The 144,179-nt window shown below is 37.1% G+C and overlaps 1 protein-coding gene across 1 annotated transcript; it reads left to right on the forward strand.

Annotated features, from left to right (window-relative positions):
* Window positions 1-6,783: 6,783 nt before the first annotated feature.
* Window positions 6,784-113,299, forward strand: LOC150082959 (uncharacterized). The gene is made up of 4 exons (XM_090377691.1): window positions 6,784-6,868; window positions 34,827-34,922; window positions 68,789-68,843; window positions 111,115-113,299. Exons 1-4 carry the CDS (start codon window positions 6,851-6,853, stop codon window positions 112,701-112,703), a joined length of 1,758 nt encoding a protein of 585 aa, XP_090233817.1. The 5' UTR covers window positions 6,784-6,850; the 3' UTR covers window positions 112,704-113,299.
* Window positions 113,300-144,179: the final 30,880 nt, after the last annotated feature.

Raw genomic sequence — 144,179 nt, forward strand, 5'->3', positions numbered from 1 at the left:
CTTCACAAGACTTGCCCTTAACGAATCCATATTGGTCAGGTGAAAAGATGTCTTGAGCTGGGAAATGATTATAGATTCTTGTAGCGAGCAATCTTTCGTAAAGTTTCCCAAATTCTGTAGGAGAGAAATCAGACGGAAGGCTCTGTGATCTGATGGGGGCTTGTTGGTTTTCTTGGTAGATTGACTAGTGCATTCTTCCAGAGATGGGGGAAAGTACCACAGAGAAGACATTTGTTGAAGAGATTTCACAGGATCTTAGGATAAGTTTCTCCGAACTTATCCTAAGAATCAGGCAGAATGCGTTGGTCCAAAGGAACTAGTAGTTGTTGGTGACTCTATTGTCAGGGAAACGGGGAACATTCTTTGTAAAAAGGATAGGTGGAACAGGACCAGGGTATGTCTGCCAGGGGCAAAGGTTGATGACGTTGTAGAGCAGATATCATCTTTTAAGGGCACAAAAGGTGATATAGTTGTACACGTTGCCACTAATGATATCAAGAGTAGGAGACCGGCAGAATTGCTTAACAAGTACAGGTCACTGTTGAAAAAAAGCCGTGAAATAGGGTTGAATTTGAAAGTGTCTGCAATTCTGCCCAGACACGATAGGAGGGAGTATATGATGAGAGCCTTGTCGATCAATTCGGACCTGGAAAGGTTGTGCAAGGCTCAAGGGGTAGAATTTTTTTCAGCCTGGTCTGTACTTGTTAACAGGAGAGATTGCTTCTACAGGGATGGGATACACTTAAATAGAAAGGGTGCAAGAATATTTGCTGATGCTATCGAGGCAGTGTTAGGTGGGTCGGAAAACTGCTAGCTTGGGGGGAGACAAAGACGAATAGATTAAAAGTAGCCACTGGCAGAGGTGAAAGAGATTCTTGCACTGCTTCTATTGGAATGAGCAGAAGCCTGAAAAACAAGAGGGAGGATATTTCAGGGACTGCTGGGATTCATTGCGCTACAAGTAAACACATGGGTTGTGTCAGGGTAGCTAAGAATAGAAATAGGTGCATGCATAGTTCCGTGTACACCAATGCTAGGAGTTTAGTAAATAAATTTGATGAATTTGAGGTATTGCTCAAAACATCAAAGGCGGATATTGTTGGGATATCAGAGACGTGGTGTCACACAGATATAAGGAATGCAGAACTGGAATTTGGGGAGTACAATGTGTACAGAAAGGATAGACTGGATAGGAAGGGAGGAGGGGTTATGCTGTTAGTTAAGAAACACATAAAATCCAAGGAAGTGAAGCCAGTCGACATCGATGGAGAGGGCAGTGTCGAGTCAGTTCGGTGTGACATAAGCATAGGGAAATCAAAATTGAGAGTAGAAGCGTGCTATAGGCCTAATGACTGATGAGTATAATAAGAAACTATACAGGGAAATAGAGTGGGCCAGTAAATCAGTGAGTCTTATAATGGGAGATTTTAATTTCCCAGATATTGACTGGAATTTGTGGGCTGGTCACTCACACACTAGCAAGGCTTTTGTGGATTTATTGGATGATTGTTTTCTACATCAGCATGTTCGGGAGGCAACTAGAGGGAGGAATACTCTTGATTTGATTATCAGTAGTGATTCTTCATGCATTAAGAATCTGCAGATAAAGGAACTACTAGGTGGCAGTAATCTCAGAGTGCTGAAGTGGGATTTACTCAAAGAGTTAACTACCGTCATGGGTACAGGGAAGGGTTTTTGCTTTCGTAAAGGCGACTAAGATGATCTGAGACAGTATTTAAATTCTACACAGTGGGACCAACTGATGATGGTACCAACAGCAAATTCAAAATGGGAAGCATTCAAAGAACTTATCTTGGAAGCTACTAGGCTTTCCATACCAACTAAGAAATATTGTTCAAGGTTTAGGCCTAAATGGAGGTCCGATGAAGTAATGAGACATATGGCAGAGAAGAAAATTGCATGTGATACATATAAGTTAATGGGTGACATGGAAACGTATGATAGATATAAGCTGGTCTGTAACCAAGTCACAAAGGAGATTAGGCAGGCAAAGGCAGATTATGAGAAATCTTTGGGATAGGATGCAAAGAAAAACAGAAAAGAGTTCTTTACCTATGTAAACTGTGGGAGGCTTGTTGTTCTTGTTTGGTTTTTAGGAGCATTAGCATCTAAGGCCATATTACTCCGGGATATGCGGTGATCATTCCCTGACCTTTTCGCATCCTACGTATTTGGTGGTGCCGGGCTCGAACCCCGGTCTAATCAAGAAGCGTGTGCTACGCACTGCTGCTCCATCCCACCTGGCTACGCAGGCGTCACTCTAGGAGGAAAGAGATGAATCAGATTGGTCCACTGGATATTGATGGTTCAACAGTTGAGGAACTTGCTCAGGTGGCTCAGAAACTAAATGAGTATTTTGCATCTACATTCACACATGAGGAGTTATTCAGGAAGGGGAATACCAGAGGTGAAGTAAACTCTGGCAATGAGCTAGATGATTTTGTAATAACTGAGAGGAAAATGGAGAAGAAATTGTTGAGAATAAACATAAAAAAAGGCACTTGCGGTGGAAGGGATCTATCCAGTTATATTCAAGTAGGCAGCAAAGGAAGTAAGCAAACCCTTAGCCATAATTATAAGAGCTTCTTTGGACTCAGAGAGGTAGCCATAGACTGGAGATGTGCAAATTTGACACAAATTCACAAAGCAGGATCAAAAGCTGACACAATTAATTATAGATCTGTGAGTTTAACTTCTGTTCCAGGAAAATTAATGGAGGCACTGGTTAAAGAAGCACTGCAGGATCACCTTGACAAGACTTTAGTTATAGTTCGGACACAGCATGGTTTTGTTAAGGGAAAGTCTTGCCTGACCAATTTGATTGGATACTATGATGCAGTTACAAAAGAACTGGATGCAGGTAATAAGTTTGCTATTATATATTTGGATCTTATGAAGGCTTTTGATACTGTTGCACATGGAAGACTGCTGCACTAATTGGAGGAGTGTTTTGCCTCCAATTAGCATTGGAGGCAAATTGCTGCTATGGATAAAAGGATAGTTGAGGGGGATAAGACAGAGAGTGGTAATCAATGGACACTGCTTATTGTGGACTAATGTTATTAGTGGAGTCCCTGAGGGTTCAGTGTTGGGTGCATTGTTGTTTTCTGGATTTAAAAATGATATTGATGATGGTATATCAAGCTTAATGTCCAAGTTTGTAGACGATACAAAGTTTGCCAGGGTTGTTAAGTACACTACTGATGCTATGCTGCTGCAACAGGATCTGGAAATGTTGACCAGGTGGGCTGAGAGGTGACAAATTAAGTTTAACATTGACAAATGTAAAGTACTACATACGGGAAACCGAAACCCCAGAGCAACTTATCAACTCTATGGTAGTACACTGATAGTGGTAGAGAATGAAAAGGACCTGAGGGTTAATTGTGCAGGCAGATGTCAATTTCTCTGAGCAGTGCAGACTGGCTGTATGAATAGCTCTTGGTATCTTTTCAATGTTATACAAGAATTTTTCTAGCAGGGCTAAGGAGGTGATTATTTCCTTGTATAAGGCAATGGTCAGGCCACACCTTGAAACTGTATGCCGGTCTGGAGGCCTCATTTCAAGAAGGATGTACAGCTGCTGGAACGAGTACAGTGAAGGGAAACAAGATTAGTGAATGGGACAAAGAGTTGCTCTTATAAATAAAGGCTTAATTTTTGCAAATTGCAGTGTCTGGAGACTACTCATCTGCGAGGTGATCTGAGAGAGGTGTATAAAGCCTTGAATGCTTTGAGCATGCTGAATACAGATGGGATTCTTCGTCTTGCTCAGAATAATCACCTGAGAGGGCATAAATTCATATTGAGGAAAGACAGATGTAGGATAGATGTGTGGAAATTTGCGTTTAGCTAGCGGGTAGTTGGTTGGTTGAACAGATTTCAATCCCTTGTTATGGAAGTTGATAGCCTAAATAATTTTAAAGCTCAGCTGGACAGGTATTTCGAACGAACGGAGGGGTAAAATGGAAGTGGTTTTTTTTGGCTGATGGTGCCGAAGCTTTCTTTCTTGCATCATATCGCACTGCTAATGCTAATATATGTCTGAAAGAACAGTAAGGTGATTGTCCCACTATAAAATTCAATGGGAGATTGAAAACTCCATACAGGTCATCTGGAAGTCTTATTTTTGGAATTGGATCTTTTGGAACGGACATAGTGTAAAGCAACAAGACAAGTTAGGGAACACGGAAAGATACTTTTGCCAAATGAGACGTATAAGTTCTGCAAATAGTAAGCTAGATAATCTTGTAATAACTGAGAGTAAGTGGAGCAGAAATTGTTCAAGATAAAGTTAAGAAAGGCAAGTGGGGTCGATGGAATCTATCCAGTTATATTAAAGGAGGCAGCAAAGGAAGTAAGCAAACTGTTAGCTATAATTATGAGAGCTTCCCTGGACTCAAGGGAGGTACCCATGGACTGGAGATGTGCAAATGTGACACCAATCCACAAAGGAGAATCAAAGGGAGACACAGTTAATTAGAGACCTGATAGTTTAACTTCTGTTCCAAGGAAATTAATGGATTCACTGGTTAAAGGATCATTGCAGGATCATTTAGAGAACGCTTCAATTATAGCTCGGACACAGCATGGGTTTGTTAAGGGGAAGTCATGTTCTCCAATTTGATTGAATTCTGTGATGTAGTCACAAAGGAACTGGGTGCAAAGAATAACTTTGGTATGATATATTTGGATCTTAGAAAGGCCTTTGATACTGTTGCACATGGAAGACATCTGCACAAATTGGAGCAGTGTGGCATTGGAAGTAAATTTCTGCTATGGATAAAGCGATTGTTGAGTTGAAGAAGACAGAGAGTGGTAATCAATGGACACTGCCCATCGTGGACTAATGTTATTAGTGGAATCCTTCAGGGTTCATTGTCGGGTCTATTTTTGTTTTCTGTATTTATAAATGATATTGATGATGGTATATCAGGCTTAATGTCAATGTTTGCAGACGATACGAAGATTGGCACGGTTGTTAATGACACTAATGACAGTATGTTGCTGCAACAGAATCTAGAAAAATTGAGCAGATCGGCAGAGAGGTGGCAAATGAAGTTTAACTTTGTTAAATGTAAAGTACTACATTTGGGAAGCAGTAACCCCAGAGTAACGTATCAACTGTGTGGTACTACACTGACAGTGGTAGAGAATGAAAAGAACGTGGGGGTAATTGTACAGGCAGATATGAAGTTTTGTGAGCAGTAGAGCCTGTCTGCAAGACCAGCTGAAGGTGTCTTGTCAATGATATTCAGGAATTTTTCTAGCAGGCATAAGGAGATGATTATCCCATTGTATAAGGCAGTGGTCAGGCCACACCTGTGTTTAGAGGTGTGGCACTGGTCTGGCCACACCTCTACACCCTTCTCATTATGAAGAATGTAGAGCTGTTGGAACGAGCACAGAGAAGGGCAACATGATTAATGAATGGAACAAAGGGTTGCTGTTACGAAGACAGGCTTAATTTTTGGGGATCACAGTGTCTGGAGACTAGGCACCTGCGCCGTGCTCTGATTGATGTGTATAGAGCCTTGAATGGTTTGAGCATGCTCAATGCTTCCTCTTGCTCGAATAATCGCCTGAGAGGGCATAAATTGAAATTGAGAAAAGACAGTTGTTGGAAAGATGTGTGGAAGTTTACCTTTAGCCAGCGGGTGGTTGATTGGTGGAACAAACTTCCATCTGTCATTGTAGAAGTTGATAGCTTAAATAGATTCAAGGCAGAACTTGATAAACATTTGGAGCGAGTGGATGGGTGAAATAAGCGTTTTTTTTTTTTTCTTGGTTGATGCTATATAAGCTTGGTTTCTTGCATCATGTGCCTTTACTAATGTTAATGCTAATGCTTGATTTGTAACAGCATCAAATCATGATAATTCATGAAAGTGTCTATTATAACCATGTATTTTTGAGTTATGGACATTGTATGTATTGTTTGAGAAAGAATACGGATGCCGTCAGCATTTATTTTACTCAATTCGTGTGCAAGGAAGCGTGCAATTTTTACTCAATTCGTGTGCAAGCCCTATGGTGCAAGGGTTCCTTGCACCTGAGGCTTCCAAAGTACACGAATTATTATTATTATTAGCCCTATGGTGCAAGGAAGCCTGAGGCATAAGCCTCAGGCTTCCTTGCACCATAGGACTAATAATAATAATAATAATAATAATAATTACCCTCCCGTCACACTCAGATTATTTTAATTTTCTCTCTCTCTGGTTGACTCCTCTTACTTTATGTGTTTGTTTCGGTGTATAAAGAGAAAATTTATTTCTTGTGCTAGTAAATGGTTCTACCAAACTGAAGTTCAAATAATATATAGTACAGGTTCAAGAGAAAATTTTAAATGTTGAAACTGAGAAGTGTAGTTTCTGGATTTTTTCGGTTTGCATTTTATTAGAATTTATCTGACTTAAGAAATGAAAAGTTTCGTTATTTATAATAACTTATATGAAATGGGAATCCAAAGTGCATCGATAATCATTTCACATGATTGTGATCTCTACTGAAAAGCGAATAGCTGTCTTTTGTTCAACATGTTGTAATAATATGAACTTTCAGAATTACTTAGTTAAAAAAAATTTCTTTTAGTTTCATCGATGTGTGAATGCAACGTTATAGGCAGATCAGTTGCTGCGAACAAGATTAAGTGTTGATGTGAACTGATAGTTGTGACTGGTGGATAACTATACGAGTGCAAATATTCCGCCAATGATTGAAACGCTTTCATTCCCCTTTTTGGTGGCCTAATTTCTTGTCGTCATTTAGCTGACAATATGTCGGCTTGCGGCAAGAGCATGCCGTGACATTATTTTTTTGGGCTACAATGGACACCTCTTATTTGGTAAGTGAGCCATATGGCGTCTATATATTTGTTCTTTTTCGTATTAGATGGTAAGTGCTGTTTATAGTAGTTAAATGGATATAAATCTTTAAGTTTAAAGTGAAGTACTTGGTCTCCTTTTCACTTCCAAGAAGCTAGTCGTTGTGTATTTGCCCCACTGAGGTAAAATAGGCTTAGGGTTTTGTATCAGGTTATTTATAGTTCATAGGTACTTGGTTCCTAACCTGCATATTTTTTTCCCCCTTATTATTATATATAATGGTTAGTTTTGGCTATCGGAAGCAGATCGTCATGTGTTTGAATTTCATTATATTAAAATGTGAAATTGTAATAGTTGCGAAATAAGCATATTTTGAGTTATAAGTGTTAACTAGTTTGGTAACATAATCTCTCACCCCTTTCCTCCCCTGTTTTTTATCGGATGGCTTAATTTCATTTTTCGTCAGAAACAGATTGGTTATAATGTAAATTGTTTTAAATTTAATCGAAATCAATAACGATATAAACATATTTTGATACCTAGTAGTATTAAATATATCAGTTCTATTAATTTCTCCTGTGCTTTGTTTTGTGGCATCGTGCCCTTACATACTTTTTCAACCATTAAATCAAACTTTTGCCTAATCAGCATGATTATTTCCTGTTTAAAGTATTGACCTCAGTTGCTAATTGTAATCTAAGAAATGCAAATATCATGCGCCATATTTTCGGGACCAGTGTATTTATAAACCGATGATTATAGATTTTATTAGCACATGTGACCACAATATATGTATTCACTCATTCTCTTTATATTTTATTTTTGGAATAATTTTAAAGAACAAATGCATATGGATTGTTATAGATGATTTAAAATGTCTTGAGTTCATAATCCCTGAATATTCCTAGAAAGAAATTTGAGCATTGGATTAGAAACAGTGGTATTAGTGCATTTATGAATTGTAAATTTATATTTTAAAATATAAATTTAAAAGTTTTTAAAGTACCTTACTTCCGTGGTATATTTCAAAGGTAAACTGACACAGTCCAGACACTTATTTTTTTTTATAATAATATGAAAGGTTATTAACCTGTGGTGGTTGGAATCAGCATTTATCTAGACTCGTTTTTTCCTTTCTGCCACAAAATAATTTTAACTATTTCAGTATTAAGTTTGAAATTATTTTTATTAATTATGATTTTTAAGGTTTATTCCATTCCTTATCACCTAATTTATTTTGTGCTATATTTGTTTTACCCATATTTTTTCTGTTATTTTCATCTACCCATTCATCAAGGAATATTGAGAAAATTCCAAAAATTATAGTTATTAATGCCTGTTTGTATTCTATTACATGCCATTTAAACTATCTTTTCTGTAATCAGTAGTAAATTGAAACAAAAACAGAAAATAGTGTATTTTCATTTAGAGGTAATCTGCTATGTGGGGGGTCGGGATATTATGTTCCCACTTGGGAGTTCTCGAGACTGCCCATTAGCTTGCGTCTACCAGAAGTTAATGGTAGCAATTAACTCAATTGAAATATGTTTTGAAAACAGTGAAATTTGTTATATAGAGAAATCTGTTACCATACCTAAACCACTCATACCACATTAAGTGGTATGAGTGGTTTAGGTATGACTTAACATTGTCTCATGGTGTTTATCAAATGTGGCTTCCAAGGAAGAATACTTTAATTTGGTATGGTTTTCAAGATGATTTTTTTAATGATTTTATTGATCATTGATAATATTTTGGAACTGCATGTTATTTAATCTTGTAGCTTGTTAGCATCTAGATGCCAGGGTTTTTCTTGTTCTTAGTGCTGTTTTTCTCCTGAATAATAATTACCTTCTAGAAATTGCAAACACACCCTGTTATACGATGTTGTATGCATATTTCAGGCATTGATCTGAAAATTTCTAAGAATGGTGGTTCACTGGTTTGCCACTTTGTAACAATTATCTCAACTTCTTTTTGGCAGAAACTGTCACTGTTCTGTTTACTGCCAAAAGCAGAGTTGCAAAAAAAATTTAAGAACCACATACATACAAAAGGAACTTTTTTTCTTTTCTTTTCAGTTTCCATAGAGCTGTGATATGACATACTGTATGTAAGTTCAAACAAGGAAACTTAAAAACTTAAGACTCAGAAGCCTATAGCAGATATAAGCTAGTCTGTAATCAGGTGACAAAGGAAGTTAGGCAGGTGAAGGCAGATTACGAGAAATCCTTGGCAAAAGATGCTAAGAAAAACAGCAAGGATTTCTTTACTTATATAAACTCTAAAAGGAAGGGGATGAATCTGATTGGTCCACTTGACATTGAACCATCGATGTCAAGTGATGTTGATGATCCTGCTCAGATAGCAAACAAACTGAATGAGTATTTTGCATCTACATTCACACATGAGGAATTATTAAGGTTTGAAAATGGCAGAAGGTTATCAAATTGTAGCAGAATACTTAATGATTTTGTAATAACTGAAAGCAAAGTGGAGGAGAAATTGTTGAAGTTAAACATAAGAAAAGCACCTGGGGTGGATGGGATCTATCCAGTTATATTAAAGGAGGCGGCAAAGCAACTAAGCAAACAATTAGCCATAATTATGAGAGCGTCCTTGGACTCGGGGGAGGGTCCCACGGACTGAAGATGTGCAAATGTATCCCCAATTCACAAAGGGGGATCGAAGGGCGACACGAGTAATTACAGACCAGTTAGTTTAACTTCTGTTCCGGGTAAAATAATGGAGTCACTGGTTAAAGATGCATTGCAGGATCATCTAGACAAGACTGCAGCAATAATTCAGACACAGCATGGGTTTGTTAAGGGAAAGTCTTGTCTGACAAATTTGATAGGATATTATGATGTAGTTACAAAGGAACTGGATGCAAAAAATAATTTTGATATCATATATTTGGATTTCAGGAAAGCTTTTGACACTGTTGCGCATGGAAGACTATTGTACAAATTGGAGCAGAATGGTATTAAAGGAAAGTTGCTACAATGGATAAAAGGATGGTTAAGTGGGAGAAGACAGAGGGTGGTAATCAATGGGTGCTGCTCTTCTTGGACTAATGTTATTAGTGGAGTCCAACAGGGTTCGGTGTTAGGTCCACTGTTGTTTTGTATATATATCAATGATATTGATGAAGGTATATCAGGCTTAATGTTGAAGTTTGCAGATGATACAAAGGTTGGCAGGGTTGTTAATGACAGTAATGGCAGTGTGCTACTGCAACAGGATCTAGATAATTTTGGGCAGATGGGCTAAGAAGTGGCAACTGAAGTTTAACCTTGACAAATGCAAAGTACTGCATATGGGTAGAAGTAACCCCAGAGAAACGTACCAACTGTGTGGTACTACACTTAAGGTGGTAGAAAATGAAAAAGACCTGGGAGTAATTGTGCAGTCAGATATGAAGTTTTCTGAGCAATGCAGACAGGCTGCCACGGCAGGTCATGGGGTTTTGTCAATGATATATAGGAATTTTACTAGCAGGGAAAAGGAGGTGATTATCCCTCTGTATAAGGCAGTGGTCAGGCCACGCCTTGAGTACTGCATATAGGTCTGGAGGCCTCATTTTAGGAAGGATGTAGATTTACTTGAGCGTGTACAGAGAAGGGCAACAAGATTGGTGAGGGGAATGAAGGAATCCTCTTACCAAGAGAGGCTTAAGTTCTGCAAATTGCAGTTGCTGGAGACTAGGCACCTGCGCAGTGATCTGATTTAGGTATATAAGGCCTTGAATGGGTTGAGCACGCTGAATTCTGATGGGATCCTTCCACTTGTTCAGATTACGAACCTAAGGGGCATAAATTCAAATTTAGAAAAGACAGATGTAGATTAGATGTGCGGAAATTTGCCTTTAGCCAGCGGGTGGTTAATTGCTGGAACAAACTTCCATCTGTCGTTGTGGAAGTTGATAGGTTGAATAAATTTAAGGAGGAACTGGACAGGCATTTCGAGAGAATGGTGTGATTTTTTTTTTTTTTGGCTGATGCTGCATAAGCTCATACACTTGCCTTCTTGCATCAAATGCCACTGCTACTACTACTACTATTTACAGTGAGTATTGTTATCATTGCTAAATTTAAGACTGGTAAGTTGGAAAACATGTCGGAATTCCAAAAAAAAAAAAAAAAAAAGCTCATGTATGTAGGACAAGTTTTTGTAAATGTCTGCATGCTAATTAATATTGATGAAACCAGATTTTTTTTTTTTTTTTTATTTGTCAACATTCCGTTACATTACATCAGATCACTTGTAGATCTGAAGGGTATCGAAGTCCACATTGTAAGTGTGGAAAATGTGGACAGTTTGGTTGGCATTAGGAGAGATTTTGTTCATGTTTCACATTTTTTTTTTTTTTTTTTTTTTTTTTTTTTTCGGAATATGAACATCTCCAACTTATCAGCAACAAATGCATTTTGGTAACATTTGCTATTACATGAAAATACCTTATTCTGTAGATTACCAACTGTGAGGGATACATTTCTGAAAAGTTTGTTGTTGACAGGGCCAGTTATTGACAGGGCCAGTTATATATAGGTCTGGAGGTTTCATTTTAGGAAGGATGGTAGATCTGCTAGAATAAGTGCAGAGATTGGTGAAGGGAACAAAAGAGTGATCTTACCAAGGAAAGTTTCAGTTCTGCAAATTGCAGCATCTGGAGACTAGGCACCTCTGAGGTGATCTGATTGAGGTGTTTAAGGCCTTAAATGGATTGAGCAAGCTCAGGCTGATGGCAGGCATTCTTTATCTTGCTGAGACTGCATCCTCTTTTTGCATTTTCGTAATGGTATATATGCATTGAGTGTAATTTCCCCTGCTTTCCTAATTCCATATTTAGGAAAGCAGAGAAAGTTATTAGTTTTCTGAAGTGAAATTTTGCAATTTTTGCACAATTTTAGAATAAATATCTGTGTACCAATTACCATTTTGTGTGTGCGTGCGCACACCCACACAGCTGACTGGTACAAAAGTTTGTGATATACCGCATTGTATATTTTTCTAAAATATAGTGTTCTTCCATTCTCGCACATGAATGTACACATGCATGCAATCCCTGAGCACACACTTCTTGATTAGACTGGGGTTCTAGCCTGTGACCACCAAATAAGGAGAATGCGGTGATATGCGGTGGTCAGAAGATGACCACCGCATATCCCCGGAGCAGTATGGTCTTAGTTGCTAATGCTCCTAAAAACCAAATAACAAACAGCATGGTGCCTCCGTAGCCAGGTGGGCAGGAGTGGCAGTGCATAGCACACGCTTCTTGATTAGACCGGGGTTCGAGCCCGTGACCACCAAATATGGAGGATGCGGATAGATCAGGGAATGACCACTGCATATCCCCGGAGCAATATGGCCTTAGTTGCTAATGCTCCTAAAAACCAAATAACAAACAAACAGCATGCAATCCCTGACTGTAATGCTCTGTTTCTTCAATCTTATATGTAAGTCAGGGGTTGTGTGAAATCATGTAAATAAGCATTGGTGGTATTGGTATATTGCTGATTAAGTCTAGTGCTTTTTTTTTTTTTTTTTTTTTTTTTTACAAAAATCATAAAATACAGGAACTCCCCGGCTTAAGTAATACTTGACTTGCGGAAATTCGACTTTATGTAAGTTACTGCTGGCCAGTGCAAACTTAAAAAAATTGTGGAAATATATTTTATATCCCGTAGGAATAAATGGAGGTATCGCAATGTGAACACAATGAAACTTTTTTTTTTTTTTTTTTTTTTTTGGTAATTTGTTCCAAGACCTTGGAAGTTGAAATTTAAACTATATAACTCAGCTATTTATCTCTCTAAAAGGTAACTTTTTTTTTAATGGAAATTGTGCTCCACTTTCATCGTTATCATATCCGTTATAAAAATCAATTTTGAATGCCTTTGTGGTATTTTTCTAAAATACACATTTCTGGAGGTCACTACCATAAAACAATAAAAACAACTTGCACTTCCTGGTTTATTGGACTTTTCTGTTATTGCATCTAATTATAAACGGGTAGTAAACTCTATCTTATTGCATTTGCGACAGTACTGATAACTGAAATCCTTTTGGTTTTTACGTTACGGTATTATGGTGCAGTGAGTTCCCCTTCACTGAAATCTTCAATCGTATAAACATAAATTTCCAGATTCTTGTCTTCATTCCTGTTTACTTATTACAATGGTGAAAGGAAAGGGATCAACAGAAAGTGCAAGTGCTGGCAGTGCTAAGAAATGAAACTAAACTAGGAAACTAAAATTGATTTAGAAATGAAGATGATTAATTAAGAAGTATGAAGCTGGAAATAGTTTGCCTCTATTGCACCGAATTTGGTCTCGCTGCTTCAACAGTGAATACTGTTTTGAGGGACAATGCATGTATAAAAGAACATGTTAAAGGATCAATGCATTTAAGATCAACAGTGATCACAAACCAGTGTTCAAGTGCTATATCAAAGATGTAGCTGTATTAATAATATGGATGGAAAATCAGATTCAGAAGTTATTGCCCCTGAGTCCAATGGCCATTCAAGCAAAAGCAAGAAGTATTTATGTAGATATTAAGGATAAGTACAGCGAACCCGAAGCCAAGTTTGTGGCAAGCAACAGGTGGTTTAATAGGTTCAAGCATCGCGCTGGTTTCCAAAACATTAAAGTATGCGGTGAAGTTGCCAGTGCCGATTCAGAGAAATTTTGTGATGTGTTGGGAAAAACCCTTCTAAATCTCCCCATCCCTCAACTTCCTCAGCCATGTGCTTATCAGCTGGAGAGTTAATTCTGGCAACGATGCTCAAAAGATACAACTTTCCGATGTTATGCCTGTCTGCTCTCTTTTTGTAATTTTATATAATTTTGTAACTTCTGTAATTGTACACTTTTGCAATTTTTAATGTGCATGCGATAAAAAAAAATTGAATAAATAATTCTATTTACATGTTTGTCAAACATCTCTTTTTTTGCTTCAATCAAATTCAGCGCACATAGTTGCGAGTGCTGCATAAGGATTTAGGGAAATTTCGACTTCCACGTAGAGTTCCACGAACGCAACTCTTATGTTAGTTGGGGAGTTGCTGTATAATTTTATGATGAATTGTATACTTTAATATGCTAGCACTGGGTTGCTCATGTAAATGGACAGTGCTGTTAGTATGCTGGCTAATTAGTACTAGATGATGTAGAAAATGTTGTAACATCTTGAATAAAAACTCATATGTTGACTGTTTTGGTGGTGCTTCAGCCGTTTCTGTATACAGTCAGATTCCATATAGCAAACTTTTTTGATTTCCCTCTGGTCATTACATTGAAAATAGTTTCTGTGAAACCAACATATTTGGAGACACCCGGGTACACATTGTTTGCATCTTGGGCCTTTAGGCAACAGAGCTGAAGCTTAAGATAACACAAATTAAAAGCTAAAAGAATTAAGAATTGTCCTTAAAACCCTGCAGAGGAATCTGGCCAACCACAGCGCAGTATGCCGAGCAATGGGTCAGCAATGGCTAAAAAGAAGTAAAACCTGTATATCCTATACATTACTGTACTGAGAAGTCTTGCTGGTCAATCGCTATCTATGTGTCCATAGCCTTGGCAAAGATTAAGGCATATTCTGGATGCTGACATTGGGTCTGATCAATCGTTTTCCACTAAGCATTCTATTAGAGAATTCGGAGAGAGTGAAATTCTCTTGTGCACGAAATTAATCTGTTGTTTTGAAGAAATGAGTCATCCACACTTTCACTAAATTTCACCTGTTTCTGTATTGTAGGTACAGTGGTCCCTAAATCAGCTTTATTTTAGCTACTGTGCAAGTAATCTTACAATGTCTAAGAGGAAATCCTTGAGTATAGTGGAAAAAGTGGCAGTGCTTATTAGTGTAGATTGCAGTGTTAGAAAAAAAGAAATCACTTTAAAATTTGGTATCCCTGCGAATAGTGTCAACCATTCAGAAAAACAGTTTTGATTCTCAAACTGTTTGGGGAAACGGGACCCAGTCAGAGGCTTGCAAAATTGTGCCTTTGTGAAGATGTAGATGAAGCAGTTTTTAATCAAGACCAAAATGTGCTGATATCAGCACCATAAAGAAAAGGTTATGGGAGTGCGCATATTATCTAGGGCGTAAAACATTCTAAGCCAGTTCTGCTTGGTTTGACAGATTTAAAGAGCACCATGGCTTACTCGAACAAGTTATTTCTGATTAAAGTTGAGTTGCAATCAAAGAAGACTAACATTTGGAAAGAAAGTTTTGAAAAAAATATTTCAACAGTGGATTTTAAATTTAAAAAAAAAATGATGACGAGAGAAAACAGAAAAATCTTGTTGGTTTTTGACAACTTTCCTGCCCGCCTTCACTCAGTAATTTCAAAACTGCCGACCGGGCTAGCTGGGTGGGTAAAGTGCCTTCCTGGCAACCCAAAGGTCGCAGGTTCGAATCCCGCCTCTGGCTTGGATCAGAGTAGTGCACAAACCTTGGAGGGTGCATTATGGCCACAGAAGCCGATGCACCAACAACTAACAAAAAAAAAAAAAAAAAAAAATTTTAAACTTACAACTGTGAAGGTTATTTTCTTCCCTCCAAATATCTTGTCTAAACTGCAGCCAATTGACCAAGAAATTGAAAATACACTACCGAAGGCACATACTGAAAAAAAATTAAAATTATATTGGAATAGAAACCAACCAACCTATAGATTCTGTTATAGATTTGCGGATGTGCATGTCAGAGTTGGCAAAAGTGTGGAGTCAAGATGTGACAGAAATAATGATTAAGAATTGTTTTGCAGAAGCAGGTGTTGCTAAAATGTCAATTAACAGCGATGAGAAGGAAGAGTTCCAAGCGAGGTTTGATCAATGGAGAAATTGTTATTGATGAATTTTTAGGAGTTGAAGTATCATTTAAGGTGGTAGATGACTTTCATCAACCGGTGAAATACCACCACTTTGCTTATTGGAGGCTTGAAGTGGTGAAACCCATATTTAGTCTCTAGAGCAAAGTTTCCGGCATCCCCCCCCCCCCCCCAATACTTCTCCTTCAACCCATGCACGGTACTAAGTACTATAGGTTTTGATACCTTTCGTGTTTGGGGTTTTCATAAAAAAAAAAAAAAAAAAAAGACTGTCGTAGTAGCTTAATATTTGAGTGACTCCAAAATTTTGGATCACGTTTAAAGAACTAGTGACAATATTGACGATGAGTTGGATGAAAATGAAGGCAATATTAAACCTTCCAAACATGAAATGTTGACAGCATTTGAAACTTTGCGCTGAGGCCTACAGTGGGAAGAAAATGTAACAGAAAATATACTGCCCTACCATTAATATCTGGACACCCCTCCATGGATAAGGAAACAGGTCCTGTGCATGCAACGTGTCACAGAACCTGCCATAGATATGCACACTGGGCTTCAAACAGACAATTGCAAAAGTGGGCATGCGAGATGACACGTTCAATAGAATTACCTTGACAATTCAACAGAATTGATCATCTCAACAAATGCTAGATGTGGATTAACATAGTGTAAGGAGCGTGAATCCTGGACTGTAGAGCAGTGGAAAACAGTCCTATGGACAAATGAGTCAAAGTTCGCACTCTACCAGTCTGATGGCCGTTCCTGGGTGTGGCAAATTCCAGGGGAATAGTTCCTTCCTGGTTGTATCCTCCCAATAATGAAGTTTAGTGGAGCCAGTGTCATGGTATGGGGGCTCTTTTCATGGTTTGGCTTGGGCCATTAGTCGTTATCAACAAAACCATGAATGCTATGCAATACCAGGACAGCCTGGACAATTATGCACTTCCAACATTATGGCAATACTTAGGGTAAGCCCCATACCTGTATCGGCAAGACAATGTGCCATGCCATACTGCTTGGGTCGTAACAGCAGTTTGAGGACACGGGTGTAGAAAAGTTGGATTGGCCAGGCCAGAGTCCTTGTCTTGCCCCTATCGAGCATCTTTGGGATGTATTGGATCGTCGGGTATGCGCACGTTGAGATCGCCCAAAGAACAAGGTTGAACTGGTGGTTGCGTTAAAGGCCAAGTGGAGGAACATAACACTTGACATTTATAAAAGGCTGATTGAGAGTATGCTGCAAAGATTACATGGGCTGTGTTAGAGTATGCTGTGCTTGCCATCATAAAAGCAAAAGGTTTCGGCACAAAATATTAAATGACACAATAAAAGCTTTTTTTAAACAAAAAATAACCAAATATTTTACAACATAATTCTTAAAGTGTACTAATATATTGTGTGCATCATGTAAGTAGCCGTTTCTTAATCATTCAAGGGAACGATCGATTTTATTATATAGAGGTCTGATTGTACTTGTTGAGGGATGACTGCATGACAGTGGTTTTTCTTAGCATATGCGACCCCTGTAACAAGACATGCCACCTTGAACAGTTGTGGTTTCTTTGCTAGGGGTCTTTTAATGCTGCAGCCATTTCTGTTGTAGAGTGTTTTAGTGGTGCCAGTTCATCTGACACTCCTCTGCAAACTTCTGGTCCTCCAGTACTCAGTTTGCACTTACCATACAGTGTTCATTTTTTCTAGTCATACATTTGTGTACACTAGTAGTTTGCATTCTGGTAAAAAAAAAAAAAAAAAAAATGACCATGTTTCCACCATGAGAACTTGATGTGATTCTTTGCTTTTGGACAAAGGTGATTATGACTGCATCATTTCAAAATTTATATCAGATAGTACAGTAAAAACCAGAAAGTTTTAATTTATTTATACTGTATGCACCTTTATACTTCATGATCTGTGTACTTCATTCGTGGCTAGGCAGTTTCAAGCTGAAAGAGTGTTTCTCCATGAGTTATGCCTGAGTTTTCAGTCTGCGCAATATGTAACTTAACCCAAAAATAGTGTATGGAGTGCATAATATATACTCTGCAGTAGAACCTTTGATTAGGGTGGTCAGATGTCCCAGGTTTCATGTTTTGTTCTGGTGTCCCAGAAGGTTTTTTTTTTTTTTTAGGTGCATAAATGTCCCAGGTAGCTGAAATTTTAAAAGTAAATCAATCAATCATTTTTTATCATCTTCATTGGCATTTGTGTTTTGTGGTGGGACTACTGCTTTACATTCTCTGTTGAACTTACCCAAGAATGCAGTGTTATTTTCATTACTAGTGCAAGTACTTTATAATTTTGAGAGTTTTATTCTTTAGAAGATAACATATAACATGCTGTTCAGTTTATACCAAGCAGTTGATATGAGTATTAAAAAGTTTCCAAGTATTGAAGGCAGTTTCTTTCAGGAGAAAAGTTTGCCGAAATTTATTGTAAAATTTTTTAATCATTGTTAAATGACACTTCCATAATATGCATATTGTGCTTGATATGTACAGTAAGCAATTATACATGCCAAGCATTAGCATGAATGTTGCAATAATTGTGTAATAGAGATCATGAGTTGTGTGCATCAGACAGTTGAAATGCTGAAATTGCACATGAGGAAAAATTTTTTTCCTTGAGTGCTTGCAGAATTTTAACTAATCACAAATTCAGGGTGAAGAAATGATATTTAAAGATGAAATATTTGATATATAAAATGACTTGCGAATACGGTATCTAGGAAAGTTCGCTGAAATTTTCAATATTTAAATACAGTATTTATGAATTAAAATTTATGCAATAGATGCCTTTTTAAGAAGTATGTCAGTCAGTCGGGTAGTAACCAAAATATGTATAAAAATATTGATATGGGATTTGTGGTTGGATGAAAATTTAGTGTTCTTTGTTTATTAATTTCATTTTAGAATAGTTGAAAGAGAGGAATACTGACTGATTAAGTGATCATGTTATGGTCAGTGATCAGTGTTTTTTGAAATTTTGTATTTCAAGAGTAGAGACCTTTTGAAATTAAAGTTATCTGGCTTTTTGTTTGCCATGCTTCGGCTCTGCCACACCTGTATTGAACACAAAGTCTACAAAGTTCTCAAATTACATTTGAGAAAAATGTATAATTCATTTAAATTATTTTGTAATTTATGATCTATAAATCACCAAGAATTTTATTTATTTTGAAAAATTTATTTTCCTGGAAATAGGAAAATTAACATGCTACATTAATTAAATGTGCATCCTATCAGTTTCTGGGTGTAAAAACTGTTAATATCTCTAAATTTAAAGCATAAATAATTTTATTGATTAAAATATGATTAGGGCAGTAAGAAGTTCAGTAAAATACCATCGAGTAATGTCTTCGGCTCGTGATTTGTTTTATTACTATACTGTTTAATTATTCCTTAAATATATTAATGTAATTATTTTTCACTATATTAAACCATATTGTTTATTTGAGTCAGTTAAACCATATTGTTTATTTGAGTCAGTTACAAATATTTGTTTTATTTTAAGTGCACATTACCTAAACACAAAGTTCTCTTTGAAGTTACAATTGAATTACTTAAGCTGTGATGCAGTTTACATATATATATTTATTTATTATTATTATTTTTTATGAAAACCCCAAATGCAAAAGATATTGCAACTTATAGTACTTAGTACCATGCATGGATTGAAGATTGGGAAGACAGAAGAAGACTTGTTGACATTAGGCCTGAATTTTTATAGATTGTGATTTTCAGGAAATACATGAGAAGGAAGGTTTCCGAGGCTATGATTAGGCTGCATTTGGAATATTGTTAGAGTCTGGAAATTGCACCTATCCAGAGAAGGTCTGTAAAAATGCAACTAGATTACTGAAGAGTTTAAAGTGATGAACATAAGAATGGCTGAAGTTTGTCAACTGTACATCTGGGGGGGAAAGTATAATTGAGGTATATAAGGCACTGAAGTTCTTGGGTATGAACACATGGAGAGTGAACTAGGGAAAAAACAATCTTGGAGAATAACAGAAAATTGGACCTCATGGTGTTCATCTATGAGCAGCTGGTTGTCATGTTGAAATAAATTGTCTCCAACATGGTGGAGACAGTGAGCCTAGCTAAATTTAAAGCAGAATTTGATGATTGAAATAAAATAAATGTACAGTAAACCCTCGATTTAACGGACTAATAGAGGAGATGGGGGTGTCCATTAATGCCGAAAGTCTGTTAAATCGAATGTAACCTGGGGTGGGGGCATTTTTTATTATTCCTAATGTAAAAAAACTTTAATACAATATACAGTACTGTACAATATAAAATTATTAAATTATAATAAAGAATATGTAATATTCTGTTGTAAATATAAAATGTTGCAATTTGGCCTTTGATTTATGGAAATCAGAAACTGGTTTTTTTTATGCCGTAAATTTCACAAACATGTGCTACTGAGATGCCTTGTTCTAATTTCTGAGCCACATTTAAGTTCACATGCTTTCTTTTAACTCCTCTATGACTTGATGCCATTTTAAATTGTAAGGATTGCAAATTATTTAATAAATAAAGTCACGATTCAGAAATCACAGAAACACTCTGTATACAACCTGACCGCACAATAGCTTGAGGCAGACTGAGACCGAAACAAAGCGAGTCGGTATACCTGCAGTTTAGTGTCCTGAGTCATGTTCAGCTCGCAAGTCATCGCCTGCTCTTATCTGTAATCTGGGAAAACAGCTATTTGAACACGTTTTCAGAAAGAATAAAAAAACAATTTCCTGAATTTGATTATAAAAATAAAAGGTAATTATCAAAACAATAATGGAAATAGATAATTACTGCCATGTTGCATATTTGGAGGCTTATTAATTTTTAATAACACTAAAGTTTTGTATAACCTAAAAAAAAAATAATATGGTCGAGATTAATATGTACATTACTGTATTATTATTTGTCCAGTCTGTTAAATCCAAAATCCATTGTATTGGGGGTCTGTTAATTCGAGGGTTTACTGTATAATTACATTTATTTTATTTGCTTATTTTTGGCTGATGCAGAAAAAATTTGCTGCTTTGCATCATTTAGCCTTACCAATAAACTTGGTAATTTAAATGTACGAATGTATATACTGACACGTACATGTGATAGTGAATGCAGAGAAGAGAAACAAGATTAGTTGGGGGATCCAAAAGGATATCCTTACCAAGAAAGACTGGGGTTCTGCAAATTGCACTCTTCAAAAACTGGGCATCTTCATAGTGAACTAATCGAATTGTATAGTGCTTTAAAAGGGTTAAGTATACTAAATGCTGGCAGGATCTGCATTTTTTTTTAAATGAATCACATAAGAGGACTAAACTGGGTTTGCATTAATGGGATTCTGCTACACTGAATGGTGGTAGTATATATACCATTCACTTCCTATTATAAAGGCTGCCATTACATATTATTGCATTGTTGTTGATAAAAAAAAAAATTGTGTAATATGTAACTACATTTCTCAAACATGGTATTCTGTTGTGATCAGTAATTCTTATACAGTTGTTGAAGATACTTCTTGAAATCATCTTCAAGCCTCTAGGATGGTTTAACTACTTCCATAATGGTATGAAACTCCAAACCTCAAGTGATTGTATCTGATTTCAAAACATTTATTCTCTGTTCACTGTGAATGAAACATTTTTGTTCCTCAACCTTGGTGATTACCTGTTTAAATTCTTAACATCACAATACCTCAGATATGAAGTTTTCTGAGCAATGCAGACAGGCTGCCACGGCAGGTCATGGGGTTTTGTCAATGATATATAGGAATTTTGCTAGCAGGGAAAAGGAGGCGATTATCCCTCTGTATAAGGCATTGGTCAGGCCACGCCTTGAGTACTGCGTATAGGTCTGGAGGCTTCATATTAGGAAGGATGTAGATTTGCTTGACCATGTACAGAGAAGGGCAACAAGATTGGTGAGGGGAATGAAGGGATTCTCTTACCAAGAGAGGCTTAAGTTCTGCAAATTGCAGTGGCTGGAGACTAGGCACCTGCGCAGTGATCTGATTGAGGTATATAAGGCCTTGAATGGGTTGAGCACGCTGAATTCTGATAGGATCCTTCCACTTGTTCAGATTACGAACCTAAGGGGGCATAAATTCAAATTAAGAAAAGACAGATGTAGATTAGATGTGCGGAAATTTGCCTTTAGCCAGTGGGTGGGTTAATTGCTGGAACAAACTTCCATCTGTCGTTGTGGAAGTTGATAGGTTGAATAAATTAAAGGAAGAACTGGACAGGCATTTGGAGGGAATGGTGTGTTTTTTTTTTTTTTTTTTTTTGGCTGATGCTGCATAAGCTCATACACTTGCTTTCTTGCATCAAATGCCACTGCTACTACTACTACTATCTTATTTTCAGATCAGAAGTTTAGTTGCTTATACTTAATCTTTTGGTTGAAATTTCATATTCTGGTTAGTAGCACAGACTGTAAAAGTAAAATAAAATATTTCCCACCTAAATATTTAGTACTTTGTGTGATGTGAATATATGAATACCCTTTTTGTCCTATGGTTGCTTAAATATGTAGTCAGCACACTGATGTTCCTCAAAAGGTTCCTCAAAAATTTAATCTGTTTAATGCTCTAACTCAACACCCATTGCTCCTACTTCAAACTGTATAAAAATTTTCTTCTTGTATTTTAATGAACCATTCCCTCAAATATTGACATAGATTTCAAGGACAACCTTTTATGTGTGTATCTCTTCGCGAACATTCAGAAGTCTTACATAACAATGGGTTTGGTCCTTGAGGCTATCACTGACATTCTCTCGGGTATGGCAAGCTGGACTTTGCTACCTGGGAGTCTAAAATGCTGATGGGATGGAACTGATATTCAGATGACACCAGAGTCAAATTGACCAAATTTCAGCGAAGTTCGATCATTCTGCAACAACCAAATCCTCTGCTTGCAATTTCGTGATGGTGGGACTTAGTGATCCTAATTGATGTTATTAACATAACCCTGCTTATATTATAACCCCTGTGTGCAAGTCCTGAAATATGGCACCTAGTATACTGGAGGTGTCCACCAAGGTGTGAACCGACATAAGCAGGGTTTGAGGTGCGCCACCCCACATGAAAATATTTCCACTCCTCTGTATTACCCAGCAATATTAGATAGTTGACTCAACCGGTGCAATACTGCCATTTTGCTTATTTGGAGGCTTAAAGTGGTGGAACCTGTGTTTGGTCTCCAGAGCAAAGCTCTGGCTACCCCATACACAATCTCTTCCATCATGCAGTATGGTGATAGGTATTTTTTGAGGTTATGATGGGCATCATGGCAAGATCCAACCCTCCTAACATTTCAAGGGTACAGCTCTGAAATGGCATTATCACACTAGCCACTAGTTAGTCCACAGGATTGAACTTTTTGTTAATTATGGGAGGCTTCTGAATTGGCTAGTGTATAATCTTGTTGCATCTACTCTGCCAGATAGTGTGTATGCAGGGGGGGGGCGAATTGATGAGATGATATTATGTCAAGGAGCTGAGTATATTCTTGTTGTGTCTATGCCATGTTCAAAAACTTATTTCATACATCATATCCTCCCCACCTTTTATTACTACTTAATACATCATCAATAGAAAATATCTAAACCTCCAAATGCTTTCTCGTTCATTTCACTAATATGCATGGTCTCAGTTCCAAACTCAGGTGTCCACTTCCACTGTCAAGTCCCACATACTTTTTGTAACAGAATCCAAAGTATTGGTTGATGTTCATCTTAATTGTCCTAATTATTTGCTTCACAGCTCCTTTCGCTTTATAGGTAGTACTTGTGCATATGTCTGCTCTGGTAATCCCTGTCTGAGACCTAGTAATTTGGAATTTGCTCTTTTTGATCTTCTCTGCCTTAAAATCCCTGTACCCCCACTGTCAGATTCATCTGTTGTTTCTATTATTCTCCCAATCCCACTAATCACTTGGAACTTTGTCTTCTTTTCTTTGAAACTTGGCTTTCTCCAGTCCAGCTTTCCTGACAGTGAGTAATTTTCTTTGGTGATTTTAATGTTCACAACTCCAGCAGACTTCCATTTTCTAGTCACATTTTTTATTATGACCAATGGAGCCTTTCTCTCATGACCATTCCCAATGTCTTGTTATTTGGCATACAAGAATTTTGCACTTAACCTTAAAATCATGTCCTTTATATAAACTGATTTTCCAATAAATGTGCTAAGGCTGTTCAAGATAAGACAAGATAATGTTGAATATTAGAACTGACTTGCATTGAAATCTCCAGGATCATTTTCTGCCAACATGACGGCTTGCAATATTTATAAAGCAGTTATTAATCCGTCCAAACTAAATTTTGAATGGGCTGATAGTAGAAAACTTAGTTCTTGTCCAAATGGTAGTCAAGCATTCTGGTCTCTTTCTGAAGTTATTTGCTAATCCTTTGTCATAACCATCTGGTTTTGACAAAGGAATAGAGAAAAGTTCCCTTACCATCTGAGCTAAAGATAAAGCTGACCTTCTAGCATCCTACTTTTCTTTTAACTCGTATATTGATGATCTTGGTAAATGATCTCTTGCAATTCCCGGTATACTCCATTCGGTGCCTCCTGTGGTCTTCCGTCAAATGGATGTCAGAAGAATTTTGAACAGTCAATGCCACGAAAGTGCGAATCTTGACCTTACTTCTCTTCTATCCCACCTTTTTAGACTTTCTTATTCCACCGGTGTTTTCCGTTCTGCTTGGACATTTGCCCATATCCAGTCAGTTCCTAACTCCTCCCATCCAATTATTGTCCCATTGCACTTACTTCTACTCTTTCTAAAGTAATGGAGAAATCAATTAACTGCCAGCTCCTAAACTATCTAAAAACCTTTCAGTTGATCAGTGATAGCCAGTATGGATGATATCAGTGTCGAACCACTAGTGATATACTGGCCTACATTGCCAATCTGTGGACAAATTCAGTGGAAACATTTGGTGAAACTCAAGCAATTACTCTTGACATTGCAAAAGCTTTTGTTCGTGTTTGACATAAAGGTCTCCTAAATAAGCTTCTATTTTATGGTTTGCCAACTTTTTTTGTAATTGACTATCCAGTTTTCTCTCTGTCTACCATCACTGCTAGTGATGGTAGACAGCTCCCCTCTTCTTATTTTTCTACTAATGCTGGTGTTCCCCAAGATTCAATTCTTTCTCCCACTTGTTTCCTCTTTTATATTAATGATCTTCTTCCAGTGATTGGAAATCCCATCCACAGTTTTGTTGATGGTAGCACATTGCATTCCCCCTTCTAGATTGAAAAACCTTGGCCTGCAAACTGTAATCGTATTACTGGTAATTTTAATATTCTGAAATATTCAAATTTGTAACTCCTAGTTTTCTGTTCCCCCAACAGCTGTGTTTGATGATTGGTATCAGTAAGATACTCGAAATGTCATATTAATGTAGGCAAACAGCCTATTAAAGTGTAATATTAATTTTCACGTGGTATAAAAGTGGTTTTTAAAATAATAATAACCTTAATGGAAAACAACCACGTAACATCCTTCCCTAACTATATTGCACATGACATCCTTTCTTTGAGTAGAGAAATTACAATTAGGATAGTAAAAACTGTTATGGGCTAAACTAGAAAAAAATGTGAACTGGACAGTTGGGTTTTGATTTAATTTTCTCAAAACATGGTAAATTCTAGGGCATCAGAAATAAACACACAGCAAAATTAGTAAATTGGTAGAACTAAAGTAATGGTCACCAAGAGAAAATTATACAGTTGAAGGAAACTTAAATATTGTTGAAAGAGTTAAAAGATTGGCGAAACAAAACACAGTATATTTTAGGAGTTTGGAGTTTCAGAAGGAACAATCTGTGGTTGAATGAAAGAAGAAGAAAAATTGCATCCATTCATACACTCCGTAGAAGATGAAGTAGTCCCCCAAAGAAAGAAAAGTAGACTTTGTGATCTAAACAGTGATGTGGGCCAATGCTTATACAAAGGGTTTTTTACAGAAGTGTAGCAAAGCAGTGCAGATAAATGGGCAATTTCGAAATCATAGGTACTTAAATTTCATAGCTACTTGGTGGAGACATTTAAAGGATCTGAAAGGTGGCTTTTAAGATGGAAGGCTTGTCGTGGAATATCCTAGGTTAGTCTTGTAGGTTTGTTTTGTTTATTATTTGGTTTTTAGGAGCATTAGCAACTAAGGTCATATTGCTCCGGGAATATGTGGGGTTGTTCCCTGACCTTTCCGCATCCTCCGTATTTGGTGGTGACGGGATCGAACCCTGGTCTAATCAAGAAGCGTGTGTTAAGCACCGCTGCTCCTTCCCACCTGGCTACGGAGGTGCCTGTCTTGTAGGTGAATCTGCATTTAGTGACATTACTACAGCAGAAGCATTTCCTGAATTTCTTCATAATGTAATTCAAGATGGTCAGTTCGTAGATGAAGAGTTGTACAACTGTGACGAAACAGCATTGCACTGGATATTAAAAAAGGCATCCAACAAAGGGAAAAATTGAAAGTTTTTTTTTTGGGGGGGGGGGGGGAAGTTAACAGCAGCCACGGGCAGAAGTGGAAGTGATTTTTGCACTTCCTCATTTGGAATGAACAGCAGGATGGAATGCAAGTTTCTGCGGATTTCAGAACTGCTGGGAGTCATCACGAAACCTGTAAATACATGGGCTGTGTTAGAGTAACTAAGAGTAAGAACAGATGCATGTATACCTCATGTACCAATGCTTAGGAGTTCAGCATTATAGTATAGCATGCACCAATGCTATGGGTATAGTAAATAAATTTGATGAATTTAAAGTGCTGGTCATTATTATTATTATTATTATTATTATTATTATTATTATCATCAGCCATATGGTGCAAGGAAGCCTGAGGCTTTTGCTGCATCAGCCAAAAAAAAAAAAAATAAATAATTACCTTGAGAGAGAGAGAGAGAGAGAAAACAAGAGTCAGAAGTAGAAGGGAATCATCAAGGAAGAGAAGAATGATGATATCCAGCTCAGGACCCTGGGTGTGCCAAGCCCACACTCACCAGATGTGAGCCCCTGTGGTCAAGACATAAAGGCAAATATTGTTGGAATATCAGAGACATGGTGTCACACAGATATAAGGAATGCAGAGGTAGAATTTGGGAAGTACAATGTGTACAGGTAGGAAGGGAGGGAGGGGTTATGCTGTTAGGTAAGAAACAAAATCTAAGAAAACACACATTTGACATGAGTGGACAGTGCAATGTGGAGTCAGTTTGGCGTGACATAAGCATTGGGAAAACAAAAATGAGGGTAGGAGTGTTATATGCCTAATGACTGATGAATACAATGAACAACTGTACAGAGAAATAGTGGGCCACTAAATCAGAATGTCTTATATGTAGGGATTTTAACTTCCCATATATTGACTGGAACTCGTGGGTTGGTCACTCACACACTAGCAAGGCTTTTGTGCATTTATTGGGTGATTGTTATCTACAGCAGCAGCATGTTCAAGATGCAACCAGAGGGAGTAATACTCTTGATCTGATTATCAGCAGTGATTATTCATGCATTAAGAATTTGCAGATAAAGGAACCACTAGGTGCAAGCAATTAATGTATTGATGTGGGATTTACTTAAAGATGTAACTACCATCAAGTGTAAAGGAAGAGGTTTTTGCTTTCGTAAAGATATCTCAGACAGTTCTATACACTGTGACCAACTGATGATGTTACCAATAACAAATTCTAAATGGGAAGCGGTCAAGGAAGTAATCTTGGAAGCTACTATGCTTTTTGTTCTATCTAAGAAATATTGTTCAAGGTTTAGGCCTAAATGGATATCAGATGAACGAACGAGACTCGTGGCAGAGGAAAAAAATGCATAGGATGCATACAGACGACACAGAACCCCTATGGTAGATATAAGCTAGTCTGTAGTCAGGTCACAATGGATATTAGGCAAGCATAGGCAGATTATGAGAAATCTTTGGCAAAGGATGCAAAGACTTCTTTACTGTGTATACTCTAGAAGGAAGGAGATGAATCAGATTGGCCAACTTGATATCGATGGTTCAACTGTTGGTGAACCTGCCTAGATAGCTGACAAACTGAATGAGTATTTTGCATCTATATTCACACGAGGAATTCAGTGGGGAAGTGGAGGACCAAAGCTTATTAAATTCTAGCAGGGAGCCAAATGATTTTGTAATAACTGAGAGAAAGTGATGGAGAAATTGTTGAAGTTAACATACGAAAAGCACATAAGAATTCCATCAGGCTCGGTGCTGATGGGATTCTTCCTTTTTCTCAGATTACAAACCTGAGGGGACATAAATTCAAATTGAGGAAAGACAGTTATAAAATAGATGTGTGGAAGTTTGCCTTTAGCCAGTGGGTAGTTGATTGCTGGAACTGACTTCCATCTGTCGTTCTGCAAGTTGGGTTAAATAAATTCAAAGAAGAACTGGACAAACTTTTGGAGCAAATGGATGGGTGAAATGAGAAGTTTTTTTGGGCTGATGCTGTTATAAGCTTGCTTTCTTGCATCATATGCCTTTACTAATGCTAATGCAGGCATGAAAACTAACAGAGGAATTTTTTTGTTTACGAAAACCCCAAGCATGAGATTTATTAACCTGTAGTACTTAGTACCATGCATGGGGTGAAAGTTGAGAAGATGAAAGAAAATACTTGTTAATATTATACAGTGGATTCCAGTTATTTGAGCCACCAGTTAATCGGGGCAGCCGTTTATTTGGGGCAAATCTTAAAAAACCGAACCCAATCAAGAAAATAGCCATGGTTTACTTCGCTTAATTGGGACAATATGCCCTTTAATCTGGGTAGGAGACAGCAGCACTGGAGATTACTCTGATTGGTCACAAATCCGACCAAATCACGTGGTACGATCGGATTTCTGGAGGTCACAACCATAAAACAATAACAATTAGCAGTCACCTGTTTATTGGGCTTTTCTGTAGGTGCAGTCTATTATAAACGGGTAGTAAACTCGATCTTATTGAATTTGCGATAATACCGACAGCTGAAACTCTCTGGGTTATTATGGTGAAATGTGTTTACACTTCCATGAAATCTTCAATCATATATATATATAAAAAATTAATTTTCAGAATCTTCTCTTCATTCCTATTTTTAAAGCTTCATAACTTGTTACTCTGTTCTCACTTGCGCGTGCGTATCGTGTTACTTGCAATTTGTGTGCGCCCTGTTCTTTGTTATTGATTGCTTATCTTTTTACTGTTTTAAATTTTAACCCCACCCACAAGTGTCAGTGAACAGAAATGTCAACTAGTTAGTATGCACATATTACAGTAGGTATTAATTATTCTGATTATCACGTATATTCTTCCGATTTTCATGTATCATTTAATTTTTTAATCGGTAAGGTAAATAAGGGTAAATTTGTGCTTAATATATCTTTATTTTTATAGCCTGTGATGGATTCCTCCTATTTTCGCTAATTGGAAACTCTGTTTAATAGAATTAAAATTCAGTTCAATGACTGGCGCTTACTACACATTGTATAGTGAACGGTACTTTACTATGGTGAGTCTATTGTAACGTGATTTCATTCTACAGTGAACCAATTGTAAACCGGGAGGTCCATTGTATTTTTAACTATTTACATGAAACTTCAGATAATTGGGGCAGCCGCTTAATCTGGCCAAATAGACAGTGCCCATGGGAGTATACGTATATAGAAAAGGCCTGCAACAGGGGCATTCTTTTTTTTATGAAAGCCTTTAACACAAGTGTTGGAGCCTATAGTACTTACTACCACGTGTGGGTTGGAAGTGAGAAGATGAAAGAAGATATTTGTTGAACTTTAGACTTGAACTTCTGCAGATTGTAATTTTCAGGAAATATATATGAAGGAGGGTTGTTTCAGAAAACAGAAGTTGAGTGAATAAATGAGGAAGAAGAAAAGTTGGTTCTGTGAGTTTGAAGTTGGACAGTAAAAGGATGCAGACTAGTTACGGCACATATTCGGCTTTGAAAGAGAGAGGGAGGGGGGAATTATAGAAGCTAATTCAGAACAGCACCCATGGAATTATCTATAGAAAAGGCATATGGCAAAAACAGAACATCTATGAGACAGTGGAGAGACTGTTAGAGATGAGTCATTAACCTAACTGCTCTCTTTTGAATGGAATCTAGAGCGAGAGGTTTTGAGGGCACTTTCTCAGATGTGGGAACAATATTCCATGGTAGGGTGGATTTGCAGTTTGTACAGAGTGAACGGCTGTCTAGAAGAAAAGTAATGCTGAGAGATAAAAAAGAAAATAGTTTTTTTAAGTGCGGAGCAAGCAGTATTTGTATTGTGCTTATTTCAAGAGAAATTAGAAGTCAGGGTAATCCCCAATAGTGATACATGATCTAGCCTAGAAATTGGAGTGTCATCAAAGATAAGCATAGGAGCAGAATTTTTTTTTTTTTTTTTTTTTTAATATATAAGACAGGATTGAGTTTTAGGATTGAAGTCAACTGTTATCTTTGTCCTGCTGAAGAATTACCTGGAGATCAGCAAAAAAAAAAAAAAAAAAAAAAAAATTGATAGTGGATATTCAAGAAGGTGCTGTTTGTGCAGGGCAAGGTTTCTCAAACTGGTAGGATGGATGCAGTGTGCCGTTATTGGCAAAACTGTGGATAGGATTTCCAGTCATTGGAAGAAGATCATTAACCACCCCAGGGGCTCACACCTGGTGAGTATGGGCTTGGCAAACCCAGTGTCCTGAGCTGGATATCATTGTTCTTCTCTTTCTTGCTTTCTTGGTGATTCCCTTCTACTTTTTTCTCTGTCTCTCATGTGGAAAATTTTTTTTTTTTTTTTTGGCTGGTGCAGCATAAGCCTCGGGCTTCCTTGGCTAATAATAAATAATAAAATATATTTGTGGAAAGGAGTTGGAGAAAGAACTGTACCTTGAGGAACACCATTAGTAGAAAAACAAGAAGAGGAGAGCTGTCCATCATCACCCGGAGTGAGCGGTCAGAGAGATAACTGGATGTCTAATTACAAAAAACAGTTGGCTTACCATAAGATGGAAGCTTATTTAGAGGACCTTTATGCCAAAAATTATCAAAAGCCTTTGCAATGTCAAGAGCAATCGATTGAATTTCACCAAAATTTTCCACTGAATTTGGTGATAAGTAACGAAAGCCAGTGTATCACCAGTGGATCGACACTGACAGTACTGACTATCATTGATCAGATGGAAGGTTTCTAGATAGTTTAGGTGTTGGCAGTCAATTGATTTCTCTTAGAAAGAGTGGAAGTAAGTACAACGGGACAATAATAGAATGAGAAGGATTTGTCACTGTTTTTAGGATCTAATTGGATATGGATAAATGTCAAAACAGAAGGAAAAACACCAGTGGAATAAGAAAGTTTAAAAAGGTGATTGTACAGAAGTAAGTTTAGGAGCACAAGTTTTGGGAACAACTGGAGAAATACCATCAACTTTTCAAAATCCTTCTGACATCCTATTGGCAAAAGACGGCACTAGGCATTGAATGGAGTGGTACTGGGAACGGTTAGAAGGTGGTTTACCAAGATCATCAATATGTGAGTTAGAAGAAAAGTAGGATGCTAGCAGGTCAGGTTTATCTGTGGCTAAGGTTGAATTGGAACCACATCTGGTTTTGACAAAGGAATAGAGATGGCAAAAGTTGTAGCCAGTAGCTTTGGAAAGAGACCAGAATGCTTTACTACTGTATGGCTGTGACTGCCACAATCAAGACTTGAAATCACAAGCTAAAGACATTGTGCATTAGTAAAGGTCAGTGTTCCCAGTATATTAAGCATGTCAACATGAAATTTCTACCTGTGGTTTATAAAAATTGCTCTAGTGCTTGGATGATGTGTGATATTTTGTTTCATAGTTTGAAAGTGAGTTTGTACCATCTGTGAGATGCCATGTGCTTTCCAGAAAACTTGAAGAAATGATTCCATTTCCATTGGATTACTGTCCAGTTCATCCTTTGGCTGATGTCCTGAAATCGAAAGATGGCAAGATCAGGATCTCATTCCTGCCAAGGAACACAACTGCATTAATTCAGCCCACGCATCAGGATATTATTCTAGTCTTCAAATTCTGTTATCATGATGGACTACTTGCTGGTGTTGTGAACTCAGAAATTTAAGTTCTGAAAATGCTGAAGGATGTTGAATACAATATTAGGTTAGGGAGGAAGTAAACTCAACAGTAGTTGAAAACTGCTGGAAAAAAATGTATTGGAAAAGATGTGATCACTAATAATAACCTTGAATTAGTAGCATTTTCAGAACAAGAAGCAGAGGCTGCTTGTAACATACTTGGTAACAGTCTTGGAGCAAATGACATGGGTGCTTTGATTGAGGTGTATGTGGAAGCTCCAGTTGTTCGTTACCCAAGTGATGAAGACAGTCGACAGAGAGGCCAATGACGTGGATGACTCATGTAAGGAAAAAGCACTTGGAATTAACAAAGTGCTTGAAAACAGTAATAAAGTGATTGTGTGGTTAGAACATCAGAGTTGATAGTGAACATCTTTGTTTATTGCATCTGACCACTATTAAGAATTTTATGTACTGAAAAACACTCATTAGTACTGGCAAACTAAATTACCTATTTCAAAATGGATGCGTAAAATTTAAGTCCATAACAGCATTGTGTAAAGGGAATGCTATAACTTATAATATTTTTTAGTCTGTATACTCATAAAACATCAGTAAATAAAGTTTTTATTTAAACAAAACTAGGGGGGGCAGAATGGTAAAAAAAAATTTGTGGTAAGGTTCTTTATTGTAATGCAACTATTAAAGTTGTCTCCTGACACCTCTGTTATATCAAAGTTACACTCTATAAGTAATTTCTAAATGATGAAACTATTGTGTACTGGATGAATCTGCTGCATAGAGTTGCAAGTTTGGTACATATGAGGTGGTCAGGTTTTGATGAGGTGGAAGCAGAAGAGTGCCGTTCAGAAGTCTCAGCTGTAATTTAATCTGGCAGTGATATCATAGTCTTTCCAGGCCCAGCAGAAAAAATATTTGTTTCTTGCAAGTGTTGCTTGCAATTAGAATTAGTGCTGCTTGAAAGAAATAGTTCTTTCTTAATTGTGCTTTGTCTTGTGTCTATGCGAATACAGATTGTAATATGGTAAAAAGCTGCATTTCATCAGTGGTAAATTTTATGCTACCAAAATGCTTTTCAATGATGACATATCTTGTATGTATGGGTACTACAACTAACTCCAGTATATTTGCATTCCAGAAGATGATGCATCACAAAAGTATCCTTTGTTTCACAAAAAAAAAAAAAAGTCAGAACACATGTAATATGCATCATAAGGATAAAATTGATACTTCAGCAGGAGGGGAGAGAGGTGACATTGGACAAGTTGTGAGATGTGCATGTCAACCGAAATGCTGGTCCGTAGTGACCATTTTATTCAAATTTTATGGAGACTGCAAAGAAATAAGCAGACGTTCATAATGAAGTTTTAATACTGCAAATCCAGGCTTGTAAGTTGCCTTTGCTGGAATGACCAGGAGGAGATTGCATCTCTTCACCATCCTCCTGTTATTTGCCACCCTCGTTTTCATTCATTGGATAAGTATTGCTGACTTCAAGCTTGCCAATGTTTATCCAAAAAAAAAAAAAATTTCTTAGAAGCGACTTAAAATACAGTTTAATTTGGTTTACTAAAAAAAAAAAAAAAAAAAAAAATTGCCTCTGGAAAATACAGTAATGCATAAATGAATTTCCTCAAAAGAGAAGAATTACCATTTTCATAATCTAAATATAACCTTATGCCAGTGTTTCTGAACATTTTGTTGTTTTCATTCAGTGTTGATAATGAAGCATTGCTTCCTCTGGTTGCTCATGGATATGACTTAATTTACTTGAAAAATTAAAAACAAGATTACTTAAACCACTGGCGCCTCCATAGCCAGGTGGGCAGGAGCAGTAGTGCATAGCATACGCTTCTTGATTAGACCGGGGGTTCGAGCCCGTACCCACCAAATACGGAGGATGCGGCAGGTCAGGGAATGGCCACAGCGCATCCGGCCGTAAAAATTGCATGCCAAAACAACAACAACAAAAAAAAAAAACTCTGACCCCATATAATAATGGGAAAAGGCGAGGATTAAAAAAAAAAAAAAATTACTTAAACCGCTCTGGTCACCAGTTTGTATATTACAAGTTAAAGCATGTTGATCATAAGCATCCAAAAGTCATCTATGTAATATAAATGCAGGAATGCAAAAATTCAAGGGGTCACCACTCTAATAGTTATATTAATTTAAGTTCTTTATAGCAAATAAATGTACACAATGAAGTTTGACATTCTTGTGTACTCTTTTAGAAACAGGTTACAATGGCAGGTTGAGCTTGTTTTATTAAAACTAAAAAAAAGAAAAACCTCAAGTTAAAATAATTTTGGATTATCTGTGCATCTCTTCTCTTAACCAGTCTTGTGGAAAAAAAATTTATTTTATTTTTTTTTTTTTATAAAATCAAACATCCACATTGCATTGGGTAACACATTTCATAGTTCCTTGTGGATCAGGTTTAAATTCTATCCAGTTCAGCAGTGCTGGTGCCAATGTTCATATTTTGAGCAATAAGTAGTACCCTAAAGTTATCAAATGTTGTTTAGTGAGCAGCATTAAAATTTTTTAAATTCAAAAATATGTAAGATAAATTATAAAATAATTTGATTATGGTTTAATGTTTATTATTTTAGAATTTAATGGATTGGGTAAGGGACTAAGGATAGATATAGTTTGAGATCATCGTGTCATTTAGTAGTATCCCTAAATTGTGATAATACTGGAGAGAAAGAATTAATTTCCACATTGCTAGTCTGTGCAAATGGCCTTTCTATATTGTACAATTACATGACATCTATATAGTTAAATTTATTAAATACTCCCTTTGTCAAATAATTTGAAGTCTGTTTTAAATGCATACCACTGTATTTAATTAAGATCTAGTACTACCGAAACAAATTTTGGAAATTTTTATTAGGTTGTCTCGTTCTCCAGTTATTGTTTGCAAATTAGTGTTCTGTTATACGATTTTCTTTTTTCATATTAGGTATATATGCTTTCATTTTTGAAATTGAAAAAAAAAATAATTTTTCTTTTTAGGACTTGGAATTCTTTGACTTTACTAATGCAAGTGAAGATGAAGTAGAAACAATACAAAAGTTGTTAAAGCCTATTGATGGTGTTTGTTATGTGCAAGTAAGTCACTGTGTATGCAGTATCTTTGCATTTTTAGTTTAAGATCAAAGTATTTACTTGTCTTTAAATTTTATTTTATCTTAATTTTTTTATTTTCCTACAGTTTAATCTTAGTTTTATGGGCAGCATTTATAAAATAGCTAATTTTGAGTTGGTAATTAATTGATAATTCTAGTCCAGTATAATTATAGCTGGTATAACTATATGATTATATATCTCTTTTGCTCGTGGCTTTTATGTAGTGTTATTGGAACTTTGCAGTGTTTGTAATGAAATATACAGGGTGTCTCAAAAATATTGGTACAAACGTTTAGGGGAGGTAGGTAACATCTAAAGAATGTGAATCACATAGGAACCCATAACCAGAAACATCACGGGAAAGTAGTAGCAGAGGCACAAGAAGCAGAAATGACACAAGACAGTAATTAGTGGCAAACATTTATTTGACATAATATTAACAATGGAGTACGAGATGGATGCATTTCATGATGTTACAACAGATGCTCGAAGGTTCCACCATGAGACACAATGTATGTGTGACACCGACGCAGCATGGATTAGCAGACATGGTTGTACACACCTGGAGTTTCTTTGACAGTAGCAGCAGCGCAGACGAGTCTCGCCACCTGATCCATTTCCGTCTCCACAGGTGATTCATACACGATAGATTTGGGGGGATCCCCACAGAAAGAAATCAAGGCTCGATAAATCAGGTGAGTGTGGGGGCCTGGCAATGGGTTCACCACGGCCAATCCATCGACGCCCAAAACGCCTGTTCAAATGGTCACGAACACACCTTCCATAATGGGCAGACACCCCCTTCATGTTGAAATCAAATGTTGCATCTCACATTTGCTGGAACATCAAGTAACACTGGTAGAACTTGTTCAAGAAAGATCCAATATTTAGCAGAGTTTATGCAGGATGGTAACAGGTATGGGCCGACTAAGCAGTCACTACCATACCCGCCCACACGTTTATTGCGAAGCGATGTTGTGCCGCATGGGGACGCACACCGTGTGGGTTGTCGTGAGCCCACACATGAGCATTGTGCTGATTGAATAAGCCTTCCCGAGTGAAATAAGCCTCATCCGTGAACAAAACATAGGCTGGAAAATTCAAGTCTTGAACACTTTCTTGGAGAAACCACTGGACAAAAGCCACACTTGCAGGATGATCTTGGGGGAGCAGTAACTGAACCCTTTGGAGATGAAAGGGGTGTAAGGAATCGTCGTGCCAGACATGCTGTACACTGCAACGAGACACCTCTAAGGCAGAGGCAACAGCATGTGTGCTGGTAGTAGGATTATTCTGGATGGCATTCAATACACTTTCTTCCATGGCAGGAGTTTGCGTCGAACGTGGTCTGCCCGCACTACTCCTGTTACCTCTAAATGATCCATAATAGCACAAATTTTGATGCACGTGTGCAAACAAATGGTGGTCCGGTACATGTCTGTCTGGGAAGTGTTCTCCATAAATTCGTTGAGTGTCTCGTTCATTGCTCTCTGCTAATCCATATACTAGGTGCATGTCTGCCAGCTCACAGTTCGTATATCGATGCATGCTCTTCGTGCTACAACTAACACTGCGTCTACCGACTTACGGCGACGTTTCCGGTTATGGGTTCCTATGCGATTCACATTCCTTTAGATGTTACCTACCTCCCCTAAACGTTTGTACCAATATTTTTGAGATACCCTGTATATTCAGTTGTGTATATTAGGTATAAAATAGATATACTATGCCATTTATGGTAGGAATTTATTTTTTTCTCATATAAGTTAGTGCAATAGCATCATTACATAACATCTCATATTGTGAATTCCTCATGGCGAGTTGCTAATCTCATTATCCTCGAATAAATCCTTACCACCCATAGAGAAGTCTATTATTACTTATACTCAGTGGATACCACCACCACCCAGATGATTGTTTCAGGGCTAATTAATTTCAGGGCATTAATTACACCTGGGTTGTCAGCAATTTCACAATGGAGAGATGCCAAGTGGGGCGTGGTTTGTTGCATATAGGATTTAGCGATAAAAACCTCAGACTGCAAGAAGTTTGTCATATTTCTGGTTAGTTTGGGAATCTCTACTTGGAATTGGAAGATGAGATGTATAACATATACCTGGGAACAGTATTTATTTTTATTTACTTGATCTTTTCATTTTATTCCAAGAGGATTGTGAAGAAAATCAATTGGGGTGGGCCCCCCTTATGCTAATCCATTCCTATATCACAAATCTTTTTTTTCCTTTTTTCCTGATTCAGAAACACTATGGCTTTTTAAACTAGTAAACCATCATTTTTATAGTTACATGACCAGTTTTGAATCAAAATTAGACCAAATGACTTCTTAATGGACCCTACTGCTTATAAAGGATTGTGGAAAGCACTATATTTTCACTTGTTTTCACTTTATACTTTCTCTATTTTACTATACCAGATTAAAGTGTACTATCTTTGTCTTATGTCATTAATATGGCACGAGAATTCTTTAATGGCTATTGTAGTTTTCCATTACATTCATTATAAAGCCTTTGTTTACTTCTACTTCTCTCCCCAGCCTGAATGACAAGTGTCTTCTGAGTGATCCTGTAGTGTGCTTCTCTACATTTATAGTTATTTATATTTTCTGTGCTTAATTGGTTTTGCTACAAGGAGTTAGAAAAGTTTCAGAAAGGAAAATTTCTTTCTTATTTTTAGACTAATACAATTAGCCCTACTAATTTCTTCCTGTTTGTTGTTTAGTCACTTGGTGGCATCACACTTGTCCCCTCATGGCAGGGCTGATAACTTGGAAAGAGGTGGAGGATTAACACTCCCAGGGTTAAAAATAACTGAACATAAGTAGTCAAGTTGCAACTTCTCAAGGGATTCAGAGAAGATCCCACAAAACTGAATATTTAAGAATCTGAAAGTGCAGCCAAAAGATAGCAGGGACAGACAAGTTCATATATTATCATTTTTACTAATTATTCACTCCAGAGACATTAGGTAAGACATTTCCTAGTTATTTCACAAATATATGTGGTCTCAATTTTAATCTCAACGATGCCCATTTCTTTCCACTTGCAGTCTGCCAAAGCACGTGTACTTTTTCTGACAGAATCTCAGTTATTGGTTGATTCAACCACTACTCATCTCAGTTGCCCAAATTATTCGCTGTATGACTCCTTTCGCCTCAGAGATGGTACTTGTGCATATCTGTTAGGATATTCCCTGTCAGAGAGTTGGTAATTTGGAATCTCCTCTTTTTGATCTTCTCTGGCTTAAAATCTCTCTACCTCATTGTGTCAAATTCATTTGTTGTCTCTACTGTTTTCCCAACTCCACTAATCACTTGAAACTCTGACTTCCTCTCTTTGCAACTTGACTTTCTTCAGTCCAACTTTCCTAACAGTGAGGTAATTTTCCTTGGTAGTTTTAATGTTCACAGCTCCAGCTGGCTTCCATTTTCTAGTCACATCGACCCAGCTGGTCGAGATGCTGAGGCTTTCGCAATTACTAATGACCTTGCACAGATTGTTCATTTACCTACAAGAAAACTGGACAATCTTAATCATGCAGACAACACCATTAAATTTTTTCTCACAAACAACCCTTCTAAGTACATGGTCGAAGTGACTGGTCCTTTAGGTACCTCAGATCACAACTTGGTGATTGTCTATTATCCAGTGTATCTCATGGCTATTCCCAACCTCGTGTTTGTCATTACAAGAATGCAAAATGGGATGACCCATCTCCAGTTTCATTTTCTGCCTACTAAAGCTCGCAACAATTGTAAAGCAGTTATTAATCATTCTAAACTAGCATTGGAACAGGCTAAGAGTAGAAAACTTGCTTTTTACCCTGACGGTAGCTGAGCATTCTGGTCTCTTGCCAAAGCTGTTGGCTGCAACTTTTGCCCATCTCTGCTCCCACCTCTGTCCAAACCAGATGGTTCTGTTGTCACTTCAGCCAATGATAAAGCTGACCTGCTAGCATCCCATTTTTCTTCCAACTCGTGTATGAATGACCTTAGTAAAACACTTCCCACCATTCCCAGCACGCTCCATTCAATGCCTCCTGTGGACTTCTGTCAAAAGGATGTCAGAAGGATTTTGATATATCTTGATGCTAAGAAAGCTCCATGTCCTCATGGTATTAAGTAATGAAGAAATCAATTAATTGCCAACTTTTAAAGTACCTAGAAACTTTCCGCCTGATCAATGATTGCCAGTATGGATTCCATCAGCGTCTATCCACTGGTGATATTCTGGCTTGTATAACCCATTTATGGACAAATTCAATGGAAAAGTTCGGGGAAACACAAGTAGTTGCTCTTGACATCTCAAAGGTTTTTGATCGTGTTTGGCATAAAGGTCTCCTAAACAAACTTCCATCTTATGGTTTGCCAACTGTTTTTTGTAATTGGTTATCCAGTTTTCTTTCTGATTGCTCACTGAGGGTGATGGTAGATGGCTCCCTGCCTTCCACTAATGCTGGTGTCCCCCCAAGGTTCAGTTCTTTCCCCCACTCTTTTCCTTTTGTATATTAATAACCTTCTTCCATTGGCTGGAAATCCTATCCATAGTTTTGCCGATGATAGCACATTGCATTCCACTTTCCATTTTGAGAAACCTTGCCCTTGTCAATCATTTCAACTTCTCGAATATCTGCTACCAGTTCCTTAAATGCTGATCTCCAGGTAATCCACCATTGGGGCAAAGACAACTTGGTTGATTTCAATCCTTCTAAAACTCAATCTTGTCTTATATCTCGCAAAAAGGATTCTTCTGCTCCTGTGCTTATCTTTGGTGACACTCCAATTTCTAGGCAAAATGATATCTCTTTTGGGGATTACCCTGACTTCTAATCTCTCTTGGCACAAGAACATTAGAAATATTGCTTCCTCTGCATCTAAAAAACTTGGTTTTCTCTTTTGCTCTCGGTGTTACATTTCTTCCAAATAGCTGTTCATTCTGTATAAATCGCAGATCTGCCCTACCGTGGAATATTGTTCCCACATCTGGGGCAGTGCCCCCAAAACCTCTCTCTCAGGCTTCTAGATTCCAATCAGAAGAGGGCAGTTAGGTTAATTAATGATTCCTGTTTAACGTAGTCTCTCCACTCGCTGTCTCATAGACGTACTGTTTCTGCTGCATGCCTTTTCTACAGATACTTCCACGGGCACTGTTCTTCTGAATTGGCTTCTATAATTCCTGCTCTTTCTTTCAAAATAGTCTGAACACGTGCTGCCACCAGCCGACATCCATTTACTGTCCAACTTCAAATTCACACTTTCATCTTCCTCGTTTTATTCATTCAACTGCCATTTTCTGGAACAACCTTCATATACGTATTTCCTGAAAATTAGTCTACAGAAGTTAAGTCTAATGTCAACAAATATCATCTTTTTTTGTCTTCTCAACGTCCAACCCAAGCACGGTACTAAGTACTATAGGTTCTAATACCTCTCATGTTTGGGGTTTTCATAAAAAATTTTTTTTTTTTTTTTTTTAATCCAAAAAGATCATGAAAAACAGCCAGAACCTCCAAAAATAGTCAGGTGACTCCAGTCTGGGGATTTATTGATATAAACTCCAGTACTAAACATTCAGAAGAGTTAGAGTTGTAGGAATACCAGTAGTGGTCACCATCCTCTAACACCTTAAATTTCCAAGGAGTGATTGCTGAATGGGATCTCTTACAGATTACCGAAGAAGAAAGCACAAGGAAACTCCAATCAACGAGTGATGGCAATATAATACCTACCAAAAACTTAATTCTGGCATTTGAACACACGAAATCTCCAACCAACGTTAAAAGCGAATTGCCTGAACTGCCAGATAAAAGTATATATTGCAAATCCTTTGTGCTGGTTTAAGTGCCAGATGTAGATCCAATGATCACAAGTTCAGTGACTGCTAAGCACAAATTGCAAAGGAACACACCTCATCTATTTCAAAACATATGAGGCGTTAAAAAGAAATACAAAACAGAAAGGCGCCTCCGTAGCCAGGTGGGAAGGAGCAGCAGTGCGTAGCACACGCTTCTTGATTAGACCGGGGTTCGAGCCCGTCACCACCAAATACGGAGGATGCGGAAAGGTCAGGGGATGACCACCGCGTATTCCCGGAGCAATATGGCCTTAGTTGCTAATGCTCCTAAAAACCAAACAACAACAAAACAGACTACAGTGCTACTTACCAAGAAGCAAGAAAAATGATCCACAGCAAATAGACTAGGCATCAGTCATTTGAATGTAAAACCGAAATCCTAATCCAAATGAATCTTTATCTTTCTCTCTACAAGCCAGACAGTGAGCCAAATGTGAGAAAATAAACATGCCAGTCAATCCCATCAGATTCTTAAGTTTTGTGTCAGTGCAATAGTAATGAAAGACTCCATAATCCTGTGTCCACCTCCAAACTAATGTTACAACTTCTGTTCTGGGGAAAATAATGGAATCAGTGGTTAAAGAAGCATTGCAGGATCATCTAGACAAGACTGCAGTAATAGTTAAGACACATCGTGGGTTTGTTAAAGGGAGGTCTTGTCTGACTAATTTGATTGGATACTATGATGTGGTCACAAAGGAACTGAATGCAAAAATAATTTTGATATCATATACTTAGATTTCAGGAAAGCTTTTGATACTGTTGCACATGGAAGACTGCTGTACAAATTGGAGAGGTATGGCATTAAGAGTAAGTTGCTACGATGGATAAAGGGATGGTTGAGTGGGAGACGACAGAGAGTGGTAATCAATGGACACTGCTCTTCATGGACAAATGTTTTGAGTGGAGTTCCCCAGGGTTCAGTGTTGGGCCCATTGTTGTTTTGTATATTTATCAGTGATACTGATGAGGGTATATCAAGTTTAATGTCCAAGTTTGCAGATGATACAAAGGTTGGTAGTGTTGACAACAGTAGTGACAGTATACTACTCCAACTGGATCTAGATAAGTTGGGAAAATGGGCTGAAAAGTGGCAACTGAAGTTTAACATTGACAAATGCAAGGTACTGCATATGGGTCATCATCATCATCAGCCATTTTCAATCCACTGCAGGATGAAGGCCTCTCCAGCAATTTTATAGTTCCTTCTGTTTTGAGCACTGGCCATCCATTTACTGCCTAATAACCAAAGAGAAACATGCCAACTGTGTCGTACTACATTCAGGGAAGTGGAAAGTGAAAAAAACCTGGGGGTAATTATGCAGTCAAATATGAAGTTCTGCAAATTGAAGTGCCTGGAGAGTAGGCACCTGTGAGATGATCTGATTGAGGTGTATAAGTCCTTGAATGGGTTGAGTAAGCTGAATGCTGATGGGATTCTTCCTCTTGCTCAGATTAAGAACCTGAGGGACGCAGATTCAAATTGAGGAAAGACAGTTGTTGAATAGATGTGTGAAAATTTCCCTTTAGTCATCGGGTAGTTGATTGGTGGAACAGATTCCATCTTTTGTTGTGGAAGTTAATAGCCTAAATAAATTTAAGGCTGAGCTGGACAAGCATGTGGAATGAATGGAGGTGTGAAATGGAAAGTGTTTTTTTTTTTTTTTTTTGGGCTGATGCTGCATAAGCTTGCTTTCTTGCATCATATGCCTCTGCTAATGTTAATAATGCATTCCCCCATAGTGGGGAACATCATTGACATGCTTGCCAAGCCTTGAGGATGCCAGTTAGCATGCTCTACAAACAGAAATAATACTGTCTTTGGATTATGACATGTGCATAATTTAGTTTTCAGCCAACTGACAGATGAAAGTATGTGGAAAATGAATCCATTGTCTTCCTCAGACATGTGCGTATAAGGGTCTGTCATCCATTTGAAATTTGGCAATATGTACTTCATGTATAATAAAAATTCAAAGTATTTATTTAAATAAAATTCCAGTAGTGAAATTTCTAAGCAAAGGAACATCTATGTATTAAACCTATTTATTTTCAATTTCATTATTAAATTTGAGCCTGTTATAATATATATTAGAATTCACAAAGAATTATGTTAGCATATTTGGCAATATTGTTGATAATGTATACAGATATACATCAGTAACAAAAGAAGATCATAATTCAGTATATAAAAGAAATATTGCATCATAACAAATTTAATTGGTAAAATTTCTAATTTCAATGTACTGTGTGTGTGTGTATATATGAACGAGTAGGTGGTAACTAAGGGATGTGATATCAATCCTAGCTGACTTTGGTCCATGGTATAACCTAGTAGGGAAACATATAATTGTTATAGGCAAAATAAAACAAATAAATAAGGATAATTACTAAATTCCCATGTCAAGCCAATTGCAGTATAGATTGGTGGATACACATTACAAAGGACTTTATCGAGGGCTAACCCTTGCAATGTGTTTACCTACAATTAGCGAGCTATCAGTTTCTGTTGTCCTCTGCTTGTTATACCTGATGAATCATAAGGTATCATAAGGATATATAATTCGTTAAGATATACTAGATTATAGTATGAGATATTTAGATAAGGTGGGGGGGGGGAAACAATTTTAAGGTGGTTAACAAGCTAGATGACTTTAGCCCGACCGATAGCCCAGACCATGAAAACAATGTAAAAACCAAATAATGGTGATAGTAGAGAACCAATAATGCTTTATAAACTTGTTATTTGATGATAAAAGATAGTCAGCTATGCTAAAGAAAGGAGAACGGAAACAAGGTTATAGGAAGGTGATAGTACCTCAATCCCCCTCGAATTGCTCTAATAGTTCTTGAGGTATGAAATGTAGAAAAAGATAGTGTATAGTTAAAGTGAAGGAAGAGTGGTAAAGCAATTACTTCGGAAAATACCGGGAGCGTAACTTCCCGTCTCTTGTAGTAAGAGAACCTGGTATTGCAGTAGAGTTGTATAGCCAAAATTTGGAAAGCATAAAATAATATAAAATAAAATCAAATCAAATAAAATAACATAATAATATAAATTATTGAATGAAGAAAAGAATGGCTAGTTCCTGATTACTTACAGCAATGTGTAACTAGTAAAGCAGACTTACCACAAAGCTACGACGCGGGAAAAAAAACCACGTTGTGGCATGCGTGTTAAAATATATAGGTATTGTATATGATGCCAGCGCCCTCTTACTGGCAAGTAGTTGGATGCGAAAATAATTTATAGCTTAAACCAAGATGGCCTGCGAGCCAACGGTAAGCTAGGCAGGTGGTAGATGGTTCTCCTGAAAAATGAAGGAAGAGTAAGGCAAGAAAGAAGCTAAGAATTGATTACTGCCTTAGAAGCAAATACAGGTACAACTTTTTCAATGAGTGCAAGCTGTATTAAATATGCTCCTAAGGCAGTGCCTAGTTATATACATATTTACAGGCTCTGTAAAACCGTCAAGATAATATAATCCAGTGGTGGAAGATTTACTTCCTCAAAACAGCAGTTATAATATGATGGTGGTCGATGTTATTATGGTATTTTTTTAAGGCTATTTGCATGGCCGTATGTAGGTTTATATTTGTGAAGTGTATTGGGAATCCATTCTCAGATAACTTATGCTTAAAGACTGTAAGAGCTCTAATTATGTTGTCTGCGTTGTTGCATATTTTAACTAATCTAATACTCTGGGATAATATTAAATTTTTTTGGATTCTTATGGAGATGTTTGAGTGCTAGTTAGTAAGGCTGATGGTGTTAAAGCCAAACGTATTTCGTTTGTCATATACGGAGGTATTTAACTGATTATTATTGTGCAATTGTATGCTGATATCCAAGTAATTGGCTTTTTTAGTGCTATCTATGTTGGTGGCCACTATTTCTAAATCAGATGGGTAGACATGGCCGGCATCAGTGAGGAAATTAGGATGATTAAAGACGATAACATCGTCGATATATCTGTAAAAGGTTATATCTTTGTTGATATTAACTTCAAAGTGATGTAGGTACAGATTTGCTACCAGACTAGAACTGCAGGCACCCATGGCGATCCCAGTTTTTTGTTTATATATACTGGTGCCATTGTAGATGTAGCTTTTGAATATGCATATATTTGTCAGGTCATTCCAATATGGAAGATTGCATGGTAACAGGTTATTATGTTCTTGGTAATAGTGGTCGAGTACATGTTTTAGGCTATCGTGCGGAATACTGGTAAAGAGATTTTTAAAGTCATAGGTGCCGATATGTTCAGTGATATGTTTATTGTGCTTTAGAAAATCCAGAATAGGGTTGTTATTGCGGATAGCTCTAGTGTTATCAATGCTGTTGAAAATGATGTTTAGTAGATAGGCCAGTTTTTTATGTGGCTTTTTAGCATAACTATTCCTACAAGATGTAATAAATCTGAAGCTGATAGGTGTTTTGTGGAATTTTGGTATACAGTAGACAAATGGAAAATTAGTGTTTGGGTTGTTAAATTTTAATTTTTTATGCATAGCTAATAGTTTTTTCCTGATGGTGGTATTATTTGTGGTCTCAAGTATGTAGGTAGAACTGTGGTTCAGTTCGTTTAGCACTGTGGTAGTATAGAATTTTTTGCATATAAAACTGTAATTGTTAGCAGCTTTGTCTATGGTGGTGATGATAAATAAAGCCTGTAACTTTTTTAGATGTTGCTTAGCTTTTCCCAAATCGAAGGTCTTGGCAGGCAGTGATTTTCTGTGTACGAATGCAAGCTGTTTGTGAACCGCTTGATAAGTGGTTCACAAACAGCTTGCAGTGGTTCACAAACAGCTTGCAGTGGTTCACTTATCAAGCGGTTCACAAACAGCTTGCATTCGTACACAGAAAATCACTGCCTGCCAAGACCTTCGATTTGGGAAAAGCTAAGCAACATCTAAAAAAGTTACAGGCTTTATTTATCATCACCACCATAGACAAAGCTGCTAACAATTACAGTTTTATATGCAAAAAATTCTATACTACCACAGTGCTAAACGAACTGAACCACAGTTCAACCTACATACTTGAGACCACAAATAATACCACCATCAGGAAAAAACTATTAGCTATGCATAAAAAATTAAAATTTAACAACCCAAACACTAATTTTCCATTTGTCTACTGTATACCAAAATTCCACAAAACACCTATCAGCTTCAGATTTATTACATCTTGTAGGAATAGTTATGCTAAAAAGCCACATAAAAAACTGGCCTATCTACTAAACATCATTTTCAACAGCATTGATAACACTAGAGCTATCCGCAATAACAACCCTATTCTGGATTTTCTAAAGCACAATAAACATACCACTGAACATATCGGCACCTATGACTTTAAAAATCTCTTTACCAGTATTCCGCACGATAGCCTAAAACATGTACTCGACCACTATTACCAAGAACATAATAACCTGTTACCATGCAATCTTCCATATTGGAATGACCTGACAAATATATGCATATTCAAAAGCTACATCTACAATGGCACCAGTATATATAAACAAAAAACTGGGATCGCCATGGATGCCTGCAGTTCTAGTCTGGTAGCAAATCTGTACCTACATCACTTTGAAGTTAACATCAACAAAGATATAACCTTTTACAGATATATCGACGATGTTATCGTCTTTAATCATCCTAATTTCCTCACTGATGCCGGCCATGTCTACCCATCTGATTTAGAAATAGTGGCCACCAACATAGATAGCACTAAAAAAGCCAATTACTTGGATATCAGCATACAATTGCACAATAATAATCAGTTAAATACCTCCGTATATGACAAACGAAATACGTTTGGCTTTAACACCATCAGCCTTACTAACTGGCACTCAAACATCTCCATAAGAATCCAAAAAAATTTAATATTATCCCAGAATATTAGATTAGTTAAAATATGCAACAACGCAGACAACATAATTAGAGCTCTTACAGTCTTTAAGCATAAGTTATCTGAGAATGGATTCCCAATACGCTTCACAAATATAAACCTACATACGGCCATGCAAATAGCCTTAAAAAAATACCATAATAACATCGACCACCATCATATTATAACTGCTGTTTTGAGGAAGTAAATCTTCCACCACTGGATTATATTATCTTGACGGTTTTACAGAGCCTGTAAATATGTATATAACTAGGCACTGCCTTAGGAGCATATTTAATACAGCTTACACTCATTGAAAAAGTTGTACCTGTATTTGCTTCTAAGGCAGTAATCAATTCTTAGCTTCTTTCTTGCCTTACTCTTCCTTCATTTTTCAGGAGAACCATCTACCACCTGCCTAGCTTACCGTTGGCTCACTGCTTTAGGAGCATATTTAATACAGCTTACACTCATTGAAAAAGTTGTACCTGTATTTGCTTCTAGGGCAGTAATCAATTCTTAGCTTCTTTCTTGCCTTACTCTTCCTTCATTTTTCAGGAGAACCATCTACCACCTGCCTAGCTTACCGTTGGCTCGCAGGCCATCTTGGTTTAAGCTATAAATTATTTTCGCATCCAACTACTTGCCAGTAAGAGGGCGCTGGCATCATATACAATACCTATATATTTTAACACGCATGCCACAACGTGGTTTTTTTCCCGCGTCGTAGCTTTGTGGTAAGTCTGCTTTACTAGTTACACGTTGCTGTAAGTAATCAGGAACTAGCCATTCTTTTCTTCATTCAATAATTTATATTATTATGTTATTTTATTTTATTTTATATTATTTTATGCTTTCCAAATTTTGGCTATACAACGCTACTGCAATACCAGGTTCTCTTACTACAAGAGACGGGAAGTTACGCTCCCGGTATTTTCCGAAGTAATTGCTTTACCACTCTTCCTTCACTTTAACTATACACTATCTTTTTCTACATTTCATACCTCAAGAACTATTAGAGCAATTCGAGGGGGATTGAGGTACTATCACCTTCCTATAACCTTGTTTCCGTTCTCCTTTCTTTAGCATAGCTGACTATCTTTTATCATCAAATAACAAGTTTATAAAGCATTATTGGTTCTCTACTATCACCGTTATTTGGTTTTTACATTGTTTTCATGGTCTGGGCTATCGGTCGGGCTAAAGTCATCTAGCTTGTTAACCACCTTAAAATTGTTTCCCCCCCCCACCTTATCTAAATATCTCATACTATAATCTAGTATATCTTAACGAATTATATATCCTTATGATACCTTATGATTCATCAGGTATAACAAGCAGAGGACAACAGAAACTGATAGCTCGCTAATTGTAGGTAAACACATTGCAAGGGTTAGCCCTCGATAAAGTCCTTTGTAATGTGTATCCACCAATCTATACTGCAATTGGCTTGACATGGGAATTTAGTAATTATCCTTATTTATTTGTTTTATTTTGCCTATAACAATTATGTTTCCCTACTAGGTTATACCATGGACCAAAGTCAGCTAGGATTGATATCACATCCCTTAGTTACCACCTACTCGTTCATACTATGTTCATAGTTATTAAGACTGATGTAATGTTTTATCTAGACATTGATGGCATTAATCAGCTCTTCTCACCTTTATTAGGTCTTTGATTTTTTGGTTTTTGCTATAGTTTTCACTGTTTGCATCACCTTCACAATTGAATATTTTACCTTTCAACTGTTAACTATTTGCCATATCTACTATATATATATATATATATATATATATATATATATATATAGAGCTGATCAGTTCATGTGATCACTAAATATGGTAAATTTTTGAACTCTAACCCCATGTAGCAATCAACAGGAAATTATTTACTATATCTTAGACCAGGCATGTAAAACTGGTGGTCCTCAAGTGTTGTTGACTTTCAAAGGTAAATGGATTAAAGCTATATGAAAATAAAGTGAATGCCAGTTAATGTTATCACTGGTTATTGTTACCAGCCACTTATTTATTAAAATGAAAATTCAAACCATATGATGTGTGTAAATTCTACTGCTTTATATGATCATACTGCCATTTATTATCATTTTTCATTTCAATTAGGAGAAATTTGTTGAATATTTACAACCCTGACCATGTCAAATAATGTTTATGACCTAATCCCTTGTTCATTACCTTTTAACTTCTAATCCCTGCCACATGTCTAGCCTTCAGGAATAGCAGTAGAGTTCCTGTAAACAAAACCAAGTGAACAGTTAAGAAAATGATGGTTTTGCTATTGGGTTATATGGTTGGGGAAAAGAATATTCTAACCCATTATTGTAAAGTTTTGCAACTATTGCCGTATGTTATTTAATTACACTGTCCAAACATTTGATCCTACAAGTGATCACATTATTTCACATGCATGTGTGCAATATGATATCTACTACTCCTCTATTCTATGAATAGACTTGAATTTAGTGTTCAATTGATGTCCATTGAGAATTGACCATGATTTATTTTTTCTAGAATAGAAATGTTGCAGAGACATTGAGATTTAAGTTTGGATGAAAAGAACTAAGTGCCTATGATGCCTTGCCTAAGTGTAGTTGGAGAAAAGGTGCATTTAAACTGTTTCAGTCTTTTTTTTTTTTGTGAAATTTTAACAAATAGAAAATCACATGAATGCAAGATTACAAAATGCTCCTGCCAGTAAAAATATCCTAAGCGAAAAAGGTGAAGGAACTTGCAAATAAACTTGGTGCAAAAGATTTTAAGCTTACAGGTGGTGGGAGGGAGGGAGAGAGAGAGAGAGAGAGAGAGAGAGAGAGAGAGAGAGAGAGAGAGAGAGAGAGAGAGAGAGAGAGAGAGAGATACACAAAAACTTCATGTTGAAAGATCAGACTCTGATACAGGTTTGGCACAAAAATGGGTGGGAAATGTCTTGCCTGATTTATCAGAATAATTTAATCCTATTTTTTTCAACACTGAAACTGGTGTTCATTTTAGAGTATTGCCTAAGCATACTTTATATTATTCAGAAATGAACATTTGACAGGCTAGGAAAAAAACAGAGTGACTTTTATGTGCAACCACCTTCTTACTATGAAAAGTAAGCATCCACATCTTTTCAGAGACAAAACCCACCAGTTGAATATACGGGCAACATAAATGCGTGGATGGAGTCTTAAATTTTCATTGGCATTCCTAAAGGAATGGAACAGAGAATTCTCGCAAGTTGATTCAAGTCAGTAAAAAAAAAAAAAAAAAAAAAAAACCTGCTTACTTTAGATAACTGTACAGCTAATCTGAATGTGTATTAGAACAACATAAAACTATTTCTTCCAGCAAATACAACATCCTCAGTGCAATCTTTGGATCCAAACAAACAATCAAACACTGTTTTTGTAAAGGCAGATTTATTCAGCCAGGTGTTGTGATAAATATTGAAGAAAGTTGTGCAGTTCCAATAATAACAGTAATTTGTTTAATAGTACATAATTTTGATAAGTGGGTAAAAATTCTTTTAAACAATAGGCAATCTGTCAGTAAAGGATATAGTTGATGGAATTATACCAGATAAACCTGACACTAAGAAAAATAAATTCTGATAATGAAGATATCAAGGTTCAGAAAGTTGTGCTAATGAGAGACATTAGTAAATCTTGAAATATTCTGAGTTCACTAGAACTAAAGTGAGGGAAAAGTGAAGAATACAATTTATTGTACAAGTTACAATAATGTTTTGAAAATATAACTGCCAAGGTTTTAAAACAACAAACATTGGAGGAATTTTTTAAATAGTTCAGTGTGTTTTTGTTTATTTTTTTTTAAATTTGTATTTTTTTTTTTTTTTTTAATTGTGACACTGAAGTTGGTTGATGTGTGTTTATATTATAGTTTATCGGATGCTTAATGTTAACAGTCGTCATAAACCAAATGTATAATCACTATAAGTGCCACCCACTGTAATGGTAAACAGTGATAATTAAAGGAGATACACTAATAAAATTGAAAGCCTATAAGAACCTTTATAAATGCTATAGCATCATGAATTTAATTTTATTACACCATTCAACTGTTCAATATATAGTGTATGATAAACTATGCTGCAAGAATTCACCTTCTGTTCAAATTTACCAATTGCTTTTACTGTTTTTAGGTTAACGTATTGTTAAAATGGAGAAGACAAAGCACAGAACTTGTGTCAGTCACCCAGACAACTTCTGCTATGTTTGTGGACACAACCCCAAAAACTCAGAGGAAGAAAATATACAATGTCACGAAAGTTGCATATTCATTGTACTTCGGCTGCAAGAACGGTGACCAAGAAAAAAATTGGGCTCCACATATCTGTTGTATTACTTGTACAACTAACTTAAGGCTGTGGTTATATGTCAAGCTGAGAGCATTACCTTTTGCCGTCCGTGTGGTGTGGCACAAGCCCAAGAATCATTTCGACGACTGCTATTCCTGCATGAAAAAAATAAAAGGTATTTCCGAAAAGAGCAAGCACTTCATCAAATATCCTATTAGCAATTAGGCCAGTGCCACATGGTAAAGAACTGCCAGTACCTGTGCCACCAAAATCTTGGGGTGTTAGAAGTAGTGATGAAGGTACAGAAGAAATCGTTTTACCAGATGTCGCGGAACCATATACTTCACATGATTTGGACTACGAGCCAGAAAAAGAAAAGGCCCCACACTACATTGAACAAGAAGAATTAAGCGACTTGATCAGAGACTTGGGCTTACCCAAAGAGAAGGCTGAATTACTGGGATCCAGACTACAACAGTGGAACTTCTTCTTGGTCCTTAGCTGGCAGCTGGGGGAGGCTGTTGGCCACGCAACCAGTATGCTGCTGTAGGTGCCGCAGGGTTTCGGACTTGGTCTGTGATCTTCTTCCATACTTTACGATCCATGGCGTCAGTCCTGGCCTGGTTAAGGTCGAGACGTCGGCTCTTCAAGTCATTTTCCACTTGCTTGGCCCACGTTTTCCTAGGCGTGGTCCATTGGATGCTCCATTGGGTGGGTTGTTGTCTCCAAAGGAGTGTGGATGGTATTCTGTTCGTGCCCATTCTACATACGTGGCCAAACCATCTAAGCCTTCGCTTCTGGATTTGGTTGGCAATGGTTGGTTGCTGTTGGCATCTGGTGCGGATGGTATCATTAGTGATGCGGTCACAAAGTGAGATGCCCAAAATCTGCCGCAGGCATCGCATTTGGAATACCTCAAGTTTGTTTAAATCTAGCCTGAGACAAATCCATGTTTCTGATCCGTAAAGGAGAATGGGCAGGATCAAAGTGCGGAAGAGTCGGATTTTAGTCTTTGAGGAAATGTTGGTCCTCTTCCACAGACACCATTTGAGCGAGGCGAACATAGTGGCCGCCTGTCCAATTCTGCTGTGGATTTCCATGGTGGATGCAACTTTCTTCTTCTGGACCAGCGATCCAAGGTATTTAAAGTCCTGCACTTGCTCGATCTGGACGCCTTCGAGATAGATGGTGGCTTGCGACCCATCTGTTGTCAGGGCCTTTGTCGTGGAACTTACTTGCCAAAGGTACAAACATTACACCATACCGTAAGCAAAATGAAGAGTTTTCAAGATATTTTGCAGTGGAAAATGTGTGTCTGCAAAGACGTTGTTGGTCTTATGCATGAACTGAACATTGATCACAATACCTCTGAATGGCGTTTCTTCATTGATGCGTCAAAGCTAAGTTTGAAAGCAGTATTGCTTCATAATGGAAATACTTCACCATCAATTCCTCTTGTTCATGCTGTTGGCCTGAAAGAAACTTACGATAGTATGTCCCAGATTCTTGCTGCTATACGTTACAATGACTATGGTTGGAATATTTGCAATCTCAAAGTGATTGGACTTCTTGTTGGGTTGCAAGGTGGTTTCACTAAATACTGTTGTTTCCTGTGTTTGTGGGATAGTCTTGCAACAGCCAAACACTGTCGTACAACACTGGAACAAGAGAGATGAATATGTTCCCTGCAAAAGCAATGTAAAGTTGTTCCATTGGTTGATCCACAAAAGGTTTTTATTTCCCTTTACACATCAAGCTTGGACTGATTAAGAATTTCACTAAGGCACTGGATAAAGAAAGCAGGGGCTTTGCATATTTACTGAAAATGTTTCCAAATTCATCTCATGCAAAGCTTGAAGGAAGGAATTTTCATAGGTCCTCAAATAAGAAAGTTCCTAAAAGATGAAGAATTTCAAAGAAACCTGAAATGATGACCTGGCTGTGGTACACAGATTCCTCGGAAAGAGAAAAGAAGAGAACTATGAGCAACCGGTGACAAACTTGCTGAAATGCTACAAGAACATGTGGTGCCAAATGTCATTGAAAATGCATTTCCTTCGTTCCCATCCGGATTTCTTTCCTGAAAAATTAGCAGATGTCAGTGATGAACAAGGAGAATGTTTCTGCCATGATGGGAGATTACTATTGGTTCCTTAAACAGGAGAGCAATCTGGAGTATAAAAGGAAATAATTGAGTGGGAAACATGTCTAAGTAACATATATTGTGTGTAATAATTACAACCATGTATGCTGATATTATATAAAAACAAGGAATTGGAAAAATGCATATCTTTTGATGTAGATGTGACAGAAGTAAAAGATTGATATTTTTGCAATCAAAACGTTAATTTTGTTCAGAATAACCAACATTCGTTCCAGCGGTATGATGGGGGAAAATTTTTGTTGGGTAGTTATTAAATGGGTTATAGCTTTGCAAGAAATTGGCATGAATTTCTTCCTGCATGCTGATAATCATTATATTGCACATCCTCTGGATCAAAATTCTACAAGTGATCGGTAAATTTGGTATTTGGTAAATTTGTGTGGGCATCCATAATCTGGTGTTGAATTAAATTTTTTTTTTTTTTCCTCCCCTTCCTGGCCACAATACAGTGAATTGTGTTGTAATTTAGTTTTAAAAAAAAAAAGTATCTTTACACTTTTTTTTTTTTTTTTTTAAATCAATGATGATTTATCATTGATGTCAATTTGAGAGCAATGAGTGGGGTCCTAATGCATAGCTGGTCAAATGGTGCCTTTTAATTTCATGGCGATTCAACAATATAATGCACCATACAGTAAATTTAAGATTCACCAGGCAAGGACATATTTCGATGCATAAAACAACTAGCTCCAGTTTTAATTAGGCTTAGAATCAAGTTTGTGATTCAGCATTGAACAAATGTGTACTAATTTAATATTTCTCTCACTTGTTAATCAAATGGCTGAATGTTTAAATGACTTGTAGGAATATTTTTGAAATTACAGGTTAATGCCCCCTGCACATTTGATCATGAACTAATCTAATGACCCTGTTTATGACTACTTTTGTTTTGAGTGTAAATGCACCTTAACTGGTATTGTTTATTTACATTTGCATAAGTTTTTGATCTTTACTGGAACTTCTATCATTTCTAATTCCAGCTTTAGAGAACAAGTGGTAACATGGTAATGATGTGAATAAAAAATTAAGCATTTTGAATTTCTTTATAGATTTGGCCAGGTTTAAAGATGGGACCCACCTTTCAAACGTCTTCCCTGATACTTGATTTAACATTAGAAAATTACTGAAATATTTACATATTAATACAAAAATTCTACTAAATCTGATATTCATAATTGAATGGCAAAAGATCTCTAAATGATTAATCACTGTTGGTTGTAACTGAACATATTGGCACTGCATTTTTAAGGAGCATTCATAAAAAATGACATGAATCACAGTATTTGTTAAAAGTAAATAAACAGTGATTTAGTAGCAGATATCATTATCTAGAATTTGGTGAAATAATTGAGCACTTAAACCTGCATGGAATGTAATCAGCCTTTAATTTCTTAAAGAATTGCAAATTATTTTGAGACGTTTTGTGGTAGCTTCTTGTACCACTTCTTCAGTGACTGTAAAATCAGCAGAACTGGTAAATTATGGTAATGTGATGTATGTAGAGTTGTATAATTTTGTAATTATACATTATTACACATTTAATTTGATTAGCAAACATCAGGTAAAGATTAAGTTTTTCAGTTTTAAATAATTTTTAAATTCTTAATTTAGTTGATAAGATTAAAGAATTAAGTTAACTAAAAATTAATTCAATTAACATTAAATAAACATAACTATGAATATTTACACTTGTAATGCTGTCCTTATGATACCATTGCCTCACCAAGATAGTGGTTTACAATCCATGATATTTATATGCACTGTACTATACTCCGAAACTAAGAAAGTTTAGAATTGAAATCCTTGGTTAAAGTCACCTGGGACCAATCTAAAGTTAATTTGTCATTGGGATGAGAATGAGGATTAGGGTGTTGTAGGATTGATATTTCTCTTTTGTTGTTTTAATTATTTTCATTGAGTTGTCTTAGGTACATGGTGCTAATTATTTGGGAAATTCTGTTAATTTCTCTAAGTGCATGATCTTCACATAGTCTATAAGCCATAAGGATGAAACTTTTAAGAATGCCTACCTTTATATTCATGGGATGATTGGAATTAAACTTTATAATGGATCCTGTGCCTGTGGGTTTTCTATATATTTCTATTAAGAAACAATTCTATTTTTTTTTTTAACAAGAGATTTAGGAATGGTATGAAATTGTCTTTCTTTTTTTGAATTTTATGCATGGGTGTACAGTATTTAGGTAGTTATGGAAGTTTACTTCCTCTAAATCATGAGGCCAAATGGTTAGAATATCATTAACCTATCCACCCCAGTATGTGGATTTTAAAGGGAAATTGTGTAAAGCTGTCTTCAAATGCTCTAATGATTTCTGCTAGGATGTGGGGGGGGGGGGGTTGTTGATGCTTAGTCCGATGTTTTGTTTTTGTAGGACAGTGATTTTCAATGGCGGGGGGGGGGGGGTGTTGTTTGCAGTTTGAAAGAGTCTATTTTTTAATCAGAAAACTGTAGTAAAATATATTCTTATTATGGAAATAATTATGGTTTTAATGGCATCATCTGTGATGCAGTAGCGCACTGTGAATAGCTTGTCTCATTGGGGTGTTGTTCGCAGTTTGAAAGAGTCTATTTTTTAATCAGAAAACTGTAGTAAAATATATTCTTATTATGGAAATAATTATGGTTTTAATGGCATCATCTGTGATGCAGTAGCGCACTGTGAATAGCTTGTCTCATTACTCTGCACACGTGCTACTGTAGCACCAATGGCATGAAGATGCAAACCAGAGGTGGTTGAGCAGGAAAAGACTGTTGTTATCAATTTTCACTGCTATTTGGTGACTAATGTTATCATTGGAGTCCTCCAGGGTTTGGTGCTGGACCCATTGTTGTTTTTTGTATTTATTAATGATATTGATGAAGGTATATTAGGCTTAATGTCTAAGTATGCAGATGATATCAGGTCTGGCAGGGTGTTTAGTGACAGTGTGCTACTGCAACAAGATCTTTTTTCAATTATCAATTTTCACTGCTATTTGGTGACTAATGTTATCATTGGAGTCCTCCAGGGTTTGGTGCTGGACCCATTGTTGTTTTTTGTATTTATTAATGATATTGATGAAGGTATATTAGGCTTAATGTCTAAGTATGCAGATGATATCAGGTCTGGCAGGGTGTTTAATGACAGTAGTGACAGTGTGCTACTGCAACAAGATCTTGAAAAATTAGGCATTTGGACTGAGACGTTTGGTAATTGAGATTTAACATTGACAAATGCAAAGTATGTCTAGATCTTGTATTACTTCTTTAACCAGCACTTTTCCCACTGAACAAAAGTTAATCTAACAGGTCCATAATTATTTGTTACCCTTTGTAAATTGGAGATACATTTGCACATCTCCCGTCCATGTGGACTTTCCCTGAATCCAAGGATGCTCTCATAATTATGGATAAGCATTTGATTACCTCATTGGGTAGATGCGATACATCCAAGGTTCCTTTATGTTCATCTTTAACAATTTCTCCTCTTTTCCTCTGAGAAAAACATCACAAAATCATTTAGATGCTCATTGGATGTTGATAAATTTCTGGCATCCCATTCCCTAATGAGCTCTGCCTGTGTGAATATAGACGGAAAATACCTATTTAGAGGGTCTCAGCAACTGAGCAGGATCAGGAACAGTTAAACCATTGATATTTATAACGTAACAGTGTGATTCCTTCCTTCCTTCCTTCTATTGTTTACATAAGTAGAAAAGTGCCTTTTTCTTTGTATCCTTTGCCAAAGACTTCTCATAATCTGCCATACCTTGCCCAGCCTCCTTTTCACTTAATTGCAAACTAGTTTATAGTTATTGTACATTCCTGCATTATCTGATAATTTATATGCATCTTTGTGAATTTGTCTTTTCAGTCACAAATCTCATCAGTTCATCTGATATCCATTTGGGTTTAAGACTAGAACAATAATATCTCTTAATTTGCATAAAAAGCCCAGTGGGTTCTGCGATTACTTTTGAATATTTGCCATTTAGAATTGGCTGTTAGTAGCATTATCATTTGGTTTCGTTGTAGTCACCTTTACAAAAGTAAAAGCTCTTTCTCCCCCTTGCCTTTGATGAAAGCGACATCTCTAAGTAAATCCCACATTCAGTACACTTCGATCACTGCCACCTAGTAGTTCATTTATCTGCAGATTCTTACTGCATGAAGAATTGCTGTTGATAACACTGGTCAACACGTAAAATGTTGCGAAAACGAGAATACCAAATCATGACTAATGTTATGCTGCTGAACACCAAAATCACATTAAAATTTATTAAATTACAGTTTGGGTTTTGTATTAGCGAGTTACTCTACATTATCAACTATGGCTCTCTGCAAAATGCATGTTAACACTGCATTTAGTACCACCACACTCTACATCACCTGATAAGTTGTTGTCACTTTAAATGTAACTTCAATTCTGTTGCAATAATCCCTTGAATAAGGCTTCTGTGAGATTCCTACTTTTTATGCAGCATTTGTGTTTAAGATTATGGAAGATCTCATTACTTCTTACGAAAAACTGGGGTGCAACACGTCATTGAAGATGCATTTCTTGCACTCACACCTGAAGTTCTTCCGCCAAACTGTGGTGGTGTCAGCAACGAACATGGTGAGTGCTTTCAAAAGTAAGCTTACTTTCATGCTCGTAACAAGGTATGATCCAAAATTTGTTGTTCAGTGTAATCACATCTAGATTATTGCTTGCTTTTGTTGCCTCTTTAACTTGCTGTTATAGAAAACACTTATCCAGTAAATCCCCAAAAGCCTTGCTACTGTGTCTGTGCTCAAGCCACAAATTCTGGTGTGCTTTATAGCCTAAGTTGCTAATGCACCAAGAAATCTAACAACAACAAATTCTGGTCACTGGAAATTTAATCCCCCCTTTCTGATTTACTCGCTTATTCTGATTTACTCTATTTGTCTGCACAGTTGTGCGTTAGACCAATAACACACTTCTACTCCAATTTTTGTTTTCTCAATTCTTATTTCACACCAGGCTGACTCAAAATTGTACTGGAACCCATGTCAACTGGATGGCACTGCTTTGGATTTATAATTCCTAACTAAAAGAATTCCCCCCCCCCCCCTAATCTTTTCTGTTCACATTGTGCTCCTCATATTTAGATTTTTCATCCCTTGTATCTGAATGGCACCACATCTCTGAATATCCTTATAACGTTCACATTCAATGTAACCAATACTTCATCCACTTGTTTTTACTCTTAGTTACCCTAACTCAGTCTGTGTATTTGCTTGTTCCATGAGAACCTCTAGCAGGCTTTGAAACCACTGGCACATTGCTTTCCAGGCTGCTGCATGCTTCCTGCAGAAGCAGTACAGAATCACTTACACCCTCTGCTTGTAACTGTAGTTAATCTGTTAGTCTGAATATCTCCCTCCCCAAGCTAGCAGTTTTCTGGCCTGTCTAACACTGCCTCAATAGCATCAGTAAATATGCTTGCACTCCTGTTTAAGTGTATCTTATCCCTGTGAAAAGTGCCTCCTGTTAAAAAGCACTGACCAAGCTGAGAAAAATTCTATACCATAAGACTTGCACTGTCCTTCTGGGCCTGAATCAGATTGACAAGGCTTTTAACATGTATTTAACCCTATCGTATCTAGGCAGAGTTGCAGAGACGTTCGAATTCCCCCCCCCCCCACACACACACCATTGCTATGTTTATCAAGTTATTCCTTCAATCTTCCACACTTGTCATTAGTGCCAGTCTGTACAATATGAACTTTTGCTCTTGGCACACTTATCCTGGTCCTGTTCAACCCATCTTTTTGCAAATTATCTTTCACACCCATGTAAACACTGCACTGACAACTACCTCCTGTGGGATTAGCACATTCTGCATCTGGCATTGAAGTGGGCAGCTGAAAGCTTGATTTCCCCCCTCCCCCTATTTTAATTCCTTCAAATGCATCAACACTGTTCTTTAAGCATTTTATAAATGCTCATCAGGACACTGAGTTTGTGCTTAATTTCTTTGCACCGAACACACACATCCCCTTGGGCTGTATCATGTCCTGTTCCAGACAGATCTTCAACCATCACTCAAGTGGCACATTTTGTAAGGCTGGAATTCATTGGAAAACTCTGCATAGAACTGCTTCTTCAGTTTATTATCTTTAAACTACATTATCTTTGTCTATATTACTGATTATGTCCCTGTCTCCATGAGGCACAATCATAGGGGTCAAAGGAACCTTACGACCTTTTAATGTTTTAAAAACCTCATGAGATCTTAACGCTGATGACTCCGAGTCAGTAGAGGTACCTCCCTCAGAATCGTGTTTACCTTGTTCTATGTCAATAGGAACAGATTTTTTCCGTTTATTTTTACTTTTATCACCCTTAGAACTTCCTTTGATTGATGTAACAACATTTTTACCCTTTTGTTTCTTACGGGGTTCTGGTTTTTCCCCAGACTCTCCTGAGAACACCCCCTCTGCATCCAAATCCCCACTATCTCCCTACTAGATTCTGTATCCATAATGTATGTTTTGTTTAAAGAAAACAGTACCAAAATTCTCCTTAATCTCTAATAAGTCCTCTTCTTCCTGTAATAAAATTTCTTTATTTATTAAAGGGATCCTCTTCTTCTTGACTGTCCTGTTATTCCTTACACTTACCTCTCACCTACAAAAAATTCTTGTTCAAAATATATATTTTTTCCAATGTTAACCAATGGGTAAAAATCAGCATAAAAGTTTTGATTTTGCCTAAACCCAATTTCTGTATCTCAGCTCCTAGTCACCAGATGGAGCTGGAAAAAATCTTGAAAAATAAGTAATTTCTTTAAGAACTCGCCCACCAAAGATGAGAACCTCAATCCCAATAGTTAAGGAGATATTGAATTTTAAAGTTTTGCTAATTTTAGCCCAAAACAAGCCCACCATAAATCCTATGTTAACCTATGGGAAAAAGTCCATCCATAGGAAAACATTGAATATTCAAATTTTTATGTCAAAATTCCACTTGATATTATATAACCACCACAGGTAGGTGTCACTATCCCTGTTATGGTGTATCCCTGAACACTTAAAAATGAGTTAAAGCCAGGTAGCCATCTTCTCCCATATAAAGTCTATGGACCAATGCAATTTCTATGGGAAAATTCACTATAGGATTTCCACAATGCTTTTCCTATGGAGCAATGTTTCTCTATGTGAAATGAGAACACAAATTGTTGAAAAATTTAAAACAGTTATTTCTGTGTAAATACTCAACCCCAACTCCCAAAACTTAACCTCTAGACTCACCACCTCATATATTTTCACTGACACATTTTTTCAGCACAGGGGTTGCTAAAGATGCACAAACACATCCAAAAAGTAGGAGCACATTTTAACTTGACTTTCACACTATGAAGCTAACAGTTACCTCTTTTTTTTTTTTTTTTAGTTTACTTCTCTTTTCAAAAATATGGGCAGATGTGGAAGCAGTGAATACGACTCTACTAGTGGACAGTGAGCGCATAAAGGTATGCTCAGCTGAACTTGAGACTCGCGCGGAACTTTTTAGTAATTTGTTGAAGACGCAGACCGAGTCAGTAAGTTTGAATCCTAGATATAAAATATTTGCAAAGGTTGTTGGAAGTGGTTTGATTGGAGAGGATGAACCAGTTTTATTGAAGTCAGTCGGGAATCGTGAGAGTGCTCGCGGGGCTCCTGAATCCCAGTCTGACCCTAATAACATCGTTATTTTTCGTCCATCAGAAGGCTCTGAGATTGACTCTAGTCTGTGCGTCAAATCGACAGTGACTGAGGCGTTTAAAAAAGAGTACAAAAACATGAAAATTAAAAATATTCGTCTATTGCGAAACAAAGCAGTTCTGATGGAGACAACTTGCCAAGATGACGTAAGCAAGATAACCGAGAATTTAACATTTAAACAAGCGGGTTTGTCGGTTGAGAAACCTAAGTTTTCCAATCCAACTGTGTTAATTTATGGTGTTCCCAAGGATCTCACAAAACAGGATATACTTGAGGATTTGTATTGTAAAAACCTTCAGGATTTTAATGTTACTCAGGAGGAGGTTAATCAAGAGGTTTCCTTTAGGTTTAATTCAGGTTTGGGACCAAATGTTACAAACTGGATTATAGGATTTAGCCCTCGTCTCTATAAATGCTTGTTTAAGAACAACAGAATCTTTTTGGGATTTGGATCACACTGTTTTAGAAAATTTACTGTGGTCAGCAAGTGTTTTCGTTGCCTTGGCTATGGCCATTCTTCGCTGAACTGTTCACATAAAACGGTGTCATGTGGCCACTGTGCAAATAGTGGTCATATTTATGCTGAGTGTCCAGCAAAGAGAGTTCCCCTAAATGTATCAACTGTAAGAGGAGAGGTCGCGACCACGATCACTCAGTCCGAGACAATAAGTGTCCAGAATATATCAGAGTTGTTGAGATGACAGACAGGAGAACATATAATGAGTAACGACAATTATTTTCAATCTACCACAGAGAACTTAAATCACTTCACAGGTTTAAAAGTTTTGCAGATAAACGGACAACGGTCTCGTGCTGTAGCTGATGAAATTCGTGTTGCAGCTTTCGAGGGTGAGTTTGATTTGGTTTGTATTCAGGAGCCATACTATACGGCCCAAGTGGGAGGACATGCATACAAGGTTATGGGATACCCATCGTCATGCCGAGTTCTTGCTGCTACAGATGTTCCTCCAAAGTCAGCTATGGTGGTTTTGAATCGGGATATTGTATTGACTGCCATTACTAATGAATGTTCTGCAGATATAGTATGCACCATGGTGGCGCTGAGGGATCTTTCCTTTTGTTTGGTTTCTGCATATTGTTCTCCTTTGGCAGATTTTCTGGTTTGTTTGCATCATCTGGATAGGATTTGTTCGAGGTTTGTTGGGAGTGGACTGATACTGGCTGCGGATTTGAACGCTAAATCTCATTTTTGGCATAGTGGTGTTGTTGATTCTCGTGGATCTCTGTTGGAAGACTTGATTTTAACACACAATTTAAGTGTACAGAATTTACCAGATAAGCCTTTTACTTTTTCTACTTGTCACGGCCAGTCAAATATTGACGTGACTGTTGTTTCTTTCGGGTATGCGGAGAGAATACCGAATTGGGATGTGCATTCTGATTTGTTGAACAGTGATCATAGGGCTATTTCCTTCTGTGTTGCTCCTGATAATATGCGGAGGGATTTTGGAACTGGTACTTTGAGAAGATTTTCTATGGAAAGAATTAAATGGGATAAATTTGGTAGTTATTTGAAATCAGTGTACAATGATGAATTTGTATTATCCCTGAATAATTTGAATGCGGAAGAGTTGGTAGCTCACGTTGAGTACCATTTGTTTCAAGCCACGTTGCATTGTGCTAAAAGAAAACAATCTAAAGTAGTCCCGGTACCATGGTGGTCAGTCGAACTGACTGTTTTGAGGTCTAGGGTGATGAGGGCTAGAAGAGTTACAGCGAGGCAGACACCTGTCTGGGCGGGATGTGGAGTTGCTCGCTGGTAATTATCGATCTTTAAGACGACAGTATCACAAAGAAATTGTTCGAGCCAAGCAGGAATGCTGGCAGAAATTGGTCAAGGAGGTGGGAAATTCGGACCCTTGGGGTCTGATTTACAGAATATCACGGGATAAGTTGGTACGAGGTGAAATTTACAATACTGTGGTGACCGAAGGGGTGGAAACTGATGGTTGGTTTAGTACTGTTCAACGGATAGTTGGGGAACTTTTTCCTGAGGATGTGTTGGAGTCGGATACAGTTGATCAGGCCAGAATACGTCTGAGTAATCTGGTGTATGATGGTTCATCGGAGATTAGTTTGTTTTCGTTGTTTGAGCTGGGGATAGCCACCGCGAGGTTGAACACTAAAAAATGTCCAGGGTTGGATCTGTTAGAAAATAAAATTGTGTTGAAGTTTTTTGAGGTCTGCCCAGATGTATTGCTCAAAATGTATAATAAATGTTTGTTGGAGCGAGTGTTCCCGAGATCGTGGAAAGTGGCTCTTCTCAAGATTCTACACAAACCCAGTAAGTCTCGTGACGATCCTCGAGCTTATAGGCCAATTTCGCTTTTATCAAACCTCGGTAAGCTGTTCGAGAGGTTATTGCTTCCTAGAATAGTTGACATCCTGACTGTTGGTAATGCTATATCGAATTTTCAGTTTGGCTTCAAGAAGGGTCATTCGACCGAGGAGGCAATATTGACATTAATTAATCATGTGAAGTCCTCTTCCGAGAAATGTTTTGGTTGTGTTTGTAGATTTTGAAGGTGCTTTTGACTCCGTGTGGTGGGAGAGTGTTCTGAGAGTTTTGAGGAGGTCTGGCTGTGACCGGTATTTATATGGAGTAATACGTTCATATTTTAGAGATAGATTGGTAAAGGTATGTGCGAAGCACCTAATGTATAGCTATTATGTAGGCTGAGGATGTCCACAGGGATCAGTGCTGGGTCCAATTTTTTGGAATGCCGTACTGGATCAGTAGTTGCAGAAGTCTCTAGCTATAAGTTGTTTCCGTGTGGCGTACTCGGATGATTTGATTGTGGGTGTCCCGGGTGGATCTAGAATTGTGTTGGAGCATAGAATACAGGAAGTTTTGGTGGACCTTGCTGATTGGGCTGCCTTGAACAAGTTGAAAATTTCATCCACAAAAACTAAATTCATGGTATTTAAAAATCATTTTAGTTATAACCGCCCACCCAGAGTAGTGTTAAACAGAAGGCAAATTCGTTTTGTGTCCAACATTAAGTACTTGGGGGTGATACTGGATGATAGGATGAGATTCCATTTACATGTTGCACATTTGAATGACAAAATAAAGAAGTTTATTTACTCAGTTGTACGAATTTCAAGAAGAGAATGGGGTCTTAGTAAAAAAACTGAGTTTATATTACAAGACGATCTTTTTACCAATTATTGCTTATGCTGCCGGTGTATGGATTGCGGATGTGTTCAAGGCCAGAATCCAACGTAAGTTAATGTCGTTGCAACGTTCTATGATACTGACTTATTTGTATGTACCACGGACTGTGTCTACGGTGGCACTTCAGGTGATTGCTGGATTGTTACCTCTGGATTTATATGTGGTCTATAGAGGAATGATGTATGCGATGCGGAAAGGTATTCCTGCACAATATCTAGGGATGTCATTGAATCTTACAGCTACAGTTAAGGAGGAGAAACTTCGAATTTGGACTGGGTTGGTCGGAATATGGAGAGCACAGTGGAGTTCTTCAGAGGTGGGAGAGATAACCAGGAAGATCATTCCTGTGGCAGATTTTGCCATTACTAAACGGGTGTCGTCGTGGTTCTGTCCGTCTATGTATACCAGTTTTTTGCTAACAGGTCATGGGTCGATCAGACATAAACTGTATTCTCGAGGGTTGGAGCCGGATCCATGGTGTTCTTGTGGAGCGGCAGAGACTTGGCAGCATATTTTGTTCTCTTGTCCTTATAATGCTGAACGGTGTCTTTTGGGAAAACAGATAGCTAATTTTAATGAAGATAACGTACATAGATTGGTGCAAGGAGTTAACAACTTTCAGGCCTTACAAGAGTATGCAAATGCTGTGTTCCCTAAAAGATCTATCATGTGAAACCTCACGGACATTGAATTGGTCGTCTACAACCAGAATCTTCATTGATTGCATCAGGGCTTGGGAGCTTCAGACCTGGAAGCTTTTGGTCGGGTCTGGAGCTCCTGGGCATGGACCACTTAAGTGGTTTTTTTTTTTTTTTTTTTGTTCGGCTGTTGTTCAGTTCTTGGGTTTGGGCGGCCCAAGGCTGGACAGCTGGCACTCAACAGTCTAGCACTCTTTCTGTTGAGTGTTTAATGGCGCTTCAGCTTTTAAAAACAGAACCAGGTCCGGCTCCACGTGCCAGGGACGGGCATCAGATTGCAGTTGAAGAGTTCAGCTGCTTTCTGATGGCAAAGTGACCTGACATAAACAACATACTACACTCACAAACATCTCTCTTATATTTACTTTTATTCTTTCCTATTCAAAATTTCTTGTTTACACACTTAGCTTAGATTATGAACTTAACTTAATTTTTTTTTTTACTTTTACTTCTCTTTTCAAAAATATGTTTTGTCTTCTTATTTCTTAGCTATCTTTTTATTTATCAGGTCCACTTTACAGATTTTCTGTTTTAAATGATTTAGGTGGAGATGGGCATTTGCCTGGGAACCACCCTGAACCAGTACACACACACACACACCTCCCCAAGCTTGCAGTTTTCTGGCCTGTCTAACACTGCCTCAATAGCATCAGTAAATATGCTTGCACTCCTGTTTAAGTGTATCTTATCCCTGTGAAAAGTGTCTCCTGTTAAAAAGCACTGACCAAGCTGAGAAAAATTCTATACCATAAGACTTGCACTGTCCTTCTGGGCCTGAATCAGATTGACAAGGCTTTTAACATGTATTTAACCCTATCGTATCTAGGCAGAGTTGCAGAGACGTTCGAATTCCCCCCCCCCCCACACACACACCATTGCTATGTTTATCAAGTTATTCCTTCAATCTTCCACACTTGTCATTAGTGCCAGTCTGTACAATATCAACTTGTGCTCTTGGTACACTTATCCTGGTCCTGTTCAACCCATCTTTTTGCAAATTATCTTTCACACCCATGTAAACATTGCACTGACAACTACCTTCTGTGGGATTAGCACATTCTGCATCTGGCATTGAAGTGGGCAGCTGAAAGCTTGATTTCCCCCTCCCCCTATTTTAATTCCTTCAAATGCATCAACCCTGTTCTTTAAGCATTTTATAAATGCTCATCAGAACACTGCGTTTGTGCTTAATTTCTTTGCACCGAACACACACACATCCCCTTGGGCTATATCATGTCCTGTTCCAGACAGATCTTCAACCATCACTCAAGTGGCACATTTTGTAAGGCTGGAATTCATTGGAAAACTCTGCATAGAATTGCTTCTTCAGTTTATATTGCTACTCTAATCTCTGTCATGATTTACATCTAAATTCAATTTAATTTGAGAAGACTGCACTAAACTTAGTGATATCTTAGTAACTATGGTCTGTCTCCAACATTTAAGAGATACATTCCAGGACTTCTTACGTAACTCAGCAGTGACTAATAAAATGTTGCTACTATATCCCTGATATGCCAAAATTACAAAAACCATATAACATTCTCTGAAGAATGAAGAAAAATAGCTATATACCATAACAATTAAACTTTATCTGAGGACAGCAGTGAAGTAGTACCACCTTCACTTATTCTCTTAAGCTGCACCATGATAACAGTCAAAATTAAATTTTATTTAAAGAACTTCAAGGGTTCAGTTACAAGAGATGCTGCCACACCTTACGACATGTGAATGAAGCGCACACTGCACAATGATAGTTTGACGTGGTCATTGAAAATGGTTGGATAGTGTGTATTTTTAACTTCACCACCCGGTGTGTAACAAATATTATATACGAAATGCAAGCAAAAGCTCCCACTTCGCTCTCAAACAAAACTGAACTGACTATAATCCAGAAAGAAAGGAAGGAAAGGATGTAGAGATGAAGGTCTAGAGTGTAATTCTCCTCAGAAATAGCCAACGGGGGCACAGTCCATTGGCTTAAAAGTTGTGGAGGTTTCTCTGCAGTGCTTCGTTGTAGTTCACCTGTTTCAAACACTTTGTCGAATATTTCTTTATAATTTTTTAAAGCAGAAAACAAAATGTTGATTCTAGTTACACTGCAGGTTATCCAACAGTTTTTATGGGAACTAAAATAAAAACTTATTCTCCTTCATTCGACTTCTCTTAAAAATTATACAGGAAGTATCTTTACGATTTTACCAAAAAATTTTACTAGTCTGAAGTTACGTAAGTTGGGGACTAACTGTACATTCCTACGAGACTACAGAAGAAAATATGAAATCTTTTTTTTTGTAATTAACACTGTCAAGAGATGCAGATTTCCTTTTACTCCAACACTAATTATTCAGCAATTTTAAAGCCCAAATATGAAAATTTATTAACTACAACTAGAACAGTGCACTTTACCACTATGATGCACCACACTACAAGTCGCCAATTATGCGATACTATATTCACGCTGCAATCACCGATAAAGACCACAAAATTTTTTTAAAAAACTTATTTCTACAGCTCAGTTCCTTGACTACACAGTTCGTAACCTTTGACCCAGAATTGTAGTGGCCTTCATGGAGTTTGGATTTGACAACTTTCAATAATTCTGTGTGAGGTTATATTAATGGCAAAGATGCCTAGAATGGTATTCTCAGTTGGTGGGCACAAGATGCATTCAAGAAACTTTCAGCATAATTATCCATAGCATTTCACATGGCATGCCCCACATGGAGGAGAATGATCTTATATCATAGCAATTGACTTTAACTTGGTGATTTGGATTACTGATGTTCTACAATAAACGATAGTAACATTAATCATACAGAAGTTGCATCACCTTTGGAGAAAATGTGGATTGTGGTTTTTGTTTTTTCATTTAATGTAAGTTTCTATTCTTGTGAGTAGTGTGGTTATGTTGCTGTTTACTTGGTAAATAATCAGCTGATGTATAATCTTGTTGCTCCTACTCTACCAGCTGTAATTGGAGGAAGTCTTAGTATGTTGTATACAGTGGAGAGGAATGATTACTGCAAGGCTGAATTACATTACAGTTGAGTATACCTTTCCATGTGTATGTCATATCTAAATATTTCATCTATTCTTATGTTCTCACCCCCCCCCCCCCAGAACAAAAGTGTGAAATAGAATCCATGTTGAAGGAGACCGAGATGTCTTGTGATTGTAACTAGATGTGATGCCTTCATAATGCCTCCTACCCAGTATATTTAAAACTTTGTTATTTCAGTTGTAAAACTGAGACAATCCTTATTTGCACAAAAATACTACTGCCATCTGTCTTGTTAGATTTTAAACCACGTATTCTGAAATTCAGTATAGTGCACTGTCTAACTGTACTGAATTTCTGATCATTCCTAATGATTTTTTGTCAAATGAGTAACCTGGGGTTGCTAATTTTGTTAATGTTTTCTAGAGAAAAATATTCCTTTTACGATCCCATAAGCTTTATTTTCTTTAATTCCAGCAGTACACACATTTTTTTCCTTCTTGGTGGGGGAAGGATATATACTAGTACACAAATTTGTCAACTTGTTTAGAGACTTATCTCATCTCTTTAACTCTGTATATCATTGCTTGGCGCCTCCGTAGCCAGGTGGGAAGGAACAGCAGTGCGTAGCACACGCTTCTTGATTAGACCGGGGTTCGAGCCCGTCACCACCAAATACGGAGGATGTGGAAAGGTCAGGGAATGACCACCGCATATCCCGGAGCAATATGGCCTTAGTTGTTAATGCTCCTAAAAAAAAAAAAAAAAAAAAAAAAAAAAAAACCAAACCATATCATTGCTTACTGCAGGATATGGTGGGAACACACTGGACTTGAGTATGGTGCCCAAATTCTTTCATTTCATCTCTTTATTTCCTTTTTAGTGGTATTTACAATATGCAGTACTTTTGTTATTTTACATTTACTCTTTGAATCATTTTATATGCTGAAGGTTTCTTTTTATTGTTCTAGTTACCTTGGAATATTGATTCTACAAAAGAAGATCAACAGTATATTGAAAAACATGGTAAGCTATGTAGTGCTGTTCATTTTATTTGCTTGAAAAATTGAGGTAAAATTAAAGTTTAAGAAATGAATTGGAGTTATCTGAAAAACATAGTTCTGTTACTTATGTCATTGTGAACCCTAATAATTATTAATGTATAATTTAAGTTAGTTTATTAATTCTTAAAATTCCCTGTTTATGACCACTTAACAGTTAAGTTTAAGTGCCTTATTATTAGTATTGATTAAGGCCAAAAGATGTGGTGAAACAAGGCCTTTGCTGCATCGGTTTAAAAAATCTATATACCTTTTCACAGGTTGGGGCATATTTTCATTGTGAAAATTCAGTTGCCATTCACTTTGCTTTCCCTTCCCATTGCCATTACAGTAATACCCCGACTTACGCTACCCCGACTTACGCGGTTCTTGATTTTTTTCGTTTGGCAACGCTGCCGCCCACTATCTTCAAGGTCGTTTTTCATATGTTATCCATATACGGTGCGACGGCGGAGAATGAGAGCGAAAGATGAACAAAATTCAACTTTGTTGCTTTTATGTTTTTTATATCAGTGAAGGGGAAACACATTTCACCATAATAACGTAAAAACCAACACAATTCCAGCTATCGGTATAATCGCAAATGCAATTAGATCGAGTTTACTACCAGTTTATAACAGATTTCACTAGCAGAAACGCAACTGGATTTTTATTGTTTTATGGTAGTAACCCCTAGAAATGTGAGGTATTAATAGTGTATCTCTGCCTTTATGGTGTTGTTTATTCAGTTGCTACATGTGCGCAGCTTTGTTTATGCGTATCCAGCGTGCCTCCTCGTTTTGTAATTGTGCTTTATTCCCTAAAAATGAGTAAAATACTTAATTAAAAGGTGTGAAAAGGAAGCGTCCTGGTGAAGACACTGCAGAATCAGAGAGAAAAAGAAAAGCAATTATAAAGCAATAAACAGAGGCGGTCTGGGTCAAAGATTCTTACCCGGGAAAATTTATAGTGGCCTCATACTATGGTTTATGGCCAAAATCACACTGGCCCACCGGAGTTTCCCCGGTAAGGCTTATGGCCAGTCCACCTCTGTCGATGGAGAAAAAATATGAAATTGTGAAACGCTTTGAGCGAAATGAAAGACCATGTGATATTGCACGTGCTACAGGCCTAAATGAAGCAACGGCGAAAAACACATGACAATTGCAAACTTGACAGTTGAAAATTGAAAAGGGCTCAATTGTAAAGGGCTTAAAAATTTTAGAAAACATAGCCTCCAACGAAGAACGCGTTATAGCTACAAAGCAAGGAATAAAAAAAATTATTAGCTTGCTACGAAGAAATAAAAAAAATTATTAGCTTGCTACGAAGAAATTCTGTGTGAAAAAAAGAACGCGCTGTGTCGTCAGACGAATTTGTTAGATTTTATGAAGCCATCGACATCGAAATAACTTTTTTACGTAAGTCATTTGTTTTTTTTAATACATATTTTGTATTAATATGTATAAATAACTGCAATTTTATTAATATTTTTCTTCTAAACTAGTGTTTTTGTTAGTCCTTGGTCCCAATTAAGCAAAATTTATATGTATTTATATGCAAAGTTGTACCCCGACTTACGCGATTTTCGTCGGACCCACCTATCGCGTAACTTCGGGGTATTATTGTATACACACAAATCAGATCACCCTTGAGGTGCATTACTTCCAAGGCTCTAAATTACACCTTGTAATCTCTCCACCTTTGATTTTTTTTTTTTTTCAGACAGTTAGTGGCAGTCAAAGCATTTCTGAACTACCACAAATTGCAAACATACTTGGCAAGTATGTTTACAAGGTTTCAGTGATGATATTCAACTCATCAAAAGAGTGCGTTGGTATCTGGATGTGGAGCTGCAGAACCAGACAGTGTTCATTACTTGTTGATGAAACAACAGTGACAGTTTCCTGAACTTTTGCTCCTGCGATGTGGCACCAAGTTGTTGTCCTTGCTTTCTAGCAACAATAGAAAGGGTCCCATCCATACATATCTGTTGTCCTAACCAGTTGCCTATGCAGGGTTTTGGATGAAATGGCAAACCACAGGCTATAAAATGGTGTCTATAAAATTACAACCTCCTCCACACTGCCCAGAATGGGATCAGATGAAAGAAGCAGAACCATGCTAGATATTTTAAAATTGAAAGACTGGACAATGTTTTTATTCAATTAGGATACTAGAAAACAGTTTGTTTTAACGTAAAACCTTGCACCCCTAAAGTTATGAATTCTATACTTCCTGGTGTCTGAAGTTTTTTTTTTGGGGGGGGGGGGGAAATAGGAGAAAGCACAAACAACCCTGTAGCTTACAAGGATACTCACCCAATCTTTGTCAACTTCCTGCAGCACAGCACTGCACTTTCCAAATACATTTAAAAACATTGCTACTGCAAATTTCCTACCGGAGTAAGGGCCACCCAGGGGTTGATATTGAGTCTCACCTCGCTTATAGACATAATAAATTCTATATCTGAACTTCCATGCACACTTGATGCATAATTTGTTTGAGACTCTTGTCATCTGCTGCTTCTAAAACATTTGGGCAGTAGAAAAAGTAACAGTGTTATCAATCAAGTTAGCTCGGTGGCACAAGCAAATGGATTCCTTTTACTCCTGAAAAAAATTGTATGCATCCATTCTGTCTTCAGTATAACCTTGATGCAGAACTGAACCTGGGAAGCCGACTAATATTAGTACGGGCAGTTCATTTTTTAATCTTTCTCAAAATCAGTTTTTTTTTTTTTTTTTCCTTCTATAAAAAGCCTTAATTTAACTCTGGATAATATTCTGAAATTATCTCTTATGCCAAAGTGGCCATTTCGCACAAATCACGGAACCTGTGTCCTCAGAAATGACTTTTCAAAATAAAATAGAATGTATTATTTCAGAAAACATATATAATACAAAACTTGACTGGAAGATAACAAATAATTTACATCTAAAATGTTTTCATGAACTTTTAGCATTAGCATCAGTAGGGGCATTTGATGCAAGATAGTGGCGCCTCTGTAGCCAGGTGGGAAGGAGCAGCAGTGCGTAGCACACGCTTCTTGATTAGACCAGGGTTCAAACCCGTCACCACCAAATACGGAGGATGCTAAAAGGTCAGGGAATGACCACCACATATTCCCGGAGCAATATGGCCTTAGTTGCTAATGCTCCAAAATAACCAACAATAAGATGCAAGATAGCAAATTTATATAGCATCATCCAAAAAAAAATCCATCCCATTTCACCCATCCATTCACTACAAAAGTTTGTCTGGTTCATCCTTGAATTTATTTAAGTATTCAACTCCCACAATAACAGATGGAAGTTTTTTCCAGCAATCAACCACCTGCTGGCTAAAGGCAAATTTCTGCACATCTATTCTACAGCTGTCTTTCCTCAATTTGAAATTATGCATCCTCAGGTGTGGAATCAGGGCAAGAGGAAGAATCCCATCAGAATTGAGCTTGCCCAAACCAGCCTTCTACACCTCAGTCAGATTACCTCTCAGGTGCATAGTCTCCAGAAGCTGCACTTTGCAGAACTTAAACCTATCTTAGTAACAGCAACCATTTGTTCCACTCACTAATCTCGTTGTCCTTCTCTGTACTCGTTCTAGTAGCTCAACATCTTTCCTAAAATGGGGCCTCCAGACCTGTATACAGTACTGAAGGTGTGGCCTGACCACTGCCATATACAAGGGGATAATCACCTTATCCCTGCTAGCAAAATTCCTGTATATCATTGACAAGACCCCATGAGCTACTCTTGCAGCCTGTCTGCACTGATCAGAAAACTTCATATCTGACTGCACAGTTACTCCCAGGTCTTTTTCATTCTCCACTACCCTGAATGTAGTACTGCACAGTTGGTATGTTACTCTGGGGTTACTGCTACCCATATGCAGTACTTCGCATTTGTCAATGTTAAACTTCATTTGCCACTTCTCATCTCATCTGCTCAACTTTTCTGGATCCTGTTGCAGTAGTGTACCATCCTTACTGTCATTAACAACCCTACCAACCTTTTTTATTGTCTGCAAACTTGGACATTAAGCTTGACATACCTTCAATATTATTGATAAATACAGAAAACAATGGGCCCAACATGGACCCCTGAGGAACTCCACTAACATTATTCCATGAAGAGCACCGTCCATTAATTACCACTCTGTCTTCTTCCACTCAACCATGCTTTTATCCATTTTAGCAACTTGCCCTTAATGCCATACTTCTCCAACTTGTATTGTAGTCTTCCGTGTGCAACAGTACAAGACTTCCCCTTAACAAACCCATTCTGTCTGAACTATAACTGTAGTCTTTTCTAGATGATCCTGCAGTGCTTCTTTAACCAGTGACTCCATTATTTTCACCGGAACAGAAGTTAAACTAACAGATCTGCAATTACTCATGTCACTTTTCAGTCCCCCTATGTGAATTTGCACATCTCCAGTCTGTTGGGACTTCTGCTGAGCCCAAGGATGCCCTCATAATCGTGGCTAGGGGCCTGCTTATCTCCTTTGCTGCCTCCTTTAATATAATGATATAGATCCCATCTGCCACAGGTGCCTTCCTTATGTTTAACTTCATCAATTTCTGTTCAAATTTGCTCTTCGGTTATTACAAAATCATTTAACTTCATGTTATAGTTTGATAAGTTTCTGGCCTCCACTTCCCTGTAGAATTCATGTGTGAATGTAGATGCAAAATACTCGTTGTTTGTCAGCTACCTGAGCAGAATCCTCAACAATCAAAACTTCTAGAGACATATAAATAAGTCTGCTGTTTTTCTTTGAATCCTTTGCCAAAGATTTCACGTAATCTGCCTTTGCTTGCCTAACGTCCTTTGTGACTTGATTTTAGACTATTTTATATCTACCATAGTCATCTGTGTCTCCTGATAATTTATGTGCATCCCATGCATTTTTCTTTTCTGACATGAGACTCATTTGTTCATCTGACATCCATTGGGCCTAACAATATTTCTTAGTTGGTACGAAAAGCCTAGTATCTTCCAAGATTAATTCCTTGAATCCCATTTAAAATTTGCTGTTGGTAATATTATCAGTGGTCCCACTGTGTGGAATTTAAAAAATCTCTCTGACCATTGTAGTCATCTTTACGGAAGCAAAAACCCTTCCCTTCCCTTTACCCCTGATGGTAGTTGCTTCTTGAGTAAATTCCACATCAGTACACTGTGATCACTGCCACTTAGTGGTTCCTTTATCTGCAAATTCTTAATACATGAATAATCACTGCTGATAACCAGATCAAAAATATTATCCTCTCTGGTTACTTCTTGAACATGCCGCTGCAGAAAACAATCATCCAATAAATCCACAAAAGTCTTGCTATTGTGTGAGTGACTAACTCAGGAGTTCCAGTCAATATCTGGGAAGTTAAAATCCCACTCAGTTTCTTGTACAATTGTTCGTTGTACTCATTAAAGTCATTAGGCCTATTACACACTCCTACTCTTATTTTTTCTTTCTCAGTGCGTATGTCACACCAAACTGACTCAACATTGCACTGTCCTATGTAAACTGGATGCACTTCCTGAGATTTTATTTTTTTTCTTAATTAACAGCATAGCCCTTCCTTCCTTCCTTCCTACCTATCCTTTCTGTACACAGTGTACTCCCCAAATTCCAATTCTGCATTCCTAATATCTGTGTGACACCACGTCTTCGATGTCCCAACAACATCAGCCTTTGATGTCTTTACCAGCACCTCAAATTCATCAACTACACTCCTAGTATTGGTGTACACGCAAGTATACATGAACTTCTTACTCTTAGCTACCCTAACACAACCCATGTGTTTACTTGTTCCATGACTCCCTGCAGTCCTCGCTCTCCAGGCTGCTGCTCATTCCAGTAGAAGCAGTGCAAGAATCACTTTCACTTCTGCCTGTGGCAGCTGTTAGTCTATTAGTCTGTGAGCTAGCCCCAAGCTAGCAGTTTTCAGTGTCATCTAACACTGCCTCGATAGCATCAGGAAATATTCTTGCACTCTTTCTATTTAAGTGTATCCCATCCCTGTAGAAAAAAAATCTCTCCTGTTAACAAGTACAGACCAGGCTGAGAAATTCTACCATGTGAGCCTTGCGCAATCTCTCCAGTGTTTGCCGACCCGGCTAGCCAGGTAGGTAAAGTGCCTGCCTGGCAACCCAAAGGTGGCGGGTTCGATTCCTGCCTTGGGCTTGGATCATAGTAAAAATGCAAAAACTTTGGGAGGTGCAATATGGCCATAGAAGCTGATGTGCCAACAACTAACACAAAAAAAAAAAAAAAAAAAAAACTCCAGTGTCGAATTGATTTGATAAGGCTCTCATCGTATACTCCCTCCTATCGGTCTGGGCAGAGTTGCAGATACAGTGGATTCCGGTTATTTGGGCCACCGGTTAATCGGGGCAGCCGTTTATTTGGGGCAAATCTTAAAAAACAGAACCCAATCGAGAAAATAGCCAGGATTTACTTCGCTTAATTGGGACAAAATGCCGTTTAATCGGGGCAGAAGACCGCAGCACTGAAGATTACCTTACGATTGTCCCCAACTGTACCACGTAGTTCGGTTGAATTTCTGGACGTCACAACCATAAAACAATAAAAACAATTAGCAGTCACCTGTTTATTGGGCTTTTGTATTAGTGAAATCTATCATAAACTGATAGTAAACTCTATCTTATTGAATGTGCGATAATACCGACAGCTGGAATTCTGTGGGTTATTATGGTAAAATGTGTTTACACTTCTATGGAATCTTCAATCATATAAAAAAAAATAATTATCAGGCTCTTCCCTTCATTCCTATTTTTAAAGCTTCATAATTTGTTACTCCGTTCTCACTTGCGCGTATCGTGTTACTTGCAATTTGTGTGTGTGCGGTCTTCTTTGTTATTGATTGCTTATCTTTTTACTGTTTTAATTATTAACCCCCACCCACAAAATGACATTGAACAGAAATGTCAACTAGTTTATTTAGTATCTACATATTACAGTACGTATTAATTATTCCGACTATCACGTATATTCTTCCGAATTTCACGTATCATTTAATTTTTTAATTGGTAAGGTAATAAAGGGTAAATTTGTACTTAATATATCTTTAATAAAACACGCCTGCGTGCTCTGGATTCATAATTTATTTATTTTTGTTACACAGAGCATTAAAATTATGATAAATGAATTAGCTTTCGGCTGGGTGGCAGCCTTCATCAGATTAAAATACTTTGAATGGCAGTTAGAATAGAGATGCACTGCCAGGATAGTACGTGAGACACGTGGTTAATTGTTTGTTGATGTTTGTAGCTGTGACGTATGGTGGTGATGTGGCCAGCGTTTGTCTATGGACAGAATTACTGCTTCTGTGATGGGGTTAAGTTGACAACCACTGTTCCTGTTCAACGAGGTATCCGAGCATTTTATACTTAACGATTCCAACCGGGTGCGCCTTAGGTAATGGTGGGACTTGTCTACAACCACGACATTGCGGTGTGGGTCGATGTCGTGGTGGGTTGTCCAGACATGCTCGGCAATAGCTGAGTGTTCTACAACCGCCAAACGGATCGCCCTTTTATGTTCTGAGAGGCGTTTCTCGAGACGACGACCAGTCTCTCCAAAGTAGCAGCTCGTGCAGTCACGGCAAGAGATGCGATAGACCACACCACTCTGTAGAAGGGTGGGGACAGGTGTTTTTATGTTGGAAAGGAGAGAACGCAGTTTCTTGCCTTTTTTAATGCTCTGTGTAACAAAAATAAATAATGAATCCAGAGCACGCAGGCGTGTTTTATTATGTACGGACTATTCTTGGCCAACCAACATATGATATGGTCGTGAGACTCCAGAAAGATTTTATCTTCATAGCCCGTAGCAGGCAACACCTGAGGTTTGCACATAGATGCAAAGCTAACTGGATTATACCGAAAGGGTTTCGCTACAAACAACCGTTTCCTAGTGAGCGTATGGGACGTGCCTGTCGGAACTTCGGCTTCAGAACTCTACGCATATGGATCGGCTGCCTCCATCGTGACATACAGCGTGTTTCAGCGAGCAAAGCAGCCCTACTTGCCGACCTTAAAGCTCTGATTCCTGATCCTATTTACACCAGGGTAATCAATACTTTATGTTGCCAGGCCGTCAGAGAATCAGATCGTTATTGTGCCCGACAGAAACGTAAGTTCAATACTTTGATTAATGAATCCCGTCAATTTCGCCGCCAGCGTAATGCCCCTCCCACAAATTGCACGGATTTCGTATTGAACCTAAGCAACAAGCAGTTATCTGCAGAACAAACAAACTTGTTGACCCTTGGCATGACATTTGCCGTTCTTCCAAAGCACCCACCAATCACAGACATCGCCTTGGGTGTGGAAGCAAGCTTATCACGCCTCCCAGAAGATGTAGCCAACGCAATCCGCTTAAAGACTGCAGCAGTTCTACACCATGCTCGCCCCGTCTCTTCAAACCTCAGCCGTATACAGATTTCTACCCTCAAGGCACTGAAACGGGATTCGTCCATCGTCATTCTACCGGCGGACAAAGGCCGTCGTACAGTTGTAATGAACCACACTGATTACATGGCGAAAGCCTTACTACTCTTACGAGACACTACCGTCTACAAACCCCTAACCATCGACCCCAACAAGGCTTTGGAACGATGGGAGTCAGAGGTGAATATCCTCACCAACACTTGGCTGAAGCAAGGGAAAATCACACAGTCAACCCGTAATCACCTCCGTGCCTCCGGGTGTCAGATCCCACGGTTTTACGGCCTGCCGAAAGTGCACAAAGAAGGCATGCCACTAAGACCTATTGTATCCTGCTGTGGATCACCGACTTACGAGCTGTCTAAATTTGTCTAGAGACTTCTTTCTCCTCTAGTTGGCAAGACCACCTACACCGTCTCCAACAGTGTTGAGTTCATAGAAAGGATCCGCACTATATCCATCTCGCAAGATCAAGTCATGGCATCGTTCGATGTCGTATCACTCTTTACCTCCATCCCTGTGGAACTTGCCATCTCTTGCGCAAAACAACTCTTGGACAATGATGGAACCCTCAGCGACAGAACTAAGCTGACGCCTGATGACATTTCCGCCGCCCTCAGACTGTGCTTAACAGGGGGTGCAATCATGTTTAATGGTTCAATCTACCAGCAGATACATGGCACAGCCATGGGTTCCCCTGTCAGCTCGGTCACAGCAAACATCGTGATGGAGGAGTTAGAGGGACGTGCGTTTACACACGCACCGGATCACATCGCCTTTTGGTGTCGCTATGTAGACGATGGGTTCGCAGTGATCCCTAGAGACTCAGGTCAGCGACTCCTAACCCACCTCAACTCACTGTCGCCCTTCATAAAATTCACGGTTGAGCTGGAGTCGAACAACTCTATACCATACCTAGATACACTTGTCCGGCGCGAAGACACATGCTTGAAGACGACGGTTTATCGTAAGCCTATGTGTGCTGGCCAATTTACCAACTTCCAGTCAGCACACACACGGGGCCACCTCCTCTCAACCGCCCGAACCTTGCTAACTCGTGCCTGGACACACTCCAGCTCTGCAGATGAAAGGCGCAAAGAGATCACCAGAGTCAAAGTAGACCTTACGAGGTGTGGCTACCCCATCGATGTCCTTAACAGATGTGATCTACAAGCACGCGACAACGTGACGACCAACAGCAACGCCAACAGTGACGAGTCTTCCACGAGGGCATTCATCCCATACTACCCCAACCTGTCACAGCAGATCGGTAGAATCCTAAGATCGCATGGGGTGAAGTGCATCCAACTCCCAGGCAAGAAACTGCGTTCTCTCCTTTCCAACATAAAAACACCTGTCCCCACCCTTCTACAGAGTGGTGTGGTCTATCGCATCTCTTGCCGTGACTGCAGAGCTGCTACTTTGGAGAGAATGGTCGTCGTCTCGAGAAACGCCTCTCAGAACATAAAAGGGCGATCCGTTTGGCGGATGTAGAACACTCAGCTATTGCCGAGCATGTCTGGACAACCCACCACGACATCGACCCACACCGCGATGTCGTGGTTGTAGACAAGTCCCACCATTACCTAAGGCGCACCTGGTTGGAATCGTTAAGTATAAAATGCTCGGATACCTCGTTGAACAGGAACAGTGGTTGTCAACTTAACCCCATCACAGAAGCAGTAATTCTGTCCAAAGACAAACGCTGGCCATGTCACCACCATACGTCACAGCCACAAACATCAACAAACAATTAACCACGTGTCTCACGTACCATCCTGGCAGTGCATCTCTATTCTAACTGCCATTCAAAGTATTTTAATCTGATGAAGGCTGCCACCCAGCCGAAAGCTAATTCATTTATCATAATTTTAATGCTCTGTGTAACAAAAATAAATAAATTAATATATCTTTACTTTTATAGCCTATGGATAATATTCCTCCTATTATCGCTAATTACAATAGCTGTTTAATAGAATTAAAATTCAATTCACAAACGTGATCACAATGACTGGCGCTTATTACACATCGTATAGTGAACGGTACTTTACAATGGTGACGTCATCGTAACGTGATGTGATTGAACAGTGAACCAATTGTAAAGGGGGGGGGGAAGCGGCTGCCCCAATTATAAGTGAAACTTCGGATAATTGGGGCAGCCGCTTAATCAGGCAAAATGCACTAGTCCCGTTGTGTCCCAATTAACCGGATTCGACTGTACTTTCAAATTTAACCCTAACTCATGACTTTTTTCAACATTGACCTGTAGTTTTTAAGTCAGTCCTCTCATGTCCTACTCTTAATGTCATTAGTGCCAACATGTACAATAATAATAAAACACGCCTGCGTGCTCTGGATTCATAATTTATTTTATTTTTGTTACACAGAGCATTAAAACTATGATAAATGAATTAGCTTTCGGCTGGGTGGCAGCCTTCATCAGATTAAAATGCTTTGAATGGCAGTTGGAATAGAGATGCACTGCCAGGATGGTGCGTGAGGCACGTGGTTAATTGTTTGTTGATGTTTGTGGCTGTGACGTATGGTGGTGACGTGGCCAGCGTTTGTCTATGGACAGAATTACTGCTTCTGTGATGGGGTTAAGTTGACAACCACTGTTCCTGTTCAACGAGGTATCCGAGCATTTTATACTTAACGATTCCAACCAGGTGCGCCTTAGGTAATGGTGGGACTTGTCTACAACCACGACATCGCGGTGTGGGTCGATGTCGTGGTGGGTTGTCCAGACATGCTCGGCAATAGCTGAGTGTTCTACATCCGCCAAACGGATCGCCCTTTTATGTTCTGAGAGGCGTTTCTCGAGTCGACGTCCAGTCTCTCCAAAGTAGCAGCTCGTGCAGTCACGGCAAGAGATGCGATAGACCAAACCACTCTGTAGAAGGGTGGGGACAGGTGTTTTTATGTTGGAAAAGAGAGAACGCAGTTTCTTGCCTGGGAGTTGGATGCACTTTATCCTATGCGATCTTATGATTCTACCGATCTTCTGTGACAGGTTGGGGTAGTATGGGATGAATGCCCTCGTGGATGACTCGTCACTGTTGGCGTTGCTGTTGGTCGTCACGTTGTCGCGTGCTTGTAGATCACACCTGTTAAGGACATCGATGGGGTAGCCACACCTCGTAAGGTCTACTTTAACTCTGGTGATCTCTTTGCGCCTTTCATCTGCAGAGCTGGAGTGTGTCCAGGTGCGAGTTAGCAAGGTTCGGGCGGTTGAGAGGAGGTGGCCCCGTGCGTGTGCTGACTGGAAGTTGGTAAATTGGCCAGCACACATAGGCTTACGATAAACTGTCGTCTTCAAGCATGTCTTCGCGCTGGAGAAGTGTATCTAGGTATGGTATAGAGTTGTTCGACTCCAGCTCAATCGTGAATATTATGAAGGGCGACAGTGAGTTGAGGTGGGTTAGGAGTCGCTGAGCTGAGTCTCTAGGGATCACTACGAACACATCGTCTACATAGCGACACCAAAAGGCGATGTGATCCGGTGCGTGTGTAAACGCACGTCCCTCTAACTCCTCCATCACGATGTTTGCTGTGACCGAGCTGACAGGGGAACCCATGGCTGTGCCATGTATCTGCTGGTAGATTGAGCCATTAAACATGATTGCACCCCCTGTTAAGCACAGTCCGAGGGCGGCGGAAATGTCATCAGGCGTCAGCTTAGTTCTGTCGCTAAGGGTTCCATCATTATCCAAGAGTTGTTTTGCGCAAGAGATGGCAAGTTCCACTGGGATGGAGGTAAAGAGTGTTACGACATTGAATGATGCCATGACTTGATCTTGCGAGATGGATATAGTGTGGATCCTTTCTATGAACTCAACACTGTTGGAGACAGTGTAGGTGGTCTTGCCAACTAGAGGAGAAAGAAGTCTCGAGACAAATTTAGACAGCTCGTAAGTCGGTGATCCACAGCAGGATACAATAGGTCTTAGTGGCGTGCCTTCTTTTTGCACTTTCGGCAGGCCGTAAAACCGTGGGATCTGGCACCCGGAGGCACGGAGGTGATTACGGGTTGACTGTGTGAGTGTTGACTGTGTGACCTTGCTTCAGCCAAGTGTTGATGAGGATATTCACCTCTGACTCCCATCGTTCCAAAGCCTTGTTGGGGTTGATGGTTAGGGGTTTGTAGACGGTAGTGTCTCGTAAGAGCAGTAAGGCTTTCGCCATGTAATCAGTGTGGTTCATTACAACTGTACGACGGCCTTTGTCTGCCGGTAGAATGACGATGGACGAATCCCGTTTCAGTGCCTTGAAGGTAGAAATCTGTATACGGCTGAGGTTTGAAGAGACGGGGCGAGCATGGTGTAGAACTGCTGCAGTCTTTAAGCGGATTGCGTTAATGTCATCAACTTTTCCCCCTGGCAGACCTACCCTGGTCTAAGGATAGGTTCCACCTATCCTTTTTGTACAATATATTTCTTGTCTCCCTGACAATAGTCACCGACAATAACTACTGTGGGACCAGCGCATTCTATCCTGAAGGTTGCTGCTATGTTGCCTGATACACAAGAGTGAGCTCTGGCATTGAGTTGGGCAGCTAAGAGTTTGATGGGCTCTCCATTTCATTTTCTTCGAGGGCATCTACCCTACTCTTCAAACGCCTATCAGAACACTGGGTTGGCACCTAGTTTCTGGACACTGTGCACCCAGCACATGCTTGTGCGTGAGCACACACACACACACACACACACACACCAAGACATCCTTCTTGGCTAGATCATGTCATGTATGGATAGATCCACAAACATACCACAAGTTACAAATTTTAAGCTGTGATGTGTTGGAGAATCTCCCCCCCCCCCTTGGTTCTACCCTGAGCTACAGCTCTCCCGCTATTTTGTGCTTGTTGCTTTGCTGCTCTGTCCTTGAGCGTGATTTCCATTTCAATACGATGCAATTCATTTTCACTGTTAATTAATAGGGTTAATAAATTTAATTGATTAATTTACTATACTATAGTTGACTGACTATACAATATTATACTAATCTAAGGCAGTAATACGTATTCCGCTATATAATTTTATGTTATACCTTAGCTATCAAGTTCAAGATATAAGCTTACGGTATACTGTAATGATCACAATGTTAAGTTAGTTATATCCTTAACTAAATACAAAAGATATACATCCAAAAAGTGATTAAAACCCTACTCTTCTTCTGCACTACTGATCAAGCTATGAAATTCCTGCCAAAACACCGATATAATAGCAATATGAGTAAAAAGTGCAGCCATTATCAACCCACTGCAGGATGGAAGCCTCCTCAACAATTCATGCTGAGGGAAATGGACCATAATCTGCCACGCTGGTCCAGTGCGGGTTGGCAGATCGACTGTATTCAGTAGTCAGGGGCTTGAACCCCGGTCTACTCAAAGAGCGTGTGCTACTGCACTCCCGCTCCTGACCACTCAGCTACGGAGTAGTGAGTTGTAACTTACAAAATCACTAGCTGAATTTAAACTATCAGCTAACGATTGCTAATAAGCCTATTTAATCTGTTTGTAAAACAGAAATTAATACATTAACTAATCAAAAATACAATAAAATTTCAAAGGAAACCTATCCATTTGCAGCAGCTCCATAAGTCTGTCTTCACACCTATAGTCTTGTTCATATTAACAAGTGTTTTAAGATTTACAAAACGTTTCACAGTTCATATGCCCAATGGAAATTGCTCAGAGTAATTCTTTTTTATGGACACTTCTTTCAAATGAATTTTTTGTGTGGGGGGCACTCACATGTAGTGAACTTGGTCATGAAAGAGTTTGAACTTGTAAACACAGTGTACAAAAAACTTTACTAACCTAACATATACGGTATATAAGTACAGGAATCTGTTTTAGAATAACAAAAAAGGGGATAAAATCTGACAGGAGCTCTCCAGACTATACCCACTGTTACTGGGACCTGAAAGAAACATTGTCATGTTTTTTTTGTTTGCTGCTGCTTATATTTGCAAGAGTTTTTTTTCTGTATGCATTTAGTGTAACTTATAATAATTTTTCTAGATTTTGATTCGATATCATTCTTCTGTAAGTATTCTTAGGAATAAAGTGTCTTTTTCCGCAGAAAAGAAAGTGCCACATGTTTTTACGTCACTAGCACAGGGAAGGAACATGCATTCAAAAAAATATGATTACTCAGTTTTTCAAACTGCATGATAAAGGCCTGAACAGGAACCAGAAAGATGGTTTACTTTTTTTTTTTTTTTTTTTAACCATGACAATTATGGAGGGCAAAAACTTGCAACCCTTGGCCACAGGTGTGGGTTGCATGTCTTTTACTTTGGAAACTCATTTTTCATCTAGCAAAATAGGCAAGGAAACTTGTTTACAATGCAAATTTACAGACTCAATACACTGATGCATTGTAGCCTTAGTTGCTTTGGTGAAAAAAGAAAGAAGGAAAAAAAAAAAGCGCACAAACATTTGGAATAAAATCACCACAGTTTTTGCAAGAAAATCTTTTTAGCTTATATCAATTATATTACATATTTCCAGTTATTACATACTCAGCTTCACCTTATATTTCACTGTAGCTCTTTATGATAATCTGTAAATCAATTGAAACAAGTGCTGGCTTCTCCAGATGCCTCTTGCAAACTAAAGAATTAAAATTCAGCAAGCATCATCTTCAAAAATTTTTGCCTTTTCTTCTTGTGGAAATTACTAAACTAGATAAAATAAATTCAACATAAGGAAAGAACATATGAAACTACGAACCAAATATACGGCTTTTATGGCACTCTCCATACAGTGCGATTGATGCTAACCGAGTATACCATCCAGCAGATGCTCTTGCAGATAGGCCTACGCAGTAGGCAACCTCTTCACATGTCCATGTTGGCCAACAGTCATCTGCTTCTACCTGGACATTGGATGACTAGAAAAGAATCACCAGGTTGATGAATTAAGGTTTCAACTCCATCTTGCCAGTGGATTGGTGCATATTCAATAGTGAACAGGTGCAACCAGATGGCACAGTTGGACAAAAACATGGTTTGGGCGTGTTTTCATAGACATCACTTGGTCCTCTCGAACACACCCTCACCAAAATCCTCTTGGTATTGTTTCGGACCAAGTTTTGCCCCACATGGTGACAATGTATCCAAATGGCACTGGACTCTTTCAACAAGACAATGCTCTGTGTCACAAGGCCTGCATTATGCAGAAATGGTTCAAGGATCATCTCTAAGCATTTTGTGTGTGTGGTTGCTAAAATTCCCAAACACCAATCCAATCAAATTGTTTATGGGATGCAGTGGAACATGGCATTTTCCAGTCTGCACTGGTGTCCTGGACTTTCTGAACTCTGTGCAATGTCCAGCTAGTCCAGGATACCAGAGGATACCTGTTTCTTGTGCAGTTATCACAATGAAAGGTGGCTTGACATGCTATTAGGTAGGCATTCAATGTTTTTGGCTTATTAGCGTAAATTTGTGAACACTCCTTAACAGCAGCAGCAGCAGTGGTGGTGATTGTGCCATCTGCTATGTGGGTAATCTGTTGCCATTACAAGTCCATTTAGCATTATTGTAATGACTTTCCCATTACTTGCTTTCATTGCTAATTCCTGTTTAAGACTAAAATGTGTATGCATGTAACTTATCCTTGAAAGTGTCCCATCTAGGAAGGTTGAAAATACCACAAGGACACTAATTAAAGTGAGTGTTTTGGAGTGGTCATTAAAAATGCAATTTCTAATTCATCTGGCTGGGACCCAGGCATAGATATCCACTATGATGGGCCTCCCTTTTAAGGGAGGTTCCATTGTTTTAAGAAAGGTCAGAAAAATGATTTGGTATAGGGGAAAGAGAGAGGGAGAGAGAGGGTAAGGAATATATTGAGCATAACAAAAGGGAAGGGGTCAGGATATTGTGGAAGGAAGGAATGGGAAGGTGCTAAGAAAATCAGAGGGTATTAAGGGGAAGATGGGTGAAATATATAAAGGAGTTATATTGGTCAGAGTTGCAGAAAGAATGATTTTGATAAATGTAGAAATAGCGGATCTGAGCATCTTGGTGCCAGTCATAATGGAGGACGAGGTAATCAGTGGTGTCAATACCACTCAATGGCTATGGCTTTAAATTGAACAATTCTATAGCTGGATTTGAGTTTAATCAATATAAAGCACTAGCCATTGAGTGGTATCGACACTACTCCAATCTTAGTCTTAAACACTAAACTCCCTTTCAACTTTTCACCGATTTGGAACCTCTTGCGGTTGAGATTACCACATGTCAAAAAGTGCATCATGAGAGTATAAATATTTTCTTAAATATCGCGCGTGTTCTCTGCCCACTCAATTGCCAACCGAAGACGTTGTAATTCAGCAAAAGTCCCCGTAACGACTATTGGCCCACTATATTATTTATTTAATTTCAACTATTTTTCCCTACTTTAATGACAACCAAGGATTAGATGTGTACACACCTGCTTCCTTGCGACTATTCTAATTTCCGAAATAGCACCTTATTTTTGCCCCTTCCTTAGTCTCTTTAACTCAACTATTCAACCTAAATATTAACCAACCCTTTCTAATTAAAACCATGCAGATTTATTCAAGGTGAGTACTGCTTTTTTAAGCAGTTACTATTTTATCATTAGTCCATCTACACGGTATTTTAAGATTTCTAAAGCCTTGCATTGTCATATAAAAAAATTAATTTTCAGATCTTCTCTTCATTCCTATTTTTAAAACTTTGTAACTCATTACTCCGTTTTCACTTGCGCGTATTGTGTTACTTGTGTGTGTGCCTTGTTCTTTGTTATTGATTGCTTATCTTTTTACTGTTTTAAATTTTAACCCCCACCCACAAATGTCAGTGAACAGAAATGTCAACTAGTTCGTATGTACATATTACAGTACGTATTAATTATTCCAATTATCACATATATTCTTCAGATTTTCACGTATCATTTAATTTTAATTGGTAAGGTAATAAAGGGTAAATTTGTGCTTAATATATCTTTGCTTTTATAGCCTGTGGATAATATTCCTCCTATTTTTGCTAATTAGAATCACTGTTTAATAGAATTAAAATTCAATTCACAAATGTGATCACAACGACCAGCGCTTACCACACATCGTATAGTGAACGGTACTTTACTATGTTGAGTTCGTCGTAACGTGATTTGATTGTACAGTGAACCAATTGTAAAGGGGGTGCGTATATTGTATTTTTAACTATTTACGTGAAACTTCAGATAATTGGGGCAGCTGCTTAATTGGGCCAAAATGCACTAGTACCAATGTGTCCGAAATAATCGGAATGGACTGTATATGTAAAAGAGATGGTTAAAGAGTAATTTGATAAAAGGAAATGTGGGCAAGGAGAATTGTGTGTGTGGGGTGGGGGTGATTGAGTTTGGAGTTGCAGTTGATGGGGTAAGGATTTCAAAAATTGGTTAATAGACTAAAAGAGTTTGATAAGTTTGCAAAGAGAGTAAATATTGAAATTGGAGGAGAGAGAATAGAACAGATGAGCGAGTATTGTGGAACTTAATGGTGGAAGAAGCAAAAGAACAGCAATGGCAAAAAAGCTTTTGATACAGGTCCTTTACTTTAAGGAGCAAAAACTTGAACTTTAAGAATGGGAAGATGTTAGACGATTGAAAAGTTTCAAGATGTTGGCTGGAGGAGAGGATGGAAAAGATGGGTTGATAAGTTTCAGGTTCAACCCTATTCAGTAATTTTCATTCCTGTGATCACAACATATAGTCGAAAAGCGTTGTCAGCTTCAGGAAGGAAAATCATTTTGAATATTTTCGTTAGATTCTCTTTAATTTTTAATTGCGTTAAATTGATTTTTAATTATTTTTTACTCTAATGTAAGTTTTCGTTTTAATTTCTGGAGAGTATCATACGGAATTGTTCTATGTATGAAGTAAACTCTTATTATTTTACAAATACTGTATATTTTGAAATATTATTTATTAATACTGAAAAAATGTAACAAACATCCAATTAGGTACAAATTAATGTAACTTTTGCTGGTGAACTTCTTGAGTGAGTCTCTCAACATCATGTGAGTATGTTGTAATTAAATATGCTCACATTGTTCAGATGATGGTTTCTTGATTTATTTTTAATATAGTTCATGTTCAAAAATATTTGCTTGTAGAAATATGTCAAACCAAAAACTGAGAAATCCAAACACAAATATTTTCAAATTTATATATGGTCCGGTAAGGTACTCCACGCATTGAACACAATTTGGTCTGCATTTTAAACTCGTCTGTCGCCATCCATTTGTGTAGAATTGCAAGGGCAGCCTTTTGCCTCTCCAAATCCTCGATTTCAGTTTTAAGGCATTTTAGTCTTGCACTCCACGTGCCCTTGATTTTTAAGTCCTTTTAACTCCATTTCAAATTGTGCTTCATGTGAGCTGTAAAGTTAAAGAACTGCAGTTACATGTTAAAAGAGCTATGTGCGGCTTGCGAGCCGCACCCCTGTCCTATGCCGACTTTTCTTCCTCTTTGTGTGTCGGTTGCTGAATGACATTTCCGAAGCAGCCATGAATCGACATGTTTTGCTGGATCTAAGCAAGTCAGCAGTGGGCCTACAATTTTAAGAAACAGTAGTGAAGAAACTTTTGTCATCAACGAAGTGCTGGTGATCAGATTCATTTGTGGAAATCCTTGTTCACATTCATTCAATGAAATTGGTATCGTACTCTTCAAATTCTTCAATTCTTTTAAAACTTTATCAATTAGGTATCCACAAATTGCATCTTTTTCATTTAACTGTAACCTAATTGACAAGGCACCTCTGTAGCCAGGTAGGTCAGGAGCAGCAGTGCGTAGCACGCACTTCTTGATTAGACCGGGGTTCGAGCCCGTGACCACCAAATACGGAGGATGCAGAAAGGTCAGGGAATGACCACCACATCATTCTTGTTACATTGCTTTTGGCTTGTATTTCAAAATAGTAGGTGTGGATGTGATTTTATACATTTCATGTGCTGTACTCTCACATTATAATTATAAATACTTCTATCTTGATTATTGTATATTATTTGTTTCTTCATTCTGTATTTCTGCGTACACTTATACAGTTTATCAATGAAGAACTCACCTTAAGATGGTCCATCACAGCATTATTTTTATTAATAATATGAATTCTTCCTTTAGCATAGATGCAGTATCCTGGTTGTATTGGCACCTCCGTAGCCAGGTGGGAAGGAGCAGCAGCAGTGCGTAGCACATGCTTCTTGATTAGACCTGGGTTCGAGCCCGTCACCACCAAATACGGAGGATGTGGAAAGGTCAGGGAATGACCACCGCATATCTTGGAGCAATGTGGCCTTAATTGCTAATGCTCCTAAAAACCAAATAACAACAACAATAACTGGTTGTATTTTTGTGTTTGCCTCTTTCCATGCATAAGTACAAATTCTAGCATTATGCTATAACTGACTATATCTTGTTCTGTCCATCTTTAGTACTTGCTGTTGTTAGGAGACATTCTGAACCTAGGGCTATCAGGAACATTGCAGGTCAAGCTACATGCTGCAATAAAAAAAAATAAGCAAATAACATATGGCCTGCTGTTAACTTTTATACTGATAATTGGCTATAACGAAGCAGTTTCAGTGAAGTTATAAACTGGATCTGGAATATACGGGTATATGAAGAAATTTGTTTGAAATGAATTTGAAAAATGTGGTTTTATCTTTCTGCTCGAAGTAGTTCTGAACATAATTTTAATTTGGTCAGTATCTGATGAAGAAACAGCTATCTGTGCAAATGTATAATGCTGCTGCTTTTTTAAGGTGTGATATTAACTGGAGCTAATTCCCTCTATTGCTATAGTAAAACTGGAAGGAAGCTGTGATTGAATTTATTCTGATGTTTGAAAAGCATGTTAATTACCCTATTTCTTCAGCTATAAGATGCACCAAGGTTCTGAAATGAAAACCTAGGAGGAAAAGAATTTGTATACATATCTAATAACTTTATTACTTGCAGAATAAAATCATCAGTGCACTAATAAAATAATGAGTGTAAGACATTTTATTTTTAGAATTCTAAAAAAAATTATTTAGTGGTATTATAATGTAGACTGGGGGGGGGGGGTTGGCTAGCCAGGGCACACGTATCACTTGTGGCCTAGGCAAGTCTTGTTAATATTACCTTCTTGTGAAAAAGAAATAACATAAATTATACAGCTGATTTGAAAAATCAGAAATGAATCAAAACACACATGGTAGTGCTTTCCAAAGTGAGTGCCTCATCATATCCCAAAGAATGTTGCCAAATTTTTGCATCTTGTCAGCTTTCTTTTTTACTCTGATTTCTTTTCACTGCATATATTGATTATAATTGACTGATTGAAATATAGTTATTGGTTAATACATAAATTTAACATTTTCTTAATGTACTTCATACTTGAAGGTTAGGGAGTTCTGGGTATGGGTATGCTCTTTTTCTTTGAGAGCTAATAACTGACATAGTTTTCAGGTACTCTTTGTTAAGCTTGCCCAGTAATGCACCTTGCTTTTGTTCACATGCTTTTGGCCAAAACAAGGGAAATTGCTTGCTGTTACATTTACCACCAACTTACCTACAAAGATAAGGAACAAAAATTGTGGAATTTTGAATTACTTTTGGCATTTGTAAAGCATCTTAGCACCAGACAGTGCTAGTCAGTAATGATTGGCAATGGCTTGTCTGTTTTGAATGCACCAAGATCTATGTGGGATGATAGGGAAGTGAATACTGATGGAAAATTAATGGAAGGAAATCTGTTGAGGATTCTTTGGGATCTCCTGGTGCCAGGAAGTAATTCTGGAGAGGGAAGGGAATGAGGGTTACTGTTCTATCTTGTACATATTGTAAAACTCTTTTGCATGTATATGGTGTTTAAATACATATTCTGAAGTTTGAATTATATTATATAAATGTATTGTTAAAATGATGGCCATATTTGAATATTAGTATTCCAAAATTGGATATGCTGCACTTAACACGTTGGGTAGTTTTCATTCAATTATTGTTATAAAAATCTAAAATTATTAGATTATTAAAGTCACTTGTGATATGGCTGAATTCTGGAATATTTACTCTGTCACAAACTGTATGAAAAAAATAAAAATAAAATAAACTTTTTCTTTCTAAGAAAGAATCTGTGCATGTTTCATTTAGCTGAAAAATAAAATGGCTATCGATAACCAGAAGGATCATTACACAAGTAATTATTACTTAGTTCCTAGAATCTGCTAGCAATTTAAAGCATAGCTGCTGTTAGTGATGGGACATTCAAAAAAGTGAGGTTACTATCAAAAGTTATTGAGAGCTTAGTAAAATTAAAACCTCAGTTTTGTTTGTGGCTAAAAAATGTGTTAATGTAATTTCTTAATTCATGGCAAATTTGATAGATATGATTTTACTACAGAATCGTGTAGTTGGCGGTGTATATCCCTACCTTTTGGCAAATTTCTCATTTTTGAGATCGCTTTTTGGACTTCCAAATCCTCTTTTACAAGTTCCAAATTGCAGATATCCTGGAGATACAATGTCTACCACATTTTGATAGATTGTGCTCTGTTCCCACTTCACAATTTGGTTTATGGTATTACCGTAGCTGGTTTGTGATTAAAATTTCCCAAACTGGCATGCAGTTTCTGCAGCATTTTCATATTTTACATGCCACTTTACAATTTCAGTTCTCTCCATCTCCGTAGCCAGGTGGGCAGAAGCAGCAGTGCGTAGCACACGCTTCTTGATTAAATGACCACCACATATCCTCGGAGCAATATGGCCTTAGTTGCTAATGCTCCTAAAAAAAACCAAACAACCCCTCCTTCATTGTAAGGTTCTTGGTATTTTTCTATGTTCAGATTATTCTAAAACAATAAAAAGAAGTTATTTTTCAAATAACGTATACGTATTTACATCAGCAGTTGTCCGGAACATGCTAATGAAGGTATATTCTGTATCTGGTGGACATCAGCATGGCTCAGATACTGAAGCACATCCCCACCCCCCACTCATGTTGCTCATATTCCTTTCTATCCAGTGTATCATGGTGCTTAGAAGAGGTAGTCAAATATTTCTGAGTACACAGTATAAAAGACAGTTACAAATTTTTCCCCCCCCTCCAATGTATTTGCCCCTTCAGTATACTTAATGTATTTAATCTGCAAAGAATATTTAAAATGAGTTCCACTGAGATGAGACTTTGGGTTTCTGAACAAATAATTGTTATTTGTGGTCAGATTTGGATTATTTGGATGGGAGGGGTATTAATTGTTCAAATCCACATCCATGAATTTTAGCATGTACACCTCTGTGCCAGTTGAGAAGGAAAACTTTGATTCAACTTTCCCATCTTATGTTGCTGTTTTTTTTTTTTTTTTCCCAAAATGCAGCTTTCAATTTTGACAAAAGGCTCGTATAATATTCCTCTGTTAGGAATAGAGATAATCAATTAACAACAATCCCTTTGTATCCGAAAAAATTGAGGCTAACACTTTTTCAGCTGAAGTTTAGTTTGAAACTTTTTTTGAGTTGGAGATCCGTTGTAATTCCACTGCTGCTTTCTAATTTGGATTCAGGAACATAAAATAAATAAATAAATAAAACTATTTGGGTTTATATAAAACTTAAAACAGCAACTTTGTTGAAAGTCTTCCTTAGATTTACTGATTGTGATGATAAAAGCTAAGAAATTGTTTTCTCTTCAAAATAAATGTCAAGTTAGTTTCACTGGGAGTTAAATCAATTCTCAGAATTTGAAAATCTGTCATTTTTATTAATTACTTTTTTCCTTCTCAATTTTACTACTAAATAAAACCTACTGAAATGAAATAGGAATCAGATCTAAAGCTCATTTAGTCTTTGAATTATTCAAGTACCAGTGACGAATATTTCGCTGAAACTTAAAAAATATGGAAATTTTGAAAATCTGTTGGAAACTTTTACTTCAATTTCTCTCAGTTTTACTGCTAAATAAAACCTATTGCAAATGAATCAGGTCAAAAACTTGTTTAGTCTTTGAGTTATTCAAGTTGCTGTTGCAATAGCTCACCTTGATAACTGCCATTAATCAACCTTTGTATCATTTGCAAACTTAGACATTAAGCCTGATATATATTCATCAATATCATTAATAAATCTTCTCAATAGAAGTAACTTGCCCTTAATGGCGCATTGCTCCAGTTTGTACTGCAATCTTTTATGTGCAACAATGTGTAAAAGCCAACTATGATATCAAAATTATTTTTTGCATCTAGTCCCTTGGTTACTGCATCATAGTAACCTATCAGATTGGTTAGACAAGACCTCCCCTTAACAAATCCATGCTGATTGCGGTATAATTGCATTCCTGTCCAGGTGGTCTTGTGTTACTTTTTTAACCAGCGACTCCATTATATTGCCTGGAACAGATGTTAAGCTAGGAAGTCTGTAATTAATCATGTCACCTTTTGATTCTCCCTTGTGAATTGGGGATACATTTGTGCATCTGGAGTCCATAGGGATTTGCTTTACCTCCTTTGCTGCCTCCCTTAATATAATTGGATAGATTCCATCCATCCCAGGTGCCTTTTTTTATGTTTGGCTTCAATTTCTTTTCAGTTATCACAGTCACTTAGCTACCAGTTGGAGTTGAATAAACTTCTGGCATCCCCCTCCCCTAAAGAATTCCTCATGTGGGAATGTGGATCAAATATATCTATTCAATTTGGACAAATGGACAATCTGAATGGGAAAGTGGATGAATTCAATTTGGTGAAACTCAAGCAGTTTCTCTTCATATTTCAAACGCTTTTGATCGTGTTTGGCATAAGTCTTTTAAATAAGCTTCCATCTTATGGTTTGCCAGCTATTTTTTGTATTTGGATATCCAGTTTTCTCTCTGATTGCTCACTGTGGGTGATGGTAGATGGGTGTCCGTCTTCTAACTTCTAGTGGAGTTGTTCCCCAAGGTTCAGCTCTTTCTCTCTCTTTTCCTCTTGTAGATTGACCTTCCATTCACCCGAAATCCTGTCCTGGTTTTGTGATGATAGCACATTGCATTCCAGTTTGAGAAACCTTGCCCTGTTCAAACAGCTTCAACTTTTTGATTATCCTCTACCAGTTTGTTGAATGCTGATTTCCAGGTAATTCCCCAGTTGGGGCAATGCTAACTTAGTTGATTTCAATCCTAAATTCGGTCCTGTCTTATATCTTGAAAAAATCATTCTTCTGCTCCTATGCTTATCTTTGATGACACTCGGATTTCTAGACAAGATCGGATATCTCTATTAGGGATTGCTGTGACTTCTAATCTATCTTGGAATAAGCAAGAGAGATTAGAACATTGTTTCCTCTGCATTTAAAAAAAACTGGGTTTTCTCTTTTGCTCTTGGTGTTACTTTTCTTCCAAACGGCTATTCACTGCATAAAAATCGCAAACCCACTTTACCATGGAATATTGTTCCCACGTCTCGGGTTGTGCTCTCAACCCCCCCTTATGCTTCTAGATTCCATTCAAAAGAGAGCAGTTAGGTTAATTAATGACTCATCTTAACAGAATCTCTCTACTCTGTCTCATAGATGTTCTGTTTCTGCTGCTATTACTGTCCAACTTCAAACTCAGAGAACCAAGTTTTCTTCTTCAACTTCATTTTTTTGGAACAACTCCCCTTCATATGTATTTGCCGGAAATTACAATATACAGAAATTTAAGTCTAAAATGTCAAAAAGTATCTTCTTTCATCTTTTTAGCCCTCATCCCATACACAGTACAGGTTGAGTATCCCCAATCTGAAAAACTCCAAAAACCAAAACTTTTTGAAAAATACTCAAATTTTGGAAACTAGGAGGCCATACAGGAAAGAGCTGTCACACAGTGTGTTGATGTCAGTAAAGTGCCAATTATCATTAACAAAAGGTGTCTATGTCCATTACTCACCATTTGTTTAGTTTATTCTCAGCTCTGTGGTGCAAAGTATTGTTGAAAATGTCCAAAAAAAAAACCTGATACCCCAGTAACAAACAGTCATAAGAAGAAGAATAAGCATTTAAGTTTACCTATAGGACAGAAAGTGAATTTGTTGAAGAAACTGGGCAGCAGTGTAAGTGAAATGTTTTACAGAAGTTTGCTGTTGGAACGACCACCATCTACAAACTGGAAAAAGAGAAGGATAAACTGTTCAAATTCTATGCTGTGAAACTGATGAACAGAAGTTAATGAAAAATAGAAAATCACTGCATAAAGCTAAAAATGAAGATCTTGATTGTGTTTTAAGAGTGGATCCGTCAGCATCGCAGTGAACACAATGCCACTTACTGGTCAGCTGATCATGAAACAAGCAAAGATCTATCATAAAGAACTGTGAATATTCAACAGACTGGTTACAGAAATTCAAGAAAAGACACAGCATTAAATATTTAAAGATTTGTAGTGATAAAGCATTTGCTGATCACAAGGCAGCAGAGAAATTCATTGAAGAGCTTTCCAAGGTCATTGCTGATGAAACATCACTTTTTTGCCATTATTGCCCTAGGAAGACACTAACTACAACTGATGAGACAGGCCCAACAAGAATTAAGGATGCCAAAGACATTAACTGTGCTGAGATGTACTAATTCATTAGGCACACATAGGTGTAAACTTGCTGTGATTAGCCAAAGCTTGTGTCCGCTGTTTCAAACGAGTGAATTTCTTATCAGCCATTATTGTGCTAATAAAAAGGTATGGATCAACAGGAACATTTTCTGATTGGTTTCACAAACATTTTGTACCAGCAGCTTGTGCTCATTGCAGTGAAGCTGGACTGGATGATGACTGCAAGGTTTTATTTCTTGACAACTGTTCTGCTCATCGAAAATGTCTGTTATGTACTTTTCCCCCAAACGTGACTTCATTAATTCAGCATGTGACCAGGATATCCTTAGATCAGTGAAGTGTAAATATAAAAACACTTTCTTGAACAGCATGCTGTGACAGCAGTGAACAGAAGTGTGGGTGTGGAAGGTTTCCAGAAGGAGTTTAACCTGAAGGATGCTGTATGTGCTGTTGCAAATGCTTGGACCTCAGTGATGATGATGATGAAGAATATAATGATTTTGAGAAAAAGATGGTCTGAGCTTACATATGCAAAAACACTGCCTTTGGAGTCTCTCAGTAAGCTGGAAAAAGTGGATATCGAAGAAGTCTGTAACATTGATGAGGCTCCAGTTATTCATTCTATGACTGGTGAAATAGTTGAAATGGCTTTGAATCAAGGTGATTATGGTCAAAGTGAAGATGACATTGTTAACACTGCAGCAAAAATGCCTATAGACAACATGGAAAAGTGTAATGAACTCATTAAAGGACTAGAGCAGTGTGGCTTTTATAACAGAACAAGAAATAATGCCAGTTTATAAAATAAAAGAGCTTCTGCAACAAAAACCTTTGTTAATGAGGCAGATGACTGGAAAAAGCATTTAAAAAGGCCATCCAGCACAATGTCACCTCATCCCTAAAGAACCCAGTTCCCGTTCCCTCAACCGCTTGTGATGTTCTTTCTGAAGATGGTATGGTAAATAAAAAGGAATTTTTTTTTCTCATGAAATATAAATTTGTATTTGTTGCATTTCTATTTTTTGTTTGTTGCATTTATATTCTTTTGGAAGCAGACCATAATTTTTTTTTTTTTTTTAAGTAAATAAAGCCATGTCTTGCATGAAATAAATTATATTCCCACCATGCCATGTATTCCAAAATCTAAAGCATTTCCGGCCCCAAGCATTTCGGATTAGGAATACTCAACCTCTACTAAGTACTTTAGGTTCTAATACTTCTCATGCTTGTTTGTGGGTTTCATTTAAAAAAAAAAAAAAGTGAGCAACCTGACCAGGATCATCAACACTTAACCCATTGACATCAAGTGGCCCAGTGTGATTCAACCCCTTTCTTCTACTGTTAATATAAGTATAGAAGTCTTTGCTGCTGCTGTTCTTTGCCTTAACCTCCTTTGTGACTTGATTACAGACTAATTTATATGCATATCATGCATATTTTTTTCAGGGCTCTGAATGGACAACTAGCTGCATTAGTGTTTGAAACTGAAGTACATGATCAACTTGGTGTTCTGGATACAGTGGAAACTGGTTCTGTCAGTATCTTGTAGTATGACTAATTTCAAGTGATTATTTAAAAATAATGAAGCTTTTTACATTGTGTGCTTGTGTAGGACTCATAATAGATGCTGGAGAAGTGATGGTATGGTGTTTTTGCTAGACTGAACTAGGTCCATTGGTAATAGTGTTGAAACCATAAAGTCCATGCAGTGCTGGCCCAAAATTTGTGGGGCCCTGTTTGTTATTTACTTACCTCCAGAAGTTAAAAACAATACAGATATCGTTGAAAGTGAGTATAATGTAAAAATTACATTTTTAAATAACGTCCTACTGTTTGTTATCAAACAGAACATTTATTAAGAACAAGTTGACTCGCGTAAGCACTCTTGGAGTGATGATAATGTGGATAACTAGACATTAAGACAGCAGTTGGCGTGTTGATAGAAATGCGGATGATATTATTATTTAGACCATTTGAATGCGGGGCCATGTTTGACAACTGATTGAACATGCTTGTGGCAGCCCTGAGTCTATAACCAACTTGTATGTTTTGGAGAAATTTTGCACTGTTGCAGTACGATGGAAACAGATCTCAATCCCAATTGAATACTGCAGAATGAATTGTTGTGCAAACTTAACAATATGCAGTTAAAACAGCATTGCAGGCGAAAAGAAGGTATTCCAGCCAGCACCTACTGGACATTGAAAGAAGGTATGCCCAGGAGTGTGGAAGCTATCATATAGACCAAAACTGTCCCTATCATATTATGTGTGTTAGATTTTTGATCTCCCCCCCCCCTCCCAACATACTTGTGTATGCCTGATTACTTTTAGTCATGTAGTGCAACTATGACTGAGTGTAATATTGCACACTGTGTAACATTTTTAATCAGTTAAAAAAAAAAAAAGAAAAAGAAAAAAAATCAAAATCTGGCATTGCGACAATTTACAAACACTCCAAAACAGCCACACAGATCTGATTTTTTTTTTTTTTTTTTTTTTAAACAGTAACTGCAAAGAATGTGCAGATATTATTTTACAGTCTTTATATTAGATGGCCAAAAAAGCTCATGTGGATTTTTAGGATATAATATTTATATATATATATACTTATTAGCATATGGTGGGGGGAGGGGAAACTATTTTCCTATGAACATTTGGCCAGAGAGTAGTAGCTTATAATGGATGCTACCAGATATGTAGCCAAACCTATATGATATGTTGGTGAGGTAGGGCCTTTGATAGGTTCACAAGAAAACTAATGATGGGATCATTTGGTTGCTGACCAGACCCATTTTTTATTGTGTCAACAACTTTTCAAAAAATGGCTATGATCATTGTGATCCAAAAGCAGCAACAAACAAATAGATAATCTCTGGAATTTGTTGTTGGCTGTGAGTTTGTGGAACCAATTTGTTCAGTTTGTATGCCTTTCCCATTTTATGTAAACAAAGTCATTGCTTCTATGGAATTTTTCTGACCTAGCATGTGGCTTGAATCCAGTTTAGTAGTGCCTTCAGTTTGTCATCAGTGGTCAGTTAACCATCACAGTGTGCATCATCAAGTGATTAATCACCTGATTGAAGTTTTTAAACACATTTTGATGGGTGTGTTCACTCAGTCTTCTAAGTCCATGTGTATCATACAGGCTGCTTGTGTAGAATTTGTGCCCTGATAAAGTAAAGATGCTTGAATAACTGTAATTGGAGCAGTCCTCTTTTCTTCACTTTCATTATTTTAATAAACTGCACTTCATACTTGCCGACTGGGCTAGCCAGGTGGGTAAAGTGCCTGCCTGGCAACCTAAAGGTCGCGGGTTTGAATCCTGCCTCAGGCTTGGATCAGAGTAAAATGCAAAAACTTTGGGAGGTGCATTATGGTCACAGAAGCTGATGTGCCAACAACTAACAAAAAAAAAAAAAAACCATTTCATACTTAGTGCTAGGCATCAACTGACTCAGTGGCACTTGTACTTTCAAAATGCATTAACAGATAATGGCATCCACAATTTTTGTCAAGATATTAACCATGTAAAAACGGCATGCACTTTTTTTGGCAGCTATGTTTTAATGCAGGGCATTAATAAATTAAGTTTCTGTAGTAGACTAGTTAATATTAGAAAATTACAACTGATAATACAAATAAATATTTTTGCATAAAAAGGTGTGTATACAGCATATTACATTGCTGAATACATCAAACAAATAATTTATACTAAAGTTGCCAAATTTCTAGACAGATCTGTGTGGGAGAAATGCTGGACTTAGATTCATCCCATTATTACTTTGGGATGTATATTTCTCATTTCTGGAATGTGTTTAATTTATGAGTACAGCAGTATTTGCATTTTAGATAGATGTGGTATTCTGAAAGATACACAACATGGCTTTGTTAAGGGAAAATCATGCTTAACTAACTTAGTAGGCTATTTTGACATAGTTTATTTGAATTTTAGCAAATAAATTTTAGCATTTGACTCTGTACTTTATGAAAGGTTACTGTATAAGCTTTGAACAGGTTGGGATTACTGGTAAGATTCTAAGATGGATTGCTGGGTGGCTGTAGGGCAGAAGATTGTGATTAATGGATATTCTTCAGATTGATATTACATCAGGAGTGGGGTCCCTGAAGGATCGGTCCTTGGACCACTGTTGTTTCTCATTTTCATAAATGACATTGATGAAAGCTGTCATTTTCATAAATAACATTGATTATTTTTGCCCAGAAACCCATATGACATGATGAATATGGTACACAAGCAATATGCAATTGCGAGACTAATTGAATAAATAGCCAAGAAAATTTCAGATTGTGAAAGATTTACTATTTCATTAGACAAATATACGTCTCTAAGAAATCGTCACTACTTAAATATCAATGGCATTTGAATGCCAAATTCTGGAATTCCAGCAGAGAAAACTTTATTTTATAAAATAAATTGGTATAGTTTAATCTCTTTTTGAAAAGCACATTATTGCTATTTTAACTGATCGTACAGGCATTGTGTTAAAATTTGGTAGCATAAGTGATATTCATCCTAGCAGTGTTATGCATGCAGGTTTCATTTGGCTGTATGTGAAGCTTTACAAAAAGGAGTATTTAACAAGTTCTGAATCTTATGTTGAAAATGAAATCAATACTGAATTACTGGGAAATAAACCTAATAAAGAGGAAAGTACAGATGAAATGACAGAAGACAGCAAAATAGGGACAAGGAATTTTTCATGTATGTGAATACAAGGAAGAAAAAAGCAAATCAGATCTGACTTTGTGCACTGGTTGTGGGAAAGTCTTAGACAGCCCAGCAGATGAACTGAACAGGTACTTTGCATCTGTCCACTGAAGAAAGGCCCCTTCTTGCTGAGAGGTGGCTGTGCGAATGCATCCAAGTCATATGAAAAACTTTTGCATTTTTCTATTAAAGGCAAGTCGGGAGGGGGGGCGCTCTTGGAGTTAATGGCATATACCCAGTAATTTTGAGAGAGGCTTCCAGGGAGTGTTTTGAAGTTGATTATGAAAGCATCTTTGGACTTGAGAGATTCTTTTCAATTGCAGAAGTGCCAACGTAACACCAGTACATAAAGGTGGTTCTAAGAGTTTTAATGCAGCAAAATGCAATGTCTTGGTAACTATATACTAATTAGTCTAACTTCAGTGATAGGAAAATCATATGCTAATAAGTATATATATATATCTGATAATTAAAATAAATATGATATTTAAAATAAAAACATCAGCCAGTAGTACGGCAATAATGCAGAGCATTATTGCCGTACTGATAGCTACATAGCCATATTTATTTATTTTTATTACTTTTGCCTAACTTTTACCTCACATAATATAAATTAGTGGTAGTAGTGGGTTGATATGCTAAATAAGCAGCGCCTGTGCCGCCATCTATTCTTTTCCTTTCTATTATGTAAGCTGGTTAAGCTTGCATTATGTCAGTGGTGTGGCTCTGATCAAGAGTGCTGTCTGTTCTATAGTTTATTTTTCGCTGCATAAGGACCACCGCCGTGCAAATCCTCTGCATTGGTTGATCTATCGGAGAATGGAGGTGTTTGGTTCTTCGATATTTCTGCCTTTGCGATGATTTGTATGACGATTGAAATGCAGCGATTCCATGACCATTATTGGCCTCGTGGTCCTCTGTTGATATGGGGCATGACGGTCAGTCTATCTTTTTGATATTTTAGTTTTTTGGTAGTTTCTTTAACCCTTTTTTGGTGATATTTCACGTTTTTTGGAACTGGTACCTTCGAGGGGGGTACCGCTAAATTATTTATAATTGGCATTATTTTAAATTTACATTTTTTATTAATTGGGTTTAATGACTTAATTGACTAAATTTTACAGGGGATTATCGACTACCTTTTTGTTCTATTATCTCTACTTTCCCTTCCTTGTTTGTTTATTTTATATTATTTTGCGTTTCGTTTCGCTCTGCATTATTGCCGTACTACTGGCTGATGTTTTTATTTTAAATATCATATTTATTTTAATTATCAGATATAATTAGGCATGTGGAGGATGTGCATTTGCTGCCTCTAATGATAGCTACATAGCCATATTTATTTATTTTTATTACTTTTGCCTAACTTTTACCTCACATTATTTATATATATATATATATATATAAAATGCAGCAAAATGCAATGTCTTGGTAACTATACACTAATTAGTCTAACTTTAGTGGTAGGAAAATCTTAGAAGCAGTGATTGAGTGCAATCCAGGGGCATTTAGATAGTTATGTCATTCTGAATAACATACCACATTGTTTTGTTTAGGGAAAATCATGTTTGTAACTAACTTAGTAAGTTATTTTGACACAGTTACTAATGAGCTGTATGTAGGAAACAATTTCAACATAGTTTATTTGGATTTTAGCAAGGCATTTGACTCAGTCCCTCGTGAGAGTTTATTGTATAAGTTGGAAAATGTTGTGATTATTGGAAAAATTCTAAGATGGATTGCTGAATGGTGTAAGACAGTAGGCAGAGGGTTGTGGTTAATGGATAATCTTCAGATGGGGTCTCCTAGGGATTGGTTCTTGGACCACTGTTATTTCTGATTTTTATAAACAACATCGACGATTGGATAGAAAGCTTGATGTCAAGATTGGTAGAGTAGTTAATAATCAGTACCAAGACTTGAACAGGCTGCAAGAATGGTCAGAAAAGTGGCAGCTATGTTTTAATGCAGAAAAATGCTGTGTCTTACACTTGAGGAATAGCAACCCAAAAATAAATTATACATTTGTTGGGGTTGAATTAGAAACAGTAGAGGAATAAAGGGAACTGGGAGTTATAATATGGGCAGATATGAAGTTTTCTGAACAGTGTAAACAGGCAGCCAGGAAGTCCTTGGTGTCCTATCAGTGATTTATCAAACATTATCCTGTAGAGATATGGAGGTCCTGTATAAGGTAATTGTAAGACCTCATCTGAAAAAAAGAAAGAAAAAAGACATTTAGCTTCTTGAAAAGGTCCAAAGATGGGCAACTCACAAGGTAAGATCAACAAAAAGGGTGACCATGTCAGGAAAGACTGTCTATGTGGACTACAGAGCTTAACAAGCAAGCACCTCATAGACAACCTGATTGAGGTTTATAAGGCTTTGTGAGGAATTAGTAAAATAAACAATGGCAGAAATTTTCACCGTTATAGGAATTCCAGAACTCTGAAGCCTAAATTTACATTATAGGGGACAAGGTTTAGACTAGAATATAGGAAGTTTTCTTTTAGTCAGCAAGTCAGATTGTTGGAACAGGTTGCCTTCACAGGTAGTTGAGGCTGACAGTTTTGTAAGGCTCTGAGAGGGATTAGTAAAATGAACAAAGGTGGGATTTTCACCGTTATAGAGAATTTTAGAACTCGGGAGCAAAAATTCAAATTTTAAACTAGATTGTAGACAGCCTTCTTTTAGCCAGCGAATCATTGATAGTTTAAACAGGTTGCATTAACAGGTAGTTTATGCTGACAGTTTGATTTAATTTAAAGATCAACTGGATAGTTAACTATGTGAAAAGGGAAGAAAATAATTTTTCTCCCCCACCCACCCAGTGCAACAGAAGCCTGTGGCTTCCTTGCACTATATTGCTACACAACAGTGATTTATAATACAGGTGAATAAAAATATAAATCAGTCATTGCTGATTAGTCCTGTTCGTCATAATTTTTTTCCGGTAAGTCCAGTCAGCAGCAAATTTGTTCAGGTCGGTGTGCAGTGCCTGGGTTTGCTTGAGCATCTGCTGAGGAAAGAACCTGTCCGAGAGATGGAGTCGTGCTGAATGCGAGTAGAGCTCGGGATTGGCCCTAAGGGCAGCAGGGGGGGGGATCCTCCAGCCACAGGTATCCTAGAATGAAGGTGTTGCCATTATGCCTGTTATCATCTTGACTGTCGCTAGGAGGCATTGGTCGTCAACTAAGGTAGGAAGCCGTGGAATTCCGAGAGAGTAGTTGGCATTGCTTGATATTAATGAATATCTATGTATTTTTAACATGAATTTGATGTTATCGCCATCATATCATCATTGTGACCAGTTAAGATGAAAATTGAAAGGATTGCTGGAAATGGTGCTACATTACTTTCAACAGAATTTGTATTAATGTTTATATCTGAAAATTTGGGCTAACAATTTTTTCCCCCATCTCAAATCACGCAATTCTTCCAAAAATACATAGAAGAATGATGGAATAAAAAGTGTAATTAGTTTGTTTAAATATTTAACTAATGTTTGAGCTATGATACAATTTTTGGCTCCAATTTATCACTGCCTTCAATATCAGTGCTGCACTCCATTGTTAAAAAATTGTTTTCAGGACTTGATTGGCAATTTTGAGGTGGGAGAAGTTGACAAAGCTTCATCGGATGTTTATCAATTTCAAAATAACTCATATGTGCCAATGAACAGAAATCTCAGTTCTTCATTCACTAAATATTTCATGAGAAATTAAATGTGGCAATAGAAAATGAAATTTGTACCGAAATTTGTAGAGAATTGTTCAGCATACTACATTACGAATATCATGAAAGCAATTAGCATTAGCATTAGCATTAGTAGAGGCATATGATGCAAGAAAGCAAGCTTATTCAGCATCAGCCAAAAAAAAAAAAAAAACCCTCTCCCATTTCACCCCTCCGTTCGTTCGAAATACCTGTCCAGTTGAGCTTTAAATTTGTTTAGGCTATCAACTTCAACAACAAGTGATGGAAGTCGGTTCCACCAACCAACCACCCGCTGGCCAAAGGCAAATTTCCGCACATCTGTCCGACATCCGTCCTTCCTCAATTTGAATTTATGCCCTCTGAGGTGATTATTCTGAGAAAGATGAAGAATCCCATTGGCATTGAGCATGCTCAAACCATTCAAAGCCTTATACACCTCTATCAGATCACCTCGCCGGTGCCTAGTCTCCAGACTCTGTAATTTGCAAAACTTAAGCCTTTCTTCGTAAGAGCAACCCTTTGTTCCATTTACTAATCTTGTTGCCCTTCTCTGTACCCGTTCCAGCAGCTCTACATCCTTCTTGAAATGAGGCCTCCAGACCTGTATACAGTACTCAAGATGTGGCCTAACCATTGCCTTATACAAGGGAATAATCACCTCCTTATCCCTGCTAGAAAAATTCCTGTATATCATTGACAAGACACCATGAGCTACTCTTGCAGCTCGTCTGCACTGCTCAGAGAACTTCATATCTGCCTGCACAATTACCCCCAGGTCCTTTTCATTCTCCACCACTGTCAGTGTAGTACCGCAGAGTTAATACATTGCTCTGGGGTTACTGTTACCCATATGTAGTACTTTACATTTGTCAATGTTAAACTTCATTTGCCACCTCTCAGCCCATCTGTTCAACCTTTCCAGATCCTGTTGCAGCAGCATAGCGTCAGTAGTGTCCTTAACGACCCTGCCAACCTTTGTATCATCTGCAAACTTAGACATTAAACTTGATATCCCATCATCAATATCATTCATAAACACCAAAAACAACAATGGACCCAACACTGAACCTTGAGGAACTCCACTAATAACATTAGTCCACGTTGAGCAGTGTCCATTGATTACCACTCTCTGTCTTCTGCCACTCAACCATCCCCTTATCCATAGCAGCAATTTGCCTCCAATGCCACACTGCTCCAATTTGTGCAGCAGTCTTCCATGTGCAACAGTATCAAAAGCCTTTCTAAGATCCAAATATATAATATCAAAGTTATTCCCTGCATCCAGTTCTTTTGTGACTACATCATAGTATCCAATCAAATTGGTCAGGCAAGACCTGCCCTTAACAAAACCATGCTGCGTCTGAGCTATAACTGAATTCTTGTCTAGATGATCCTGCAGTGCTTCTTTAACCAGTGCCTCTATTAATTTACCTGGAACAGAAGTTAAACTAACAGGTCTATAATTACTTGTGTCAGCCTTTGATCCTCCTTTGTGAATTGGGGTTACATTTGCACATCTCCAGTCGGTGGGTACCTCCCCTGAGTCCAAAGAAGCTCTCATAATTATGGCTAGGGGTTTGCATACTTCCTTTGCTGCCTCCTTTAATATAACTGGATAGATCCCATCCACCCCAGGTGCCTTTTTTATGTTTATCCTCAACAATCTCTCCTCCACTTTCCTCTCAGTTATTACAAAGTCATCCAGCTCACTGCCAATGTTTACTTTACCTACATCATTCTCCTTCCTGAATAACTCCTCATGCGTGAATTATCCCAAAAAATGGTCGTACATAAAGAAAATCCCCAGGGACTCACATTTGGTGAGTATGGGCTTAGCACACCCAGGGTCCTGAGCTGGATATCATCATTCCTCTCCTTCTTGGTGACTCCCGTCTACTCTCTCTCGCTCTCTAGATAATTCACATTTTTTTTTTTTTTTTTTTTTTTTTTTTTTTTGTCTGGTGCAGCATAAGCCTCAGGCTTCGTTGCACCATATGTATAATAATAATAAAAGGAGGGTCAACTACACCCCCCCCCCCCCCGAGGTCCAAGAACACCACATGTCCCGTATTGGGTTGGCAAACGTCTGGCGATCCTAACCATGGAGCAACAACGTCTATCAGCGCTAGCACTACTTAACATAAAAGCACAAGAAGCAAAGAATGGACGTTTCTAAATTAATTAATGATTTTGCGAATGCTGCCAAATCTAGACGAAAACCATTCTAAATTACGTGTCAATATATTACTTCATTTCATTTGAAGTAATATATAGTATTTTACATTTTTATTTACAGAATTTAATATATTGTATTGATAACGATTTTAAATACATGTTTACCATTGTATTGTTCATTTTTTATTTTTACCAAAAACTCTGAATACTTTCGGAGGAGCCACTTTGCATTTAGGCCCCCTTTTTCTAGTTATGCCATTTATAATAGGTGTAAGCATATTTAATGGTTGGGAAGTGTACATTCTACATGACAAAGCATGGTTCAGTACTAATATCCTCATGCTAAATTTAGCACACTGAGGCCGTTGGCCCTGATATGTGCCAATGCTGTAACTTTGACCTGAATATAAATAGCTTTCCATTATAAAATGTGGATACTCAGTATATTTATCTAGTTCAACAAATACACAACTAAAAAAAAAAAAAAAAAAAAAAAATTACTAAAGGCTGCATAACCTTGTTAGTGAAAGAGTTGCTTTGATTTTTACCATTTAACGTGAAGATGCATACCAGTTAAAATTCTAAGAACTAAATTGGATGATAAACATGTTTATTTGTATTTGTCACATCCTGTTATTTATCTTAAACTTTAAATCATTCAAACTGAGTGGATCTAGGAAAGGGTTAAGTAACTTTTACGGTTATCTCCATCTTCTTACAAAGCAACATACTAACCATACTGTTTCTTTTGATATATCAAATAACACTAAACATTAGAGTAGAAATTCACAGCTAAACACGTTACTGTCTCTTAGACCAGAAAATGGAGAAATAATTGTGAGGTCATTTGTTCTGAAATGAATTCCAAAATCAATGCATAATTTAACTTAAAAATTAAAAGAAAATTTAATATTATGCACCTAAGAGGCACGTAAAAATGCATCTTATGTGAATTTTAAAATTCGCATTAAATTTGATGGAAGTAATAGTAAACATCTCAACTGAGGATGAAAAATGTTCTGTCAAATGAATTAGGCACAACAAAGGTTTCTGGGCGATTCGCTTTTTTTTTTTTTTTTTTTTTGGCACCATATCAAAATCGTCTTCGATTCAAAACTTCAACGCGACTTTTTTTCTCTTTATGAAGCAGATCCTGAAAACTTTCTAGCCAAATATGCAACTGTCGATGAAACATTTCATCATTACTAACCAGTCAAAATTGCAATCAAAACAATAGAAGTGCAATAGAAGCGTGTTAATTTACCACCTCCAAAGAAGGCCAAGCTGGTCACATCGGCAGGCAAAGTCATGTTATCTATCTTCTGGGATTCAAAAGGAATAATAAAAGTAGATTATTTTTCAAAGGAACAAAAAGAAACAGACAATACTATGCTAACTTAGTAAATAACTTACGATATACAGGGTGTTCCAAAAAGGTGTAACCAATTTTAAATGTTTGTAACAAATGTAATTTTAATGATAAAAACTCAAAACGTGCGTTAAATGTGAGAAAAACAGTTGAAGCTTTTACTGACATTCAACATGTGCACCACTTGTCACACGAACAATATCTAATCGGTAATAAAGTTCATCCCATGTTTTTTCAAGGATGTCACGCTTAATCATGGTAATTGCATTTGTAATCCTGCGCTTTAAGTTTGCGATGTCTGCAACAGGGGTCGTGTAGACTGTGTCTTTGATGAATCCCCGTAAGAAGAAATCACAAGGGGATAAATCTAGTGAACGTGGTGGCCACGCAATGGGACCATCACGCCCAGTCCAACGGCCAGGAAACTTGTCATTAAGAGACCTCCTCACACTCAAAGCCCAATGTGGCGGCGTATTCTGTACACTTACAATTGGTAAGTGTACAGAAATTTTAATCCTATTTGCTGCATTGTCAACAATCCTGGCAACTTCAGTTGAAACAGAGCCTTTTCTACAGTAGGCCTGTTTGTCTCTAAAATTGACTGCGTTAAGAGATAGTAGTATTGCTCATTTGCATGTTTTAAGAAATCATTTTAAATTGATAAAAGAATAAATGTTTGCAGTATTTGAATTTGTTCGTGTATCATTTTTTATACTTTTGAATATATAAAAAAACTATTTCTATTGTTTCCATGTTTTTACTTTTAGGTTCAGATAGAATTCCAGGAAATGATAAACCCTAGTTTTTTCTTTGACAAGTGCAACAAAGCCTTTTATTGAAGCGATCATTGATAGGGCATCTTATTTAATAACTACAGGATTCCAAATAGGAATAAGAAGACAAGATGTTAAAAATGTCTTGACGTTTGGTCATATCTAGCATTCCTTAACAACAAATTTTTCATTATTTCACTTTTTTTTTTTTTCCCCAAAATGTACAAATATCAGTAGCTGAGCTTTGTTATGTCTGTTGACTTGGACAGTAGTGCAATACCAGCTATCTCATTGTGAAGGCACCCGCAATATGAGATACAATTAAACGGATGCCTTTTACACTACTTACGTAGTTCAAATTTATGGGTTAACTATGGTGTATCCACGCCGATATTATATAGTTACTTAATTTTTTTGTTATTTGCCTTGTAAATCCAAAAGTTGTTAAATGTTTTATTTGATTAGTGGGCTGTGATTGGTAGTGAAATGTCAGTTTGACCTCTGTGGGCCATAGCTGTTATTTTTGTTATTTTTTTCCCCTGCAAGCAGTGCACAGTGAAATTGGACAACACTCATCTCCAGCCCATGTAAAACCCATGGCCAGGTAACTCATTGTAAAGGCCTTTTTTTTTTTTTTTTTTTTAAATATCATCGCCTCTCTTTCTGCTTTACTTGTACTTGGCTCTGATAATTTTGATTTGATTTCACTGCCCTCTCCTTAACTGGTACACCTTTCTTTCCTACATACTTCATTTTTGATTTTCAACAGATATGTGAAAATACTGTTATGTGGGTAGGATTTCGGATACACAAAAACAGCCATGGTTTTGTTAAAAACACTAATTATGAAACTATGCAGGGACAAAAAATTACAAAATAGCAAGCAACCATAATATGCACTAAACCTCACTTGTGACATCCCTTCTTAAAATCACTTGCTGAGATTCTTGGAACTGCACCATCTACTCAAGACCAGATTGTCACTCTTTTTAAAATATTTAAATAAAACCTTTTTGAACAATCTGGTAGCAAAGAGATTGAGGAAAGGTTGGAAAAGTTTGAAATCTAGGTAGCAGTTGGCAGGTAAAGTGGGATCCTTAAGAATTTGACCTGCAGGTATGGACACCTCTTCCAGGATGAGTGTTTGGCAATAGAAAAATGCATTTCTGTTTGCCATGAGTGAGGTGGCTCTGCAACAATACAAAATGAATGCAGACACAACACAGCACAATTATAAGCTTGCATAGAGATTACCTGGTATTCCTATTTCCAGAAAAAGATTCCTGTGATATTTCAAGAGATATTTGATACTTTTCATTGTATTTATTTAATCTGCAATTTCTCTTGGAACCCCTGGTAAAGTTCTGTAGAACCTTGGTTGAGAAATGCTGCACTAAGCTGTTGGAATAACCTATTCTATAATTTATTAATAGATTTTATATACCCTGTTCTCAGAACTTTTTGGCAATCTTGCCCTAAAACTACAATATTTCTATGATACAACTACATTATTTGTATGATACAGTAGGAAAAGAGTTGCAAACTATTACCCCCCCAAAAAAGAAACATACCACCACCAACAACAACAAAAAAGTACCATTTACTGCATTCCTACATTGTTGAGGTTATTTACCATCTGGAGGATTGCCTAAAAGATTGTGACACTACTGAGGCAATTGACTTACTCAGTCAGTGATGGCTGTGCATTATGCAGGATGGACATAAATTCATGCCAAATGATGTGTATACAATAAATATTTGCAGGATTTTAAAATCTGCTCACATCTATAGTACTGGGTTTAAAATTAATAGAGATGGTGGCATTTTTACACAGCCTTGTTTTGGAACATTGGTGTTGCATGAGGTGGGCAGATGCTTCCCTGAATCATTAACCCCTAATCATTTTCCTTCCCTCTTTTTGTTACTACACACGTGCACCACCACTCACAGCTTAACTCTTTTTGTCTCCCCCCCACCCATGAAGGCTGCTGTTGTCTTTGAGATTTATTATTAGTGTACTTTCAACTAGTTGATTTTAAATTATTTTGTTTTTTACTTTTATAGTAATAAACTTTAATAAGCTGCAAGAGTTTATGCATGTATCCTATTCCTGACCTCAGATGTTTTTCCCCAGTTATCCCCAGATGTGTTTCATTATTGGTTACCATGAGTTTAGTGTTACCCAAATGGTATGTCATCCTGTGATTATTAAGTGATGCCACTCATAACATTAATTCATGAAGAGAGCAATGATCCTTGATAACTAGCAACTTCTGTCACTTAACTATCCTTTTATGTATGGTTATGCACTGTTCTAATTTTTATATCATGAATATCTGTTAAACACAGATTTTGCCCCAAACAAATCCTTTTTAAACTTTAGTACCAATAGAAAAAATAAATTTTCTTGTACTTCTAAATTGTTTTTGAAAAATTAATTTATTTTGTAGGTCTAAAAGTGATCCTTGGTAACTACCGACTCCTATCACTTAACTATCCTTTTATGTATGGTAGTAATTTTTCCTTGATGCCACATTGCTCTGATTTTTAAATCATGAATATCTGTTAACACAAGCATTTTGCCTGAACAGATTGTTTTTGTAAAATTAATTTAATTTGTATGTCTAAAAGTTTCTGGTATTTGAATCCAATTTTTTACTCCTTCCAGCTATGCCATTGCATGATGTTCTTGTTCTTTTTGTTACACATGGTATAAATGAAAACATTGTTTTCTTCATTTGAGTCTGTGCTGCAGTCCGTTGAAATTTAATGTAGTGTTTAAGATTGTTTTTAATGTGGTATTTGCCAAAATTACATATCACTTGTGATTAAAACTTTCTTTTGATATTTCTGTGCTTTTGCATATTTCATCCAATTTACTCCTACAGTATAAGAAAACTTATTCTGCTCTTTACACATTGCATTTGCATCGTGCTATATGCAAAATAGCACAACAGTTTGAGGTTCTGCTTCAAAAAAAAAAAGTGCTGTTAAAATGGGAATCAAATCTGAAATAGTACTAACAATATGGAGGATTTAGTGGGTGTTGGACTTGTCTCATATATCAAACTAGCATGCAACTCAAGGCATGCAATCATCTATCCCTCCATAAAGGTACATTGGGACTTTGATAAATGGTAACACACTGTTACCAGCTATAATTATTGAGTTGCTGCCATTACTCTTGAAAAATGTGTGATTATTTTCAATTATAATTCAGAATGTGAATTCAGATTTTGGTTAAATTTTATGAAGTTTGTATTCATTTAGTTTAAATGTAATACTAAAGGCTCAAATATAAAACGTAAATACTAAAGCTGTATTTTTTCAGATAACACTTTAGTTTATAATCAGATCTCTTTTCTTCTCTGTCTCCTTTATAGTGAACTTTACAATGTTGTGAACATTATTTGGATTGGTGTTCATTTAAAAGTATTTTTCCTTCTAGATTTACTCGAGGAGTCTGCTATTACACCTAGCAGTGATGATTCAACTGATGTTACCATTGAGACTACTGCCGAAGTTAACGTCGCTGCCACTACTGATGTTATTGACAGTGAAACAAGCATTGCTATTACAACTTCCACCATTACCACCACAACCACCCTGGTTCCATCTGCAACAACTGATAGCCTCATTACAACCTCTTCAGAAGAACCTCTTGTCTATTCAGCACCACCCGTACCCAGTCCACAGCTTCATCCTCATCCTTCTCCTTTAGGTAGCACCATTCCTAACACCGATCTCCTGACTGTTGGAGCTTTTGTACCACCACCTGCAGTGAATATGCCCACAGCTACAAATGTTGGTCATTTTCCAAGTCCACAACCATACTTCATACAGCGAACCCTTCCTTATATTCGTGGATACCCCCAAGTAGGGGTACCTTTTTTTACTTGTACTGTGCCTGGAGGTGGAGAAATGGCTGATATTAGCCATTTGCAATCACCTTATGGCCACCTTGTCCCTCTTCCAACCACATTGCATACGGTTGAAAAAACTGATATTAAGGGGGATAATATACCTGACAGGCAAAAATCTAGAACCCCAATAGACAGGCAGCATAACCGACGCACCAAAAAGAAACATATTCCCAGCAGTAATTACTTTAATCCAAATGAAGTGGGAAGTCTTGTGGATAGCTACCATCAAGGAACAATGATCACAGATGATATGTCTGTATCATTGCAGACTCCAATGGATGTTGGTGGAGAACATATGACAACAGTTGCCTCGTCCATACCACTTGTGCCTTTTTCAGTGCCACCATCAACATTTGCAGTTACCAGTGGTAGCATCCCCTTACCAGGATATCCTCCAGGACTGCATACCCTTCCATATTCTCATATTTCTGGTCCACAGACAGCTTCTGCCCCAGTGTTTTATCTTCCTGTGTTTAACCCACCATATGCTGGGTATATGTCTCCACATGCATCTGCTTCGATGGTGATGCAGATGGGTGAAGTAGTTCATCCTGTAAATGGTTGTGGTTGTGTTCCTGAAGAGCAGCTTGCTAATCAAAGCACAGATACTATGGTTGTTAGCAGTGAGAATACACAGCCACATGTTGGGTTTGGGACACAAAACTTTACAGATATTACATCTAAATCACAAGCTAGTAGCTTTGAAAACACAAGTATACAGCAGAATAGTATAACAATAGCCAATTCAGAAGCCACACCGGAAAACAAACCTGTTGAAACAAATGCTGCAATCAATTCTCTTGCATACTCTGGAAATGGATGTAAGAGTAGTGGTAGTGTTGATGTATTAGCTGACAATATTTCAAAAGTCACCCTGAAACATGATGAGTCTAGTGCAGAACAGAAAGGGTCAAATGAGCTTCATGATAACAGTTTTTCAAATTCAGCCCTATGGGCCGATTTATTCAAAAAACAGTGTGCTTCCCCTGAACTTAATGGTTATGACCATCAGACTGTTGCTACATCAGATACTGAAGGTAGTGAAGAACAGATTAATAGCAAAGAAAAAAATAATGGCAACTCACATGTGCCTGTTACTAAAGATGTACTCTAAAGTGTGCAGTCTGTTAGAATTTAATGTAAAGTGTTTAAGCATATTTTGATTTAAGATTGTTTCTAACGTGGCATTATTTGCCAAAATTACGCATCACTTGTGATTACACAAAAGGAGTGAGCTTTTGTGCATAACTTTAAATTAAAAGATAGATAGGGTGTCGTGTGCATAAATGTGTGTTCATAGCATGTTGACTACAGTGAACTGCTCAGCCACTTTGAGATAATTTCATGTTAATTAAAATGTTAGGAATAAGTGAAAATAGCCCTTTGACTGGCAATTAAAGACTGGATTATTTAAATGCCATATAGTTTTTTGGGCATCATAGGTAACTCTGGTTTGTATGGTTATTACTAGAAAACTCTAACCTGGATACTAAGTTAGGTTTTCATTAATTGGCTTTTTTTTAGTTAATCTTTTAGCATAATTGATCATTTGTGTGTGTGTGTGTGTGCATGCGTGTGCACTAAATTCTTTTCCAAAAATAATAGTTAACACTGGAGTTTTAATTAAAAGTTGAATCTCATCCAATAAAATTAGATATCCTGTTAAGAATACTGTTGGAATCAGTGTATCAGTCTTTAATGTTTAAAAATAAGCAAGTAATGTTGTAGTTAAATGAAGAGAGTTTATATATATAAATATAACACTGTATATATATCTATATATACATATATACATACATACATAAATGCTTTTCCATATGGTTCAGAGTATTTGAAACTTTATAGAAGACCAAATTTTAAAGAGATTTTACTGAAGTCTTTATTTGTGAAAAGCAAGTGTATGCATGTGGTACATAATTTATTTACTAGTGACTCTTACAAATTTCATTTCCAGGGGTCTGCAACACTGATAGAAACCCATTCTAATCATGCTGACTGTATTACATTTTTCAAAAGTATTGGTGCTTGGATGTAAAATTAACTGTTATGTGGTTTTGAATTGTTTAAAGGCTTTCTCTATCCTCCACTTCTCATATAATCTTGTAATAGAAATGACTTGTATAAATAAATCCTTGAAATATGCAGTAATTGTTGAGCATGCAGGAAATGTTTTTAAAGCAAGTTTTTGTTTGTCTCCACTTTTCTTTATTCTTAGTTATTCTCTAAAAGATATTGTAAAGTACTTTGCCATTTAATTGGTACTTAAAATGGTGTTTATGTAGTTGTGTAGGAAAAGCACTAGATTTTTTCATCTTTTATCTGCAATGAAGTGCTTTTAAACTTTAATATCTGAATAAAAGCACAAACTGTGTAGTAAAAGGGGGAAAAACCTTTCTATTTTTAACTGTTATTACCAGTATCCCAGTTTTGCTTTACTACAGTTCTATAAACCAAGCCTTTCTCACACCATAGTAATCTGTTTTTAAAAAAAATAAATAATAAATAATAAAAAAAAATAAAAAAATGCATAGCCATCCATGCTTATCAATGTTTTCATATTTTAAATTAAGACTGACAGGTAACCTAGTTCATAAAATTAAATATTCAAAATATCCAGTTCCATTAGAATTCATAGCAGCTTGATGTTCAGAATTTCCAACTGTTTAGAATTTGCAATACTAATTAGTTAATACTGGAGTTTATGTATATAAACACACATATTGCTGCTTACGTATCTATCACACATTTTGCTTACTTTTATCTATTTTAGGTTAAGCCTTTCTATTCTATGCACTAACTGCATAAAATAAAGTAGGCTATATAGATGTGTGTAGTGATGCTTATAGTCTACTTCTTCAAAAAAGTAATCTGAAACTCCATATAACAAAGTAATGGAGAAAGGGTAACAGTAACCTGTTGTCCTTTCCCTGTTGTTTTGTTATATGCAGGAGTGATACTACTTTGTGATTCCTAGTCCATTTTCATATGACGATAACTAAAATACTATAAAAAAAGTAATTTTTTTATTGATATAATTTAAGACATGCTGCAACTATTATTGTCAGCTATTGAGTAACAGTTGCATATGTAAAATACTTTGTGAACTGCATTTGGGTAATATCATTTTCAAATGGTCATAGATTAGAATGCTGAAATTTCCATATGCTGTGAATATCTCTTAATCCTACAGTTTAAGATGTTTCAGTTTTTAAATTCAGTGTATAATGTATTTTTATTCCAAAGTACTTTTTCTACTTTCACTCTCACACCCTTCCACACATCCACCAGTTTGCTTTCATTTACTAATCTATCATATTAAATGAATTTCTTTGTATGTTCATTATTCCATCTCCTCCCCACTGATTATGGTTCAGTTCTATCAAATTAAATGAATTTCTTTGTATGCTTATTACCTTTTCTCTCCCCTTCCCCATTGATTATTTTTCAATTAGTTCTAATTTTTCAGTTATTAAATTACCTGTTTGGCTTTTAGTTCTTGAAACTAAGAGCAACATCCCCATCCTCTGATTCTTGAATATGCACATGAATGAGAAAGGGAGGAGGTCTGATTGTAGTTTTTTATATATATATATATAAATACTTGTTTCACGTTTTTATGTGACATTGGTATTTGTTATTTTGAAGGTGGTCATAAAGTAAATTGTTTTAGTTCTTAACTTACTGCTAAACCAGTAAGAACTAACCTTCCAGTTAGATTGTTATTTAATTAAATTTTCATATCCTCTCTTTCTCTCTGCCCTCAACTGTTTAGTAATTAACTTGAAATGTTTTTGCTTCTGCATTAATAGTATGCAGTTCTAAATTATTTGGAAGTGTTACCTTGCTGTTAGGTGTATTTTCTTCTGTGAAGTTAATAAAATGTTGTGGGATATTTAAAAATATGTAATGTGTTATGTTATATACATAATATAAGTAACAAATATCATGTCACCTACAAATATTTTTATCAAAATGATAATCAGTGTATTGTTGACTTAAGTTCATGTATTTTTTGTGCAGATCTAGGGGTTAGCATGAAATGTGCAAATACTGTACTTGTTATTATCAATAGTTATGGAGAGATTCACAGACATAGCTGAAATTGAAAACAATGAATGGTTACAGATTCTCCAAAAATTTCTACTATGCATAATTAGGTAGTATGCAACAATGCTTTCAGTAGTGAATATTTTTGTGTGGTTAATGAAGTTACAGCTGAGAGATATTTGACTTTTTTTTTTTTTGATAAAATACTGACCACTGGACCAAACAAGTGGTTGTGCTTTCACAATTTGCACAGAATTATAATTATTTCTTGTCTTTAGCTTTCCCATTTTTAAAAATTTATTTAGTAAATTAATCATTTATTCCCCATTTAATTAAATATGGTATAACACAGTTAATCTGACTTTAGTAAATTTAATGCAGAGAAATGTTCACCTTGCTTACAAATCTTAAGTATTTATTCAAAATTGCATAGATATTTTAACGACTTATATATTATATATGCAATTCTTAAAGGCACCAGTGCCATAAATTGGTGGGATTTACTTGTTATAAGCTTTTGGCCCAATAGATAAATTCCCAAAGAGTGTGCCTTATTCTGTTAATTTTCACTTTCTCTTCTACTCCCCCCCTCCCTCTCTCGGTACCACCAAAAATTTAAATACAGTGTCTTAATTTTCAATATTTTTTACTATTTTTAAGGGAAATTAATTTTGTTTTATAAAATTTTATTTTCCCACTAGTTTGTTAGAATTCACATGTTTTTGTAAACTGAATATAGTGTAACATTGTCAAAGTGAACTTGCTTTAATAGTTTTCATTGTGTTTAATATTTATACTATATAGGAATGTTATGGAACATTATACTGGTGCTCTAAGAATGACATTTCTTGATGTAATAGTCTAGTTCCCCCCTTTTTGGTGTAATTTACTCTGTCTCAATAATAGCAGTGAAATTGCATTAAAATTTTATTATAAATAACCTTGCTGCACTTAAATGATATTTCTGCCTGATTTATAATTTGTTTCAACACCAATTTAGACCACTTCAGTACTTTGATAACCTTTATCTGTTTAAAGGAATTATTTGTTTCACTGACACCATTTACACTATTTAGGTGAAACTTTTGGTGTTTCAATTCAGGCTACTGAAAAGAATTTTCAATGTGTAGACACAAATTGTTATATATTGTGCCATTACAACTTATATCACAGCTTCATTTTCCCAGAAAATTGCCAGCCAAAGGGTCTGTGTTGGTTTATATCCTTATTTAAATACATATATCACTATACTGATTATTGTGTTGTCACAGATCACTTGTACTTTAGAGTGGTAGCTTACAATTTTCGCTTAAGTTTTGATTTATTCATTTAGAAATCATCATCATAAAACCAAAAAGTGCTACTTACTTAGTATATTCTGTTGAAGACTTCTTTCCTAATATTGTTTAACTCATAAGTGTTATTTTAAAATAAATTGTTATCCCTCTTATAATCCCAAAAACATCACCTTGTACTGTAATTTGTATAAATCACTTTTCCACTAGTTTCATTTAACTGATGTTTTAATTTATCATGCAGGTGTAAATTTATTTTTATTATTTCTCCCCCAGTGATTAAATGCAGTTGGACAGCTGTGCATAATGCTATTCATTTCCATTCCTATTATATATTTTAATCTGCTGATCTTGTAAATTGCTTAAAACATTTTTAGCTATCCATTCAAGTCCTGCAGTTTTTGTTTTTCTCTGCAACATTATTTAATAATGTGTAATAAATATATATAGAATAAATATTGTTTGTATGATTGGTATAGCTCCAACTAAGTTGTCAGACTGTATCCATAAATAAGGTAATGTTTATTCTCCTCACTTCCAAAATATATTGTTTGGTATATTATTAGTTAGTGGGTATTTAAAACAGGCTAATATAACCATCTTATATTAATGTTCTGTTCTGTTCTTTGCTGAAATGTTCAAAGCCAGCACTTTCAGTTTAAAGGAAATTCCAGAACTATGAAACATTCGTGGCTAAGCCACAATATTGTTTTTATATTTTCCTGTAGAAAATCTAACTAAAATAATTGCTATATAAAGTATAGATAAAATGATGCAATAAAGTGCCTCTGCACTGTTTCACGACACCTCAAAAAAAATAAATAACCATTTGCTGGCATATTTTAAATGAGGACATGTAATAACAGGTCTTCAGTTCAGTATTGATCGAAGTATTTTTATCAGTTCTTAAAGATAATTTTCTTTTTTTGCAGAAAATAAAATTAAAGCTAATCAGTAGGAAACATTTTTGTCTTAAAAGTATCACAAGATGAAACGGGATTCAGAATATACCATTATAATCGAGATAATTTAGAAACCTGATATTTCATATTCTCTACTATATCATAGCCAAGTCATGAATTGAGCACTTTTGCTTTGTAATGAAAACAGTTTTAAGTTAAAATTATGAATCTGATTGTTTATACATTTTAATACTTGTATGTGCACCCCTATATTATGTAAGTAGATGTATATGGCATCAAAATCTTTAAAATTTCAGATTCAATAAGCATGGCCATTTGTGAATATTTCTGATTCCCCTCCCTCTAAAAAAAGCAAAACTAGACTCAATAAAATAATAAAGTTTTTAGTGTATCTGCAAGTACAGTGGAATCTCGTTAATACAAAGTTCAGGGGAGCTAAATTTTTACATTTTGTAATAACGAGGTTTGTAGTAACAAGGTCCCCCAAAAGTGTCAAGATTTTACTTTTTTTTTTTTTTTTTTTTGTACATACTGTATATCTAATAATAATAATATCAAAAATAAATTAATACAATAAAATTTTAAAAAAAGTCTTGTCTAAGAATACAGTAATAGGAATAACATATTTTTTTAAAAATTTTATTTTATTTGTAAGATAAACTAGGAGAAAAGCAATATTAACAGAAATGAAAATATTGTACAGTATATATTTTTATATATACAATATTTTAGTATCACAGTAAAAAGAATTCTAATCAATATATAGGAGACACATACTATTATGTTCAGTGCATTTTGGGCATCTTTTTTAGATGGCAGTGTGCTTGCTTCTCCACTTTCGCTGTAATAAAAACATTGTTTTGTTTGGTACCCAGCAGCTTTTCTGGTGTTGGCGTTGCAGTGGTAGCAACTTCGTCATCCACCTTCACAAACTCTTCAAATTCAACAAAATCCATATGCTCCTTCGAATTCCTCCATTCCTCACTGTTGCTATCACATTCTTCTGCTGCACCATGTTTTTCAATGATGTTCTTTCCAAAGCCACTCTTTCTGAAGCAGTTGATTATTACACTTTATGTAATACTTTCCCAAGCAATAAGATTATGGATAGCATCCAAGACTCCAATTTGGCTGCAAATTGTTCCCTCCTATGTTAAGTACCTTATCAGGTGGGCTCTGTATGCTCTCTTCAGGTTATAAATGATGCCTTGGTCCAGTAGTTGCATTAAACTGGTATTGGTATTGGGGAGTAGTAGTGGCATGTGATGCAAGAAAGCAAGCGTATGAGCTTATGCAGCATCAGCCAAAAAAAAAAAAAAGCAATCCCCTCTAAATATTTGTCCAGTTCCTCCTTAAATTTATTTAACCTATCAACTTCCACGACAAATGGAAGTTTGTTCCGGCAATTAACCACTCGCTAGCCAAAGGCAAATTTCCGCACATCTATTCTACATCTGTCCTTCCTCAGTTTCAATTTATGCCTCCTTAGGTTCGTAATCTGAACAAGTGGAAGAATCCTGTCAGAATTCAGCGTGCTCAACTCATTCCAGGCCTTATACACATCAATCAGATTACCTTGCAGGTGCCTAGTCTCCAACTGCTGCAATTTGCAGAACTTAAGCCTATCCTGGTAAGAGGATCCCTTCATTCCCCCCTCACCAACCTTGTTGCCCTTCTCTGTACACGCTCAAACAAATCTACATCCTTCCTAAAATGAGGCCTCCAGACCTGCACGCAGTACTCAAGGTGTGGCCTGACAATTGCCGTATACAGAGGGACATTCACCTCCTTTTCCGTGCTAACAAAATTCCTCTATATCATTGACAACACCCAATGACCTGCCCTAGCAGCCTGTCTGCATTGCTCAGAAAACTTCATATCTGACTGCACAATTACTCCCAGATCTTTTTCATTTTCTACCTCCTTAAGTGTAGTACCACACAGTTGGTACGTTTCTCTGGGGTTACTTCTACCCATATGCAGTACTTTGCGTTTTTCAATGTTAAACTTCAGTTGCCACTTAGCCCATCTGCTCAAATTTTCTAGATCTTGTTGCAGTAACACACTGCCATTACTGTCATTAACAACCCTGCCAACCTTTGTATCATCTGCAAACTTCAATACTTAGTCTGATATACCTTCATCAATATCATTGATAAATATACAAAACAACAGTGGACTCAACACTGAACCTTGTGGGCCTCCACAAAGAGCAGCACCCATTGATTACCACCCTCTGTCTTCTCCCACTCAACCATCCTTTTATCTATTATAGCCACTTACCCTTAATACCATTCTACTCCAATTTGTACAGTAGTCTTCCATGCGCAACAGTGTCAAAAGCTTTCCTGAAATCCAAGTATATGATATCAAAATTATTTTTTGCATCCAGTTCCTTTGTAACCACATCATAATAACCAATCAAATTTGTCAGACAAGACTTCCCCTTAACAAACCCATGCTGTGTCTGAATTATTGCTGCAGTCTTGTCTAGATGATCCTGCAATGCATCTTTAACCAGTGACTCCATTATTTTACCCGGAACAGAAGTTAAACTAACTGTTCTGTAATTACTCGTGTCACCCTTCAATCCCCCTTTGTGAATTGGGCACACATTTGCACATCTCCAGTCCTTGGGGACCTCCCCTGAGTCCAAGGATGCTCTCATAATTATGGCTAAGGGTTTGCTTACTTCCTTTGCTGCCTCTTTTAATATAACTTGAAAAATCCCATCCACCCCAGGTACCTTTCTTATGTTTAACTTCAACAATTTCTCCTCCACTTTGTTCTCAGTTATTACAAAATCATTAAGCACCCTGTTACAATTTGATAAAATTGTGGCATTTTCAAACCTTAATGACTCCTCATGTGTGAATGTAGATGCAAAATACTCATTCAGTTTGTTTGTTATCTGAGCAGGATCGTCAACAGTGGAACCATCGATATCAAGTGGACCAATCAGATTCATCCCCTTCCTTTTAGAGTTTATATAAGTAAAGAAATCCTTGCTATTTTTCTTAGCGTCCTTGCCAAAGATTTCTCGTAATCTGCCTTCGCCTGCCTAATCTCCTTTGTAACTTGATTACAGACTAGCTTATATATATCATAGGCTTCTGTGTCGCCAGATAATTTATATGCATCCCAAGCATTTTTCTTCTCTGTCACGAGTCTCATTAGTTCATTTGACAACCATTTAGGCCTAAACCCTGAACAATATTTCTTAATAGGTATGACGTCACCACCAAATACGGAGGATGCGGAAAGGAATATGCGGTGGTCAAGGAATGACCACCGCATATTCCCGGAGCAATATGGCCTTAGTTGCTAATGCTCCTAAAAAGAAAAAAAAAAATAAAAAAATAATAGGTATGAAACGTTTAGTAGCTTCCGCTATTAATTCCTTGAATACTTCCCACTTAGAATTTGCTGTTGGTAATATCATCAGTTGGTGTACAGAATTTAAAAACAACAGCCGTATATTAGTCAACTTAAGTGTCTCAGCAGAATGTGATATACAATGGTCTAGAATCATCAAGATGTTCCTTTTTTCTGAAGGCATTCTTCTGTCCAGTTTTGATAACCATGACTGAAAAATTTTGACTAAGCCAAGCACTTCTATTGGCCTTGTAATTACAGGGAAGTTGGTTAACTGCTTTAAAACATTTTGGCTTGGAAAACTTACCAATCACAAGTGGGTGTAGTTTTGTACTGCCATCTGAATTTGCAGCATAACAAAACAGTGAGTCTTTGTTTACTTCATTTTTCACCATGAGAAGACTACTCTAACAGCAAATGTTTGGTTTGGTGGCAAATTATAAAATAAACCTGTCTCGTCAAGATTAAAAATATCATTTGCCTCATTTTTCAGGGAAGGACCATTCAGAATACAACCAGTCTGTAGCCTTTTCTTTGTCGACTAATCCAGACTAACTGCAAACATTTTGCGAAACCAAGTTATTCCTGTCTTTAAATCTTTGGAGCCAGCCACTGCTGCATTTGAATTCACTAATCTCATGTTGCTGAACTAGATAATCTGCCTTTTCTTGCAAAATCGGACCTGATGTTGGCAAATTAGATACATGCATTTGTTGGTACCACTTGAAAAATTTTGTTTCAATCTGCTCCAGTGTCACGCACTTCAAGTCTTTTTTGGTTTTTCAGTATTGTAGGTAAACGGATGTTGTATTCCTTTGCAGTGTCCATTTTGTTTCTTTCCAACCTATCAGCCTCTTGTATAATTTTTAGTTTAATTTCCAGGCTTAATTCTTTCTGCCTACATTTTGTCACCATACACTGCTAGATAAGGATTTAATATAAACAAATTTTAAATTAATTTAAAGACAAGTTCCAAAAAAGACATCAGCTCATTTAAAGTGTTTCAGAGTGCACTTGATGTTGTAGCTACCATAAACTGCTTTTATTTCCAAAACTAATTTCTTACATGTCAGTGCCATCCTACGGGAAGTAGGGAGCCAGGTGGCCGGGGGCAATAATTGGATCGCTCTGCCAAAACTTGTATTAAACATACAAAATGACAATATTTATTTCTTATGGGGTGAAAAAGAACCTTGTAATACGTAGTAACCGAATTTTGTAATAAACGAAATTTTTTACATAGAAAAGCCCATCCTTTCACAGGGGAATGGTATGTGCTTCATATAAACGAGTATTTTGTATAAACAGTTTGTATTAACGAGATTTTACTGTAAATACGTTTGTTTCTTCTGTAATGCAATGGTTACATTCTTGTGAGACCTCACGGTATAGAAAATCGTGCAATAAAAATAATGGCTTATGGAATAGGACTGGGGCAGACCACAAAAATATATTACTCAAAATCAAAACAAATTTAGTAGTTAGCTTAACACAAAGTATAGTACAGTTTAAATGCATGTTAAATTCATATATTATACAGTAAATTTAACATATACTTTGAATAAAAAATTAAGATAGCGTGATGGGGAGGAGATTTTGTGATTTCTGAGTTAAGATGGGCAGAGATTCATCATCACTTTCAGGTGCGGTTGTGGTTGCAGGGTTAGAAAATAGTTAATCAAGAAGTGAATGGTTGTGGCTCATTGCCTTTTGAGTGCTTTTTGTTGAGTGTGGGGCAGGGGTTGGCTAAAAAAAGACCTAGTTTATTAGTTACTTTGCCATTTTTCTTCTTTCTTAAAGAAGCTGTTCATAGGGTGCCAAAAAAAGGCCTTATTCCATAAACCGCTATCCTGTTGAATTCTACATTAGTCATTGCCCTCTAAGAGATGCAACTGCTTCTCAACTTCCCTCAGAACAGAAGAGAAATGGAATGGTCTTGTGGTGCTGCATTCTGGACTTCATCTCCAGCTTCCATTTCCCCCTCAGCAACAAGTTGTGGATCAGCTGTAGAGAGATGCACCTTCACAATGGTACCAAAGCAGCTCTTCAACATCCTCTCTCCACTTTTTCAAATCCATCTTATTTGCAAAAGCAACATAATGTTCTTGGATTCTTAAAGGTTTAAGCCTTTAAAATCTGAGAAAATCTTCCACCAAACTGTATTCAAGCAGTCCTTACTGACATCACCCCAGGCCTCCACAACAATGTCAATAGCATTCTTGATGTTAAGCCCTTCCAAAATTCAAGAACACTTTCCTTATTATCCCCTTCAGTAGCTGCAAGCTGCAATTAACTTCCTAAATGTGCACCTTAAAGGATAAGATTTACAAGCTGCTGTCAAACTTTGGTCCATGGGCTGCAGGAGAGAGGTTGTGTGGAAGTAGAAATAGAAAATAGAAATAGAATTTTGATGTTTTCAGAAAGATCAGCAATGGTGTAAGGATGGCTTAGCACATTATCCAAAATGAGGAGAATCTTGAAATCTAATTGTGTGTGTGTGTTTTTTTTCCTTGCAATTTTTAAAAACTCCTTCAAAAACAACAGTAAGGTCAGAAAAATTTTGCCCGTCATCCAACCTGTTTTGCTTGACCTAAAGTAGACACCTAGGGTGAGGTGAATTAAGATATCCTTTAAAGGCTTGTGGGTTGGCAGAGTGGTGCACCACAGGCTTAAACTTCACTAGCATCGGCGCCTAACATCACAGTCATACAATCCTTTGCCACCTTAAAGCTTAGAGCTCATGCTTTATTCTCAGAAATGTAGATTCTTGATGGCATTTACCTCCAGTACAAATCTGTTTTAACAAAAACAGGTTTGTACTGAAAATTTGATCTAAGGTTGTATAGCCTTTTTCTTCAATTTTTTCAGTATTGGGGGAAATTACTGCAATTTCCTTATCTGCACTGGCAGCTTAATCACAACTTTGCATTATAAAAGCATAATGGTTCTTAAAACAAGCAAACTGGCCACTGCTAGCACTAAAGGAAGGCACATCTGAAGGATTTTAATTTTTTTCCTTAAGGTCTTCATAATTTGATAAGGCTTTCTCTTTCATGATGAAAAAAGCAATCTGGGACAAGCTTTTCATATGATCTTCTGTCCACACATTTAGCAGCTGCTCTATCTCGTCAACTTCCTTTGGCCATTATCTCACAGATTTGCTATCACTCAGGATTTGTCCTACAATAAAGCTTGCTTTAGTTGTTTTGGCATTGTCTAATGGTGCATAGTATGACTCCTTTTCATTACGTTAAATGCTTTATAACATCTTTCTCTTCAAGTGTTGTATATAGCCTTTCTATTACGTTCACCACAAATTTGATCACCAGAACACTTCCTGTAAACATTCTTGTCACTTTATCCTCCCATAGCAGAAAAATTTGCAAGAAGAATGAATTACAGAGTACTTCACAACAAAGCATGTGGAGACTTTTTGTAAATTTGTATTCCTCTGCACACCATGAAACTTAGTTGGGGTCAAATGCATGTATGCAAAGGTTTGCATTTTACAAACAGCATTCACCTATTCATCAATCACATTACAGCCACTTCACGGTGACCAAAAAAAGTATGTACCCTTTACACACGAAAGATGTTTTATTTTGTCTGAAACCATCCTTAGGAAATGTACACTTGAGATTGTCTTTTCACAATTTGAGACAATGAAAGAAAATCAAAACTTTCAATTTTTAAAATCGAACAGCTAGAACTTAAGTTATGAACAACATAATGTTTTATGCTCATGCCTTGACACTCCACCGAATCAACATTAGTGACAGAGTTAGTTGTCTAGGAAGTGATGTCATTTTTGTTGCCAATTGATTTTACTTCAGTCTGAAAAATTTTATAGGTGCCGCCAAAGATGTTTTCACATCAAAAAGCGTAATAGCAGAGACGACTACAATGAAATGTAAAATCTGGCACTTTACAATCTGGAAGTATTATGAAGGCCATCCAGAACTCAAATGATCCATGCAGAAAATGCCATTTCTCTTTTTATAAGATGTTTGCAGGACTGTCTTGTCCTTTCATCTGTTTTTGTGATTAACAGGATTGAAACTGCATAGATAATGCAATGTTCATAGTTATCACAGCAGAAAAAACTTTCTTTGCAGTGAGTTTCCCTGGTACTGCACCACTTTCACACAGATGGCCTTTCGAAATGATTAATCAGTCATTTGTTTAAAAGATATATTCTGTGGTGGCCAGTTTCAAGACTGACTGGTCCTTCAGATAATTGGTTGTCCAATGTGAGTTGTTGTGCAGTATGCAAAAAAATCATTATAGCTGATGACTTTGCTGCTATGTCATTCTCTTACAAATTGTGGCTGGTTGTACAGTGCTTATGTGAGCTTGTGACCAGTTTAATGTCACTTGTGGATACAGCTGGAAAAAATATGCTTCATTAAATTTATAGTTATTCTTCCATAAATGACTGATTGATGCATATAAATAACAGATTTGATTCTGCTCAACTCATAAATATTCCTTAGGAAGAATAAGAATAGTTCATATTTTTATTCTCTAATTCAAAAGTATATATTTCTGAAACTGTTTAGTACTTTGCCAGGCATGCATTTAAAATTGATGTTACACTGTGACAACATTTGCTTACTTTGTTTATTGTCATTTGTTTACATTCAGCAAATTGAACTATTATTTACAGCTCTCACTACTAGGTGTACCTCTCTAAAATCCAAAAAAAAAAAAAATTAATCTTGCACCTCTCACTCCGAGTTTGCTGGATTTTAAAGAGTTTACTGTATTTTGTAGGTTGATGACAGTAAAAATCATAAAAATGGAGTAAATTTACTTCTTTAAGTACATTATAGAAGCTTCTCAAAACATTGGAATTCATACTGTAGAACGGGGGATGACCAACTTTTTATTTTACAGTGTGCCATGTGGAAATGTGTGAAGTGCCACCTAAATGTGTATCCAGATGCTAATTAAATCACTTATCCCCCCCCCCCCAATTGAACTGTGCCTGATGCCACCAAAAGTTTTTGCTAACTGTGCAGAGTGTTTATAATAAAAAAAAATTATTTTGTTAATAAAATAAATTGAATGTAGCTTAATGAATAAACCTCACAGAATTGGTGAATTTTATTTTATTGTGCGCCTACTTAGCTGCACAATAAAAGTTATGAAATATTTAGTCAGTAAAGTTTTAGCAGGCACTGGCAGTTCTGCCAGTGCCTGCTAAAACTTTAATGCCAACACAATACATGTGCCAAAAATTATTCAACATCCCTTTACAGACTCATGCCCCTTTGTTCCCTATCTTTCTAAGTTAGTGGTATCCAGTTCTTTTGTTTTGTGGCTATAAATGTTAAATTCAGAATGTGTCCAGTGCTCACAGACCTCCATGTACGAAGTGCACGCATTTTTTTTTTCAAGTGTATCTTGATCAATTAGATATGTAGTTAAAGGAAATTGGAGTGAAGAATAATGCCGATGCCAAAATTTGGTGATATTCTTTGGGGCAATGACACCCACTTTGCATTTCTCTGTTGTGGGTTCATTTCTGATTTTTTAAATCAGTCCACACCCCCCCCCCCCCCACACACACACACATAACGAGGCATGCCACTAGTGATAGCTGCGTGGGCTGATGATCCCTGATGTAGAATAATAATTTTTTGTAGGAATTAGAATACATACATAAATTACATATGCATGTGAAGTATATATTTTTTTTTTATTGTACACATTTTTTTTCTTAGATAATTTTTAATATTTTCTTACATTCATGGCCATACATGTAAATATGATTGCAGTAGACAGTTCTATAACTTGCCATTTGTTTCAGGGGAATCACAATGCCACAAGCAGCCAGCTGTTCTCTTGAGAAACAATTCTTGAAGTTAAAACCTTTAGTTATGAATAAGATTTATTATTATTATTTTTTAAGATTTCTGTTACTTTCCTGCAAGATTTGCTTAAAAGCAGCTTCTCTGAAAGATGACTTAAGAGCTGTTATATTTGATTATCTGTTTGCAAGCAAAGATTTCATTGTTGCTGATACAAAGTGTAGATAGGATGTCAGTTATTCTAGAGGATAAGCCTTAAAGCAATGGGATCATTTTACTATGATGCATCTCCTGCTAGATTGAAAGGTTAATATGGGTAATCCATTAAAGATGTCTGAGTCACGAAGTATACCACAAAAGATTGCTGTTAAACAAGTTGCTCAGAAATTTTGCTACTGTATATTTGCATAGCTCTACTGAGGGACCACTTTATTGGATACATTACCTAATAGCAAGCATGATCCTGGCCCTCAGAACAGACTTCATTTTGTCCTGGAATGGACAAATAGTCAAGGCAACTCAACAAACATGTCAAAAGCATGTCACAGAGAAGCCACCACAGTAGGCTGAATCTGCTTATTCTTGGAGCCAGTTTTGTACAGTTCTGGCTTTGTGATGTGCATTATACTGCTAGGAGAATCCACACGTGGACGGAGGTGCAGCAGTCATGAAGGAATGTCTAGACAAACAATTTCCAGACAGCCTGTGGCATTCAAATGTTCCACTGTTATCATGGGGGCAAAATGTTCACCATAAAAACACTATCTACATCCTTATACCATGAGCACCAGTTTGCATTGACATCTGGCAGGATGGGGTCTTGTTTACTGACTGGTGTGAAACAAGAACTAGGATTGATCAGTCTAGCAACTTCCCATCTCCCACTCTGTTAGTTTCCGAGCCTACTCTACCTGTATCCTCTTGAATTTTCTGACAGAAGTGGAACTTGGTTCCATCTGTGACAAAGAATAGTGAGTTGTTTATTCTGAAATGCCTCTTGGGTTATTATTTGACTGACCTTTGTTATTTGGCACAAGTCTTGTTAGCTTACTTTGGCTTGATATTTGGTTACTAAAGCAATCTCAGCACACTGAAGACATACATAAAAAGCCTAGCACTTGCAGTTTTCAAGATATTCATGTTGGCAGTGACTGCATGCATATAGTCTCTATGTATCTGCCCACCTGGTTTATATGAACATGTGCAAGAGCCTCCATTTCATGAAAAGGGTAGGTATATCCAATAAAGTGGTCACTCAGTGTATGCTGGTCCTAGACTTCCTGAGTATTTCCTATGGGAATACTGTTTTTCCCTAATGGAGAGAACAGAAGACATTCCATTCCATATAAAAATTCTGTTCTAATCATTGATAGTTACCAGAAAATGCAAGTCAGAGAAAACAAAGTTGCAAAAAACAAATGAAAAGCCTTTTTCTCCTGCTGCTGGCTTTGGTAGGCATTCCATATTTTTAGCCCTTTCAAGAGTGTGGTTGACATGTGTGAGCCCTGGGTTGTGAGTTTCCTTCTATCATCTAGCTCTGTGGAATGATCCTGTTGGGATTTTCAAAATTTGTACTTTTATTCATGCATTTTTTTTTTTTCTTCTCTTTACTTTTTTCTCTTTTTACTCTTTTCTTTCTTCTCTTTACTGGGAGTTCGAAATTGTAGTAAAAAAAAAATTACAATTAAAAAAAAAAAATAGACATGAATATTTAAAAGTACAAATTTTGAAATCCCTGAAGAGACATTCCACAGATCTAGATGCTACTGGAAACTTGCACATTTGAAAGGGCTAAAAATATGGAATGCCTATCAAAGCCAGCAGCAGGAGAAAATGGATTTTCATTTGTGTTTTGCAACTCTGTTTTCCTTGACTTACAATTATTAGAACAGAATTTTTTGTTCTTCCAAATACAAATAAGGAATAGAAGACCTAATTCATCAAAGGCCTTCGTGCTCTGGTTTCACGTTAATATTAATAAATTAGTGTGCCATAGAGCAAAAATGGAAAGAAAATGACAGGTTGCAGTTAAAAATACATGTAATGTTAAATAAAAATACGTTGATGTTCACACGAAGAAAAAACAAGTACAGAAAAGTGATACATAGTATCTTTAACTACAACCTGTCATTTTCTTTCCATTTTTGCTCTGTGGCACAATTTATTAATATTAAAAACAGTATTCCTATAGGGAATACTCAGGAAGTCTACCAACATACATTGAGTGACAACTTTATTAGATATACCTACTCTTTTCATGAAATGGGACTCCTGGTGGGCAGATATAGGGGCTCTATAACCTTGCATTGATGCATGCATCAATGCAAGGTTATAGATGCTACCTATATTGAGGAAAAAGACTAAAGAAATCCATTCCTAACTGAAAAAAATTAACAAGTAACAAAATAAAAAGGAATTGAAAATGCGGTATCACAGGCATGATTTCTTCAGGGGAGAACCCACACATCTGTCAACACCTTTTTTAAGAATGCTTTAAAGGTGAAAGCACTAAAAAAAATCTACCTGGGGGGGGGGATTTCTTGTATTTTTTTTTTTTTTGAAGGGCTGAGGCTCTCGCTGTGATTGAAAGTAGGTGGTTTGGTAATTAAGATTTCCCTTGCGCCATATGGTAACAGCAACAGAAGTAGTTAGTTAATGTGCTGAATTTTCAGTACTATTTACATGATGCTATTGAGCACTCCCTTTGTTTTCTTTCATTACCTTGCTTTAAGTTAATAGATGTCGTTTAGTGTTAGCCATATAATGCAAAGAATCTGCACTATATGGCTAATACTGAACAGCTTTTGCTGCAATTTTGGCCATTGTAGCAAAAGCTGCAATGGCCAAAAGAAAATAATAAAATACAAATTATGTATTTCCCTCCTCCAAATTCCAAATTGGATTAATTGGTAATTAATCAAATTTACCTTTGAATTTCTTCAAATTGTCAACCTCAGTGACCTGCGGAGACAGCTTTCTCCAGTAATCAACTTGCTGGCTAAAAGAGAACCACCTACAATCTAGTCTAAACATCTTCCCTTGTAATATGAATTTATGACCCCTAATTCTGCAATTCTTTATAACAGTAAAAATTGTGCCATTGTTCATTTTACCAACCTGTCAGGGCCTTGCAAACCTCAATCAGGTCCTATCTAAGGTACCTGGTTTTTAAGCTGTGTAGCCTACCTAATCGAAGTCTATGGAGCCTTTCACAAAGTTCTTTTTTCAGATAAGGTCTCCACTCCATACTTGGACACGGTATTTCAAATGTCGTCTTACAGCTGCCTTATATATATACTGGTGTGCAAAACTTAAGGACCAACATTGTTTCTAAAGATTACAACCACAAAATCTTTTCTTAAAGTACTCTTTACTGGTGAGAGTAGATTCAGTCTCAGCAGCGATTCTGGACATCAGCTAACCTCTAATATGGCACACAAACATCACTGAAAGGGATCGATATGGTGGTCAAGGTGCTCTTGTCTGGGGAAATGTTATCTTGGATGGCAGTACACAACTCCAGATACTGGAAGGTGGTACTGTAACTGGTGCGCGCTACTGTACTGAAGTAATCCTTCCCCATGTGCGTCTGTTCCGAGGTGCAATTGGCCCTGAGTTCGTGCTTATGGATGACAATGCCACACATCGCACTGCAGCTGTTAATATGCTTTTGGAAAGTGAGGACATTGTTCGTATGGATTGGCCTGCCGATCTAAATTCCATCAAACACATATGGGACACTCTGGGGAGACGCCTAGTGGCACGTCCACACCAGAAAATGTTCGCCAGCTGAAGATGGTGCTGACAGAGGAATGGACAATGTTACTGCAAGAACTTATCAACATCGTTCTAAGTATGGACAGGTGATGCAAAGCCTGCATCGACATTATGGGTGGCCATATCTCCTACTGCCAACCACCTCTTCCCTTTGTTCCATCTTTGCCAGTGATGCATCTGTGTCATGGCAGCCAGTGCTATGTTGCCATTTTTGAATAGTCCCTCTGTTTTGTTTCCATTGTTGTGTCGGTGTTTCCTTCATTTCTGTACCTCACGAGGTTTCTTTGGTATGCTTTTCCCATATCCAGGCCACTCCTATGAGAAGCTACAGGGGAAAACCTGACTGGTCTTTAAATTTTGTGCACCAGTGTACAATGGGATTATGACCTCCCTATCCGTACAGGATAATTGTGCAATAAATCATTGATAGGACACCATGGGCTTTCCTGACCACCTGTTTACACTGCTTATAAAACTTGAGTATCTATCTGCCCATATAACTCATTTAATATCAACTAATATTAAATGGGGGTTATATATTTATTTTATTTTGCATCTTTTCATTGGTTTTTACTTTGTAGATTTGCCATTGGTTGACTCAGAATTTACATTGTGTTTGCTTTGAGAGGGCTGGCCATATTTCACTTTGTGTTTTCTGTACATTGATTTGTTCTTTCTTAGGTTATACAGGGACACCAGTGAATGACTGGCTACTTTTCAGCAGTTCATATGGAAACAATCTTTTGAGTGTCTAGAGGTGCTCCTTGAAGAAATGCGTGATCCCCTATTTTTTTAATTCCTTTTTATTTTGTGACTTCATTTTAGTTTTTATTTATATTTAAGTTTTCTTTTGCCTTTGGGGATTTATTACTTTTGCATAACATAGCAGCATTGCACCAACCTCGTGCAGGGCTGAGGAGCTCTTGTGAAAGTAACTGCTGTATTTTCAACAGTGTTTCTATCACATTTAAAGAGTGATAAATTCAATTAAACCTTGTTTATTTGGTTAAATATACCATGTAAGGGTTTTTTTTTTCTCTATATTTGAAGGTAATGCGGGGGGGGGGGGGGGGTTGGATCTCAAAGAATTTTTGGCTTTTGTAAGTCTAAACAGGCACAATCTCCTTGTCTAATTTTAAAAGCTATTTTTATGCTGCCGTAAGTTAACTAGAATTAGTTGGAAACAGAAGAGATGACAGTACTTAAAACAGTTTGTATATAAATGGGGGATATAGTTTTAAATACACTTGATGACCTTGGAAAAATGTATTGTATACACACATACTTGGCTCACATGTGAAAAATGTGCATACATACATACTCAAGAAAAGGTTAAGTTTAATCTAGTATAACCAAGCTATGGGTCTTTCATTATTGTTTGACAAATTATAGATTACATCATGGCTCACATATTTTTCAGTTTCTTTTCTTTTATTATTATCCATATGATGCAAGGAAGCCTGAGGCTTATGCTGCACCAGGAAAAAAAAAAGTTCCCGAGTAGCCCTGAGAGAGAGAGAGAGAGAGAGAGAGAGAGAGAGAGAGTGAGTCAAAAGTAGAAGGGAATCACCAAGAAAGGGAAGAATGATGATATCCAGCTCAGGACCCTGGGTGTGCCAAGCCCATACTCACCAGATGTGAGCCCCCGGGGTAGAAAATGCAAACATAAATATAGGCATTCATCATTGTTTCATTTCACAGATAAGATTTGCTGCTGTATGCATAAATTGAATATTGCATAATGTCTTTGCTATGTTTCCAATATTAGCACTTTTTGGATGTTTCTCTTCCCATGAAGTAAGAAGTTGATAAATTAATTCTTGTAGGTGACTGTTTTGGTAGTCTTGCTCATGATTTTCAAGTTCTTCTTCAGAAAATGCAGTTTCACCATTATCTAAGAAGAAAAAAAAATATATATATATATACTTCACATGCATATGTAAATTATGTATGTATTCTAATTCCCATAAAAATTGAAATAATTTAGTTACCAAAATAAACTAGTTTTAATACCTTTTAACGGCAGTCTGGAGATTACTATAATAATTTAAAAAATAAAAATTACTTTCAAGTTGTTCAAGCAACAAGCATTTTGGATTTTAAAAAAAAATTAAGTTTCTTTTTATAATTAATAATAGCATGAAAGCACATTATATATTTGAAAACCTCCCAATCAACAGAGATAAGTTGGTGGGGGAATCTTAGTTTTAGTTTTTCTAATGTTGGGGGTGCTACTTAGGTTTTGAATATATTGTATTAAAATTTGTACATACTTGTCAACTTTTTTGAAATAATTTCTTGCAATGTTGTGTAAGAGTATGACAGTACAATATAGGTGGTGCGAGAAAGCTGTGGAACAAATGAGAATACATTTTTAAATACAAATCAAAATAGCCAAATATTTATCATTTAAAAAATGTGCCTGACCCTGTAAGAAAGTGGTGCAAAACCTTTTCTTGATACAACATAAATCACAGTTGTTTTTAATTAAAAAGTAAAAAAACAAGAAAACTGCACAGGAACCGAAAGTACTTTCTCAAAATGTGGCCTATTCACAACAGCGGATTCTTTTCGCTTGTATTCCACTTCCAGGGCATCTCTTGTTACTGTCCAACAGTAGTCAGCAAGCATAGAAGCATTCCACCTACCCTGATATCTTCCTTCCACTGCTAAAATGTCTTGGTGGAATCATTCACTGCATGACAGTTGTCAGGGAAAGGAGTCTGCAAGAGAGTCCAGAAAGTGGATTTTCAGTGACATGTTGCAGCCTAATTGATGATACTTTTCTAGAAGGTTGTTCACAGTCTCAACATAGTTTCCAGCTCTTCGTTTTTCCAGGAAGTCATGCACAAAACTTTTAAAGGCTTCCCAAGGTGCATTTTCATTATCCTGGAGGACCTGCTCAAAGTTTTCATCCTTTAAAAGTTCACAAATTTCCAGACCAAGAAAGATTCCTTCCTTAACCTTAGCATCACCCAACAGTGGAAATTGTCCTCTCAGGTACTTGAAAGCTTCTCCATCCTGGTTCATCCCCTTAAAGTTCTTCATGAGTCCCAGTTTGATGTGTAAAGGGCAGAAGAATTTTGCTTCGATCAACCAGAGAATTGTGCTGGACATTTTTTTCTCCGGGGTGAAGATTTTCCCTTCTAGTGTGAGGACCTAGCCCGACTGTCCCACTCACACAGGAAACAGCAGTACTTCGTGTATCCCAACTGCATGCCCAGCAGTATTGCAATCACCTTCAGGTCTCCATAGATCTCCGATTGGTGGACTTTGTACTTCATTGCTTCCAGAATTAATTTCATATTCTCATGTGGACAGCATGGCCTAGAGGAATTGAAGGAAGAGCATTGACATTGTGGAGCAAAACAGCTTTTAAACTTAGTTTAGTTCACCTTGAATGATTCTCAGGTTCTGGCACAAAATCAGGATCCTGTGATGTTGAAGGCCCAGGTTGACCATCATTCCTCACACTGTCCCCATCTTCATCAGACTCCAAAGTGTACTCTTCTGGAGGGTGAGGTACAGGCAGACCATCCCCATGTGCCACTGGTTGGATAGCTGACAGGATGTTGGGGTATTCCACTTCCTTTTTTTTTTTTGACATACCATGCTGAAGAGGAGGCACCATGCAGAAATAAACATGATTTGAAGACCCCGCCCCAAATCATTGGGATGGCAAAAGGCATTGAATGTCCTTTGTTATTCAACCATCCATGGAGATTTACAGTACATGTGTTGCAGAAAATATGGGGTGCCCAGGGTTTGTCTTCATCCACTACCTTACATTACAGCCAAAATAATGGTAGTAGGCTGTCTTCAAAAGTGGAGTCAATTGGCATTTCTGAGTGAAATGTCACATCACCACACATAACAAAAATTGTTAACACATTTATGTGGCATCCTGGCTTTTTAAATAATTTGTCCATAAACCTGGGGGGGGGGTGGAAAGAACATCACTTGCAAGGTAAATGATACACAGCAATACAAAAAAAAAACCATGGTGCATAGGTTCCTGTTTGTGTTTCAACCAATCTATTCTCCAGTATTCACCAATATTCCCCTAAATCATAAGAAGGACTATATCATGGAACTGAGAGCTAACTAAGAGTTTTAAATGTTATATTCGTTTTTCTCATTCTGAAATTAAGAATTGACTATTTTCAAGCCAGAAACATTTTTGGTGTTGACCAGTGTTATAAATGAACTGGGGCCAGTTCCAAAACTGTTTCTCAGGGAATTGTCCTAGGCCACCTTCAGATTACCACACAAGATGATAGAAAGCATGGCAACTTTCTTCAGAACTTGTATCCATGTGTGCTGAGAAGAGTCTATGCATGACAACCAGTTACCAGTATTCACTTCATCTCTTACACATAAAAATCCATTTTAATTTTAGTCAATGGCAGCATGTAAACTGAACCCAGGCTGCATCTAGACTTTCTGAGAAGCAGTGAGTCTGGATACAGCTTTCATTTGGATCATCTAACATCATAGAAACAAAGGTTAAAGAATTACTGTTAATGGCTATACAGATTTTTATTCTCATAAGACACTTTGTGTAGTGGGTATGATTGCTTTCTTTCCAACACCATATAAAAGCGCCTGGGTTTCAATCTCATCAAGATAGGAGTTTGAGTTTTTATGCTGTAAGACTCAGGTGGGGATTCCTCTCCCCAGAAACTGGTTTCCTCAACTAGCAAAACAGGCAGCCCGTCATGGAATTTCAATATGTTTAATAGTTACCTTTTCCTTTGTATTAAATGTTAACATTTAATACAAAGGAAAAGAATGCATACTGTTTGTATTAACAAACAGTATGCATTCTCATTCCCCAGTGATGCTTTTAAATAATGGCATAAGTGCTAATATGGCATTTGAAATTACAAAAGTATAGGAAATTGGACAAAACTAATTTAATAGGTATTTATTCAAAATGTTTTAAAGATTTCCACAGTAAAAGCATATTATATTATGACAACATGCTATCATAATAATAATAAATATTTGTTATTGTGATTTCTTTTTTTACTGTTTATGTCTACATCTGCATGATGGCCACTTTAATAAGCCACAGTTTTATTAAGCATTGTGATTGGCAAATACTTCAATCACAAAGGCAAGCTGTGCAGCTAGCTTAACTCTGCCAATGCATGTGCCAATGGCACTAGTAATAATAAATAATTTTTATTTTAAAATATTTGTTTTAAATACATGATTTTTTTATTCTTATTTCTTTTTAACTTCCGGAATGCTGTTCTGGCACATAAAAAGGCCTGCAAGTAGACAACCTGTTGATTTGTTTTATCATGAGTACTACGAACATAATTATATTGATCATGACTTTGATATTGGGTAAGTCTCCATTGGCAAAACAAATGTGCATATCTAAAAAACAAGCTAAACTTAATAATACATCAAATTAAACTTGCATGAGTTTATTAGTAGTGGCAAATGATACAAGATCAGCCAAAAAAAAAAAAAAAAAAAACTGTGCGTTACATGGAAGTTTGTTCCAGCAGTCAACCACCCTCTGGCTAAAGGCAAATTTCTGCACGTCTGAATGCTGCCTTGCTTTATGATGTGGAGATCTGCTGGAATGGGCACAGAGAAGAGCAACAAGATTCTGCAAATTGCATCTGGCAACTAGGTGCCTGTGAGGAAATCTAATTGAGGTGTTTAAGACTTTGAATGGATTGAGTAAGCTAAATGCTGATGGAATCATTCCTCTGCATTACTAATAATGTTTGGGTGGGCAGGAGCAGCAGTGTGTAGTGCACGCTTCTTGATTAGACCAGGATTCGCGCCCGTGACCATCAAATATGGAGGATGCGGAAATGTCAGGGAATGACCACTGCATATCCCCAGAGCAATATGGCCTTAGTTGCTAATGCTCCTAAAAACCAAATAACAACTAATGATGTCTAGTTCTTTAAATTACCCATTGGCTGAAAGCAAACTTAATTTCTACACATCTGTCCTGCAACCATTCTTCCTCACTTTAAATTTTTGCTCCCCTCATGTATTGTCTGAGCATGAGGAACGATTCCATCAGCATTTAGCTTACTCAATCCATTCAAAGCCTTAAACACCTCAATTAGATTTCCTCACAGGCACCTAGTTGCCAGATGCAATTTGCAGAATCTTGTTGCTCTTCTCTGTGCCCATTCCAGCAGATCACATCATAAAGCAAGGCAGCATCCAGACGTGCAGAAATTTGCCTTTAGCCAGAGGGTGGTTGACTGCTGGAACAAACTTCCATCTGTCATTGTGGAAGTTGATAGTTTAAATAAATTGAAGGAGGAACTAGACAAACTTTTGGAGCAAAAGGGTGGATGAAATGTTAAAGTTTTTTTTCTGGCTGATTCTTTATAAGCATGCTTTCTTGCATCATTTGCCTCTATTAATGCTAATGACTGCATGGGAGAAGACAGAGTGATTACACTGCTCTTTAATGTCTAAGTTTGCCAATGATACAAAGGTTGGCAAGTGATTAATGACAGTAATCAGGGTAAGCTACTGCAACAAGATCAAAAAAAAAAAAAAAATTAAGGCAATAGGCTGAGAAATGACAGTTTAAGTTTAACATTGAAAAATGCAAAGTACTGCACTCTGGGTAGTGGAAAATGAAAAAGACTTAGGGGCTAATTGTACAGTCAGATATAATTTCTCTGAGTAGTGTGCAGACAGGCAGCCTGAACAGCTTATGGGGTTTTCTCAATGATATACAGGTATCTAGCTAGCAGAATAATATCCAAATGTACAAAGCAATGGATAGGTCACATCTTGAGGACTGCATACAGGTCTGGATGCCTCATTTTAGGAAGGATATAGATCTTCTGGAATAGGTACAGAGATGGACAATGAGATCGGTGAAGGGAACAAAAGGGTAGTTGTGTCAGTTCTGCAAATTGCAGCATCTGCAGACCAGGCACCTGCGAACTGATTTGATAGAGCTGTTCAAGGTTCTGAATGGATTGAGCAAGCTAGCATTCTTCCTGTTGCTCAGACAGCGCGCGCGCGCGTGCACACACACACACATGAGGGAGCATAAATCCAAGTTGAGGACAGATTGTGCAGAAGTTTACCTTCTGCCAGCAAGTGGTTGCTTGTTTGAACAAAATTTCATCTGCTGTTGTGGAAGTGGGTAGTCTGAATAAATTAAAGGAAAAAGTAGACACGTTACTGGAGAAGATGGACAGGCAAAGTTGGAAGGGGTTTTTTTTTTTTGGCTGATGCTTTATAAGCTTACTTTCTTGCATCATTTGCCATTACTAATACTATACTAAACACATTATACATATCATAACAGAACATATCATCCCCAGTTTCCAGATGGCTTCTTAGCTCTATTATGTCAGCATTAGTTTTCCTAACCAGAAGTTTAAACTCATCCATTTTATTGATAGCTTGTTAGTATTATCTTCCTACTCATTTGAAATATTGTCACCCTCAGAACATCTTGCTAACGTTGCTGTTGCGGCAACAAACAACAATTTATAAGATATATGTAAGCATTAATTTGACTCATATCATCGGATAAATGCATATCTCTATTACACAGATCCAGACACGGTGAGAGGGTTTTTGGCACCTCTAGGCAGAAATGTATTTGGTGCCCTTGAGATACTTTTATTAAATATTATAATACAAATTTTGAATTTCGGCACCCCTATGCCCTGCTTACTAGGCTTACTGTGTTCCGCTGGCCCTGCATAGATCCAATCGCATAGCTATTCACACGAACATCATTTGGTGAAGTTTTGTTAAATACTTGCTTGAGTATAATATAGAAGTTTATCTTTTTAGGCACATCATCATCAGCCATTTTCAATCCACTGCAGGATGAAGGCCTCTCCAGCAACTTTCCAGTTCCTTCTGTTTTGAGCCATCCATTTACTACCCACAAACTCATGAATTTCATCTATCCATCTCCGCCTTTGTCTTCCAGGTTTTCTTCTAGCTCCTCTTGGGTACCATTCTGTTATTTTCTTAGTCCATCTGTCATCATGTCTTCAAGCTGTGTGTCCTGCCCAAGACCATTTTAGTTCTTTAGTTTTTATAAGAATATCTTTTACTTGAGTTTGCTGCCAAATCCATGTTTTTCTCTTCTTATCTAACAGTCTGATTTCCAAATATAATTCGTTCCATTCTTCGCTGTGTAGTTCTCAGCTTCTCTTCCATTCTTTTCGTGAGTGCCCAAGTTTCACTTCCATAAGTCATGGTGGGGAGTATACATTGGTTCATTATTTTATGTTTCAGACAAACTGGGATGTTGCTCTTCAGTATGTGACTATATTACCTGAATGCTATCCATCCAAAATTTATTCTTCTCTTGACTTCCAGCCATTTATCATTATTACAGCTAATAACTTGTCCCAGATAAGTATATGACTCCACCTTTTCAATTACTGCTCCTTCAATCATTTCCCTTTCTGTGGCATACTTGTTCATCATTACTTTTGTTTTAGCCATATTCATCTTTAGTCCAAAATCCTTACTAATTGTGCATAACTGATTAAGATTTTCCTCTAATTCTTTGGGATCGTGGCTTATGACCACAATGTAATCTGCAAATCGTAAATGGTTTAGGTACGCTCTCTCCGTTCACATTGATCCTTTCTGCGACCAGTCTAATCTTCTGAAAGCTTCCTCAAGGGCAGCAGTAAACAGCTTCGGAAATATTGTGTCTCCTTGACGAACTCCTTTCTCGATTTTAAATTTGCTACTGTCTTTGTCTAGTCTAATAAAGGATGTAGCACTCTCATATATTTTCTTCAAAATCATAATATATGGAGTATCTATGCCTTGTCTTTCCAGTGCCCGAAACATTGCCTTATGCTGTATGGAGTCAAATGCCTTTTCATAATCCACAAATGCCAAGCATAATGGTGTTTTATATTCATTTGCTTTCTCCATTAGCTGTGATATTACATGAAGGTGATCCATAGTTGAGAATCCTGTCCTAAAGCCTGCTTGCTCTTTCGGTTGATTCTCATCAAGTATTCTTTTTAATCTGTTAGTAATGACCCTTGTGAACAACTTGTAGGTGGGATAACAAGCTAATTGGTCTATAATTTCCAATTTCTGATTTATCTCCTTTCTTATGCAGCAAAACTATGATTGCATTATTCCACTGCTTAGGCGTCACCTTTTCTAAGGCACTTTGTGAAGAGCCTTGCCAGTTTTTGTGTTATGTCTCTTCCTCCCAATTTTAACAACTCTACAGTAACTTCATCTTCCCCTGGGGCTTTCTGATTCTTCATTTTCTTCAATGCATGTTCTACCTCATCAGGAAAAATATCGGGTATGTTGTATGTGTTGCTACTTTGCAATCCATCTTCCCCACTGCAGGCATCATTCCCTCGCTCCTTGTATAATTCTCTATAGTAGTCTTCTACTATTTGAATTATGCCTTCTCTGCTGTTTATAAGTACACCATCGCTATTCTTCAGTTTCAGTATCATTTGTCTTTCTGTATTACTGCTCACGGCTGCTGATTTAAATCTTTTGTTTTCCCTTAATGCTCGGTGCCTCCGTAGCCAGGTGAGAAGGAGCAGCAGTGCGTAGCACACGCTTCTTGATTAGACCGCGGTTCGAGCCCGTCACCACCAAATACGGAGGATGCGGAAAGGTCAAGGAATGACCACCGCATATCCCCGAGCAATATGGCCTTAGTTGCTAATGCTCCTAAAAACCAAATAACAATCTCTTAATGCTTGTTCTATTTTTCTTGTGTTAAATCTTCTTATGTCCTCTCTGAGTTTCTTTCTAATGGCTTTGCATACTCAATTTTTTCCTTGCCAGTGTTTATCTTGCTCTTCATTTTTCGCCTTCGGTTCATCATAACAAGTGTTTCTTGACTAATTATTTCTTCTTTGGATTTCTTTTTCCCTATAGGTTCCTTTTAAGCACATCATTTGATAATTGAACAAGCCTAAAATGTAATGCAATTCACACATCACCTGACCTGTTTTTTAGGTATGTTCACATGTCCATGAAGCATCTAATATCTTCACCATGCCTGTCCATCTGTCTACACATAGCAACTCAGATACAGTGGACAGATTTTTAATGAAATTTTATATTTGGTTCTTTTAGAAAGATTTGTTAAGGCACAACAAATTTCATCAAAATCAGACAAATAGAAATTTGGCACCAATTTTTCTCCCCATAAAATTTTGGCTTATCTCTGTATAGGCAATTCCTGCTTTATGAGTTTTTCCTTAGAAGTTCTTTTCTTCAAGTATAAACAAAATTTAAAATACGAAATTAATTGCAATAAATAAATGCTAAACATTCATAAATACAACATTTCAAGCCACACGAGTAGCTATACTGTAAGTCCCTGATATACGTAAGTGATACGTTCCAGGACTTCTTGCGTAAGTCCTGGAGTTTTACGTAACTCGGGAATGACTAATAAAATATTAGTCTTTCCTTGATACTATATCCCTGATTATGCCAAAATTACAAAAACCACATATCCTCAGAAGAATGAAGAAAAATAGTTATATACTGTATTTTTCAATTAACTAGTTATATATTTTTAATTAGTTTAACTAAAAACTTTTCTGAGGATAGTTGTTGTGACATAAGAAAAGAAAACCTAAAAGGTAGAAAGAATGCATGTTATTGTACTTAAAAACTGATATATATACAGTAATACCCCGAAGTTACGCGATAGGTGGGTCCGACGAAAATCGCTTAAGTCGAATTCGCGTAAGTCGGGGTACAACTTTGCATATAAATACAAATAAATTTTGTTTAATTGGGACCAAGGACTAACAAAAACACTAGTTTAGAAGAATAATATTAATAAAATTGCAGTTCTTTATACATATTAATACAAAATATGTATCAAAAAAATAAATGACTTACGTAAAAAAGTTATTTCGATGTCGATGGCTTCATAAAATCTAACAAATTCGTCTGACGACACAGCGCCTTCTTTTTTTCATGCAGAATTTCTTCATAGCAAGCTAATAATTTTTTTATTCCTTGCTTTGTAGCATAACGCATTCTTCGTTGGAGTCTATGTTTTCTAAAATTTTTAAGCCCTTTACAATTGAGCCCTTTTCAATTTTCAACCTGTCAAGTTTGCAAATTGTCATGTGCTTTTCGCCGTTGCTTCATTTAGGTCTGTAGCACGTGCAATATCACATGGTCTTTCATTTCGCTCAAAGCGTTTCACAATTTCATATTTTTTCTCTATCGACAGAGGCGGACTGGTCATAAGCCTTACCGGGGAAACTCTGGTGGGCCGGTGTGATTTTGGCCATAAACCATAGTATGAGGCCACTATAAATTTTCCCGGGTAAGAATTTTTGACTCAGTTTGCCTCTGTTTATCGATAATTGCTTTTCTTTTTCTCTCTGAATCTGCAGTGTCTTCACCAGTACGCTTCCTTTTCACACCTTTTAAGTATTTTACTCATTTTTAGGGACTAAAGCACAATTACAAAACGAGGAGGCACGCTTGATAAGCATAAACAAAGCTGCGCGTACGTAGCAACTGAATAAACAACACCATAAAGGCAGAGATACACTATTAACACCTCACATTTCTAGGGGTTACTACCATAAAACAATAAAAATCCAGTTGCGTTTCTGCTAGTAGAATCTGTTTTAAACTGGTAGTAAACTCGATCTAATTGCATACCGATAGCTGGAATTGTGTTGGTTTTTACGTTATTATGGTGAAATGTGTTTCCCCTTCATTGATATAAAACACAAATACATTTTTAGAATCTTCTCTTCATTCCTATTGTGTTGCGTTCGGTTGGGGTGATTCTGCGTTCGACTGCCATTTCTTGTAAACACACAAAGGCGAATCGTGCATAAGCCAATTCGGTTCGTGTTATATTATAAGATATCGTTACCGTATTTATAAATAGTGTATGATCGAATTCGTGTAGTGTAAACACGTGTTATACGAGGACTGACTATATGGCTCGACCGACGCGATCCATTTCTCTCGTGAAAACGATGTAATTTCCAACAAAAGTTGAGCACGAATTCGAATGCACACATATAAATACGATAGTTGGAATACAAATTCTTGTATATGTGTGCAGCTCATGTGCATCAAAGTTGAATTTTGTTCATCTTTCGCTCTCATTCTCCGCCATCGCACCGTATATCGATAACATGGAAAACGACCTTGAAGATAGTGGGCGGCAGTGTTGCCAAACGAAAAAATCAAGAACCGCTTAAGTCGGGGTATTACTGTATATAATATTAGTGTAGATACACCATAGTTAACCGATAAAATTAAACTATGTATGAAGTGTAAAGGCATCGTTACTTATTCTCAGTGGGCACCACTGAGAATAAGTAACAGTAGAAAAGCATTATTCTGGCTACATTCACAATGAGATAACAGGTATTGCACTACTTCAAATAAGTAATGCTTCTCTAGTAGAGAAGACCACTGTTACCTATTCTCAGTGAGCACAGCACCACTGAGAATAATTATGGGCAGAGAAGCATTACTTATTCTACTAAAGAAGCATTATTTATTCATCTACTAGAAAAGTTATTTTGGCTACCTTCACAATGAGATAAGAGGTATTGCACCACTTTGAATAGTAATATTTCTCTGGTAGAGAAGCATTACTTATTCTTCTACTAGAGAAGTTATTGTGGCTACCTTCACAAGATACCAGGTATTGCACTACTTCGAATAAGTAATGCTTCTCTAGCAGAGAAGCCACTGTTACTTATTCTAAGTGGGCACCACACTGCGAATAAGTAACAGTAGAGAAGTGTTATTGATTGCTTTTTTTTTTTTTACTGTTTTAAATTTTACAATCCCAAAAAAAAAAATTACTTAAGTCTGAATTTACGTAACTCAGGGAGTTACTGTACAGTACTACTATAGCATTATATAGCGGTGCATACTACTGTGTGTTCATTTGTTCCGGCAGATGAGAGCATCTCACTGAAACATAAAGAAGTTACCATGCTGACTTATTATTATTATTATTAATAGCCATATGGTGCAAGGAAGCCTGAGGCTTATGCTGCACCAGGAAAAAAAAAAAGTTCCCAAGTTACCCTGAGAGAAAGAGAGAGTCAAAAGTAGAAGGGAATCACCAAGAAAGAGAAAAATGATGATATCCAGCTCAGGATCCTGGGTGTGCCAAGCCCATACTCACCAGATGTGAGCCCCCGACTTTACAAAGTACAGGTAACCCTCGTATAATACGGTAGTTAGGTTCCTCTAAAATGTCATGTTGTGCGGACAGTGTTATATGGGACTAAGAAAAAGTACAAAGGGGGGGGTTACATTACAAAAGCTAATAAAAATACACTATTTCGTTAACAAAAATACACCATTCTTGATTTCGTGTATCTTC

This window comes from Mastigoproctus giganteus, chromosome 7 (genome assembly GCF_048544385.1).
Source record: "Mastigoproctus giganteus isolate SK-2022 chromosome 7, ASM4854438v1, whole genome shotgun sequence".
Taxonomy (NCBI): Eukaryota; Metazoa; Arthropoda; class Arachnida; order Uropygi; family Thelyphonidae; genus Mastigoproctus; species Mastigoproctus giganteus.

Coding starts and splice junctions, on each gene's coding strand:
- LOC150082959 (XM_090377691.1), top strand. Junction 34,923..68,788: donor ATGGTGTTTGTTATGTGCAA/GTAAGTCACTGT, acceptor TTATTGTTCTAG/TTACCTTGGAATATTGATTC. Junction 68,844..111,114: donor ACAGTATATTGAAAAACATG/GTAAGCTATGTA, acceptor TTTTCCTTCTAG/ATTTACTCGAGGAGTCTGCT.